The sequence below is a fragment of the Pelodiscus sinensis genome, chromosome 19 (genome assembly GCF_049634645.1).
Source record: "Pelodiscus sinensis isolate JC-2024 chromosome 19, ASM4963464v1, whole genome shotgun sequence".
NCBI classification, from domain to species: domain Eukaryota; kingdom Metazoa; phylum Chordata; order Testudines; family Trionychidae; genus Pelodiscus; species Pelodiscus sinensis.
Window position 1 is genome coordinate 13,063,062 of NC_134729.1, and position 135,079 is coordinate 13,198,140.

Below are 135,079 nucleotides of genomic sequence, written 5' to 3' on the forward strand. Positions count from 1 at the left end.
TGGGGGGGGGGGGGCTCCAGAATCCTCTTCTCTGTTGATCATTTAGCCGGCTATGCTATTACATTCCTACTTCCCTTGTCCTGCTGGGGCCAAGGGGTGCCCTTGCACCCAGCTCCAACCCCTGCAGGGTGCTCACTGCTGCCCTGCTGTCCCCCAGGTGGAGAACGTACAGGATTTGGTCCGGGAGAAGCTGCAGTTGGTGCAGCAGGGGGAGGCCGAGAGCTTGGAGGAGAAGGACAGGAATGAACTGAAGAAGAGGAAGCTCCTAATGGAAGTGTGAGTTGAGCCCCCGTAGCCTGGATCCCTTTGCTGCAGCAGCGGGGCCAGGAGTCAGGGATTCCCCCAAGCAGTGATGTGAGGTGCTGGGGCTCCCCGGTGCTCAGGGAGCAGGCCTGGGCCCATCCATTGTCTATTGCCGCAGACTACCAAGGGGGTGCATGGCCCCTTCTCTCCACTAGAGGGCAGCAGCAGGTGGGCCTGTTTCTCGCCACAGGCTGTGTCCGTGCTGGTCCCTGGTGCAGACTTTGTCCAGGCCACCTTTGGTGTTGGGGAAGCTTGCTGCCTGACAGCCCCTCAGGCTGTGCTATTTGGCCAGTGCCTTGCCTTCACCGGCATGACTGCCGTGCGCCCAGTGGGGACGTCACACCCTGTGTGCTGGCAGGGGGAGTGTAGCAGCCGCGTCTCTGATGAGCGAGTGCAGCCCGCTCTGACCAGCACGGACTGATCCCAGCTGGCACGTGTCCTCTAGACGAGCCGCACTGCCACCATAAAGCCCGCACGGGTCCCACGGGCTCGCTGTGGTTCATTAGGCAAACGGGCTGTCTGGCTCTTCTGTGCTCTCATCTCAGTCCCAAGCCATGACGGGCTTCCTGCTGGAGTCCCCCGTCAGTTTCCCTTCTTGTGGACAGGGTCATCAAGACCTACTGGATCCAGAAAGGCAGCGCCTTCAGCACCACGGTCACCAAGCAGGAGACGGACCTCACCCCAGAGATGATCGCCAGGTGAGGCGCGCCCTGCTGCCTTGCTCTCTGCCCAGTGCTAACAATGCGGGGAGCCGCCACGGCACAGCTGTGAACGTGGTTCTTTGGGGTCTCTTTACAAACAGCTGCAGCCTGCCTGCCCCAGCAGGGCTGTGTGGCCCCTCTGATGGTGAGGGGAGGGACGCAGCAGGTTGCATGCTAGTTCAAAAGCTGTGAAGGGGATGCAAGAACATCAGGAGTGTAATTTTGTTGCAGAACCTCGCCGTGGGGCGAGGGAGTTAACTGCTGTCACTTGAATGGTGATATGGCCCTGGGTGCTAGCTGGCAACTCGGCTTGGCCTGGCTTTCCCTGGGGCCAGACTTGAGGGTGTCTGTCCCAGGGCACAGGGTCACAGCGCCACTCCAAAACTTTCCTGTGCGTTTGTGTTGGGTGGGACGGGGTGTTGAACAAGGTTTTTAATGGCAGTTGAACTGACCTCCCCAAAACTTGGCCTTTAACGAGCCATGGCCACAACGTTAGAACTAACAACTCCCGACTTCCTTGCAGCCGGCGTCTGGACAGTGGAGTCGCTCTGGGGGGGCCGGGCTGGAGCTGAGGGGACGCTGCTGTTGCTTGAGCAGCTTGGAGTGCCAGCACCGCTGGGCCAGTGGGGCGGGTGTCCCGATGGATGGGTGGCCATGGGGTACGGGGTCGGTGGTGCCTCAGCAGTGCTCGTTTCCCCCTGGGCGAGGGGGGTTAGGCCAAGGAAGCAAAGTGGAACTGCTCTGAACTTGCTGACGTGGGGGTGGGAAAATGGGTGGCACCCAATTCTGTGGCAGCTGGGGCGCTTGGCTTCCCTCCTCCCCCTGGCAGCTCCCGTTGCTTCCTCCTCCCCCTGCTGGTACCTGTGCAAAGCCCACAGGGCTTAGTCTGGTGGGTCTTTCAGACAAGCCGTGCCCACCGTGCAGGGGGGTTGATGGGCCTGTGACCCAGATCCTCTTGTCCCCGCTGACAGGCAGCTGCCCTCTTCCCCAGAGCTGGCTGCATTTCAGTGGCACCGGGGAAGATGCTGTCTGAGGCCCGTTACCCACTCGGTCAGCTCCCCAGGGCTTGCTTCCTGTGACCTCTCCCCTCTTGTCCGCAGCGGCTCGTGGCGTGACCTGAAGTTCAAGGCGTATAACTTTGAGGCGCTGGGCATCATGCCCGAGGGCGGGCACCTCCACCCGCTACTCAAGGTCCGCACCCAGTTCAGACAGATCTTCCTCGAGATGGGGTGCGTAGCCACGTGTGCCCAGCAGGGCATCTGCCTGGGACCAGCAGTGCAGAATACAGAGCATGGCCTGCGATGGTGGGGACCAGCCAGGGTTTGCCCAGCTGCTGCCAGCCCCCTTCTCTTGGAGGGGCAGAGAGAGGGGGTTCTGCCAGCCAAGGGTCTGCGGTGGGACCGGTCCCTTCAGCGGGGCTGGGAGTCAGGACTCCTCGGGGTTCTCTCCCTGGATCCGGGAGGGGGGGGGTGAGGCTAGGAGTCTCTGGTCTCCTTTTGTGAAGTCTCTTCTCGCTGTCCCGAGGTCTTGTGCCCTGCCCTGCGGGGTGGCAGTGCCAGGCCTGCTCTGTGCGTGCCTCTCCCCGCAGCCAGCTGACTGGTCCTGTGTCTTGCCCAGCTTCACAGAAATGCCCACCAATAACTTCATCGAGAGCTCCTTCTGGAACTTCGACGCCCTCTTCCAGCCGCAGCAGCACCCGGCCCGCGACCAGCATGACACCTTCTTCCTGCAGGGTCAGTGCCTCGTCCGCCCCCGCTGCCAGCTGGCCTAGCGCCTGCCCGGGGAAACCTGGACTGACTCCTGGGAGAGCACGCAAGGTCGCTGCCAGCCCTTACATCCACTTGGGGGGGGGGGGGGCGCTGCCGGGCTGAGGTGCAGTGAGGGGGTAGGGCAGTCACCCATCCCCATGGCTGGATGTGGGGGTGCAGCATCTTCCACCCATGTTGACCCCACTTGCCACCTGTGCGGCCCCTCTGGCTCCCTGCTGACCACCCAGGGAAGTCACTGCAGCCCCTTTGCTCCCCCCAGATCCTGCCGAAGCCACGGACTTCCCCATGGACTACCTGAAGAGAGTGAAGAAGATCCACTCGCAGGGAGGCTACGGCTCCCAGGGGTGAGCGCCCCCAGCTGTCCGGTGCGCTGGGAGCCCAGAGGAACAGGCTGATCTTGGGGTGGGGGCAGGGGGCCTCTCCCCTCTAGAGGCTGCTGGTTCTGATCTAGCCCAGGCTGGGGGGGCAGGGAATGGGAATCGGGGCCTCTCTGCGCTAGGCTGCTTTCCTCCCCCTCCCCCCACTACTGCTGTGGCACCCGCCTCTGTTCTGGGGCAGCGGTTAACCCTTTGGTGCCTGGAAGCAGCAGCGTCCCGATGGGATCTTGCCTGTGTTGGGGTGGGGGAGATGTTCCGCCCTCTCCTTTCCCCGCTGCCTCTTAGCCCCCTGGCAGCCTGGTGCTGGGGGGAGCTGCGCTCCTGGGCCACCCCATGCCTGGTGTGGACTGGATCTCTTCTCTCCCCCCCGCCCCCCCAGGTACAAATATGATTGGAAGCTGGAAGAGGCTCGGAAGAACATCCTGCGGACGCACACCACGGCCGTCAGCGCTCGCATGCTCTACCGGCTGGCCCAGCAGGTGGCTGACCCCCCTCCCTCTGACGTTGCGGGGGTGGGGGAGATGTTGGGGGCCCTGGAGCAGCAGGGGGTGGAGCTCTGCTGCCCCTAGTGTCTGGGATCCCAGTCGTGGGCTGGGATTGACACCTGTCCTCCCGAACCCCCAGGAGAAGTTCACCCCAGCCAAGTATTTCTCCATCGACCGGGTCTTCCGGAACGAGACTCTGGATGCCACCCACCTGGCCGAGTTCCACCAGATTGAGGGCGTGGTGGCCGACTACGGCCTGACGCTGGGGGACCTCATGGGCACCCTCCGGGAATTCTTCACCAAGCTGGGTACGTGCCGGGAGCGCTGCCTGCCTGCGGGTGTGGCACAGCTGGGTTGGAGGTCCCTGGGGGGAGCTGGCACAGGGGTTGGAGGCGCTCTGTGGGACCTGTTGCCACCAGCAGGCTCCAGAGGAAGGGCCTATCAGGAAAGGGCAGGGGGTCTGGCAAGTTATGGGGTGCAGGAGAGAGGACATGGGGCCTGGTATCGTCGGGCTAGGAGGCCAGGCAGGGTGTGGGGTGCAGCAAGGGGCCTGGCAGAGAGGGGCTAGGGGGCCAGGCAGGGTGAGGGGGTGCAGCAGGGGGCCTGGAAGGGAGGGGCCTGACAGAGGTGCTAGGGGGCCAGGTAGGGTGTGGGGTGCAGCAAGGGGCCTGGCAGAGAGGGACTAGGGGGCCAGGCAGGGTGAGGGGGTGCAGCAGGGGGCCTGGAAGGGAGGGGCCTGACGGAGGTGCTAGGGGGCCAGGTAGGGTGTGGGGTGCAGCACGGGGTGGTGGCTGGCAGGCAGCACAGTCTCACAGGCCCATCTGTTGGCAGGGATCACCCAGCTGCGTTTCAAACCGGCCTACAACCCCTACACGGAGCCCAGCATGGAGGTGTTCAGCTACCACCAAGGTGAGGGGGCGCCAGCCTCTTGCAGCCGGACCAACCCCTTCGGATGCTGCTCTGTGGCTGAGGGGGGGAGAGCAGAGCTTCAGGGCTTGGGTGGGGGCTGAAGGTTGGGGGGGGGCCCCCCAGCCAGGATTGGACATGGTGCCGGCTGCAGTCTCTCCCCTAACCCCTGGGAATCAGGGTGTCCCCTGAGCCTGGGCAGCAAGTGACCTCAAGCCAGGGCCTGGGGGCTCCCCGCCTATCTCCCTAGCAGGCTGGTTCTTCAGGGCTCCTGGCCTCCAGACACACCCTGCACATCCGTGCCAGGCACCTGCTGCAGCCGGCCCAGGGACAAGGGGGTCAGGGCTTGGGGTGGGGGTTGGTTCCACAGCCTCAGCCCCAGGAGAAGGGCCTGGGATCCCCGAACAGTCGGTTCTCGGAGGTGCTGGGTGTTCTCACTGCCCCGGCTCCCACGCCCTGCTCAGAGTGCAGCTGGAGCTAACTGAGCAGACCTGGAGCGTCTCCTCCCGGCTCAGTCGCCCTGCTTGAGGCCTACCGGGGGCTAACCGAGCTATTGTCTCCTTTCCTCTTTCAGGGCTCCAGAAGTGGGTGGAGGTGGGGAACTCGGGAGTGTTCCGCCCAGAGATGCTGCTGCCCATGGGCCTGCCGGAGGGGGTGTCGGTCATCGCTTGGGGCCTCTCTCTGGAGCGGTGAGGAAACACGGGGGAGGGGTGGGCACAGGCACGTTCCCAGGCACTTTGAGGGGGTTGGTCAGGGCCCCTGGCAACTCCTGCTGAAGTGGGGGGCTGTAGGGCTCGCCATGGTAGGAAGGGGATGGAGGGTAGCTCCCACTGCCTCTTCCTGTGTCCACCTGGCGCACCCAGCACAGCCCGTGAGGTCTGTCGGGGCTGGGTTGGCAGGGGCTGCGGGCCAGGGGTGAGGGGCACCGGCAGGGCTGGGCCGGGCCGGCAGGGTGTCTCCTCCAAGCTGAAGAGTCCCAGTGGGAATCCTGCCCACTAGCCGCTCATTTTATCTGCTGCATTGTGCAGCTCCATCCTTTGTGGAGGAGAACCCAGGAGCTCTACCTACCCCACCTCTAACCAGTGAGCCACACTCCCTTCCTGGAGTTGGGACGGGAACCTAGGAGTCCTGGCTCCCTCTGCTCTAATCACTGGACCCTACTCTCCTCTGAGCTGGCCAAAGAACCACGAGTTGAGACAAACCTTCCCTCTAATGGGTTCGTTCTACAGCTTACGGGCGATGAACCCAGGAGTCCTGAGACTCCCTGTCTAACCACTAGCCCACACTCCCTTCCCTAGCTCATTCCCTCCCCCTGCCTCCCAGCTCCAGCACAGGGTGGGAATAAGTCCTGGCTCCTCCTCCCCTGCTCTGATGAGCTGGCCAAGCCTCTGTATCCTGATTCCAGAGGCTTTGCTGTAACCACTGGACCTGCTAGCCCTGCCCTCCCTGACTGTGCCGGGAGTGAGGGGTGCTGGCAAGGCAGGGGAGGGAGACAGGGCTGGGCTGGCAGGGGCTGTGGGCTGGGAATGAGGGGCACTGGCAGGGCTGGGGATCTGGCTGACCTGTCCCCTAAGCGCCCAACAGGGAGTCCCTTTAGGGAGATGGGAGGGGCTCCTGCTGACTTACCCATAACGCCTGCCTTCTGCCCCAGCCCCACCATGATCAAATACGGCATCAACAACATCCGGGAGCTGGTCGGGCACAAGGTGAACCTGCAGATGGTCTACGATGGCCCCCTCTGCCGCCTCGACGCGTAGGGCCCCGCCGGCCCCCTCTCCGCGCTGCCGCCTTGACGCATAGGGCCTTCTGGGCCAGCCCCAGATTCATTTGTGCCCTCTTTGGGGGCTGGGGCTGCCCCCTTCTGGGGCAGAGGGCTGGCAGGGTGCCCTGGCCCCCCTGTCCAGCCTGTTCTACTCTCCCCTGGGGAACATGGACCTTTTAGCCCCCACCGGGGCCAGTAAAGAGCTTGGGGCTGGGGCCAGTTCTACCCCAATAAAGGACTGGTGCCTGGGCTGGTGCCTGTGCTCTGTTTGGGAGGGGGGTGAGGGCACCTCCCCATGGAGCATGCACCCTGTGTTTGGCGGGGGTGGGTAGGACTTTTGGGGCCTGCTGAGGGTGGCAGCCAGGCCTGTGTCTTGCCCAGCTGGGTACAGGCAGTTCAGCGGCCTAAGTGTCAGGCCTGCTGGGTTCTCTCCCAGTCATGGGGCGTCCTTGGGCACGTCTCAGCCCCATTTGTACAGGGGGGCAGCTGCAGCATGTGGGGAGGCGGGGAGTTCCTGGCCCTCAGTCCCTGAACAGGGGCTGTGTCTAGACTGGCAAGCTTTTCCACAAAAGCAGCTGCTTTTGCGGAAACTCTTGCCAGCTGTCTACACTGGCTGCTTGACTTTGTGGAAGAACAATGACGATCTTGCATCAGCTCGTAAGATGGTCTGATGTAAGGATGTCAGTGTTCTTCCGCAGATACTATGATGCTCCCGTTCAGGGGAAAAAGCCATCTTGTGTAAATGTATTTGCGCAAGAGGGCCAGTGTAGACAGCTCAGGACTGTTTTGCGCACAAACACCCCGATGGCGAAAATGGCGAGCGGGGCTTTCTTGCGCAAAACCGCGTCTAGATTGGCAAGGACGCTTTTCCGCAAAAGTGTCTGTGCCAATCTAGACCCTCTTTTCCGCAAATGCTTTTAACAGAAACATGTTTCCGTTCAAAGCATTTGCGGAAAGTCATGCCAGTCTAGATGCAGCCGGGGCCCGCTCTGAGCCCCTGTTCTCTCAGTGCAGAGCTGGGGTGCAGCTCTGGGCGCTGCTGGTTGGGAGCGGGGCGGTAGCAGTGATTGGGGGGCTGCCCAGGGCTGGGTGAGCGGGGGCTGCCTGCTCGGAGGGAGGGGTGCAGGCCTGGGGCTGTGAACCAATGAGCAGAGCCACGGCCGTCTTCAGTCAGTTTTATTTTACAAACCGATCCCTGTCCTGGGTGCTGCCCGAGCCCTGGGGCGTTCCCCTCCCTCACGGGTGCCATGGACCGAGCCGAGTGCCCCCGTCTCCCTGCGTGGGGCATCTGGGCCTGTGGGGACCCCAGCCTGAGAGGCCGATAGGCAGCACATGCCCTGCCCTTCCCCTGGCTCGTCCTGCCGTTCAGCGTTACAGCTGCTGGGTGGGGAGGAGTGGCTGGCAGGGGGCGTGTGACCCAGTGCAGCCCCCCCCAGGACTCCCAGCTGGTTAGTGGCAGGAAGGAGTGAGGTGGGGGGGCAAAGAGCAGCCCCAGTTGATGCCCGTCCGTGGGCACTGCCCGTCCTCCGTGGGGCTCTGCAGCACGTTGGGCTGGAAGCTAGCACAGTCCACTGGTTTCCTCGCTGGTATCCCCTGGGGATGCCGGCCGACGGTCCTGCCCAGGGCTGGGTGGGGCCCGGCCCTACGTGGGCTGGGGCGCCCCCTGCAGTACGATGTGCACCTCGCTGTGGCTGTGGGGCTCGCCCGAGGGGTGTTGTGCAGAGTGAAATCCTGAGGGAGGCAGGGTCGGGGCGTCCAAGTCATTCTCCTTGTCAGGCACATCGGGCTGTGGCCCCAGCAGCCAGTCTGGGGGGAGATGGGACAGCAGTTGGATGTGGGGGTCCCTGTGTCATGACCCTCTCCCCAGCACTGGGATCTGTAACTTCCTTTGGGGGGAAACTGAGGCACAGAAATTACTTACCCAGGGTCAGGCAAGACTGGAACAGAGGAGAGGAGTCCTGACCCTCCCCTGCACCAGTCTGGGAAGGGAGTGGAATCTAGTGGTTAAAGAGGGGCCTAGGGACAGAGTTCTCTGTGTCCCCTCATATAGCTGCTACCTTTTTCCCCTCGAGGGGCAGCTTGGATGGCTCTGCCTGCTGGGGGTTCCCTGGGTCACAGCCTTGAGCTGCTGGGGGAAGCTGAGGCCCATTGGGGGAGGGGGGAGCCTGCTTCCTGTGTCATGGAGAAGGACTCCTCCCCCCCAGACAGGATGAGGCTTCCTCCAGGGGCACCGGGTCTTGTTCTCGGTTCACCCACGCCTTGGCCTACAGCTGCTTAGTCAGCCCACCTGGCCGGGCGGCCCTGGACTAGCTGCCAGCAAGTGGTGCCGTAGGCGAACCCTGCACTCGGCACCCCCACCTCCAAACCCCTCAGTGAAATTGCACCACCATTTGGCTCCCCATTTAACTTGGTGCCCTAGGCGACCGCCTAGTTCACCTATATGGACGGGCCACCCCTGGGGGGGGGGGGGGGCACTTGGAACCCAAAAGCCTACAACCCCCCCAGGTTTTAAGTTTTAGCAGCAGCTGGTTGCTCTTGGGCGAGGTGACTTCAGCTGGCAGGGCTGTCCCCACTGTTCCTGCACGAGCGCCTGCCTGCCAGGGGGTTGGTTGCGCCGACAGCTCTCGCCAGCGGCACAAGAGCAACTGCATCATGGGTGCAGCCTGGCCCTTTAGCGCTTGGAGGAGGGCAGGAAAAACCCCACACTTGGAATCATTTCCCAGCTTTTCAAATAGCCCCACCCTGGGCTGCCGTAGGACTTGGGGCAAGTCTCCAACCTGTTCCGTGCCTCGGTTTCCCTGCGTGAAAAGGGGTAATGCTGCGCCCCTCTCAGCGCTTGGGGGCTGCCTGAGGCAAGGTGCTAGAGCAAAGGGGGGTTATAACATCCAGGAGTCACCTGGCTGCTATGCAGCCACCTCTGGGGTGGAACACGGAGGTTGTTTGGCACCCCACAGCACCAGCGTAGCATAAGTTGGGAAGCTGCCCTAGGCCCTGTGCTAGCAGCAGGGGGGTTACCACTCGTACCCCTCGCGCAGCAGGGCCCAGCAGTCCTGCCCCAACTCACCTACAAAGTCGTGAGCCAGGTCCTTGATGAGGTGCCCCACGATGGCGTAGGCCACACCCACCACCACCAGGGCCGCCATGAGGAGGTAGAGCACGGCCTTGGGCAGGGGGATGAGGTCGCGGACGGGCGGCTTGTACTCGCTGTACAGGGGCTGCTCGTTGGCTGACGACTGCTGGGTCAGGAGCCCCAGCAGCTCCGTGCGGTTGAGACTGGTCAGGTTCACAAGCTGCAGAGCGGACACAGCTTCCATGCCCTGGTGTGGGGGGCAGGGCCGAAGGGGATCTGCCTGGCGTGGGCGCTTCAGGGTGGGCGGAGACGGCCTGCAGCATGGGGACAAAGGTCCAGTTAGACCTATTACAGATGGGGAAACTGAGGCAAGGGATGGGGTGTGACTCGTAGTGAGCATTATACTGGCATTAGAGAAGGGCAACTAACATGCTGAGGGGTTTGGAACAGGTCCCATAGGAGGGGAGATTAAAGAGACTGGGACTTCTCAGCTTGGAAAAGAGGAGACTAAGGGGGGGATAGGCTAGAGCAGTGGTCCCCAACCTTTTCAGGTTGTCGGGCGCCAGGGGGCATGGCCATTCACACGCCAGGGGTCAGGGACACTTGCCCACCCGGGGGTGGCCCCCCCCAGCCACATGCCCGGGGGCGGCCCCCCCCCATAGCCATGCGCCCGGGGGCGGGGCCCCCCATAACCGCGCGCCCGGGGCCGGCGCCTCCTCGTAAGCGCCGTGTGCCCGGGGCCGGCACGCCCCCCCCCCCCCCGTAAGCACTGCGTGCCCGGGGCCGGCGCCCTCCCCCGTACACGCCGTGCGCCCGGGGCTGAGACCAAGGGCGGGGCCGGCGCCGGGGCCAGGGCACACGCGGCGCCCCCCGGGGGCGGGACCAGCCATGTGCCCGGGGCTGGCACCTGCCGCACGCCCACGGGCAGGGCCAGCCCAGATTGCTCCGCGGACGCATGTGAAGAGCCCGGCGGGCGCCATGGCGCCCGCGGGCACCGGGTTGGGGACCACAGGGCTGGAGGTCTATAAAATCATGAGCGGGGTGGAGAAAGTGAATAAGGAAAAGTTCTTTACTTGTTCCCATAATAGAAGAACTAGGGGCCACCAAATGAAACTAATGGGCAGCAGGTTTAAAACAAAAGGAAGTTCTTCACACAGCGCAGAGTCAACCTGTGGAACTCCTTGCCACAGGAGGTTGTGAAGACTAGGACTGTAATGGTTTAAAAGAGAACTAGATAAATTCATGGAGGTTAAGTCCATTAATGGCCATTAGCAGGGCTTGACAAACGGTGGCGAAAGCCGTTCGCCAGCCCCGCACTGCGCATGTGCACGCTGCCGGTAAACGGGCCCGCGGCTGAAATCTACTCACCACAGGCGAGTAGATTCTATAGTTTGTCGAGCCCTGACTATTAGCAAATATGAGTAAGGAATGGTGTCCCTGGCCTCTGTGTGTCGGAGGGTGGAGATGGATGGCAGGAGAGAGATGGCTTGCTCATTACCTGTTCGATTCACTCCCTCTGGGACACCTGGTATTGGGCACTGTCGGCAGACAGGACACTGGGCTGGATGGACCTTTGGTCTGCCCCAGACTGGCTGTTCTTATGTTTCAGTGATGGCTGGGAGTCATAAGAACTGTTGCACTGAGTCAGACAAACAGCTCACCTAGCCCAGTGTCCTGTGTTCTGTCTGGCCAATGCCAGGTGCCCCAGCAGGAGTGAACAGAACATGGAATCATCAAGTGATCCACCCCCTGTCACCTGTTCCCAGCTTCTGGCGAATACAGGCCAGGGACTCCCTCCCTGCCCATCTTCCTGGCTAACAGCCATTGATGAACCTGTCCTCCATGAATTTGTCCAGTCCTTTTTTGAACTCTGGTAAAAACTGGTCTTCACAGCATCCTGTGGCAAGGAGTTCCCCAGGTTGACTGTATATGGTGTGAAGAAATGCTTCCTTTTGTGGGGTCTATCTACCCCACCTCTAACCAGTGAGCCACGAAATGTTTTCCGTTAAAAGCATTTTCGGAAAAGAGCGTCTAGATTGGCAGGACGCTTTTCCGCAAAAGCACTTTTTGCGGAAAAGCATCCATGCCAATCTAGACGCGTTTTTCCACAAAAAAGCCCCGATCACCATTTTCGCGATTGGGGCTTTTTTGCGGAAAACAAATCTCTGCTGTCTACACTGGCCCTTTTGCACAAAAGTTTTTTGGAAAAATACTTTTGCCCGAATGGGAGCAGCATAGTATTTCTGCAAAAGCACTGACAATCTTACATGAGATCGTCAGTGCTTTTGCGGAAATTCAAGTAGCCAGGGAATAAGACTCAGGAGTCCTGGCTCCTCCCATGCTCTGAGAAGCTGGTCAAGCCCCCGTATCCCAATTCCAGAGGCCTTGCTGTAACCACTGGACCTGCTAGTCCTGCCCTTCCTGCCTGTGCTGGGGGCAGAGGAGTGAGGAGGGGGCTGGAGCTTGGTCAGTCTTTGCTCTAGTCAGGAGCAGGTGGAGTCAAAGCACCAAACTCCCAACCCCAGCAATGGACAATCACGCTGCCGTACCAGTCGGCCCCCCGCCCCGCACAGGTGTGGTAATGATGTCTCAGGCTTCCCTATGGCCCTGCCCCCACCTCACTGCTCTGCTGCCAAGCTGGGGTAATTTCATTGCTCCAGGTCTCACCCAGCTTGGGCTGGTGGGAGCCTCCACCCCCCACCCAGTGGGTCCCAGAACACCCTTCCTGTGTTTCTCCAGGGGACACTTCTGCTAAAAGCAGCTGAACCGCCCACGCCTCCACACCATCCTGGGGGAGCTGAGGGTGCAGCTTGGCCCCCTGGTGAGAGACTGGCCCTGCCCCACAAAAAGCCTTTTCCCCATGTGGCTCCTATCTTGGAAGGACCCCTCCCCGCCTTGCTCTGCCAGGCTCTGCCCTCTCTGGGGGGCACCTACCCAACGTCCAGGCTCAAAAGTCCCCCTACCTTGTGGGCCTGGCTTCTAAAGCCTGAGCTCACGAGTGTCCCACAGTGGGCGGCTGCTTATCTGCTGAAGGGGCATTTTGGGGTCACAGCACCCAGCGTCTCTGCAGAGCAGGGAGCTCGCAGCCCCCTTTGAGCAGCGTTCTTGCCCCGTGACTCCTGGAGCTCGGGCCTCCCAGGAAATACCCCACCCCTGTTACCAGCTATTGCCAGTGTTGCAGCCTCACAGCAGCAGGCATGTGCCCAGGGCTGACTCGGGGCGGTGGGACCCCCCCCAAAGCTGTGGTAAGGGTCTGGGGGGCACAGGGCCCTGGCTGCCAGCACCCGCCCGCTCCGAGGAGGTTCAAAGCTGAGCCCTACATGCACACACAGCCATGTGTCTGCAAAGCAGGGAGAACAAGCCTGCCTTTGGCCAAGCTGGCTTCAGGGCAGGGACCGACTCACCTGGCACCATGAGGGCCCTCCCAACCTGCCCCCCTGCCTTTTGGCTGGGGCCTCGTCTTGCTGCCGTAATACCAATACTAGAAGTGTCCTTATTCTGCTTTTCTGGTCAAATCCCGGCCTTTCCTTCTGCCTCCTGGCTGGGGCAAGCCCGCGAGCCCAGAGAACAAATTGTGGCATCAGAGCAGGTCCGAGATGAAAAGGCCAAACAGGAGCAGTGACCCTCTCAGCCTGTCCTGCCTCCAGCCAGCCACTTTCCAGCTAGAAAGTCACCCAGGCTAAACTTGGTGGCCCCCCAGTGCTCCAGCCCCAGCCTGACCCCAGAGTCTGTTCAAAAGTCCGTTTCCTGGCCCCTTCCTACGGTGAGCCCAATGGGCCAGGGGACTCCCCTCTGGACCAGCTAATTCCTTTTGCATAACAACCTGTGTCTGGAGCCAAGGGCTTTGCTGAATGCTGAGACTGGCTTTAAGCCTTCCACGCAGAAGAACCTATTAAGGAGTCGTGGATTTAGGGGCTTAAAGTAACTCCCCTGTGGCAGAGGCCAGGGAGCTCATGCCAGGGGCAGCAGAAGGGAGGGGGCAACATAGCCACCAGGCGAGCTCTCAACTCAAGCCCCTGTGAACTGTGCACCCATTGCAACCCCACTTCCAGGGCCAGGATGGAGGAGTCCTGTCTCCCAGCCTCCCATGAGCTCGCTGAAGCTCAGAGCTCAGCCAGCACCCAGTAAGGCAGGCTCCCACTGCTCTAGACTCACCCCCCCCCCCCTCTGAGCCAGGGACAAAACCCAGGAGTCCTGGCTCCCAGTGTGCTAACCATTAGACCCCACTTCCCTCCAAGGGACAAAACCCAGGAGTCCTGACTCCCAGTGTGCTAACCATTAGACCCCACTTCCCTCCCAGGGACAAAACCCAGGAGTCCTGGATCCCAGTGTGCTAACCATTAGACCCCACTTCCCTCCAGGGACAAAACCCAGGAGTCCTGACTCCCAGTGTGCTAACCATTAGACCCCACTTCCCTCCAGGGACAAAACCCAGGAGTCCTGGATCCCAGTGTGCTAACCATTAGACCCCACTTCCCTCCAGGGACAAAACCCAGGAGTCCTGGCTCCCAGTGTGCTAACCATTAGACCCCACTTCCCTTTCTCACCTGGGCTGCGCGGATTCCGTCTGCCCGGTTGCTTGCTGGTGCATCTGTCCCACGTGGTGGCTTCCCCCAGGCGGTGGAGGGACAGGCCCAGCCGGGAGCGGTGTCCGAGAGGCGGGGAGCTGGGAGCGCCTGGCGCGATCAGTCACAGTCGGACCCTGCGGGACGCTCCGAGCCCGACAGCTGGAGAGGCCCCGCCCCCTCAGTTATGTCATCCCCAGAGCTATGGGTGATTGGCTCCCTGGGACTGTTGAGTAGGGGCATCGCGAAGGGGAGAGCCGGGCAGCCCGGCCGGACGCCTGGGTTCTTTCCCCAGCTCTGGGAGGGGAGTGTGGAGTAGTGGTTGGAACAGGCGGGGTGGAAATCAGGACTCTCGGGGGTTGTATTCTGGGGCTTGGGAAGGGAGTGAGGCCAAGTGGTGAGAGCTGGGAGTCAGGACGCTTGGGTTATATTCTGGGGCTTGGGAGGGGAGCAGAGACTAGTGGTTAGAACAGGCGGGCTGGGAGTCGGAGTTGGGACTCGCCCCCGGTCATTCAGGGGCCTCATCCGGCAGCAGTTTACCAGCGAACTGCGCTGTCTGAGCACCACACAGAATTTGGCGTGGGGAACTATTTCCTCGGCAGTTTCCAACCCACATTGCCTTCTCCCTCGGTACCGGTTCCAAACTGCTCTGCAGCTGCCAGCGCCTTCCGCCCTCGGTGCAGCTGTGTTAGCTGAGGTGATGAAAATGGGGGGCAGGGTGTTTTGCCCAAGGTGTGATGTAAAATACAGCCTAGTGGAATGGGATCTGTCCCTCCGGGGAAAAGCGATCAGCGTGCTTCGTGCTCTGAAACTGCTGCTCAAACTCACAAGTACAGTACACTGGCCGCCGCTGAAATGCAACCACTTCTGGGGTGGAACGTGGCAGCCGTTCATAGAAGGGATCACTCATGCAGCCACTTCTGAGGTGTAGCATGGCAGCAGTTTAACCGCACAGCAAGGCTGCAGAGCAGTACAGGATCTAGCCAATCTTTGAGTCAGTTAGCGGTGAGAGTCAGGGCCTGGGGGTTTTCTTTGCAACCCTAAGACCCTTCATTGTTTATTTTAATGGCAGACTTGACATCTGCAAAGCCAGTTAGCACAGCTCTTGAGCTGCTGGTTGGGTGCAAACCCCACCCCCATTCCAGTGAAGGAGACAGGGGATAAGTAGATCTAGAAAGAGGCAGCCAGGTTTATTGGCTAGACATGGGTTCCCAAACTGGGGGGCGCAAGGTGACCCAGCCCCCCCATCAAGTTTTGCTGCCCTGCTCAGTTCCTTTTTTTTTTTTTTTTTTTTTGCTTAAGTGTTTTTTGGGTGGGGGGCATGAAGGTTTTTCAAAAATCAGAAAGGGGGGGTGTGATGCTGAAAAGTTTGGGAAGCACTGGGCTAGGACATTGCACAAGGACTCAAAGGGACTCTTGGGTTCTATTCCCAGCCCTGCTGTCTGCTCTTAAGTCTGTGCCTCAGTTTCCCCTCCCAGTCGGTGTCTCCTGCGACCATGTGCATCCAGCACCTTGCGGGCCTGGACTCTGAGCAGGGCCTGGGTCACAACAGTAACACAGTCACTCTGAGATGACAGGTGTGTGGGGCGATTTCCAGACTTGCCTTTCAATGAGCTGGATCTGGGCGTCGTTGCCAGGGCAGAACCCAGTGTGGGCAGGTTTCTAGCTCCCATCTCTCCGGCTTCTCCCTCCGCACGTTCAGGAAGATGACGAGCCGGGAGTGCGAAGAGCAGCGGGGTGTTAGCGAGGCAGTGTCAGCGCCTGCTGGAGTGCTGGTGTGAAGCTCTGAGCACGGTGGCCTGGTGTGTGGTGCTCTCCTGGCAGGAGATGCAGGAGCAGCAGTGGGATGAAGTTCTCCCAGAAGACCGTGGGAGGGTGTTCACTGCTGATGCACTCAGGTGCATCACAGCTAACAAGGTGCAGCAAATTCCACCCAACAGTGATTCCTGTGTCTGTCCTAAAGAAGGCAGGTGGGGAGGAAACAGGGAAAATGGAGGGGAAAGACAGACACTAAAGAGCCAAAGGGAGCATAGGGTTGGCTCTGTCCAGCAGCCTCGACTGAAAATAAATGTCAGACCCCTTTGTGTTCCTTAGAGTTGTGTCCTGGCTACTCTTCATGTGTGTCTACACTAGGGGGCTCTGCCAGCACAGCCCCTGATACAGACGCAGCCTAGACCAACACAAGTTTTTCTGTTGGCGCAGGAAAAGTACCTCCCCAGTGTTAGCTGTGTCCACACAGCTGTCTATGCTGGTGGCACCGATGGCAAAGCGATGTCAGGAGGGTGTCCCACTTCCACAACAATGCTGATCTCCCTCTTAAGTGCAGGCCAGGCCTTTGCCAGCAGGACACTGCAGCATGAGGGCAGAATTCCCTGTGGATAAAGGACTGGGGCATATAGGAGAGGGAACAATCTCATGGTGACCAGAAGGTAATGGACTAGTTGATCGGTTGGATCTGATCTGAGTCCAGCCGCCTGAATCGCAAGGGAACCAGCCTTCCTGTCAAAGCGACCTGGCTCCGCACTGCCAAGGGCAACTTGCTGCTCATTGGATTTAGGTGACGAGGTGAGAAGCTGAGACATCAGATGCTGGCACCTCCACTGCTATAAATATCACCCTGCTGCTCCCTCATCCAGCGGCCAGGCTCCAAAGAGAAGCCTCCCATCTGGGGCCGCACACATGGAGCATTAGCCGGGCCCTGATCCACTTGACCTGCTGAACTCGATGTGTCCAAGACAGGAGCTGGAAGGAGGCGCCTCTAAACCTGAATCGTTCTCCTTCGGGTCCGGGCAGACAGCCTGTGGAATGCCTAGGCACGCAGGCTGAGGGGCTGGAGAGCAGAGAGGGTGGAGGGAGATCAAGCTTGATGTGTACACTGTCATCCAGATACACAAGTGCTGTGTAAAGGGGTATGAGCCCCCTTTCACTCAAATGCTAGCCATGGGTGAAAGGGACTGGGAGTTTACTTTAAACAAGGCCCTTTCCTACCTCAGCTTACAACCTGGCCTTGGGAGAGGAGGGGGCAGAAGAAGTCTATTCAGCTCCAAGATTACTTGCTACCCTTGTCTCTGTTGGGCAGTTTGCTGCATTCCTACTGCTTCTCCTCCCATGCCAGCTTCAGCATATTCCTTCTGGCCGCTGCAGGCAGGTAAATTGGATCGTTCTTTCTTGAAGTGGCAGAGTTTCCAGATCTTAAATCCTCTTTGGGAAGGGGGGAAAAGCAACCAACCACCAAACCCTGCTTCAGGAGGTGGAAGATGCTGCTATTCCAGGCACCAATGGATTACAAGTGTAAAAATAACTCCAGCCTGTGATGTCACCCAAATCCAAGCTGGGAGCCATTCACAAGTCCTCACTGAGCAGGGATCACACTGAACTTCTCAATCCCAAACCTGTGAAATTAGATATTTGCCAGAAAACATTTGTTTACAAAATGTTCCTTTCTTGTCCAATGATCCCTGGAGTGAGATGAGCTGTCAGACCAGGTGGGGGGGGGGGGGCGCAGTATCTGTTGTATGATCTAAAAGACAATATGTGCTATTAGTCCTCTTGGTGCTTTATTTTCTTGTTGACTCAACTTTTAAAGCTGCCAGAATACCTGCTTGCTGTAAGGCAGGGCTGGGGAAACCTTTTTTGGCTCAGGAGCTGCTGACCCACAGAAAAATAAATCAGGTCCCACACAAAAGTGAGAAGCAAAAAAAAAAAAAAAAAACCCCAAACAAACACACTCCACGTTCCCTCGCACACCAGAGCCCTCGGGAGGTCCAGGATAATAGATTTTGTGGGCTTCCCTACATTCTGGGGACAAAATTAAGGAGTTAAATTCCAATCCTAGGGAAGGAGGGGGAGCCTTGAGCCTCAGGCAAGCAGGAGACCGACCGTAGGTGTTTTTTTGCAGAGATTTTCTGCAATTATTGACTACATTACAAGCACTACAGTGGCACCAGAGTTTTTTCTGTCCATGTAATTAGTCCACCATTCTGAGAGCTGGGAAGTAGGCCAAGGAAAGAATTCCACATGGTGTCTACACTGGAGGTTTGGTTGATCTGACTATGGCACCTTTTTTTTTCACAGCCCTGAGCAATGTAACTAGACCAATCTCTTTTTATGTGTAGACCAGGCCTGAGTTACCTTATTGTAACAAGACACCAGTCTGCTATTGAATTTCAGTAGGGTCTAAGCACCCATTTGGTAATCTCAGCCCTTTTCAATGGACCGTTTTAAAATGATTATTAGGAGTGAAGTCATCAGGCAAACAGAACTGAAGGCAATGACACATACACAGGAGGCATCCCTTGTTCTTAAATGCTGGATCTTTGATCAGTCTAAAGGATGTGGACACATTGGAGAGGGTCCAGCAGAGGGCAACCAAAATGATTAGGGGGGTGCAGCATATGACTTACAAGGAGAGGCTGAGGGGTTTGTCTTATCTAATATAGAAAGGAGAATGTTTGTAAGTTTGTGCGCTAATAACTTGGGCACTATAAGAGCTACCGCAACCCAACTTTGCATTGGGTAACCTTTCCTCCAGGAGAAGGCTTTAAGGTACTTTTGGCAGTGTGTGGAGAAGGGGCTTCCTGGGGGAAGCGGTGGGGACAGTCACTCACTAAGGCTGGCGACGGAGGCGCGAGGGGAAGGGCGGCACTCCGAGCGGCAGCTGCCCCACTTGCCTCTACCAGGCCATTCCACCGCACAGGCACATCCGGGGTGGGGGAGTCCCCTTCTCCCTCCCTGCCTGGGCCCCTCCCCTTTGGCGGCGGCTGAGGGTTGCCAAGCGGCGGCCTGGAGCTCGTGGCCACTGCTAGGGGGCGGTTGCGGGCACAGCAGGGCGAGCCCAGCGCGGAGGAAGCGGTGGGCCCAGGGTCCGGCGCAGCTTCCTGGTCGCGTGGCGGGGAGCCCGGCACCTGCTCACCAGAGCCCGCAGAAGAGGGGAGCCCCCGGCGCGGCCCCATGGTGTGGCAGGTAGCAGGGTGAAAGTTTCGGGGTGGGCGGTGGGGTCATTACCCCCTGCAGCCCCGCCCACGAGCTGGGCCACCCCGCCCACCCTAGGTCCGTGCTCGCCACCTCCCGCCCCTCACACAGGGCACCCCCGGCAGGACCCCACCGCCTGCCCCGAGCTACGCTGGGTAACTCCAGCTAGTTGAGTCTACAGGAGAAAAGAGGGAGGGAGGATTTGGAAAAGCACCGGAATGGGTTGCCTAGGGAGCTGGTAGAATCTCCATCCTAGAGGTATTTAAATCCCAGCTTGACAAAGCCCTGGCTGGGATGATTTAGTTGGGGTTGGTCAGCTTTGGGCAGGGGACTAGACTCAATGACCTCCTGAGGTCTCTTCCAACCCTGGGATTCCATGATTCTATGAAACGGGGACTTCCTGAGTGGAACTGAGGACAGACTATCCTTAAAAGAGAGAAGGCCGGACATGGCACAAGCCTTTTGTTCAGAGCTCCCTTTGTGTGTAGATAGCAGGAGTGTGTAGATAGCATGGCCATTGAGTGGGCTCAGTTCTGAGTCAGTTGATAATGGTGTGTAAAGGAGGCAATGGCTCCAGAATGCATGCCCATACGGGGCCCTGGCAGCAGAACATAAACTAGAGCAGCCTCAAAGGCACCATAATTGACCAGGCCCTCCACAGCATCAGAATATGGAGGCAGCCAAATTGTCTTAAAGGACCCATCTTCACAAGGAAATGGGAAATCCTATCCCAAGTTCTAACTTTGACTCTGCTGCACATCACTTCAATTTCTTGCATCTCTGTTTTCACAGCTATCAAATAGGATGGCACTTTTAGATCCAAGGATTAAAATATAAATGTAGGGTTCCCTCCGAGCGGGATGAATAGAATTTGAACTAGCTTTTGAATGCAAGCGTTGAATAACATGAATCACCATAAATAGGAGATGTTACATAGAACAAATCCATGGATTTTTATTAAGCAGTTCCAGAAGGTGGGGAGGGTTGGGGATGCAACTTTACTTCCTTACCCCAAATAGGCATTAGAAACAAAGCCAAGATGCTTTAACTATCTCCTGATGGTTTCCAGCTACTTCCCATATACAGGATTGAAGTAGGGGGAAAAACAGGACTCTAAACAGCAGCAAATACATCTCTGTGGAAATTGTATCCCCTGATTGGCACAATCATGCACTGAGTACCTCAGTCTTACAGTGTTTTTTTGAAATCATTGCGTTTTCAGTGTCGCTGCCAATTGCCAGTTTAATTTCTTTCTGTTTGGAACCCGTTGCGTTCAGATGGGGAGGAATAACGCCAGGGATGTGTATACTCAGCAAGATAAGGGGATGTGTTCTGAGCCACTAAAACCAACATCTTTTGTGGGTGGAACCTCTCCTGAAAGGCTAACAGTGAGGGTAGATGATGTTCACACTTCACCAAACAGCTCTCTCAATGCACTTGAAACCTGCTTGGCCTAATTTGTGGCTATCTAGGATCTCTTTAGTTCTGCCTATTCTATGGCCACCTAGGATTGAATGGAGAAAATGGGGGAAAATAACCAAAGCTCTTCACACCCTGGTAATCCATATTTATAGAGATATTAGTCCTGGGCTACCCTCCCTCACAGCTTTGCTAACGTCCTTCACTCTCAGCCCATCACCACCTACTATCCCTGATCCCTACATCCTGCTTCAAAGACCTTTTAAGACTTCACTTCAAAGAGAATCCTCTGAACTGTCATTCATGCTTAAATTCGACACTTTACACTCAAATTTGAATAAGGACGATAATTATCTTACCCATTACAAAGATAGCTTCCCCAATTATCACGTCTAATATCATTAGCTCACAGACATTTACCTCCCCCTTCCCCCCCCCCCCTCCATCCCTCTTCTGTTCTGAAATTTGATTTGTCCTTTTCATATGTGTTCATTTTTTTAAATTGTATCCTTTGGTATATATGGTTGTGACAATTTTCTTCCACTATTTGATCTGAGGAAGTGGGTCTGGCCCATGAAAGCTCATCACCTATTAAACCATCTTGTTAGTCTTTAAAGTGCTACACAGTCCTGTTTTTTGTTATCCCTGACCAGGATTCCCTGCCGCAAACAGCTCTGCTGATACCCCACAGTCCCGACACAAAGCCTCCTTCTATCCCAGCACCCCAGCTCTAATGATGTCCCTCAAATCTCACCCATAACAGGGGTGTAGACAATGTGTGTGGGGGGGGTTTTGGGGGGGAGAGTGCTAACTACAGTGCCACAGTCAGTGTTTCCTTTATTTACTAATGCGATTGCTAAATCTGGGGGGGATGAGTGCCCCTCCAACATGGCAGTTCAGTACATTCAGACCCCCAGCTAGTCCAGCTGTGTCTTGAGCCACTAATTTTGCCAAACTGTGTTAGGGTTGGATATGTCCCCTTGCCTGGACCCCAGAAACTCTGCCCCCTGGGCTTCCCTCACTGCAACCTGGACCACACTGCCCTGCCCCCCCCCTCTAGCCTGGTCTCCCTGCCCTCCCCCAGCCTGGACCCCCTGCCCTCCCTTGAGCTGGACCCCCTCCCCAACCTGGACCCCCCCAGTTCTGCCCCCTCCCTCAGCCTGGAATCCCCAGTCCTGCCCCCCAAGTTCTGGTCCCCCCAGTTCTGCCCCCTCAGCCTGGACCCCCTGCCCTCCCCTGAGCTGCACCCCCTCCCCAACTTGGACCCCCCAGTTCTGCCCTCTCCCCCAGTTCTGGTCCCCCCCCCCCCAGTTCTGCCCCTCTCCCTCAGCCTGGAATCCCCAGTCCTGCCCCCCCTCCCCAGTTCTGGTCCCCCCCCAATCCTGCCCCCTCAGCCTGGACCCTCCCCCCCCACTTCTGACCCCTCCCCCAGCCTGGAACCCACCCCATCCCTGATCCCCGCTCCCCAGTCTTCAGGCCCTCCCGACCACTCATTGGAGGAGCCGAGGGAGAAGAGGGCGATGATTGGTCGCCAGGGCTGCCATTCTCCGGGCTAGGCTCCGCCCTCCGCTCGCCTCAGCGCGGCCGTTGAGGGGCGGGGAAGTGGCGGGAAAGGTTGCGGTGAGGGGGGGAGGAGCGCTGGGGGGAGGATCCCCCCGAGGCTTTATCTAGTCTAGGGGCCCCAGTGCGGGCCCCCCCCCACAGAACCGCCCCCCCCGCTCTGCCCCACCCTCCCCCAGTTCTTACAGCCCCCTAGGAGCCCCAATACAGAACTGCCCCCCCAGCCTGCACCCCCCCGCCCTGCCCCCCCAGTTCTGTATGGGGGGCCCTGGTAAGCACTGATACTGGGATCTCCTCCATCCATGGGACTGCCCCACGGTCCCCCCACGGCCCCATGGGGTCTCCCCTAGGGGCGCCTCACACCCATCCACAGGGGACCCCCCGCCTTGCTCCACCCACAGGAGGGGACAAAACAAGCAACCCCATCCTACGCCCTTCAATCCAACTGCAGGACTAGTGCACATGGTGGGGTCACAGATCTGTTCCTGTAGCTGGCCGGACAGCACCCATCTAGCTATCCCGCTCCTCTAATTGGATTGAATTGACCGATTTCAATGTATTTCGTGCTTACCATTGCAATTCAGACTCAGGGGGAATACACTCTTTTAGGGTGTATTCGACCATGAGAAAATCTGTGATCTGTCGCGTTTCAAAAAAGCAGCTATTATAGTCACAGCACTTCCAAACCAAAAACATCCAAGCCAAAACCCTAAAAAAGTAATGCGCTTGGCTTTAAATGAATGGAAAAATCAAGCTGGGTTTCTGATTATTTGCCATTTTGAAGGGGTCATGATTTCAAGCATATTTCCTCAACCACAAGGCCTAGGAATGACTTTTTTCATTTGTTGGTTTTAATGAAACCTCACATGCTTATGTGATCCCAGGAGCTGGGACTTTCAAAAAAACACAGCAAATGTTGTGCAATCCCAAAATCGATATTTTTCCTAGTAAGGGTGCAGTGCAGAATTGTAAAGACTGATCAACAGCTAGCTTCCTGCAACTTTCCAGTTAGTAAATTATATGAATTTAACAATCATTGAATGTATTTATCTCTCCTTTTTAAAAATTAATTTCTTACAGAGTTTTGAAGATCTTGGTTAAGGTCACACAAAATCACACTTTTAAATCCAGGTAAACCTGTAGTTCTAGGTGCTTTATTATTAATCATAATTATTTCTATTGTAACAATTGGTAAACCCTCTTGACTGGAGATAGGGTTAAGTGCTGTACATACATCAATAACAAAAACACTTTCCTTATCTCAGTTTATATTTCAGGTGAATACAAATGACTTACACTTACAAAGATAAAAATATTTCTAGACAGATGTAGTTTCAAATTCCTGTAGAGTTACCGTGGCTTTATATTTATTTATATATCCTCAGTGTTGTAACAGTTTTTCTTGCAATATATATAAGCGTTTAGCAAATTTTGTCCTATAAAATGTCTCATACAATACAGACTATTTCAATCTACCTTGGGCAAAATTAAATCATAGATACAAATATTGTATTTTATCCAGATTTCTATGGGAATTGAAAGTAACTCGAATGTATTTATATCAGTAGAGAACTAGTGCAGAAGAGATAACACATTCAACATTCGAGCTAGTCAGGAAATGGCTAGCTCTAATATTGAATCTGTTATCTCTTCCTCACTAGTTCTATGACAAATTTTGAGAGTTTGACTTTTTTCCTGTCCTAGATAAGGAGGAAGAGCCAAAATCACAAACCGAAACTCTGAAAAACTCATTTGGAACAAATGGAAACATTTCCTTTTGATTAATTCAATGTGTTGTGTTTCAGTTTTGACCTTTTAAAAAACATTTATAAAATATAAAATATACATTCTTAAACAAAAATCAGTTTTGAACTGAACATTCCAAATGTTCAATGACAAAAATGTCAAATAAGGATGTTTCAATATTGTCCAAAACTCGTTCAAAACAAAACAAATTAATTAAAAATACATATTTCCCTGGGAAGTTTCAGTTAGGAGGAATCATTTTTTTCCAGCCCTCCCAAAAATATCCTCAAAAGTTCTCATCAGGCTCTACTGAACATGTTTAAAACTCTCAGTTTGACTCAATAGCCCATGTAAGTCAGTGATTTTAATCCTGTTATTAATTATATGTGTTATTTTAGTGACTAGAGGCTGCAACAAGATCAGGGCCCCATTGTGCTAATGGTTGTACAAATAGTTTGTAAGATACGGTTCTGCACTGGAGAACTTATGCTCTAAATCAGGGCTACTCAACATGCGGCACATGGCCCATTTGTTTGCAGCCCATGGGTGGGAGCTAAAACAAAGAAGTAGTCAATATAATGGTCTTCTGTTGAAGTGTGTTTTAGTAGTTAAATTCCTGGGCTGTCATTGCTCATCAAAAGTGCTGATATATGAGTGGAAATTGGGTAAATATTGCATTTTTATTAATATCAGCAGAACTGACTTAAATGGGGCCTGTGTGTTGTGTAGTCTTGCCTTAATCTTTGTATTCATGCCTGTCAGTGTGAAAGAAAATATTTGCATATATTTGCATGTATATTTGCATGTAACCACACTTAAGTTGTGGCCCTTGGCATGTGCTGTGAGTATCATTGTGGCTCCCGGGGCTTCCAAAGTTGAGTCTCCCTGCTCTAAATAGAAAAGGCAGAAGGGCAGCGACTGGCCCAGGTCACATAGCAAGTTACCAGAGCCAAAAGCTAGAATAACCCCCAGTACAGTGCCTGATCCATGCACCTCCTGAAACATCTCTCATTTTTAAAGGTTATAATGTCTAATCAGGAATGTGAAAGTCCAGAGCCAGAAGAGGAGCAGGCTAAACCAGACAGCCCATTCTTTGCTGATATTCAAAGACGTGAATTACAGAGTGAGATCCTGTCCAGGTGAGGCATTTTGCCCAGACCTTTGGCTAACATTGGCTGAAAGACAGCAAAAGGGGAGAAAATGCAGTGCTTTGTGCCATGAGAACATCAACAGAAACTTCCCAAAGGAGAAAGGTGTTTTTAAGAAATATATAGTTGGCAATGCATTGCTTGTTTATAATGTTAATTGTAGCAATTTCACAGCCTGTAATCAGACTCCATTTTCTAATTAATATAATTGGGTATGCACAGTAATTTTAATTGCATTCCTAAGTTAGAGGCGATGTTTCTAATGGATAAAGCATGGGAATGGCACCCAGAGACCTTGGTTCAATTTCTGACTTTGCCACTGGTTTGTTGGGTGAACTTGGGCAAGGAAGTGCCTGTGCCTTGGTTTCCCCATCTGTAAAATGAAGGTAATGATACTGGCCTCTTGTGTAAAGTGCTTTGAGGTTCACTGATGCAAAGTGCTGCCTATGTAATGGCTCCCAATGATCTCTATGTTGGGAAGGGGCAGAATTACTCATTATAAGTCCTGTAAGCTGGTTTCCAGGACATCTACTGCTTGTAAAGAGATGGTGCTGGTCAGTGTACCTAAGCCTACTCTAAACACACGTTTTTGTACCATGTAACTATTTCAGCTAGGCCAGATCTACACTAGGACCATAGTCCGAAATAACCTTCCTCCCCCAAGGTCAAATATGTAAGCAATGTGTCCACACTACCAAGCCTGTTACTCCAGAATAAGGGACCATGGAATTTGAACTCTGTAGTCCTGTTTTTCATGAGGAATAATGCTATTCCCAAACTTGTGAGTCTGAAATAATGTTAGTATGGATGCTCTAGTGCCACTAGTTTGAACTAATAGGCCCCCCCGGAGGCTTCCTGCAGCTCCCCAGAGTGCTTCTTGAGGCTCTAAGTCCAAGGTAGCGCGTCTACATTAAGGAAGCTTGCCTCGGCCTACATTCGATGGTTCCCCGCAGTAAGGACACGGAAGTTTGAATTTGTTAAATTAGGTTCCCAGAATACAAACTTAGTACATTCAAAATAATCTCCTAGTGTAGACATGGCCTTAGAGTATGTTTAGATACTAGTATAATTACCTGGGTTACCCCTAGTGTGTGGATGCAATGACTTATGCTACCCTGAAATAAAAGACACTCAGACCAGATCAAGAGTTGTTTGTAACTATATTAATTTCATTTGTCCAAGGCAAGATCTAAATTTAGTGAACAGTACCCACAATAGAAGATTGTACTGGTTTGAAACTGAAGTAGAAGCTACATGTAGACAAGCTCTTGGACAGAAGCAGTGATGCTATGCAGTTCATCTTTCAACTCCTCTCTTTGGCTATGTCTACACTGGCGGGTTCTTGCGCAAGAACATCTTGCACAAGAGTTCCTGTGCAAGAACACATCCACACGGCCATGTGCTTTTGCGCAAGAGCATCCATGGCAGTGTGGACACTCTCTTGCGCAAGAAAGCTCTGATTGCCATTTTAGCCAGAGGGCTTTCTTGCGCAAGAAACCCCTACCGTGCATCCACACTGCCCTCTTGCGCAAGAGAGCTTAGGCTTGTTAGAAAAGAGCATAGCTCTTGCACAAGAAGCCCTCTCTTACTACGCTTTACTGTAAATCTTCTTGCGCAAGAGCGGGCGGGCAGTGTGGACGCTCTGCAGAAAATCAGCCATTCTTGCGCAAGAACCTGCCAGTGTAAAACATAGCCTTTGGGACTTAAATGGTCCTCAGTACTTGAGCACTTCACATATTTAGCCCTAGTCTACACTAGGGAGTTATTTCAAAATAATAAGTGGAGCATCCACACTACCAAGCCTATTATGAATTAGCTGGTTATTTCGAAATCTGTACACCTGCTTTCCTCAAGGAATAACACTTATTTATTCCCCAGAGTAATTCGAAGTAATTACTCCCCAGTGCTTCCTGGGACACTAAGTCATGGTAGCATCCACAATAATGGAGCCTGCCTTGGACTAATTTTGAGGCTCCCCTGTAGGGGGAACATGCAATTTCAATTTTGTTATTTCACAACAATTCCCTAGTGTAGATATGCCCTTAGTATATTTATTTAGCATCCAGGGCCCCTCACTCCCAGGGGGCCACGCTGCCTTTCTTGCAGTCCTGTGTACATAGTGTACACACCAAACCACCTGGCATGTGGGTTGTTTACTTGTATTTCTGTACAGGAGGACAGTGCTAATCAACAGCAGGTGTCTCTGGCTTTTAATTCCATCACTGAACTGCTTCACCTTGGCAGATGGCTTGGTTTATTTAGACCCCTTTCCTCCACTCCTCCTCAGGATCAAATGCCAACACACGGCAACATACGGCAAGGTTAAGAAACATTGACGTAAAGTGCTGGCCAATAGCATCAGGAGTTGAGCAGGGATCCTGAGCACTACCGGCTGTAATGTTCTAATGCAATAACGTACCCAGAAGGCCGATCCTAAGCACCCTGCTTTCCATAGGCAAGGCTACTGATTTAGATCCTGAGGCTGCTCATTATGTGTGTCATTCCCCCCCCCCATCAAATGGAATTAGATGTCAGTTTTGCTAGCACTGCAGAAGAAGTTTCACAAACAAGTCAGCCAACAGGGATTCTGTATTTCCCTTATAAAATATAATTAGCCAACACTGAAGCTGTCAAGTTTGTGATGAATGGATTCTGATTAATAAGCCGCTTTAATTATTGGATAAACAAATGTAAAGGACTAAAATTCCCACATGAGAGAAATTAACAAAATAGCTGGCAATGGTTTTATTTGGCATCTGATTTTGCTGGATAATTTTGGCTCTAGTCTTGGTAATTTTTCTTCATTTATTGAATTGTGATGTTACTTTTGTACTGCTGCAACCTTTTTTCCTGGCCTAAAGGCACCATTGACCAGGGGAGGATCTGACTTTCTAGGTCTGGTTTTAAGAGTGACAGCTAGGGATGTGAATGGGCAACCAGTTACATGGTAAGCATAACCCATACCGGCTGATACTTACTGGTAACTGGTTAACCAGCAGCCCTGCAGAGCCAGCAGCTGGCAGCCCCAAAGGGCCAAAAGCCAGCACCAGGACTGCTGGCCCCACCAGTGGGTGGGGGCAGGGGGGGGCTGCTCTAGCCCAGCCTTTCATGGGCTCTCACTTAATCGATTACTAGTTAACTGTAACATTTAACCAGTAAACTGATTCAACAGGTTTTTACATCCCTAGTGACAGCAAGGGAAAGGATGAGAAGTTTGCCTTTTACATAGAGCAGATAAACTTTCCTCTTTGCTTCAGATATGCCAGTTATTCTTGCCTGGAAACAAAGTGGACGCTTTCACAATGAGTTCTCAAACTCACCAAAGTTTGGGTCTTTGCTTGTAAGTCAGGCTAAAACGGAATATGATACAAACCATGCTCATTGATTTAAATTTAAATGCAGGAAGGAATCTCCCAGCACATCTTTGCTCTGCCCCACTGCAGATGTGCCTGTAGCAGCATTGGATGGCAAGTCAGCCAATTATTTCACAGCCCTGGATTCCAACATTGAAAATCTGCAGAAAAGAACACAGCAGCTGATTGAGAAGATCAATGAGAACCGGAAGAAAGACCACACTGTCATGAGCAATTTCAGGGAGAGCCTCCTGCTGAAGGTGAAATGGATAGCGAGATGGTGGTGTACGAGGGCTCAGGGGAGGAAGAAGAGTGAGTTAGCTTGGTAAAATGGGAGGCACTTTAGCACTGAGCAAAGGAAAACAGAGGAAAATGCTGTACCTGTAGGGACGGATTGCCCCCTTCCGTGATATAAACCCCATGTCATTCCAGGCAGAGTTTGCCCTGGCATGGAACAGGCTGCGGGACCCACCCTGAATCCCAGGGAATTGACCTGAGGCCCGGTTCATCTGCATGAATGGCCTGTGTCTCTGAGCACATCCCCCTCACCTCACACTCATCCTGGAATCTCACTAGCTGCCTCTCTGGTGCCTCCTGCTGGTCACTCTGGGAATTAGCTCCATTCAGCACCATCTACCAACTGGTGTCTCATCTGCAGTTCCCTGTTTGTGGGTGAATGGCTCTGCCACGTTGTGTTAGGCCCCATGTCTCTCCCAGACTGCAGCACCCTTCCCTTCAGGTACTGCCCTGCGGCCATGTCCCTCCACACTCTGGGGTCCTCCCCATCAGGGAACCCCCAACCTCCCATGCCCACCTTGCCTCAGTGACCCTACTGCCGGTCATCATCTAGCCCTTTACCTCAGGGGCAAACTGCAGTCTGACATGGCCACTCACCAGGGGCAAGGGGGTGTGGACCTGCTGCCTTTGCCTGCCCTTGCTGCCTCTCTGCAGCCCTCACACTGCTCTGTCCATGGTACCCTGGCTAGCCAGCAGCTAGGTCTTTTTCCCTTCAGTGCTGTAGTGAAAATGCACTCAGGCTGGCCAGCCATCTCTTTTATATAGCTTTCCTGGGCTCTGATTGGCTGCTGCAAGGCCTCTCATGATTGGCCCTCTATCTACAGCCCTTTCCCAGGGCTATGACCACCCTGCTACACCCTCCCAAGCAAAAGCTGCACTAGGGACCTTTCTGATCAGAGGAATATTTCATAGCATGGCAGTAGGGAGCAGCTAGACTGTAGTTGGACTAGAGGGGCCTTGATCAGTCTTTTCAACCCCATGTTCTCTGATCTTCTGCTATGTTAGAGCAAATCAGTAGAGAGTCAGCGTTTTGAATGTAAAACCACTTTACCTGCCAACAGAAGGGAAATCCCATGATCACTCCTCAGAAATACTCATTCAAATCCCTGTGAAATGCAGCATTTCATCGTTTCATCCCCAGCCGATCAAGCAGCCTCGCTAATCTCTCCATCCAGCCGCGTACACATCATTAAAGATTGTGCACTCACAGAATGTTTATTTAATGTATTTTAATCATGTTATTCTAATTGCATTAGTCACAGAGCACGAGTCTTAATGTTCTCCAGGTCTCTGAGGCAATTAAATCAGATACTTTGGAGCACTTGACGTAAATGTAAAGAAAAATAATGCAACAGCAGGCAGCTTTCCATTACAAAATCAACTGCAGATTCTAACATGTAGTATCTATAAAGAACAGCTGCCTCTCATCTAGCTCTTTTCATCCATAGATCTCAAAGCACCTTGCAAAAGGTCAGAATAATTGTAAACTGGGGAAACTGAGGCCCGTCACCATAACTTGTCCAAGCTCACCCAGTAGGCCAATGGAAGAGCTGGGTATAGGACCCAGGACTCCCAAGTGCTATATTAGAGTGAGATATTTATTAAGGGAGGCAGTGTGGCTTATAGGACAGCACTAGGTCTTAGGAGACCAAGGTTCTATTCCTGGCTCTGTAACTGGACTGCTGGGTAACCTTGGGCAAGTCATTTCATCTCCTTCTGCCTCAGTTTCCCCTCCAGATAATGGAGATAATAGTACTGACCTCCTTCATGAGATACTTTTAGATCTACTGATAAGAGCTAGGGACTATTATGAAAATGGAAGAACAAACTCAAGCTTCATTTCATGCCAGTGCCTTCAAAACATGGAACTAAGTTCAGAGGAAAGTCATGTGAAATCTTTGCCACCTCCTGACTGCTGAATTCCAACACGCTATTAGGCTTCCACTTCCATCTCCGGCAGATGCACAAACCAACATTTCTCCCCCTTCAAACTGGCACTTGCAAAACCGTCCATGTGGCCTCTTCTAGCAGCTCGGCATATCGGACTGTCACATTCCATGCACTGTGGAAGTTACTCCTGCCCTACCATTGCTGAGGCTGTCATTAAGGCCTTGCCTCAGATTTTCAAAGATATTTAAGAGTCCAAAAAATGTAGCTTGGGGCTTTTGAAAATCATGGTAAGCACCTACCACCTGGGAGAGTTGGGAAGAGGACCCCAGTGTCCTGAACTGCAGTTCAGTGTCTCGCTCTCTAGGGCACATAGCCACTAGGAGGGGAGAATTCTCTTGTATACCATGTTGCTATTTCCATGAAGATCCCACTCCTGCCATCAGAGCCACGTGGGCAGAGCTTCATAGAGTTTCACTGAAGTGCTGCATCGATCCAGTTGCAGGGTTGGCATCTAGATAGAAGTTGCCAGACTGGCTCAGCCTGGCAGTCCCTCAAGTCAGTATCCTGGGTCCTACACAACCAGCTCCCGCTGCTTTCAGAAGCTGGTGCAAGAAGCTGCATTAAACATATAGGTTGTGTCTACACTGGGCCACTTATTCCGGAAAATCAGCCGCTTTTCCGGAATAAGCTGCGAGCTGTCTACACTGGCCCTTGAATTTCCAGAAAAGCAACGACGTTGAACTGTACAAAATCAGCCGCTATTCTGGAAAAACTATCCTGCTCCTGCTCGGGCATAAGTCCTTATTCCGGAATACTGTTCCGGAAAAGGGCCAGTGTAGACAGCCCAGTAGTCTTTTTCCGGAAAAAAGCTCCGATCGCAGAAATGACGATCGGGGCTCTTTTCCGGAAAAGCGTGTCTACATTGGCCATGGACGCATTTCCGGAAAAGCAGCCTGCCAGTGTAGATGCTCCTTTTCTGGAAAAACTGAAAACGGAATAGTATTCCGTTTTAAGCATTTCCGGAAATTCATGCCAGTGTAGACACAGCCTTACAGTTATAGAGATCTGTTTTAGTCTCCTCCGTGTAAAACTCATGAAAAAGCCACACTTAGGACAAGACTCAGCCTCATCCCAATATGGCAGAGCACCCATTAAAATCAGTGGTAGCTGCATCCCATTACTCCAGGAGTAGGGGAGAATGTAACTCATAATATTCAAGCCATCAGTCTCTACTGCATTATAATTCCTAAGGCCTGTCTTTCCTTGCACTCTAAAAGGTTTCAAGTTTGGCGGAGAAACTGGAGGAAATGATGTTTCTCATTTACGATCGCCATAACAAGCAAATGCAGGATAAGCTCCAAGAGCTCTCGGAGATAATGGAGAGGATCAGCCAGATCCAAGCCGAACTCAGGCAAGTCTGCCACACTGTGGAGGCAGCTTATAAAGACTTGTGCATGCAACCAGAGGTGTGAGAACATGGGAAAGAACAAACCAAGAAGGGCCAGATGGAATCAAAAGCCTAAACGAACTTCTGAAAGCTGCCTGTAGCTACTAGCCTGATACAAAAGGAAAAACAAGACTACAGGTCAGATAAGGGCCCTTCCTTTATTCCTGTTGCTGTTTGATTGTTAAAGTTAATTTAAAAACCTTCTGAACTTTCAAACTCCGATCGCATCTTAGAGGGTTGGAAAGCCAGACAGATTAAAAAACATGCCCAGTAAGAGTCAGTCTAGTGGGAATAAGTCTTTTCTACTTGGTAGGGGCTGGTGAGATGTAATTAAAGTCCATTGAAGATACAAAAGGAATATACGGTGGCCAGCGACTGTTGTCAAACCTCTGCACCCAGCTCTCTTTTTAAATGTCTTTATTTCAGTGTGTCAGGGAAGACTCGCTCATTATGCTGTTTTATTGTAGAAGGCATTTTACAAAGATCACATGAATGTTCCAGTCCACGTTGGTTTATTGATAGCTGTAAACACATCACCCTCAGTGACTTGCCTGTTGATTATTTCTCACCACTACCTGTCCTGATATGAAAACCACAGTGCAATTTAAAGTGGGCGGGGGGGGGGGAGGAGAATAAGATCTGTTGCTCAGTTTCTTTACAGGAGAACAGAGGCTAAGCTGCTGTTCCTGTCATAGTTCTCAAAAGGAGAGACCAGAGCCCATTTACACATGCAGGGCTGAAAAAAAATAACCTGTTTTGCCACCCATCAGACCTCCAGGGCAGCAGGGGGAGAGATGGCAGTACAGCACTTTCTGTCCTGAGAAGCCACTTCATCCATCACAGCAAGCTTATCAGAAAACTGGCATGTTATTCTTACAGACAAGTCCCCTTTCCCAGTGCTGGACACAGCTGTTTTAGAACTGTTGGGGCAGCCCTGGTTGTCTTAGCCCATCTACATGCACTGGGCCTTTTTGCCACACTCACGAGACCTGAAATGGTACGATGGACAAGAAGGCTTATTTCAGATGGATCAGTCCAGAGTGAGTAGAGGGGCTGGTGAAAGTTCTTGAGCAAGAATGGCTCAGTTGTCTCATCCTCTTGATACTGGCACATTTCAGACTCTGGCTAATTTCCATTTCCTATCACAAGCCGTCCAAGCCAGACTGTCAAGAGTTGGGTTTTGAGCAGCACTTTGGGGAAAAAAAAATCTGGAGCTACATATTGTCACAGGCCAAGGCAGTTGCCTGTATGAACCTTTCTTTTCTTGTAACCTATTTGTCAAGGACCAAAGATTCAACCCCCTTGCCTCAGCTAGCATTGAGTTTGACTCCAGCTGTTCAGCAAGCTGAACACAGCTAGCAGACAGACCGCAGTGCAGTTCTGGTATCGCCGCAAACTGGTTCTAGTGCAATGATGGACTGTGCACTGAAAACTCAAAGCACCAGCCCATCAGTGGGGCTATGCCAGCCATTCTGGCAGGTTCTTGTACCACCGTACCCCACCCCTGCCACCTCATAAAAAAGCCAGAGCTGAGAGGGCCAGAAATGTCAAGAGAATTCAGCATCCACCATCTGGCCTAGATCATGACAAGAACTCGGGGCATCGGGCGTTGAGCTGTCTCAAAAATCTGGCTCCCACGCTGGAGGCTGAACACTTGAAAAATCTGGCCCTGGTTTCTTTGGAAAAATTTGCCCCAAAGAGAGTCAAGTTGGGCATCCAAAATCATTTAGAGAAAGACTCCATCCAAAGCTCCCAAAGCACCATCTTATCTACATAAGGTGAGAGACTATTTAAAATCCTTCTGTCTTGGTGAATGTGGGAGCATTTATGGCAAGTTACTAAACATCTTGGTCTGCACTCAGCCCCCCTGCAACTGCTCAGACTTCACCACTCACCTCCAAGACCTACAGAGAGGTCACACCCATCTTCCCAAGTCAAGAAAGTGACCGTTGAGTGAAGGGCTGCATGAAATTTGAACGCAGCCTATTGCGGGTCATTTTTTTCTGTTTTGCAACTGCCTGAGGAACTGTCCACCAAGTGTTAACAGTCTGTGCCCCACTTTACACTGTTCAGCAGTCTAATTCTATCCAGCAAAGAGCTGCAGGCTGTACAAACTAGCCACCCCAAACAGAAAAAGATACAGTATATTCTAAAATTTATTCATGTAATTATCCGAAGGGATATGAGATTAACTGGGGGCTCCTGTGAAAGAGGAATTTTGGTAATAGAAATGCAGAGTGGGTCTTCTGTAGGTTTTACAGCAGGGAAAACTATGGCACATAGTTGCCTGCCGTGGGCCAGTGGCAGAGCAAGGAATTTAACCCCATTCTGACCCCCAGCCTGCACAGTGGAGAGCATTGCTTCACCTCGGTGACAATGTTTCTCTCAGCAGCTACACAGGGCAGATGTCCATTTGGCATGGCCCGGGACCTGACTGTGTGTGAAGATTCAGGTTTTTCAGATACAACCCAGCTTTGTAAAGAGAAGGGATTTCTCCCAGCATGCTCTATTGCATCAAGTCAGATAATTCTGAGAAACAAGTTAGCCAAACTTGGACATCCAGTGAAAGGAGAGAGGAACCACGGCTGAGAGAGACTGGATTCCCCTTGTGTTGAGACAGACAGCCTTTCCCACACAACTCCAGAATTTACACTCAAGGAGAAAGCAAGCAAGACAGCTCCATGCACCAAGCAGCCAATCCAGCATCACAAATCCACTGACTTTTGTTACGTGACAGTCCACTGCACAGAAGTTTCACTCATGTCACTGTCTTCTAACCCCCTACAATACAAATGCACAACTGGTGAAGACAGATGGTCTATTACTGGGCCTGTCTCTTCGATCCATTACTGCAAGCAGAGCAGAAGACGACCTTCTCCCACATTCTTGAATTTGAAAACCAGCTAGCTGATTCGGGAGCGAGTTGTAGTGAACGTTAAGTAAGAATCCAGGAGTCAACCTGAAGAGCTACACTCAGATCCTGTGTCACAGCAGCAGCCCCTGGATTGTGACTTCAACTTGAGGAATAAAATTATACAACACAGTCATTCTTCCAATGTAGTAAAATTAAGGCTGTTGTGGAGGTGATTGGTGCCTCCTCCCTGCTGGATTTATTTGCCAACAGTGAAAGACTGAAGTCCAGTGATTGCTCTGCCCAGGATGAGCGCATGGATGTCATGCGTGCCTGCAGGGCAAAGAGAAACAGGAATAAAGATCTCACTGCGTGACCTTCAGGATAATGGGAAATCATGATACACAGGCTGTGGTTCAGTGCCAGGAAACGGCAGCTCTAGAGCTGCCACAGTCAGATTTTGGCTCCTTTGTTGGTTTACCTCATAACTGCCAGGAGTGAATGTGGATCCCTGTGTCAGGGAACAGACCCCACACCTTTCCCCCCCCCCCCCCCCAGCAGTGCTTTTGTAGCACGAAACCCAGGCGACTAGAAATGGTAAACTGAAAACTAGTGAAAGAGGAACTAATACAAGGCCTTGGCTATGTGAGAAAATACACCATTTCAGCCATGCCAGTCAAGTTAAAGTGGTACAACCACCATTCCCCGTGTGACACAGCTGTAGTGGTGTAACTCATCAGTGTAGTTCCTAACCTATGGGAAATGGAATAGTCCATACCCATAAAAAGCAGCCTTATTCCCCTTGTGTCAAGGCCTCACTCGGGTTGTACTTGTGCAACTACATCTGTAAATGAAAGTCTCCTCTGGCCCCGACAAACACCAGTGCCTGCAGATAGATCAGGTGTAAGTCAGAGGGATGAACATGAGCCAAGATTATCCCTCAGACAGCAGCTGGGGGTTGCTTCCCTCGGAAGGTGACGAGAGGCTATATCAGCGACGAGCAAAGCAAATCACCAAAATGCAGCCAGCTCTGGAAAACATTGCAGCATACTGCAATGGCAAATGAGACAGCAGGGCAGGAAGTGAAGGCCCCATGCAGCGCAGGGACACTGGATTGGAGGGGAGAAGCTCTTCACTGAGGCCTGCCATGCTCCCTGAAGCACAGCACCCCCCTAGCATCCCACTCTCTAACCATACTCCAAAGGAGGTGGGAAGTCCCAAGACTCTCCCTGGCATTTGATACAAGGGAGTGTGTGGGGGAAGGGGGCAGATTTACCTTCATAGGTGTTCACGGCCTCCAGGTTCATGACGTGCCGGATGACATGGTATTCGTCGGCGATGCCATTGCCTCCCAGCATGTCCCGGGCCTGGCGGGCAATATCCAGCGCTTTGCCGCAGGAGTTCCGCTTCAGCATGGAGATCGCCTCGGGGGCGGCCCTGCAGCGACAGCAGTGATCACTGGGACTGAGGCGGAAGGACGAGGCCCTGGTGGACCCAGGGTTTGTGCCACGTTGGCACCAAGCAGAGACCCAGCACCCTTGTTTCGCACTGGGCAAACCTAGCAGCTGAGTCAAGGGGAATGGCTGATTTCTAATCTACTCATGTAGGCTGGATCCAAACTAGTGCTCCTACAAGTGGCCCATCCCCATCTGCATGAGCCAGCCTAACTTGGCGCTGAAATTGGAGCCAGTGCACCCTAGAAGGAAAACACACTGCGCCCCCAGTCCCCTCACCTGAGCTGGATCAAAGCCAGTGCACTCCGGAAGGGTAAGGCCCCGGATCCCATACCCCAGACTTGGGCTAGACCAACCCCTAGCTTTTCAGTCTGATTAGTTTTGAAAGGCAGGTACATACTTGTCTTCATCCTTTAATCTCCCCAGCTGCAGGCAGGCCTGTAAGCCAATGGTGATCTCAGTGAGCATATCAGCCAGCTTCTTCTGGACCAGCTGGTTCCGAGCCAGTGGCACCCCAAACTGTATCCTAGGGGAGGACAACTTAGTCAGGAAACCAAGGAGCAACAGTCACTTAAACCTCCTGGGGCAGATCCACCTCTGGTGACTGCCTTCACTTGGGATGGGGCATTGTAATAGATGTAGTAAAGTAGCATCCAAAAGCCCCACCCCAAATCCCAGAGCTATCCTTACCCAAACACAGAAAATGCAGTTGTGCAAGGCACCCCAAAATCTGGGGTATCACTGAGTCTTAATGTCCACCTCCCCTCCCCCCTCTTATTCCTGGTCTAACCCCACTGTGCTGGGCGCTGCCTAGACAGAGTGAGAGAGGCTCACACAGTGGGAGGGGAAACCAGCGAAGCAGAGTTCCATTGGACACTCTACAACAGAAAGTTCTTCACAGAGCTAAACAGCTTCACGTGCCCCATGTAATCGGGTAGTGATTGGACAGGACAGAGCTAACAAGCCCCATGGGAGCCCTTCACTGCTGGACTCGGCTGTGTTCTCTCACAGCTAACTGCTGGCTTTCACCCCCGTGGGCTAGGGAAGGGGGCCAGGAGGCTGGGAGGGGACTGGAGTCTAGTTGGTTAGTTAGAGCAAGTGGGGTGGGATGTTGGGGCACCAGGAGTCAGGACTCCTGGGTCCCCTTCCCGGCTGGCTCTGCTACGGAGCCACTGCACAACCTTGGTTGAGTCACTTCATGTCTCTCCCTCAGTTTCCCCTCCTGCCAAGGACCCTCCCCTGGGTGCCATCAGGTCTGAGTTGATCAGTGCCTTTAAAAAGGAGGCAGACAGGGATCCTACATAGGGCTTCCACCCACTCCAGGCGCAGAGTTCTCCCCCTCCCCCACCTGGTCATTACCTGTCCAAGACATACTGCCTGGCTGTCTCCAAGCAGAATTCAGCAGCTCCGAGCGCCCCCCAGGCTATGCCATACCTGGCGTTGTTTAGACAGCCAAACGGACCCTGGCAGGACACAAGACAGTGCCTTGATCATTAACCTCCAGGCAATATTGCCAAACGAGCACATGCCCTCCGCTTCCACCAGCCCCCTGTATAAACAGGTCCATGGGTTGCTGGCTTCTGCGCCATTGCCTCTCTCTGCCCAGAGGGATTTGGGTCCCCATTTCTAGGGGCAAGCCAACTGGCATCAATCATCACTGGGAAGGACTGAGCTGTTCAACCGTGGATCCCTGGATGGTGGAGGCGGTTTTATACAGCACTCTCTTACCCCCTGCTGAGGCCCAGCCCAGCAACAGCTGCTTTCATCAACCGCACAGCAACCACGCTCGAGGCAGGAAGTGAAGAATGAAGGTCTCATTTTGGGAAGCTGAAGGGGGGGCAGGTCTGGCCAGGACACCTGGATTAGCCCGGCTTGTTTTAAAAGCCATTCCCCTGCAGTACAGTGCCCCTAGCACTCCACTGGAGTCAGCAGTGGCTCAATGGGGAAAGTGCCCTCTGCAAGCCCCTGCTCCCGACAGCAGCTGGAGTCTCTCCTCCAGCTCCAGCCGGTGACCCCAGCCATCCCTGCTTAGCCTGCGAGATCAAGGAGGACCCAAGAATCGGCTGCAGGGGGAAGAGGAGGCTGGACTTACCATGAGCCCAGAGACATGTGGCAGCAGGTTCTCCTCAGGCACCTCCACGTCCTCCATCAGGATCATGCCGGTGGTGGAGGCCCGCAGGGAGAACTTGCCTTCGATCTTGGGTGTCGACAGGCCCTTCATTCCCCTCTCCAGGAGGAAGCCCCGGATCCTCCCGTCCTCACACACGGCCCACACCACACAGACATCCGCCAGAGGGGAGTTGGTGATCCTGAGAGGAGACGTGGGACCCAGCTCATCTCAGAGCCCCCCCCCCCCCCCAAGGAGGCAGGATGGTACCAGCCAAACAGAGTGAACAAGGCACCGAGGGGCACGAAGCATCAACCAGCAACGCGGTAGCAGAGCCAGGGATAAAACCCAGGCGTCCTGGCTCCCAGCCCTCCTCCCTGGAGAGGCCCAGGATTGGCTGAGCCATGGGCCGAGGTTATCAGGGTGCAGCAGTTGGGAGGCTCGCCAGGTTCTGGGGCCCACAGTGGATCTGGTCTCGGGGCAGGTGGTGGAGATGAACCAAGGGCTTGGAGTGCGGGTGGCTGCCGAGGGCCACGAGCAGGGCTAGTTGCTAGAACCAGGTTCTGTCTCACCAGGTCTTGGAGCCGTTGAGCACGTAGGTCTTGCTGGCTGGGTGGTAGCGAGCCCTGGTCTCCATGCCCCCAGGGTCACTGCCATGGTTGGGCTCCGTCAGTCCAAAGCAGCCCAGCAGCTCCCCTGTGGCTGAGGACAATGAAGGGTAGTGGGCTTGGGCAGGAGCCACTGACCTGACCTTCACACCCCAGGTCCCAGCCCCCATTCCCACCAGTTCCCATCCCCACCCTGTCCCAGGACACCTTCCCCCCACAGCCTGACTGTCCCTCCCTCACCTCCCATCCCTGCATCCTCATCCCCAGGGCTCGACAAATTATGGAAAACCCTACTCGCCAGACAAAAAAGGGACTCGCCACCCTCCCCCCTCCAAAAAAAAGTTTTTTAATGGCATAAATTCCTAATAAGAAAGAACAGTAATTACTAATACGTTCTTAATAAATATCACCCAAGTTATTAATAAATATCTTATAAACTTCTGCCTTTTCCCTCTGCTGCCAGGTCTCCTCCCCTTGCTCCATCAGCTTCCCCGGTGCCTGCTGCCCCCAAGCCCTCACCCTCCTCTGCTGTCCTGACTCCTGCCCTTCTCGCTGCCCTCAGCCTTCCTGAGACTTGCCTCCCTCCGCCAGCCCTTCTCTCCTCGCTGTGCCCACTCCTCCAGTAGCCCCACTCTGATCAAGTGAGCTACCCCTCCTCATCCCCTCTCCTAACGCCTCCCTCTACACACCTGCCCTGTCTCTCTCCTCTGGTGCTGGTCCCTCCCCTGCAGGTGTCTGCCCTTCTGATTCACCCCCAGAATCTCCTGGCACCTGCACCCTCCTGGTGCCTCCCCCTTCCCTCACTGCCCCTGCCCCCTTTTTCCCTGATACCCACCCCCTCAGCACCCTCTTCCCCCATTCCCCTCATGCCCCTGTGCCCTCACATGCCTTGCTCCATGCCCACCCCTTCTTTCAAGTCTTCTCCCAGCACCTCCCCCTCCTCCCTCTAGCCCCCAGTGCCCTTACCTTCTCCTCTCCCAGCATCACCCTGTCCCCCCCCTCCCACTGACACCTCCCCTCCTGCCCTTTTCCTCATTGTCTGCACTTGGCCCCTTGGGATTTGTCTCTCCTGCACTCCTGTCCCTTGGTGCCTTCTCCTTTCTTCTTCTTCTGACCTCCTCCCTTCTCCTCCCCTCAGCACAAGCCCCTTCCCCATATTTTCCCCCTCCCCTCCCCACAGCCCAGCCCAGCCGCTTCCCCTCCCCCAGGGCCATGCAAAACATTCCCCCCCCCCCTTTTTTTTGTTGTCCTTTACACATTTGCATTTTGCAATGGTTTTTTTTTTGGTTTGTTTTAATTTTTGTCCCAGCATTTTAGCCCTATAAATAGCAAATAGCATTTTCATTCATTTTTTTCCATAAAGGCAAAGGCGCTTCAAGTGAACTCCCCTTTTCATGCACTGCTGGGTCAGAGCAGCCTTTTCCTTGCCCTGTCCAGCCCCCCACTATGGACAAGCACCCTTCACTCCCAACCCACAGGAGAAACAGGGTGCAGGGACAGCACAGAGCCAGAGGGGTGCAGGGAACAGTGGGGGGGAGGGGCGGGGGGGCGCAGGGAACAGGAGGCACAGAGGCAGAGGGACACAGGGATCAGGGGAGCAGTGTGTGTGGTGGAGGCATGGGGAATAGGATGCAGGGAATGGGAGGGGCAGAGGGATCAGGGTCTAGGGGCAGTGCAGGGAATGGGCGACACAGAGCTGGGGGGAGGGAGAGCAGGGATCAGGGGGTGTCGGGTGCAAGGGCAGCGCAGAGCCAGAGGGCGAGCAGGGGATCCAGGCTGCAGGGGCGGTGTGGTGAATGGGTGGCGGGAGCAGCGAGCCAGGCAGTTGGCAGGGAGCGGTCTCTTGCTGGCGAGGGGTTGGGGCCATGGCAGAACTGGAGCCAGTGGGGCAGGGCCTGGCTCCGCCACGCGCCGCAGCCAGCTGCTGGAGACATGCAGCCAGAGCCGAGCTACTGTGGCCCTTTAAAATCGGCGGGGCCACGTCACGGAGCATTGTCGCAGTTCCCCCTCCCTGGCAGCGCTCTGCTCCTCCGCCGGCTGGCGGATTGGATGGGGTCATGCCGCTCGTAGTGTGGGCTTCGGCCAGCCCGTTTCAACGGCCCACCAGGCCAGTCCACCACGGGTGAGCAGGCGAGTGTATTTGTCGAGCCCTGCTCATCCCAATGGACCCTGTGCTGCAAGGGCCCAGCCCTGGGCTACCCGTCCCGCTCCCAGCAGCCCTTCCCCCTCCTGCCAACCCCGTTCCGTCCAGGTGACCCAGCAGAGCTGGCCAGACAGCAGGGGGCCGGCTACCAGCGCTGGGGCCAGCAGCCTCCCACGTGGATGCACACTCTGCTCTAGCCAGCGAGAGCCCCAGCTCTGCCACTCACTCACCCAGACGGGGCAGGTACTTCTGCTTCTGCTGCTCCGTGCCGTAGGCGTTGATGGGGTGCATCACCAGGGACGACTGGACGCTCAGGACTGAACGGTAGCTGCTGTCCACGCGCTCGATCTCCCGAGCCAGCAGCCCGTAGGCCACATACGTGGTGCCGGCACAGCCATAACCTGAGGCGGGTGCAGAACGTGGATGGAACACGATCATCAGCACCAGTGGTCCAGACTCTGCCCCAGAACCCCTCCCCACCCCAGGAGAGCTGGGAAGCGGCTTTCCTCAGCACACCCCACCCTGAGCACCAAGGGCTGGCGGGGGCTCCTGCGTCCACCCTGCAGGGCTGAGAGGCGCCAGTGAAGGGCACCGTGTGCGCGGGGGGGGTAGTTCATGGGCACCTGCTGCCTTCCCAAACAGAGCCACGGGCTGCATCGCCTGGGCACAAGGCCACAGGGCTAGAGAACGAGCCCCTAGGAACGCGAGGGGGGGGGGGGATTCAGCACGGCTGTGTGGCCCTTTCCTGGACCCCCAGGGCTGGTGCAATTCCTCCCCACAGGGCAGGAGATGTTGTGCCTCCCACAGCCACAAGGCATGGGGCAGAGGTGGATGAGGCCAAGCCAGGAGGGGGCATGACTGGAGGGGCAAGTCAAAGAAGTGGGGCAGAGACTAGCCCAGAGGGGGCGTGGCTGGAGAAAGTCAGAGGGAAGGGGTGTGTGGCCACTACATAGCCCCAAGTGCACATGGTGCCCTCTGGCAGGCTGCTGCTGTCCCTCACACCCGGTGAGATCCCTCCCCCCGACATGCCAGCCCTTCCCTCCACGGTCCTCAAAATCAGATCCACACCTTGCCCTGGCCAGTGACCTTCTCAGTGGGAGACCGGGCAGCAGCACTGCCGGAGGGGAATCCCTCCCAGGGCCAGCTCACCTTTGATGGTGGATCCCAGGACTCCCAGCTCCCCCAGCTCCGACACGATGTCCCGGTGAAAGACTGGAAGGAGACAAGAGTGTCTGTGAGTCAAAGGGCAGAGCGGCCTCTCCCCTTCCCCAGCGAGTGCCAGCCACTCAGCCCAACTGGCTCTCCCCGTAGCAGCGCACGATCCCTGCAGTGCATTAAACCTGCAATCCCCTCCCCCAAATGCATTGGATTCAGGCCTCTGAGGGGCACCACAGACCTACGGGCAGCTTCCAGTCCCAATGGGTAAACCTGGAGTCGCACCCTGATTGCGATGGGCTCCGGGCCAGATTCTGACCTGGGTTCCCCAGAGTCACCCACTGACTTTAAAAGAAGAACAGTCAGAAGAACAGCAGAATCTGGGTCTGGAAGTCACCCCCAGGCACCTCCGGTTTGCATGCAGCCATGGCACAGCGCCACCTGGTAGGGGCATCTCTGGGACGGGTGGGTCTGCGCACAGAGCAGACGCAATCAGATGGCGCAGGATGCTGTGCCATCACCCTGCTAGCACTGCAGCCAGCCTCTCAACCCCAGCCAGCTTCCTGGGGTGGAGGCACAGACTTTTGGAACAGCCAGGTTCTATTCCCGGCGGTGGCTTTCAGGCACCTTCATTCCGATTGGCCATGACAATTCGTGGCATCAGCTTCTCCTGGCAGTAGGTGCGGAAGGAATCCCGGATCATGATCTCCTCCTGGGTCAGCTGCTTCTCCAGCTGCAGGGGATCACGCCAGTCAAACTGGGCTCTGGGGGCTGGAGGAAGACAGCCAGAGCTGGATACACACCTAACAGGTCAACCCCTCCCCTGCCCCACCCACTGGGAGAAGAGGGGAAGTGCCTGGCCAGATACCTCATCTGCTCAAGCCAGAGGCAGGTCACAAACAGGAACATTACTCCCAAAAGTCAAGAGTGATGGGTATCACACTGGGGAGGGGAGCCCAGGGTTGGAGCAGCAGGTCAGGTCTGGGGGGCATTGTCAGAGCTGGGGGGGGATAGCAGGGTGAGGAGTAAGAGGCCGTTGTGCATGGAATCATTCATTAAAGTGGATTCCTGCCCAGCCCTCACTGGGATTTAAGTGTTAATGTGCACCTAGTTCAATCCAAAACCCCTGATCTGCAGGCCCTGGGAACCCCTCGTTTTAAACCTCCCCCAGCGCTCCCTTCTGGCTAGTGCACTTCCTGCTGCTGGATTTGTAAAGACGCTCCGATCCTGTTGTCTTCAGTTTCTGCAGCTGTCCCAGGGGAAACAAGCCCTTTCTCATCGGGGCGGTTACCTTTCAGGGTCTTCTCTTGGGGTTTCGTTTCCTTTTCTGGAAAAGCAGACAAGAAGCCAGGCAGGTGGGTTATTTTATCCCTGCTCTGCTGAGGACGCGAGAGTGCAAACCAAGAATCACTGGCCCTGTGCCACGCTGGAGGAATCCCCTTGGAGGTTCTTGGCCCTGCAGAGTTACTGCTAGGGATGCCGAGGTGGGGCTGTGACAGACTCTGATCCTCCATGGAAGGGGGTCCATGGTGGACGGGGCACGTACTCCCCCCAGGGCTCCAGTCCCTCCCCCTTGTTTTTTTAAAATAACATTCATTCCAGGGGGCCTTGCTCAGGGGCGTTGGGAGAGGCTGCACCTGCTTCTACTCACCCTTCTGTGCTGCGGCAGTGCCCTGGGGCCGGATGGCACCTACCCCCGCCATGCGGCAGCGGCTGCATCTTAGCAGCCGGGTCGTGGTGAGTCTCAGAGCCATCTGGGTCTGCTACTAGCTGGGAAGGGAAAGGAGAGAGGCTGCTTAGGGCAACTGATAAATCAGTCACACCGGGGAGCTAGACCAGATCCTTTAAGCCCATCTCCGGAGGGGTCACTTGGATGTTGTCATGTGATTCCGTCTACACGATCAGGACGGCTATTTAATTACATCCCACAGCCGTGCCAAGGGGTAGGAATTGCCCAAACCCCCTGGTTCTCTGAGCCAAGCCCCACCACTAGTGCACAGTGAACCCTAGTGGTTAGAGCAGAGGGCTGGGAGCCAGGACTCCTGAGTTCTACCCACAGCTCTGGAAGGGGAATGGGGGTTAGGGGTGGGGGGCACGGTGGTGTAAACTGTTGTGCAGTCAAGCCTGGCACTGAGGCTGCGCTGCCAGCTCCCCAGACCCCTCTCCCACTCCAGCTGCCGGCAAAGGGAGGAGACCCAGGTAGCACCCAGCACCGGGGGGGGGACCAGACCTACCCCAAGGTTGAACAATGCGCCCCAGGGGGCCCCCGCCAGTTGCATTCAGACAGGGGGGGATTGTCCCTGACTCCCTCCCCCGCACAACTCAACTCACCTGGAGCAGGGGGCGGTTCTGTAACTGTCCAAGGAGCAACAAAGTAGCCCTGCGGCGTGACGTCAGCAGGAGGGGGCGGGGCGGGGCGACATCTTGAGTGTGGCGGAAGAGGAGAGCGAGATTAACCCCTTGGTGTCCCTCTGGCTCCCCCTCGAGGGAGAGGGGAGGCGAGCCACACACAGCTACCGCGGGGCGAGCCAATATTGCGCGCAGCAGACGGCGTCGTGCGCGCTTGCCCGTGCTGCATAGCAGAGGGGACTCATAGGGGACTCCAGTGCAGGCTGCAGGCAACCCGGGGGGGGGGGAATCATCCGCGTGTCCAGCAAATTGCAATTCTGCGGGCCTGCCACGGGAGCTGCGTGCAACTCCACGGCGCGTGCAGCGCAGCCTTTGCAAACACGCAGGGGAGAAATGCCTGGCTGCAACCGTGCCCATGCAACCCCTGGGCCAGGCAGAATCTGCAAACGCGGGAGGGGGGGAGGACTCGCGCATGCCTGCCACATCCGCCCCGCCCGCTTGCAACAGCCGCTTGCCCCGAGGGGTGCGCGCTGCATGTGTGTGCAACATCTGCGGGCTGCCAACAGCCGCTTGCAACCGCTGGAGCGCAGGGCCTGCTGCCTGCGGAGCAGAGATTTGGGGTCACAAACCAGGGGGAAGCGCTGAGCGGGGCTGAGGGAGGGAGCCAAGGGGTGGGGGCGTGACTGACAAGCCTCCATCCCTGATTGGCCGCCGAGAGGGGGCGTGCGAAGGATGTTGCACAAGGGGAAACGCGGGGGAGGCCGACCACGTGGGGCAAAACCAGCCCCTCTCTCAGCGTGCGCTACCCCCCCGCAGGGCGGGGTTTGGCCAGCAGGGGGCAGCACTGACCATGGGTTGCTGCCCCCCCACGGCCTGGCCGCCAGCCCCTTTGAGATGCTTGTGCTGGGTAGGAGCAAAGCAGGACAAAAGGGTGGGGAGTGGGTTAGGGTGCCCCTCACTCCCGACCTGCAGCCCCAGCCCTGGGCTCCCCCCATCCCACAGAGCTCCGACAATGCAGCTTGAGGAAGGGGCCCGGGAGGCTCCTGGGGTGGGAGAGGAGAGTTGTGGAATCCTGGGATCTGTTCTCGCCTCTGCCACTGACTCGCTGGTGACCTTGGGCACGTCATGTTGCCACTCCGTGCCTCAGTTTCCCTGAGAGTGCCGGGAAGACGTTTGGCCATGGAAGCCCCAAGGGGGGGGGGGGAGTGACCCTGGGTCTCCGCCTCTGACTGTGGGGGGAAGAGGCGTTTCTCAGAAAAACCCTTGAGGTTAGAATGTGGAAAGTGCAACCGAACCCACTTCCTCAAATTGCTGGGGGCAGGTGTGGGGAGAGACAGAGGATGCGAGGAGCCCAATGAGGTGAAAAGGTCCCTGTGTCGTGATGTCACCAGCAGGGCAGGTCATGCCCTACCCCACCCCAGCCCTCTCCTTATTGATTTACTACTAGCAGGCTTACCTGGCGTGCTCAGGTCCTTGACTCCGTTCCGTTTGGCTTTTTGGACAATACAGTGAAAATGTCCAGGCTTCATTTCAATCCTTGCTGGGGGGTGAGGCTGGGGAGGAAGGGTTTGGTAGGGAGGCTGCCCCCGGGGAGTGAGGACAACCCCGGCCGTCTCTCACCGCAGCAGCTGGGGGCCAGGTGAGAAGTGCCTCTCCGTGGCTGCTGCAGCTCCTGCAGGCACAGCCCGGTGGGGTAGGTCCAGGGTGCAGGATGCAGCAAACTGCGCACTTTCCCCATGGCTCCCTAATCAAGGGGAACAGCTGGTAATGTTCCTGGACGAATGGGGGTGGGGGGCTGCAGCCGCCCCTTCCCTCCCTAAAGGGCTCCTGGGGGGTGGGAGGCTTGTGGCTGGGGCAGCCCTGTGGGAGGGGGGGGGTGCCCCCTGCTAGCCCCTTTCAGCTGCCATCTCTTTTTGGTATGGTTTGATGAGAAGCAATCCCCTTCCAGGCACATCCCATTGTCCTGGCACAACCAAACCCGGGCCCTGCTTTGAGTTATAAGAGGAAGCCACATCCCAAATTTGGTGGTCCCAGCCCTTGCCATTTAGGAGGCATTCAGACAGACTCACAGGCGGACAGACAAACTCTCTCAAATATATAGTAGGTCTGTGTAATGGACCCCATCGTGCTGGGCACTGCCCAGTCCCTGACCGAGATCAGCGCCTCCTTGTGCCAGGAGCTGCCCAGACGGAGTGAGTGACAGTCCTTGCCCCAAAGAGCTCAAAGTCTAAACAGACAGAAGGTGGGAGGGGAAACTGAGGCACTGTGGGGGAGGGGACTTGCTCAGGCTCATGCAGCACACTGGGGACAGAGCAGGGAATAGAACAGGTGTGTGAGGCTAGGGCGGAGCCCTCGTGCCAGTGCAACCCCCTTTTTAAAAGATCCTTTAACTCTTTTTTGCACCCAATTTCCAAGAATCCAGTTCTCCTGCTGGGTCAGAGGCCCTTGTGCAGGGTCGCCCCTTCCGGCTGCGGGGAGGCGGGGGCCCACCTGAGTTCTGATGCAGAGAGGTATGGGCAGGCGAGAGCTGCCGCCTCAGTTCTTGAATGCAGAGGGGCAAGGCTACTTTAATGCCAGGGGCTCTTGACCTGTGTCTAGGGCCCAGTTCTCAATGTCACCGCGAGAGGAAACTCTGCCTGAGTCAGCAGAGAGCCTAAGCCCATTGCCCCCAGCATGGGGAGCTGCCCCATAGCAATTCAGAGTGACATTAACTCTCAGCCCCATTAACTCTGGGGGCCTTGTGTGTGGGCAGGAGGGGGAGAGACAAAGAGTTGTCTCACAAGCAGAGACAGCTTGACTGCTTAGGGAAATATGGGGGATCCCACTGCTGACACCAATGCCTCTCAGGGATGGGGATGGTGAGGTGAGGTGAGGTCAGAGAGAAGCTGGGTTCCTCTGGGGCACAGGGAGATATGCTGGCGGCTGTGTAAGGGGAGTTCTCCCTACCATGCCCCACCTTCACTCTGAGAGCATCCAGAAGTTCACAGGGAGGGCTGGCCCCAAGGGCCACATGGTCTGTGCTTGGCCGGGGTCATGCCCTGGGTGGGGATAGGACTGTCACGAGGCTTATTGTGGCAGCAGGGACCTACGCCACAGGAGCCATAACTGGCCGGATTTGGGGAACAAATCGCTTCCCCTTTTCTACCCACTTGGCCTCTGGCAGGCCTGTATGTACAGGGGGCACATACCAGTGGCCCCTCGCTCCCGACCCGCAGCCCCTGCCAGTGCCCCTCACTCTTGCCCCAGCAGCCTCCATCAGCCCAGAGCAGGGTTCTATTCCTGGCCCTGCTCTGACTTGCTGGGAGATCTCAGGTTTGGTTTTTGCCTCTGCATCATGGGGATAAGGGCCCCGACCTTTCCCCAGCTTGTGGTGGGGCCTGGGAGGCTGGGCCCTGGTAGCGTATCCCGTGTGCAGAGTTCCAGCTGCCAAGCCTCTGATCTCCCTCCTCCCCCCCACTCCTCCATCCGTGCTAATCAGGGCTTGCACATGGCCTGGTGCGACAGGAGCTGCTGATCAGGGCCCCGCAGCCCCTAACCGCCAGCAGCCCCGAGAGCTGTGCAGAGCTGGGAACTGTTAGGGGTCAGAGCAGCCGGGGGGGAGGGGAACCTGCTCCCTACCTCAGTCCAGCTGTCGGCCTGAGGCTGTGAACCCCCACTCCCTTGGGAGGCTGCAGGCTCTGTGGCCTGGACCCCGTGGGGCAGGGGGAGAGACACCAGGGCTTCTGGGAAGAGAGTGAGGCTGGGGGTGGGCAGAGGGGAGGGGGGATTCCCATTGTATGTTGTTCCCCCAGCACCTGGCAGTCCCTGGGCAGGTCCAAAGCCGGCACCAGACTCCCAGAGGGCAACGTGCTCCTGGCTTGGGGGCTCAGGATTTGGCTGCAAGGGGGCAATGAAGCAGGCCCCCACCCAGCCCTGTCCCCACCCCAGCTTTGGTGTGCCCCTCAATCCCGATCTGCAGCCCCCTTCACTCCCTCACCCAGCAGGTCCTGCCTTCCCCGGCTCAGATGGAACGTTTCCCGGGGCTTTATCTGGAGCTGGGTATCAGAGCAGGACAGGCGGCTTCTGGGGCTGCCTGATAAAGCCCAGGTGGATGGTGATCTATGACCCTGCGCTTCCCCGAAAGCAGCTGGATGGGCTTCTGGAAAGGAGAGTTTGTCTCAGCAAGGCCAGTGGGGCTACGGGACGTGGCACCACCAGGGAGCGGGAGGGATTAAACAGCCGCTTGAGTCGGTGAGGAGCGGAACCTGGCAGCTCTAACCACTAGTCCTCACTTTTAGTGCTGGGGATAGAACCCAGGGTCCTGGCTCCCAGCCCCCTTCTCCTACCACAAGATTGTCTCCCCCTTCCATCGTTGGGGTCAGGAGGGTGGGGTTCCCTAACTCTTGTTTTGTTTCTCAGGAAATTCTCAGCATTTCTGGTTCCTCGTTTGCTTTGATGAAATTCAAAAGGGGCTGAGGCCGGAAGAGAGAAAATAGATGTGGTATAAAAATCAAGGGCAGGCCGGGTGGGGGTAGAGAGAGGAAAGGGACTCTTGGGTTGCAACTTGGCTCTGGGAGGGGAGTGAGGTCTAGTGATTGGAGCAAAGGGGACTGGGAGCCAGGATACCCGGGTTCTCTCCCCAGCTCTGTCCTAATTCACTGTAGGGTCTGTTCTGGGCCTTGTTTTACCTGCTATAACACACCCATTAGCCCCCGTTGCTTCCCCGCCCCTTGGGCTGTGCCTCACCTCACACCTGTAAGCTGGGACTCTGGTAGCTGGGCCTGTGTCTGCACTGCCCATTTCACAGGAGGTAAAACTGAGGCACAAAGGAAGGGGTAGGATTAGTATGGTTCCCTGCCCCTCCCCCTGCTCTACCCACTAGCTGCCCCCATCCCAGTGGGAGTCATTCTCCTCCAATAGTCATAGCAGCCCTGGCTACTGATGGGCCCTACAAGAGGCACCTGGGGCTGATTCTAATTGATACCTAGAGCTGGGGGGGATGGGGGATGGCGGCTCTACCCCTTTATAAATCAGGGATGGTGCCTGGGAGGTGTGAGTGGGGGAAGGGCAGCTGCTGGGTGCTTTGAGATCCCCGGATGGGGGGGGGGGGGGTTGATCATTTCTCAGCTCTGAGCCACCTGGCTGGGACCATCCCCACCTTGAGTGAAATTAACCAAGCCCCCAGCTGGCACCGCCCCCACCTGATGGGCCACACCCCTCATTCTGATTGGCCCAAAGGCTCCCCCTTATCACCTTGGCCAGCCAATGAGAAGGAGGAGGGAAAGAGGGAAATGTAGTGTGGAAGCCAGGAGCCAGATGCTGGGGGCTGGAGCGGAGGGACGCACGTGAGGGGCTGGAGCGGAGGCTGAGCCCCCCCCAGCCCTAGGGCTGTAATTCTTCCACCCACCCCCATTGGGGTCTGACTGGCCATGGCCTTTGCTGACCCCGTCCTGCCCTCCATCAGCAGCCTGGCTGGCTTCTGCCACTTCCAGGAGAAGCAGTCTGAGATTCTCAAGGTAAGAGGGGCTGGGGGAGGGGGCTGTAAGCTGCCCCCACTCCTGAGCTCTGCTGGTCTTCTCCCCTGTGTGGGGCTTGCCCCCCTTGGGTGGGAGGGGTGTGGGCCTGGGTGGGAGGCTGCTCCTTTCCTACCTCCCTGGGTGGGCAGGTGCGGCTGGGCTGCCCGCTAGAAGTGGCTGCACAGAACACAGGTTGTGTTCTTGGGGGCAGGGATGTTTGGAGCCTCTGTTGGTCAAGGCAGGGAAGGGCTTTGGGGGGAGACCTGTTCCTACCCCCCCACTCTGTAGGAAGTGGAGTCCTGCTCTGAGCTCATCAGGGCCCTGGGGGGAAGCAGGGGGCACCTGGCTGCTGGAAGGGGGGGTGGGGACCCCATTTCTGAAGTCCTGCCAAACCCCTGTGTGTGGGGCTCCTGGGGGGCAGGCTGCCTGGGTTCTGTTGCTCCCTCTCAGGAGGGGGAATCCCAGAGTTCACCTTAAAGGAGCTTCCAGCTACTGGTGCCCCTCGATCCCTGCAGGGTACCCCCAGCCTGGGACTCCCTCCCCACCTCTGCTCTGTCTAGTCCCTGGGTCTTAGCTGAGCCTCTGACCTGGGTGTCTCTTGAGCCCAGTGGGGCAGGGCTCAGAGCAGCCCAACTTGCTTCACTTGTGAGCTGCCCCTGGAGGGGGGCCCTGCACGGGAGCCCCAGCCTGGTGCGCGTTCTCCTCCGGGCTCTGCTGAGCGGCTGGATCAGCCCCGTCCCTGTGCGCTGCCAGGCGCTGGTGCGGGGGCTCGATAACTGGTTCCCTTATCTCTGGGCCCCAGCGGGGGGGCACCGTTGGACCCAGTCCCATGGCGGAGGGATGGGGTCTGGGATCAGGGGCGGCTTGTGGTCAGCCGGGGTTTCACTGAATAAACTGAAATAGGGCTGGGACGGGGACAAGACGTGCTTGGCGGAAGTGCGCTGGGCATGGACCCAGGTGTCCTGGGGCCCGGGCTCTAACCACTCGACCCCACTGCCCTCCCGGAGCTGGCGGTGAGCCCAGATGTCCTGGCTCTAACCACTAGTCCCTTCTCCGCATGTTTCCGTTGGCCTGATGGCGCCTGTGGATCTTCTCCCCAGTGGTGGAAGGGGGAAGATGCTCCAGACCCCCCAGCGTCCCGCCCCTTGGACCTGCCCCAGCCCTACGGCTCCCTGCAGCTCAAGCAAGAGGATGAGGAATCCTGCTGGGACCTGGACTTCCTGCTCCGAAACTTCCCCAGCGCGGAGCCGGGGGGCCCCAGCCCAGGTGGGGGGTTCGAGCCTGGCTCAGGACCGTGTCAGCCAGAGGCCTACAAGGGGCCCAGCCTGGGCGAGTACGTGGCAGGGGATGGGCTCCCTGGCCCCACCAGCCTGGTCGCCGAGCTCCTGGCAGAGGACCAACCCCTGGGCTGCCTCTCGGGGCCTCCTGGCTATGCTCGGGGACAGGAGAAGGGGGGAGCAGGCAGCTTTGGGGAGCACCTCCCCACCTTCCCCTCCAGGCCGGACTGTGGGACGCAGCCACATGGCGGGTACGGGCAGCCTGGGCCTGTAGCCCTGCGGCACTGCTACCAGCTGACATGCGGGGGCTACACCCCACCAGCCCCTGCTCTGCTGGCCCGGGGCACCCCCTACTGCCAGCTGCCCCCCTATGGCCTGGGGGGTGGCTACCAGGCTGTCTGCCACAGCCAGTATCAGGCCCGATTCCAGCTCTACCGCAGTGACCCGGCTCATCTGCCCTCCCCGGCGCCCGCGGGCTACCTCAGCCTCCTGGCACCGCCCGCCCCACCACCCGGGCAGCTCGCGGCCAAGCCCAAGCGGAGCCGCAAGGCCTGGGCTCACAAGCGCCCTTCCAGCCACACCTGCAGCCACCCCAGCTGCGGCAAGACCTACACCAAGAGCTCCCACCTCAAGGCCCATCTTCGCACCCACACAGGTGAGGGAGTAGGGTGGCTTGGCCTGGGGGTACTGTGGGGTAGTAGGGGGAGTAGTGGGGGTTGGGGAGGGCTCTGTGCTGTGCAGGGTCAAATGCAGGGGTTTGGGGGGTGCAGGAGTGGCAGAGGGCTGTGAGGAGTGGGGGTTGTGGGAGGCAGGGGAGCTCGGAGGAGGATGTGGCAGGACCCGGCTGGGGGTATCATGATGCAGGAATTGCTGGCTAAGACCAGAAAGGTCCTGACTGTTCTGGGTTGTGCAGAAGCCTCTGACTCTGTCCATCCTGGGGCTCTCCCCAGGATAAGGAAGCCATCCCTTCCTGCCCTAAACCTGTCCTAGGGTTGCTGCACGGCTGCTGAACAGCCCCTGTGCTCCTCCCCAGAGGCGGCTGCATTTCCCTGCTGGGTCCTGGTGCGGGGTGGCTGCCTGAGATGGTGGGGTGGGCGAGGCTGATGCTCCCTCCGGTCCCGGCAGGCGAGAAGCCGTACCACTGCACCTGGGAGGGCTGCGGCTGGAAGTTTGCCCGCTCTGACGAGCTGACGCGCCATTTCCGCAAGCACACTGGGCAGCGCCCGTTCCAGTGCCGCCTGTGCCAACGCGCCTTCTCCCGCTCTGACCACCTGGCCCTGCACATGAAGAGGCACCTGTAGCGGCCGGGGCCCTCCGCTGCCCGGGCCGTGGACTGGAGCTGCCCCTGTGCTGTGACCTGCGGCTGCAGTGGGGGCTTGGGGCCTGCTGGGGCACTGGCTGGCAGCAGAATGGGGGGAGGTGGCGTTTGGGCTGCCAATGGACCTGGGGCAGGTATCTGAGTGCCCTCACTAAGGACACTAGGGTGCTCTGCGGGCTGGGGGGATGGGAGGGTAGTGGATGCATGGACCTGGGTGGGGTGGGAGAAGGGGAGGGGGGGGGAGACTGGTTGATCCTAGATCTTCCGCTTTGGCCTTGGCCGGCCCTCATTGTGCACTGCCAGATGTTCCCCTGCTGTGAGCCCCTCCCTCCCCCCGGGCCACCTGGAGACCCTTCCTGAGGGAATCCTAATGCTTGATAACCTGGCCTCTCACCAGCAATGCCTAGAACCTGCCCTATGCCCCCTGCTCTCCTGGGCCACCTGCAACCACTGCCCTGGTCTCTTCTCTCCCCCGGCTCTTCTGGGGCACCTAGAACCTGCCCCTCTCGAGGTCCCTCCCTGCAACCCAGCCTGATGAGATGTGGTGGACCCCAACCTGCTAGCAGCTGCCCTTACTCCTGGGGGGGGCTGGGGTTCCATCCTGCAATGGGGCTGAGCAGACAGCCCTGCAGCCCTGACACCAGTGCCCCCTAGTGGCAGTTGAGGCAGATTCTTTTCTTTCCCCTTCAGGGGGAGGTGCTGCCTCCTTATTAAAGGGTGGGGGGAGGAGAGACTGGGGTTTTCCAACCCGCAGGGGCCACACGTCCAGCAGCTGCCCCTCTAGGCTGCACTGGCTCTGCACTGGACCAGGGCATGGGGGACTGGTTGGGTGGGGGATCGAACTTGGGCTTGGCTCTGACTGACCCCTGGGTGACTAATGATTTAAGTGGTTTTCCAGCTCGATTGAATGCGTTTGTGGGTCTCAGCCCCATTCCCATCCTCCTCCCCCTGTTGCTGTTAAACTGTTATAAACCCCGGGTGGTAGCTGAGCACTTGTTGTGGGGCTGGGCCAGGCCGGATGGAGATGGGTGAGAAGAAGATGAAGTGGCTGCTGACTATTCCCCTTTCACCCAGGTAGCAGCTGAGCCCCACAGCAGAAGAGACAAACTGCAGGAGTAAATTTCTCCTGAGAGTAACTCTGTGGCTTTGGGAGCCTTGTTCTTCTCTCTGGACTTCAGTCCTGGGCTCTGGTCACAGGCACTGGAATTACCTTTCTCATCAGCCTGTTTCTCCTGTGAGTCCTATGCCCTATACTGCTATCACTGAAGGAAGATTCCCTTCACTGTGTCCTTCATGCGGAATGCACACCCCCTTTGTGTTTGCACCTCTCACCCAGGAGAGGCTCTTGGTTCTCCCCTGGCTCTTTGCAAGTGGGACCTGGCCCCCTGAAAAGTCACAGCTGCTGGGGTAACTCAGCTGAAGTATCACACAAGTCCTCATGCAGCCTGGGGCTTCTGGCCAGCTGGGGGCTGCACAGTGAAGGACGGCTCCTGTGCTGGAGAGCTGCCCTCAGTTTCCCCTCCCATCCTGTGTCTTGGAATGTGAGGGGGACTTGTCCCAGCTCAGAGCAGCTGTGGGGCAGAGGGGGGAGGAGGAAGCAGGAGCCCTGACTCCCATTCAGCCAAGCTAGTGCTCAAAGCCCAGGGCCTCAGCGTTAATTTTGTTTAATGATTGTGTCAGGCTGTGTCCTGCCAGCATGAGAGGTCCTGGGCTGTTACAGTCTCCTGGGTGCTACCGTAATGCACCTAATAATCACGTACGTACCCTGGAGTCCTGATCTGCAGGCTCTTGGGGGCTAGACCAACTAATATGCAAGGTAGGTCCCTTCCCAAAGTGGTTTTTACCCTGAACTCTCAAACTGCCATTTTACCTGAAACATCAGAACCCACCCACCCCCAGCTATTCTCCTGCCCCCAGTAGGAGAGATTCTCTGACTACTTGCCAGCAGAGCTGTGAGTTTGAGCCCCAGCGAGCACCGGCTCTCCCTGCTACATTATCCGTGTTTCTTATTTCAATAAAAATCCCCAGGATCTTTCTCTTCTCTCTGACCCCTCCATGAGCTCAGGGGACAGGCAGTACCCGGGAATGGTGACCACTTGAAATCCAAGCCAAGAGTTCATGCACTTATGTGGTTACCCTGTGGAACTACTTGTTACTGGATGGTGCTGAAACCAGACCTTCTGGAAGAGGGCTTTGTAGGTGAGCCAGCCAGCAACCAGCCCCAGGGAGTATAGGTGCTGATGATAGTTTGGGAAGGGTGCTAGAGCTGGAGCTGTGGTCGAGCTGGGGCCACAGTGGAATTCATGGGGGGGGGGGAGATCACCTTCCCGTGCGGCAGAGCCAGGATACTGGGTTAGATGGGCCTTGTGTCTGATCCTGTCTGGCAAGCCCAGTGCCTTGTTTAACTGTGAATGGGGGTTTTCCTAAGCGCTGGGTCTAGCTCTGGGGTGTTCCCCGGCCTTGGTCACCCAGGGGCTCAGCCTGGGGGCCCCCAGGGGCCCTGATCCTGGGATCAAATCCAGTCCCTTTTTACCAGCAAAAACAAGCCCGCTGGGGAGTGGGTAGGGTCACGGCTCCCCCTAGTGATGCGAAGGTGCAGCTGCAGCGCGCGGGGGGGGGGGGGGGATCAGTGAAATTGACAAGAATGGGAGCCAGCAGCCCCTGTCAGGAACGTGGCCTCACCCCAATGACACCGACATGGGCCCTTGGCCACCCGGGAGACGTAAAGATCCTGGAGCAGCAGGGCGCTGACGGTTGTGGGCGCGGACGCTGACAGACAGAGGCCAACGTCAGTGGCCCTGCGTGGACCTAACTCTGCCGAATAGACCAGGGCTCCCATTGCTCCATGGAAGTGGGTTAGCACAGAGCAGGGAAGGGCTGGCTTGGCCCAGGCCGGAAGTGCAGCCATGGCGGGAAGCTGAGGGTAGGGAAAGTGAGGCTGGCAAGGAGGGGGACGGTTACAGTGCAGGGAATTAACCCCTGGGTCGCAGAGGGTGCTGTGGATTCTCTGTCACGGATGCTGGGAACTTGGCTGGTTCCCTGGGGAGCTGCAAGTACAGACAGCGATGAATTCCGGGGCAGCCAATGGCCTGAGTCATGCGGGCGGGCTGCGGAAATCAGCACGAGGGGCTTGGTGGCAGTCGGGGTGGGTGGGGCCCTGAGAGCTCAGCTCAGCCTTAACTATAGTGCCCTGGGCCTGCCCTGCTTAGGAGAGGGGCTACAGACTCGCAAAGAGATTGAGACCCCCCTCAGGCCAGGCGCTGCCCAGACCCCAACCATGGTGCCATCCTTATGCCGAAGAGCTGAATAGACATAGGGCGTGAGGGGAAACTGAGGCACGGTTTGCCCATGGTCAGAGGCAGAGCTTGGGAACAGGGCCCAGATCTCAGGGCCATGCTCATCCCAGGAGGGGGAGAGCACCCCCTGCTGTGCTGTCTGTGAACAGTCACCCCAAAGCCAAGGGGATGCCCTGTCCCCCCCTACCTCTCCCAATGAGGGCTGGTGAACTGGCTGCCACCCAATAGCCCTGGGTTCGGGGACCCGCCCCCCATGCTCCCTGTTCTGTCCAACCTCCCCCCCCCCATGTTGTAGCTGATGGGTTCTAAGTGGTTGCTAAGCAATCTATGGAATGTGGCGTTGGCAACGGTAACTGGGGGGTGGAGACTGGCGGGGGGGGGATATGTCCCATCGGCCACCCCCCGCCAACAGAAGGATGGATGCCATGTGAGTGCAGCCTGCTATGGGTCAGAGCCCCAGTACTGCTGCCCCCTGTATGGGGATTCTCAGTGTCCTGTCCTAGTGCTGCATGCGGGCGGGGGGGGGAGGAAGGCCACTTGATCCAGACTGTATTGTCTCTGCCAGGCATTGGCAGCACCCACCCCACTCTTCCCCCCGTTCCGCCCAACCTCTCTGGGCCTTTTCTGTGTAGTGAGGGGGCTCCCCCTGAAAGCCGCCCCCCAGCTCCCTGTGTAATGACTAGGGGAGGGGGACACATGGGGTCAAGTGGCCGGAGGCGATGGATCCCTGTCGGCAGTGGGGGGCCCCTGGGGGTCTGGCTGGCGGGGGCCTGATGCCTGCTGTGCTGCAGGAGCACGGCGGAGGAGAACGCCCGGCTCCGGGAGCTCATTGCGGAGGAGCTGGCGCGGGCCGAGCGCTGGCAGGGGCACTACGAGGCGTTGCTGGAGCGCCAGACCTGGCTCCGCGCCCAGCTGCGGCCCCAGAGGTGAGATGCCGGGGAGGGGGAACAAGCCAGGCAGGGGAGGTGCTGGGATGGCGCCTGCGCAGTGGTCCCTGGAGGAACTGGGGGATTCCCTGGCTCGTGCCCCTTGTCCCTGCAGCCTGAGCGCACTGGAGCAGGCAGCCCGGGCCCTGCGGGAGCAGCTGGAGGAGGCTCTGGGTGCCATGCGGGAGCAGCAAGAACAGAGCCGCCAGCGCCAGCACCGCATCCACCGGCGGGTGAGAGCGCTATGGCAACCGGTGTCTGGCACCATGGGGACCGACACAATGGCAACTGGTGCCCAGCAGCATGGGGACCAATGCCACGGCAACCAGTGTCTGGCACCATGGGAACCAACGTCATGGCTACCGGTGCCTGGCGCCATGGGGACCAACGCCATGGCAACCAGTGCCCAGCACCACGGGGACTGACACATTGGCAACCAGTGCCCAGCACCATGGGAACCAACGTCACAGCTACCAGTACCTGGCACCTGGGGACCGACGCCCTGGCAACAGGCGCCCGACACCATGGGGGCTGACACGATGGTAACAGGTGCCCGGAAGCGTGGGGACCAACACCATGGCAACCAGCGCTTGGCACTATGGGGACCAACACCATAGCAACCAGGGGCTGGGTGGCCCCATGTCCTGTCTCCAAGCTCCAGAGCCGGCCAGTCGCACCCAGGGGTGGATCTGAGCAGGCGTCCCCTAGAGGGGAACGGTCCCGTAGCTCAGTTCTCGTTCCCAGAGCCCCTGGTGCGGCGAGCGGCAGGGGGATGTGGCTGCAGACTCGGGCGCACGGGGGGTGGGGGTTGCATGGAGGCAATGGCCGGGCTTAGCAGGAGGCTTAGCACAGAGCTAGGGATCCCCCTGGACCCGACCAGCAACCACAATTTCCCCTCATTGCCCTGCAGGAAAAAGAAAACCAGCGACTGGCTGGGCCCATCCAAGAGCTGGAGGGAAAGGTGAGCTGGGGGGGGGGCTGCTCATCAGGGCTCCTGGGTTCTATCCCCAGCTCTCTCACTGTCTGCATGTGGGCCTCAGTTTCCCCATCTTTGAGGTGCTCTGGGATCTACATCCAGACAGGATCATGCTCCACAACTATGGGCCCTGCAGGTCCCGTCCCCCCCGTCCTTCCTGCCACCATTTACCCCCCCCCCCCCCATGTTCTCAGTGGCTGCTGCTCCTTCCCCAGGTCTCAGAGCAGAGGGAGTCGGAGAAGACCCACAAGCAGGCCCTGCAGCAGCTGCTGGTGCAGGGGGATGAGCTGCAGGTGAGCAGCTCATCCCCAACTTGTCTCCTTCCCAGCTCCCATTGGGGGAAACCGAGTCATGAAGGGTTGTTCAGCCTGGGTGGGATGGTGGCTTCTGAACCATGTTTACCCTCCCCACGTGGCTCAACGGGGGAATCCAGACCCCACAGTCGCTGTTGGAAACACTAGAGGGTCTCTTGGGGGGGGGGGGGGTCACAGACACCCCTTCCACCCAACCATGGGCACGCGTTGTGAGCCAGAGGAGGGAGTGGGGACCCCAGGCACAGGGCTAGTGGGGGTGAGGGCTATAGGCTAAGGGAGACCCAGTGATTTTCCTTCCCCATAGAGGCAGCTGTGGGACATGGAGACCAAACACCAGGCCAGGGCCAACAGGATCAAGGAGGTAACTCCAGGCCCCAGCTCTGGGGCTCAGCGCAGGCCCCTCGCTCCCGACCCACGGCCCCTGGCTCCCCCTGTCCAGTCAGTGCCTCTCGCTCCGGATACACAGCCCCCTGCCAGCCCCGCCCCGCCCCGCCCCAGGTTCTCTGCCCCAGTCTGGTCGGTGCTCCTAACCCTCTACCCACAGCCCACAGCTAGCTCCCCGGACTCTCTCCTCCAGCCTGGCCAGTGCTTCTCACCCCCTGCCCACAGCCCCCAGCTAGCTCCCCGGACTCTCTCCTCCAGCCTGGCCAGTGCTTCTCACCCCCTGCCCACAGCCCCCAGCTAGCCCCCCAGGCTCTCTTCCCCCCCCCCCCCCCAGCCTGGTCAGTGCTCCTCACCCCCTACCCACAGCCCCCAGCTAGCCCCCCAGGCTCTCTTCCCTCCCCCCCCAGCCTGGCCAGTGCTCCTCACCCCCTGCCCACAGCCCCCAGCTAGCCCCCCAGGCTCTCTTCCCTCCCCCCCCAGCCTGGTCAGTGCTCCTCACCCCCTGCCCACAGCCCCCAGCTAGCTCCCCGGACTCTCTCCTCCAGCCTGGCCAGTGCTTCTCACCCCCTGCCCACAGCCCCCAGCTAGCCCCCCAGGCTCTCTTCCCTCCCCCCCCAGCCTGGCCAGTGCTCCTCACCCCCTACCCACAGCCCCCAGCTAGCCCCCCAGGCTCTCTTCCCTCCCCCCCCAGCCTGGCCAGTGCTCCTCACCCCCTACCCACAGCCCCCAGCTAGCCCCCCAGGCTCTCTTCCCTCCCCCCCCAGCCTGGCCAGTGCTCCTCACCCCCTACCCACAGCCCCCAGCTAGCCCCCCAGGCTCTCTTCCCTCCCCCCCCAGCCTGGCCAGTGCTCCTCACCCCCTACCCACAGCCCCCAGCTAGCCCCCCAGGCTCTCTTCCCTCCCCCCCCAGCCTGGCCAGTGCTCCTCACCCCCTACCCACAGCCCCCAGCTAGCCCCCCAGGCTCTCTTCCCTCCCCCCCCAGCCTGGCCAGTGCTCCTCACCCCCTACCCACAGCCCCCAGCTAGCTCCCCAGGCTCTCTTCCCTCCCCCCAGCCTAGCCAGTGCCCCTCACTCTAAACCCACAGACCCTGCCAGCCCAGCGCTTCTGGTCATTTCACGTCCTCCCAGGCCTCTGACCAAGGGTGATTCTCCAGAAGCGACGAGACCAGAGAATTCCCTCCTACCTTGGCCCCCCCTGCGCCCCCCGAGCCTGCGAGCCCCAGACCCAGCCTGGGTTGCCCCGTTGTGGCCACAGCCGGGCTGAGGGATCCGTCGGGCTCAGCGGGCCGGCTCGGTGGGACCCCCTGCGTTTTGTACCCCAGAGGTGGCTGCCCCCACCCACAGCCTGGGCTGCATCCCCACCCCTGGAGGGTGGCAGAGGCCACCCTAGGAGCTGGCATTAACGAGCGGTGTCCTCATGGGCCCAGGCCAAAGCCTCCTTCCTGTGTGGGGCGGGTGTAGACGCAGCAACACGTGGAGGAGCTGAGCCGGACCATCCAGGAGCTGTCCCGAAGGACCCAGGTACGACCCGGCCACGCCCAGGACTGAGTCTGGCTGCTGGGTTTCCAGGGCCTCATTCAGGTCAGAACCGTCCGCCTGAGGCTGCGGCCTTGACCCTTCCTCAGCTCCTCAGTTCCCCGACCTCCGGGGAGGTACCTGACCCAGAACTCAGGAAAGCAGCTGCTTCCGCACTTGCAAAGCCCCAATTCCTTCTTCTGCCAGGCCACGTGGTGCAATCAGTGCGGGCCCTGTTCCCTGGCGAGAGACCATGTGCACGACGGGCCCTGATCTCGGCCGGGGTCTGGGCAGCGCCCGGCACAAAGGGGCCCTGATCTCGGCCGGGGTCTGGGCAGCGCCCGGCACAAAGGGGCCCTGATCTCAGCCGGGGTCTGGGCAGCGCCCGGCACAAGGGGGCCCTGATCTCGGCCGGGGTCTGGGCAGCGCCCGGCACAAGGGGGCCCTGATCTCAGCCAGGGTCTGGGCAGCGCCCGGCACAAGGGGGCCCTGATCTCAGCCGGGGTCTGGGCAGCGCCCGGCACAAGGGGGCCCTGATCTCGGCCGGGGTCTGGGCAGCGCCCGGCACAAGGGGGCCCTGATCTCAGCCAGGGTCTGGGCAGCGCCCGGCACAAGGGGGCCCTGATCTCAGCCGGGGTCTGGGCAGCGCCCGGCACAAGGGGGCCCTGATCTCAGCCAGGGTCTGGGCAGCGCCCGGCACAAGGGGGCCCTGATCTCAGCCAGGGTCTGGGCAGCGCCCGGCACAAGGGGGCCCTGATCTCGGCCTGGGTCTGGGCAGCGCCCGGCACAAGGGGGCCCTGATCTCGGCCTGGGTCTGGGCAGCGCCCGGCACAAGGGGGCCCTGATCTCAGCCAGGGTCTGGGCAGCGCCCGGCACAAGGGGGCCCTGATCTCAGCCAGGGTCTGGGCAGCGCCCGGCACAAGGGGGCCCTGATCTCAGCCGGGGTCTGGGCAGCGCCCGGCACAAGGGGGCCCTGATCTCAGCCAGGGTCTGGGCAGCGCCTGGCACAAGGGGGCCCTGATCTCAGCCGGGGTCTGGGCAGCGCCCGGCACAAGGGGACCCTGATCTCGGCTGGGGTGTGGGGCATGCTCTGTCCACCGGGTGGAATGAGTTTGCTGGGGCTCAGCCTAGGGGGGCGTGTCACACCTACACACCAGCCCCCTGGGCTGAGGACTGACTGGGCCACAGAGACCAAACTCCTCCCCCCGAAGAGTGTGGGTCTGAGTCCTGGGGGCTGTTGCAGCCAATCGACTTGAATTGATCAAGGGGGGATCTGGTCCCTCCCAGGTCCTGCATGGGAATATCAGCTGCTGGGCTGAGCAGGTGACGGAGGCTCAGCAGGAGGCAGAGCTGTGAGTGTCTGGGGGGCAGCCCCTCCTCTACCTCCCTGGGATCCAGGGCCCCAATGCCTGGATCCCCCCCTCCCCGCACACCTGCCCCTAGGGAGCAGCTCCCTCAGCTGGCAGTGGTGGTAAGGCTGTTGTTTCAGGGCGGAGCAGGTGTTCTTGGGCGGGCTCCCTGTGGTGGGGGGGGGCAGATGGGTATCTAGGAGCATTGCTTGGGGGGCAGCCCCATGAGGGGCCTGTGGGACATTGCCAGCAAGCTGCAACAGTGGAGCTGGCTCGACTTGGGGGGACACTGGGCTCAAGATAGTGATCACAGGGCACTAGGGGAGGGGCTGGGGTGCCTGGGGGGGCAAAGAGGGATGTGATGCCTGGGGAAGGTGGAGGGGGGGGCAAGAGTTTCCTCCACTGTGAGGAAACTGCATCACCCCTGCCTCCAGTTATGGGGGTGTCTTGACTTGGGGGCACTAATACTGTGTCCCCCTCAGGTTCCAGAGCGAGGTGCTACATGGCCCCCCAAGGACCCAGCCCGGCAGCCTGCTGTGGGAGGAGAGAGTGTGGGATCAGACGGTACGGGGGGCTGCGGGCACAGCTGTGCTGGGAGGGGGGCTATGCTAGAGGTGGGGCTCAGGGCACAGGGGGGCTATTGGAGGGAGGGGCCTGTCTACAGGGCGAGGGGAGACATGACGTGGAGAGCTGGGGCCAGGCAGGGGGGGTGAATGTTTCTGGTGGGGTACTTGGATGGGGGAGCTGGTCTCTGAAGTTTGGAGGGATGTGGGGAGCCCACGGTCCCCTGGCCCTGCCCCCGCGCCTAGGAGCCACTAAGGGCAAGGAACCCCAGTGAGGGAATGGATGGGGGTCCCCTCCCAAAAGCACTGACAGCCCCCTCCCCCCGGGCTGTGACTCACTGGGCTTCTTCTTCCCCCCAGGAGAAGCTGCTGCGTCAGGAGGCGGGGGTGTCAGGGCCAAGGGGCCGACTCCCCCCCAGGTGAGGAAGCCCAGCAACCAGAGAGGGGGCAGGTATCCTGGGGGGTGAATGGGACCTAGGGGGAGTCTGTGGGGAGCATGGGGAGGCCAAGGGAGGGGCGGGGGGAGCACAGGGCAAGGGGTGTGTTCGGGGGGGAGAGACTGCGGGAATGTCTGAGGCCCCCCAGTCCCCCCATCTAATTGTGCCCCCGTCTCCCCAGGCTGCAGGCGGCTGGGCGGCTGCTCTGGGCCCTCGCCAAGGCTCTGTTCCTGGCCCTGCTGGGCACCCTGGTGCTGGGCCCCCTCTGCACCCTGCTGTCACGCCAGCCCTGCCCCTCCCCCGCAGGGCCCTGGCTCTACGTGCGCCCCAAGGAGACGCTGCCCCCCTGAGCCTCATGGGGCTCAGCCCCCCCCCACTAATAAATAAATCAACCACAGGAGCGTGTCTGGTCATTTCCCCCCGAGCCCCCCGGATCAGACCCACCGCCCACCCCAGGATAGGGATGTAAAGGGCTAGTCAATAGAGGCAGCAAGGGCAGGAGGAGAGGGGGTACTTAAAAGCAGCAGCGCTGCACCGAGCCCAGGGTCAGTGGGACCCCCCCACTGGCCCTGGGCTCCAACTTTGAAATGCACAAATGCAGGGGCCGTTGTACAAGTCAAAGGGGGAACATGGAAGTGCCGATCGACTAGCCAAGTGGTCGGAAATTCCATCGACTACTCGACTAGCAAATTAATCTCAACATCCCTACCCCAGGAGGGGGGGGAAACGGGGCCGCTTCCTTGACTCCCAGGGAGCCAGTTCCACTCTTGGCCAAGCAGCAACTCTCAGTCCCCCAGGGGAGCTGGCGTCAGGCTCCCCATCCAGCAGTGAGGAGTTCCCCAGGGAGCCAGAGTGAATGAGCGTCACCCCCAGTGCTGCTGAAGGGTCTCTCCAGGGCAGGCCGAAGCTGGGAAATGACATTTCCCTGGAAGAAAGAATTGGACTCGCAGAGGTGGATTAATTAATACATGATCATTAATAATCATTAATTGGGGAAATTCTACCCACCCTCGGTCTCCTGGCCCCTGCCAGTGATGAATAACTGGACCTCACAGGCAGGCTGCCTCCACGAGGCAGTTAGCCACAGTGTGTATATGAGGAAACTGAGGCACAAAGCACATACCAATTACAGCGGAGTGGGGATTAGAACCCAAGAGACTCTCAGCAGCACCCCTCCCCCGCAACAGAACCCCTCCCCCCCCACACACACACAACGGAGAGCGGTTCCCAGGAATTCTGGTTCCCAAATGCTCCCATCCTACTCTAACCACTAGACCCAGCTTCCCTCCCAGCGCCCGGGATAGAACCCAGGATTCCTGCCCCCCCCCCCCAGCTCTAACCACTGGACCCAGCTTCCCTCCCAGCGCCCGGGATAGAACCCAGGATTCCTGCCCCCGCCCCCCAGCTCTAACCACTGGACCCAGCTTCCCTCCCAGCGCCCGGGATAGAACCCAGGATTCCTGCCCCCGCCCCCCAGCTCTAACCACTGGACCCAGCTTCCCTCCCAGGGCCCGGGATAGAACCCAGGATTCCTGCCTCCCCCCAGCTCTAACCACTAGACCCTGCTTCCCTCCCAGCGCCCGGGATAGAACCCAGGAGTCCTGCCCCCCCCCAGCTCTAACCACTAGACCCTGCTTCCCTCCCAGGGCCCGGGATAGAACCCAGGATTCCTGCCCCCCCCAGCTCTAACCACTGGACCCAGCTTCCCTCCCAGCGCCCGGGATAGAACCCAGGAGTCCTGCCCCCCCCAGCTCTAACCACTAGACCCTGCTTCCCTCCCAGGGCCCGGGATAGAACCCAGGAGTCCTGCCCCCCCCAGCTCTAACCACTAGACCCTGCTTCCCTCCCAGCGCCCGGGATAGAACCCAGGAGTCCTGCCCCCAGCCCCTCCCCCAGATATTAATAACCGCTGCCCACGGGATTAATTACATCCTTAATGAACAATTAAATCGTTACCTGGCAGGAAATCCTGCCCCGGGCCACCTCCGCTGGGACCCACAGCCCCGCCCCGCCGAGCTCTCTGGCACCCAGCCTGCCCCACGGCCCGTCCGGGGGGGCTGGGAACCGGGGGGCGGGCCTGCGGGTGGCGGAGGAGGGGCCCCGTAGGTCACGTGCCGCACAGCTGGGGAAGGAGACGTGGGGCTGCTGCAGCGGGGCGAAGGGAGGATCCGGGCGCCCCTCGGACGCGGCGCTCCCCTTGCTCAGGTAACCCCCGGCCCCGCGCCCACCCCAGAGGTGGCTGCATCTCAGCACCAGGGGAGAGCTGGGGGTCTCGGGATGAACAGCCTCCAGGGGGGTCCGGCCATGGCAACGTATCTGTGGGGTTCAGCCCCCCCCCTTCCAGCCCCACTGCCGCAAGGGTGCTGTGTTCACTGGGGGAGGGGGAGTGCAAAGGGAAGGGGCCAGTTTGACAGCCCCCACAGCCTAACCCAGAGAGGGGGTGCCCAGGCGGCAGCAGGGAGAGACACCCCCAAAGCTCTCCTCCTGGGGGGGGGGGAAGAGAGCCCCAGTGCTGTGGCCAGTTCAGCCCCACAGAATTGTGAGGAAGAAGAGCTGAGGGGTGGGGGGCAAGCCTGTGGCTGGGGGTCAGGCTGCCCGGGTTCTGTGCCCCGTGCTGGGAGAACTGTGGGCTCCAGCGGTTGAAGTGGGATGGGGGTGGGAAACAGGACGCCTGGGTTCTAGGTGTGCACTGGAGTGGGGCATAGAGACTAGTGGTTGGAGCAGGCATCTGCCCCTGCTAGAGAAGCTGCGGCTGCTGGTCTTGTGACCCCGGCCTGCCTGCACTGGCCCAGCAGAGAGGCTGCGCAGGGAGCCAGAGCTGAAGTGCGGCTGTCTCTGGGGTGGAGCGCAGGGGCTGCTGCTGCAGGGGTCTCCGGCCAGCTTGGGGGTGCAGCACAGAAGGGACACCCCAGCCCCACCCCTCGCACTAGCTGAATGCTAGGCCAAGCCAGTCTCTGCGTTGCTTTGTCCACCCCCCCCCCCCCGCAAGCCATTAGCACCGAAAGAGGAATCGGTCTGAGGAACTCAGCTGGGGGGTGTGGGGCAGGAACAGGGCCCACCCCACTTCCCCTCTGGCCCTAGCTCGCCCAGCCACCAAAGGACACGAGGAGAACCCAGGAGTCCTGACTCCCAGCCCTGCCCCCATCTCTCCCCCGCCGGACCCCACTAACCTCCCCGCCCCAGGGGTTCCCCTGTCTAATCACTAGTCCCTCCCACCCCTCCAAGAGAGCCCCAGGGGCCTGGCCGCCTCTCCCCCGCTGGTCGCACACATCGTTTCTGTAGGACCTGCTGTGTGCGTGACTCCCACCCACCTCATCGGGCACCTGTGCGTTGCAGGGACGGTTCCAGCAGCGCCTGCCTGGTGGCCCCCCAGGATGCTACCCCTCTTCCTCCTGGCCGTGGCCCTGCCCCACGTGGCTGGGGGGGGCATCTCCTGTTACGATGATGCTGGGCAGCCTGTGGACTGGTGAGTCTTCCCCCCCCCCCCTGTGATTGTTGGCCCTGTAAAGGGACAGTGTCCCCCTGGGGGGCCCGGAGAGGGGCAGAAATGAGGTGGGGGCTTCTCTGGGTCTCATGGCGCTGATCCCCCTCCCCCCGCCACGGCACCTGCACCAGGATTCCCCACCTTCTGGCATTGGCGTGGGGGGCCACTGGGGCGCCCTGTGTAAGTCCCCCCCCCCAGCAGGGTCCTGGCCCAAAGGTTTTCAGGGTCCGGTTGCCCCCCCAGGTTCCTGGCCTACAAGCTGCCCCGGTCCCGGGCCCAGGCCTGGAGCGGCCCCCTGGGCCTGCGCTACATGTACCAGGACGCCCGCTCCGGAGGCTGGGTGCCCGGCCGCGCCCTCATGAACAGCACCCAGAGCGCTGTGGGCAGGACCCTGCTGCAGCTCTACCAGGGGGTGAGCAGGAGGGTGAGTCTGGGGGGGAGGGAGCTGGGGGAGGAGCAAGGGGAAGTGGAGGGAGAGGAGGCCGGGGAGGAGGCAGAAACTCGGGAGGGGGAAGTAGTTGAGCAGCTGGGGAGAAAAGAGAGAAGTGGAGGGGGGGGGGCCAGCAGGGGGGTATTGGGGGTATAGAGGTGGGGCAGGGAGAGGCAAGGGTCTGTGGGACGGGGGAGGGGCCCTAGGGAAGGGGCACTGGGGCAGGCGGTAGCGGGGGGGGGGGAGATGCTGGGGGAGGGGCAGCAGGGGAGGGGCATTGCGGAAGAGGCCCTGAGTAGGGGAGCAGGGTGGAGGGGCAGTGGGGGAGGGGCACGAGGACCGGGCAGTGGGGGAGGGGGCAGCGTGGGAGGGGCGCTGGGGCGGGGCAGTGGGGGAGGGGCACAAGGACCAGGCACTGGGGCAGGGGGCAGTGTGGGAGGGGTGCTGGGGCGGGGCAGTGAGGTGAGGAGGGGGGCAGTGGGGGAGGGGCACAAGGACTGGGCACTGGGGCAGGGGGCAGCGGGGGAGGGGCGCTGGGGCAGGGCAGTGGGGGAGGGGCACAAAGACCAGGCACTGGGGCATGGGGCAGTGTGGGAGGGGTGCTGGGGGGGTGGTGAGGTGAGGAGGGGGCAGTGGGGGAGGGGCACAAGGACTGGGAACTGGGGCAGCGGGGGAGGGGCGCTGGGGCAGGGCAGTGGGGGAGGGGCACAAGGACCAGGCACTGGGGCAGGGGGCAGCGGGGGAGGGGCGCTGGGGCGGGGTCTCCCAGTCCTCCGCCCCCATTTCTGTTGCAGACGGAGGACACGGCCTACATCCTGTACAACGACCAGCCGCCGAAGAACATCCCCCCCTCCCCCTCCTCCTCCTCCTCCAGGGGGCACACCAAGGGTAACTGCTCCCCGCCAGGGGGCACCGGGACAGGGGCAGCTCAGCCCTGCCAGGGAGGCAGCGAGTCTGCCCCAGCGTGGGCAAGGCGCTAGAGACGGCCCCAGAGAGAGACCCTGGCTCAGGGAGGGGAAGGGGAGGCTAGTGGTTAGAGCGGGGAGCCAGGACTCCTGGGGTCTCTGCCCGATCACTTGGGCCCTGACTCTCCTTCCTTGTGTCCTAGGCGTGGTTCTGCTGGACAGACACCAGGGCTTCTGGCTGCGGCACAGCACCCCCCACTTCCCGCCCCTGGCGGCCTATGCCTGGCCCCACAGCGCCTTGCACAACGGCCAGTCCTTCCTCTGTGTCACCTTCCCCTACGCCCAGTTCAAGCAGATCGGTAGGTGCTTGGTGTGCCGGGCGCCTGTGTCGTCCTCTCGCAGCTCTGGGAGGGGAGCAGCGGGCCAGGACTCCTGGCTTCTATCCCCAGCTTTGGGAGGGGAGTGGGGGCTAGTGGTTAGAGCAGGGAGCCAGGACTCCTGGCTTCTATCCCCAGCTTTGGGAGGGGAGTGGGGGCTAGTGGTTAGAGCAGGGAGCCAGGACTCCTGGCTTCTATCCCCAGCTTTGGGAGGAGAGTGGGGGCTAGTGGTTAGAGCAGGGAGCCAGGACTCCTGGCTTCTATCCCCAGCTTTGGGAGGGGAGTGGGGGCTAGTGGTTAGAGCAGGGAGCCAGGACTCCTGGCTTCTATCCCCAGCTTTGGGAGGGGAGTGGGGGCTAGTGGTTAGAGCAGGGAGCCAGGACTCCTGGCTTCTATCCCCAGCTTTGGGACGGGAGTGGGGGGCTAGTGGTTAGAGCAGGGGGCAGGGAACCAGGACTCCTGGGTTGTCTTCTCACCCAGGGAAGGGGGGACCGAGGGTCTCATCCCACTGCCCCTATTTCCCCCCCCCCTTGCTCTAGGCATGCAGCTGAGACTGGCTGACCCCCTGGTGTACGAGAGCCGGGTGCAGGGGGCCTTCGCCCAGGACCTGCCCGACCTGTGCCTGGCGTCCAAGATGCAGCATGTCCGAGAGCCCCCCTGGAACCGCAGCGTGGCCCTGACCTCGCTGGGGGGGCGCCCCTTCCTCAGTCTGGCCAAGTTCCGCCTCTTCCAGGATGGTGAGAACAGGGGAGGGGGGCTGTCTGCCTGGAGAATGGGGGTGGGACCACAGTGGGGGGGGCATGTTTGGGGGGGTTCTGTGAGGGCTGGGGTGGATTAAATCCCAATTCACTGCACCCCGCCAAGACTTTATAACTATTCCCAAGTGGCGCTACCTCCCCCCCCCCCCCCCATAGCTTGGCCTTACTGGTCTCAGATCTTTGCTCTGGCTGGCTCCCCCTGCCCCCACCCCATGTCTCCCTCCCCAGCCTCTCTTCCCCCCCCATGGATCTCTTCCCCCTCCCAATTTCCCCCTCCAGCCTTCAAAGCTCCCACTGCGGTGCCCCCCAGCTCTCTAACCCCCTGCTCTCTGCCCCCCAGATCTGTACTCCGGCTGGCTAGCCCAGGTACTCTCCAGTGACCTCTACGTCCAGTTCTGGCCCAACTCCCGGGGCGTCCTGCCCTCCAACTGCTCGGGGCTCTACCGGGTCTATAACGTCCAGGACCTGGGCTTCCCGGCCCCGCAGCTCAACTTCTCGGCCACCGTCGACCACTCCAAGTGGTGCGTGAGCACAGAGAGTGCGCCCGGCTGGGCCTGTGTGGGCGACATGAACCGCAACGTGGCGGAGGAGCAGCGGGGAGGGGGGGCCCTGTGCCAGCAGGACCCGGCCGTCTGGAAATCCTATTACACCCTGGTGCAGAGCTATAGCAAGTGCTGAGAGGGGAGCGGGGTCTAGTGGGTAGAGCTGTGGGGGTGGGGAGAGGCTGGGAGGCAGGACTCCTGGGTTGGCTGCCCTCCGTGACTCTCTGGAGCAGTGGTCCTCAACACGGTGCCCGCCGGGCCATTTCTGTGTGCCCGCCAAGTAATCGGGGCTGGCCCCGCCCCTGGGCGCGTAGCGTATGGGCGGCCCTGGCCCCGGGTGCACGGCGCAAGGGCTGTGCTGGCTCCGGGCGCGCGGCCTATGGGCTGCGCCAGCCCCACGGCACGCAGCACAGGAGCAGCACCAGCCCCAGGCACTCGGCAGCCCCAAAAGGTTGGGAACCACTGCTCTGGAGAGTCTTCATTTGCCCATTCAGTGCCTCAGTTTCTCCATTTGCGAAGCAGGGACAGTTGCACTCAGCTACCTCTGGGGGGCTGCAGGGGGGTCTCCGATGGTGTCTGCGAAGCTCTGGGGGGTCTCCACACCCCCTCTCCGTGCAGCCCCTGCACTAGTTATTTTAATAACACACTTGTGACTTCTAAGTCAGTCTCACTATTTTCTTGGCCTAAGGTGTGATGTCCGCACTCTGGGGGCGGCCTGCCGGGGTCTGTGTGTGGGGGGAGGCACTTCTGTCAATAAGCAAGGGGTGCTAGAGGAGAGAGGTCAGCACCCACGACCCTGGGTTCGATTTGCTGCCCTGCCCCTGCCTCAGTTTCCCCACCTGTACCCGAGAGAGAACAGCCCTGCCCCACGGCGGGAGTTGTGGGTGAGGATAAATGCTGAACAGGCTATGAGCTACCCAGATGCTACAGTGACTGAGCTGTGATCAGTGAGCCCTGCCCCTGCTGGGAAAGGAGTTTAGGGGGGCCTGTTGTGCCCCCAAAGAGAGGTGCTCAGGGGCAGGGGACAGGACGGTTTCTAGAGTCTCCTCCAGCCTGCTGCATGGGAAGTCTCAGCAGGAGTGAGGCTGGGGGCTACTGATACTGACTGGACCGCACCCTTGCTCACCTCTTGCGAGGCTGTGTGCCTCAGTTTCCCTCCCCTGGCTCCGTGCCTTGCTCTCCGCCGCTGTCTAGCTCTCCATGGAAATGTTGTTCCCCCGTGGGAAGGAGGGTGGGTTGGAAAACTCACCCTGGCGCCCCCTGGGGAAAGAGGGGGTGTAGGTGGAGAGCGGGGGGCTGAAAGGGAGCAGGCCCAGGTTATTCCATCTATGCCCAGGAGAGGGCTCGGTCCATCTCCCGCAGCCTCCTGCTCCCTGGCTGCCCTACACCTCAGTCCAAAGACCTAGCCACAAACCTCCAGGGCAGAGACAGCTGGAGGCTGAGGGGAGGGTGAAGAACACAGGGGGCTGGGGGCTACGTGCTGAGGTGGCAGAGTCTGGCTCCCAGCCAGGTCATGTGGCAGCCCTGGGTGGGGCTGGGGAGCAGTGAGTTTGCAGGGTCTCAGCCAAAGTTCCTAGAGGGCCGGTGCCCGGACCAGCACCACCCGTCCCTGGCCCGCTGGCAGGAGGGAACAGGACTGTGATACTGGAGGGCTGGGCTGGTAAGGTGGGAGTGAGGGGCACTGGCAGGGCAGGGGCCTGGCAGGACTGGACTGGCAGGGGTTGTGGGGCAGGAGTGAGGGGCACCGGCAGGGCTGGGGGGCTGCGGGGCCAGAGTGAGGGACACCGGCACAGCTCGTGCCTGAAGATTGAATGGTTCTGCCAGGTGGTTCCCCCAGGGCTGCAGGCCCCCACCCCCATCGAAATCTGCCCCATTGCGGCACAAACCATGGGGCACAAATCTACTGGCCTGGTGCCACTTCTTGAGATGGTAGCAAAGGCTGGGACACTAGGGCAGAGCTGAGGGGTGGGGAGAAAGGATGCTCCACCCCCCACTTATTGCTAGACCAGGCCCCTTCCCTCCCCTCCCCCCCCCCCCCGAGCCCTGCCTCCCAACCCCTCCCCCTTCCCGCAAAAACAGGTAGGGGGGGGCTATAAATAGGCAGCCTGGGAACATGCTGTCCCCGCTGGGAGCCGCGTTACACAACTCGCCCGCCCTGAGCCAGCCGGCGTCAGCGGGGGGGGGGGGGGCGGCTTCCTTCCCCTGCATCAGTCCCCTCCCCCGCTCCAACCACTACCCCCAGCTGCCCGCGGCTTTAACCACAGCACGTCCTTCCTGGGCACGGCCCATACCCACTTGGCCAGCCCCCAGCCATGGTGAGTGGGGGCTGGGCTGGCTCATTATGCCCCTGGAAGGAAAGATGGGGGAGGGTGAGCTGCAAGGAGCCCGCTGCTGCAAAGAGGGAGAACTGCTGCTCCGTGGGTCATAGACCCATGTACTGCTGGTGAGAGGGGGATTCTCCAGCAGGTGAGCAGCCTGGGGTCTATGATCTTGGACCAGGGGGTCTGAATTCTCCCCTCACTGCTGATCCCAAGTATGGGGATGGGGGGCACAGAGCAGTAGATCACCCCTGTCATGTAACAGCAGGGAGCCGGGAGCCAGGATCCCCAGGGCCTGTCCCAGGTGGGGGAGGGAAGTGTCTAGTGGTTAGAGCAGGGCTGGGGAGCTGGGATCTAACGTCCCTGTAAGCAGGGTGCTTGTGCAGCTGCTCAGGAGCAATTCCAATGCCACCCAGCTGATTAGCAAAGTGCCCACGGCTAGGTTTGTGTTTCTCCTGGTGGTGCACATCCCGCACGTGCCTCAGTGCACATAGAACATTTATTCCGCACATGGATGGAAACAATCTGCCCACGGAAAACGATTAGAGGGAAGGCTGGCTAGGAGCCAGGACTCCTGGGTTCTCACTCCAGCTCGAGGAGAGGAGGGGTTAGAGAGGGGGGACTGGGCGCAGGCTGGGGAGGGGCTCTGACCCTATACATCACCCCTCCACACACGGCAGGGGTCCACAGACCAGCGCTGCATCCGGCTGGGCCTTCCCACAATGATGTAACTGGATCCAGGCCGCCAACCCCAGCAGCTGGGCCTGGACCAGACTGTTACATAACAGCCTCCAGCTTGCGTAACTGTGTAGCGGGGGAGGGAGAGAGAGTCCATGTGTGTAGATCAGGCCCTTGGGCTCCCCTCTCTCAGCCCAACCCCTCCTGTCACCTAGAGGGAGAGCTCCCCCCCCCCATGGGACTGGTGCCTGCCCCCTATCGGAGCTGGTGCCCCCTAGAGGGGAAAGCCCCCACCATTCCCTTCCCCACTCAGCCAGCCAGCTACTGCCCTTCAGTTTGTCCTGATGTAGGCTGATGGGACATTACAGTGTACCCCGCCTGTGGCTGGAGTCAGACACACCCATCCCAGACACCTGCACAGGGGCAAAGGGCCAGGTGCCAAGATACAGTGTAAGACAATCACTCTCCTTCCATGCACACACACACACATGCACTCAGACCCTGCCGCAGGTAGGGCAAAGGGCTTGTGCTGCCCAAACACACCCTACACACAAATGATTGACACCAGCGCTCGTACATCTATTGCCGTGCACAGATGCACGTTCACACACAATGCACGCACACCCCTACACACACACACACACACACACAGTCCAGACACGCACGTTCACACACAATGCATGCACACACAGTGCACACCCCTACACACAGTCCAGACACGCACGCACACAAATGCTCACACACACTGTAAAGGAGGGACACCAACACCCCTCTCTCCCGCGCCCTTTACCCCCAGTCAGGTGTGTGTGTGGGGGGGTTGTTTACTGTAGCTGATTCCTAGAAGGACAAAGTGAAACGTAACCAGCAATGAACACAGGGGCCATGGTCATGGGAAGGGCCATGCCAGGGGGTGGCTTCCAGGGGGTGGCTTGGGGGAGGAGGTGACTTGGCTGGGGGTTGAAGACAGCAGGTTCTGGCCTCTCCCCCTAGCAGGTGGGTTTGAAATCACTGAGGTGTACAAAGCAAAGGGGCAGCCTGGGCTTCTGCCTCAGAAGAGGCATGGGGTCTAGGACTCCTGAGTTCTAGTCCCAGCTCTGGAAAAGCCCCAATCCTGTGCCTCAGTTTCCCCTCCCAACCTTTGCCTAGGCCTCCAGTCTTGGTTGGGGGCCTGTAGGCATTAGTGTAATTCACCTAATGAGCAGGACACCATCGGTATTCTTAGAGTGGCTATACAACAGACATGATGCAGCTCCTGGGGATGGGGGATTTGAACCTACAGCCCCCAGAGCAAAGGGAGCTGTGCCCTACCTTTAGCAGGAACAGGACTTTTATCCCCTTGGTGGGAACAGCATGTTGCACCGGCGGGGAGGGAGGCAGGCCCCTCAGTTATGTCCCTTCCTTGGTTGGGGGGGATTCTTGAAGGCCCAGCAAGCTCCTGCTCCAGTCCCCCGGCTCCGTTCACCTGCCAGATCGCACCTGGCTATTCCAGGCCCTTTGACATCAGTGGGTTGCCATGACAGTGCCAGGTTGCCACAGGCTCTGGCCCAGAGGATGGTTGCTATGGAGACAAAAGGGGGATGCTGAAGGTAGGGGCTGGATGGGGAGCAAAGGATAGAACTCAGGAGTCCTAAACCCCACCTGCCCCCCTCCCCTCCCCTCCCAGAGCTGGTGACCAGCCAGGAGTCCTGACTCTCAGCTCTGGCAGGGGAGTGGGGTCTAGTGGTGAGAGCGGGGGGAGGGGGAAACTGAGGGCCAGGACTTCTGGGTTCTATTCCCTACTTCTGCAGGGAAGTGGGGTCTAGTGGTGAGAGCGGGGGGGGGGGAGGGGCTGGGACTCCTGGGTTCTATTCCCTACTCTGGCAGGGGAGTAGAGTCTAGCGGTTAGAGCAGGGAGGGAAGGTTGGGGGCCAGGACTCCTGGGTTCTATTCCCTACTCTGGCAGGGGAGTAGAGTCTAGCGGTTAGAGCAGTGGAGGTTGGGGGCCAGGACTCCTGGGTCTATGCCCGCTGGGGGGGGCACTGGCTGAGACCCAGGGACGCTGGAGCTGTCTCTCGGGGGCTCTGCCCCCCTTCCCAGCCCAGCTCCCGCGGAGCATCCCAGCCGGTTGCCGGGGGCGGTGCCTGTTGCCATGGCGCGCGGTTGCCGGGGAGGGAGGCGGTGACGTGTCGGGGTTACCCGAGGTGAGCCCGGGACCCGGGCTGAACTTGGCACAAATAGGGGCCGGAGCGGGCGCGCGCGGCAGACGCGGAGGCAGCGGCGAAGGGCGCCGGGCCCTATTGCAGCGTAGCGACCGCGGGGCGGTGAGGCGCAGCGCCCGGGGCCGGGGGGGGCCAGGCTCCAGCCGGACCGACACCTGTACGAGGTGGGGGAAGGGCGGCGCGTGTGTGTGGGTATCAGTGTGGCAGGGTGTGAGTGTGTGTGTGTGTGCACGGCTCTGTGATTGTGTGAGCAGGGTGTGTGTGCACAGCTCCGTGTGTGTGTGTGTGTGTGCACGGCTCTGTGATTGTGTGAGCAGGGTGTGTGTGCACAGCTCCGTGTGTGTGTGTGTGTGCACGGCTCTGTGATTGTGTGAGCAGGGTGTGTGTGCACAGCTCGGTGTGTGCGTGTGAACAGGGCGTGTGTATGTGTGTGCCTGGCTCGGAGTGATAATGTGGCGGTAGGTGTTACTCTGCTTGTGTAACTTTGTGGGTGTTTGATCATTTGTTTGCATGTCTGGCTATATAAGCAAGTCTAGATTCATGTGGTGAGGTGAGGTGTGTTTGTGGATCTGTGTGTAGAGGGATGAGGTATTTGTGAGGACATGGCAAACGTGAGTGTGTGGGCATCACTACATATTTGTGCTAGCATGTGTGTATCTGCGGTCTGCTTGTGCGTAGCTTTGTCATTTGAATCTCCCTGTACTTTGCATTCAGGTTTGTTTACTTAGTCTTAGACAGGTTGCATATTTCCTGGGCTTGTAGTAGATGGGTTTGTTTTGTAGGTGTGATGTATTGTGTGTGCGCTGCAGTGTGTGTAGGTGTGGATGGGGTGTTGTCTGTGTGTTTTGTAGTTGAGAATGCACTTGCCTAGCCCTGTGACTGTGGATGTGGAGATGTACACGTGTGTTAACAGTTTACATTTATGGGTGTGTGGACCTGTTCATGCCAGTGTGTTGGTGTGTGTGTGTGTGTGTGTGTGTCCATACATGGGAGTGCAGATATGGTGGTATGGTTGTATACCTGTGTGTGTTTGTTTTGTGCGCATATGTGGTAGTGTGTATTTTGTGCTTGTGTATACAGCTGCGTGCATTTTACATTACTATTTCTTTGCAGTCCTGTTTGTATGCTGAGAAGGACTTGTGTGTGAAAGACTGCGTGTGTAATTTATTGCAAGTTCATGTGACTGTGTGTGTTTGTGCAGGAGTGCATGCCTGCATAGATGTGTGTGTCTGTGTGCAAATGTGTGCAGGGTTGTGTACAATTATTCCCATTCATGTGCAGCTGCCTGTAACAAGTGTGAGTGTGTGTGTTTGTGTACTTGATGTAGGTAAGTGATGATATGTTTGGACAGACGCGTATCTTTGTGTATGTGATTGTCTGGCTGTGTGTGCGTGTGTGTGTGGTTGTGTAGCTGACTGGCTGGCTGTGTGTGTGTGATTCTGGGTGTGATTGCTTCACTTTATCTTTCCTATACAAAACAATCTCCACCCCCCAATCCACCCCACCCCCCAGTCCCTGGAACATTAACCCCTTCCTTTCTGGGGTGGTGAGCACACCCCCACCAGGCTGCTCCCTACCAGGCATTAACCAATACAGATCCCTCCCCCCTCCTATGCAGGAGCCAGAAATAGCAGCTGGCTCAGAACAAGCTTGTTTGTCCTGCGTCCATGGAGGGCGGGGGCGTGGGGGGGGCAGGGCAGCACGTCCAGTCCCAGGCCTGGAATGTTCCCAGTGACGGGGGGGGGGGGGGGGGGGGAGCTGAAATGCCTGGATCAGGGTGCGACTCGGGGCTCCAACTACCAGCCCGGGGGGGTTAAAGTCCAGCCAGCGGGCAGGGGGGTTGGGGAGCCCCATCACGGCTGCCTGCCCAGGGGGATCCACGGGGAAAGTGAGGGTTTTACTCAGCTGTGACCCCTCCGGCTTGGGGAGACGCTTGGCAGATCTGTCCCTACCTGCCCTCATGTCAGGATGGGAGGGCGTGGGGGTCTGTACATGCGACTGTGTGCGTGGTGCGTCTGGGAGTCTTTTGCCAGGGTCGTGGGTGTCTGTGCGAATGTGTTGTGTCAGAGAGAGAGGTGAGACGGTGTTGATGTGTGTGTGTTGGTGTTGTGTGCGTGATTGTGTCTGACAGGCGTGTGAGTGATTGGTGGAGTAGGCTGATTGGTGTGTGTTTGTGTGAATGTGTTAGTCTGATCTGGGTTTGTGGATGTAATTGTGTTAGTCTGATTGATGTATTGTTGTGTATGTGTGTGTGTGTGTGTGTGTGTGTGTGTGTGATTACCCAGGTGTGGAATCCAAAGTGCTCACAACCTGAGAGATGGGGGTGGAGGAAAGTGGTTCTGTCCCATAAGAGGCATTATGCAAATTACATACAGATCTAATTTGAATATATACAATAATTTACACGTGACACAAACGTCACCTTCAGACCAAGTGCACTCGTGTGTACACACACACGCTCACACCCTTGTGCACTCCCCACAAGCACTGTCACACATTCAGACAAGCGCACCCTCCCAAGCACAGATACTGTTACAGGCACACACCCTCGCACACACAAATGCACGCTCACAAACCCTTGCACGCACCCCCTCGCACGCCCTCGGGGATGTCTGCCATGTTCAGCCCCATTAGCCGCCATGTACTAACCCCCCTTTTTCCCCCACAGTAGGGCACGGCCTGCCCCGGGCACCATGAGTTCAGCCCCGGAGGAGCGACCTCGCCCGCCCTCGCCAGGCCCCGCTCACCTCTGTGTGGCCGTGTCCTGCTTCGCCGAGGAGGCCGCATCCCTGCTGACGGGCAGCGGGCTGCTGGCGCATTCGTTGCAAGCCGGAGGGACCCGGGCAGGGGGCCGGCCCCAGGACCCAGCTGCCCCAGCCCCGGGGGGCGCCGGTGGCTCAGCCCGGCGCAAACGGGAGTTCACCCCGGCGGACAAGAAGGACGACGGCTACTGGGACAAGCGCAAGAAGAACAACGAGGCGGCCAAGCGCTCGCGGGAGAAGCGGCGAGTCAACGACCTGGCGCTGGAGAGCCGGGTGCTGGCACTGCTGGAGGAGAACGCCCGGCTCAAGGCCGAGCTCCTGGCCCTCAAGTTCCGCTTCGGCCTCATCCGAGAGCCGGCCGAGCCCCCCAGGCCGGCTGCTGCGTCCGCCCCCTACCCGTACCCGCTGGGCACTGAGCCGCCGCGCTATGGCCGCCCCTTCCAGCCGGAGCCGGGCGGGGGGTACTCCGAGGACTCAGGGTTTTCCACCCCCGGCAGCTCCAGCATGGGCAGCCCTATCTTCTTTGAGGAGCGGGACGGGTTTGAGGGGCACTGCCTGGTGCCCGAGGCCCCCGGGGAGGCGGGCGAGGGAGGCCGGGGGGGCCGTTACGACCCGGCGGGGGACGCCGTCAAGAGCCTGCCCCACAAGCTGCGTTTCAAGATGTCCGGAGGCCCCGATGAGCCGGGGGGCGAGGCCCAGACCCCCTATGCCCCGTCGCCACCCACTGGGGACTGGCGGGGGGGCGCAGCCGGAGGGGAGGACCAAAGGAACGGGGCGGCGGCGCCAGGGGTGGGGGCTGCGCCATTGGGAGGGTGCTACGGAGCTGGCGGGTCGCCCCCCGTCTCGCTGCAGGAACTGGGGTACGAGACGGAGAACGGAGCCCTCCGGAGCCAGCTGGCGTCACTGTCGGCCGAGGTGGCCCAGCTGAAGAAGTTCTTCTCCGAACAGATCCTGGTCAAGATGAACTGAGGGGGGGAGGAGGGAGAGCATCTGTGGGTTGTTGTCCCCCCCCCCACACCCCCAGGACCCTTCCCCTCACATGCATTTGCCTCTCCAGTGTATATTTGTACAGATTTCTGCCCCGGGGCCAAGTGGGGGGTTCCCACTGTGTATCCCTTGCCAGAGACTTTTAACAAAATAAACCTGTTTCTTGGGGGATGGGCCCCTGTTTGTTTGGGTGGCTCCCCCAAGATCAGCCCTGAGGGCCCGTCTGCCCCGGTCTCTTTCTTTCCCTGCCTCTGCCGTGCCATGCCCCCAGCAGGCAGGGCTCTAGCTTGCTGGGGGACCCTGTTCTGCACCCCCCAGTGCAGGGGGCAGGAGCCCAACAGGTGCTCAGCGGGGTAAAGCCTCCAGCTGTGCACAGCCCCCTCGCCCAGGGCGCTCTCCTGCAGCGCCCCCCCCCCAGTTGCGGTGGCTGGAGTCGAACCCGCCCCCCGTCATCCCACAAAGTGGGCGCTGCTGGGCGCGGAGGGGCAGGGCTCATACCCAGCTCTGAGGTGCAGCCACTGCTGGGGTGGAACCCAGGGGCTGCTTCTACTAGGATCCCTCCCCTGGGGCTGAGATGTGTCTGGGCTGAGACACGGGACGGGGGTGGTGGCTAGGGCAGCCCAGGGGAGGTCGAGCTCCCCAAATAATTGGGGGGCCCATCCATGCCCTGTGGCTCCCTCCTGCTTCCTGCTCTTCCCCTCCCTGGACTGGGCCAGCGCTCGAGTTCCCTATGCTGGGGCTCTGGGACAAGGGGTGCTCAGGTAACCTGGAGCCTGATGGCTGCGGGGGGGGGGGGGGAGGGCCTGGGGCAGAAGGGGTGGGGCGAGGGCTAGTCTCCCCGAAGGGCTGGTTCCTGGGCTACCCACAGGCCAGGCCCAGGGCCTACCGAGGACCCAGGAATCTCCCCGTCTAGGGCCCTGCCCTGATCTCTGTGAGACACGATGCTCGCAGAGCTGCTGTGGGGGGCAGGACATGGGGCTTGGCTCCCGCCTGCCCTGCCCCCCCCGGCGTTTGTAACTGGGCCTCTGCCACAAGGCAGGCTCAGCACCATCCCGCTGGGCTGTCTCTGCGCAATGGTGCCCATCGTCCATGGCCTCCTGTCCCGCCCTGCCTCAGGGGGCAGGACCCCCCCCGCAGAGGGCAGGTTGGCGCCCTGGCCAGCCTGTGCGCTGCCCTAGTCGCTCTGCCCGCCCGAGCTGCTCCAGGGGCCCGTGGGCGCAGGCACGTGGCTGGCGCGGTTCCCTGAGAATCCCAGCTTGGGAGCCCCGTTTCCAGCTCCTCTCGCTGCGGTTCCAGACTCTCCCCCTAGTGTGGGCAGGGCCCCGCTGCCACCAGTGACCGCGGGAGGGTGCAGCTGGGCAGGGGGTGCCCCGTGAGTGTGGGGCCGGGTCTCTGGGTGGATCCTGGCTCCCAGCAGCCTTCTTCTGGCTGGTGCCTGCCGGCTCTGTGGACTCCTTGGAGCACAGCGAGTCCTGTCTGGAATTCTCTGCTCGGGGTCCCCCTCTGGAGCCCTGTGGCCCCCCCCAACACACACACACGTTCAGTTGTGGCCTGGACTTTGTGGTCCCCTCGGTTGTGGGGCTGGGTAGACTCAAGGCTTGGGCCGACCTCCGCCAGCCCACACCGGTCCCTGTAACGGGCACCTGGCGACGTGCTGGCGTCAGTCACGCTTCCAGCTGCCGGGGCGACGGGGAGAGAGGGAGACCCTGGGAGGGAGCCGTGCTGGGTGGCCCCAGAACAGGCCCCTGCAGCTCACAGTGGGGGAAAGGGACCACTCCTGCTGGAAGGTGAGAGTGCTCTGATGGGGGGAGATGAACAAAACCCAACTGGCCCTCTCGCACCCCAAGCCGTCCGGCTGTCCAGAATGTCAGCTCCTTGGCTGGGGGATGAGGGCTGAGCTGACACCCCCTGACTACTCCCCTGTGCAAAGTGTAACAGCCAGGATGTGCTGGCCCTCCCAAAACTCCATTTCCCAGAATGCACAGAGGCCAGAAAACTACATTTCCCAGAATGCACTGAGGCCAGAAAACTACACTTCCCAGGGTGCTGTGGGACTTACATCTCCCAGAATGCCCTGGGACCTTAAAACTACACTTCCCAGGATGCTTTTGGGAAAGGCGCTGACTTTTCCAGGACAGCCTTGGCCCTGTTGTGCAGCAGCCACCTCAGGTGTGAGTTGTGGCTGTTGTTTGAGGCCAGAAGTGGCAGGGGCCCTCTGGAAAGTTGCATTGAGAGTTGAGGAGGCTGGATTTAGTCTTTCAGGCTGGCACTTGGCCAGGAGGCTCAGTTGGCTTGTTACTGCAACAGGAACTGGACAGATCCCTGACTTCTGTTGCTAGCTCTGGGAGGGGAGTGAGATCTAGTGGTTAGAGCAGGGGGCTGGGAGCCAGGACTCCTGGGTTCTATTGCTGACTCGCTCACAGCTTCGCTGTGTGAGCTCTGGGACAGCGAGATCCTTACGTTGTCCCTGTATAAAAGGGCAGGGTCGTGAGAGGCCAGGCAGAGTTGTAATGCCCCAGACACACAACTGGGCTGAAATCCTGCCTCTTGCCCTCTTGACCCCGTGGCTGTCTGGTCTGGCCAGCCCTTTGGTCCAGACTACCCCACCTCAAGCCTGTCAGAGCTGAATCTGCCCCTGAGGAGCAGCACTTCCGGTAGGTCCTATGTAAACACCAGTAGGGGGAGTTGCCTAGGTGCTTGCTGTGGGAAGGCCCTCTCTTCTGGGAGGGAGAGGCAGCCATTTGGGGTGTTTGTGTTGTCATGGGGGGGGTTGTGTGTGTGTTGGGGGCAGGCACAGAGAGCCCCATCCTGGAAGGCTGCTGAGCCATCCCAGTGCCCCCTAAATACGCCCGTGACCTGCATTGTCATGCGGGCCCTCCTTAGCAGAATAGCTGTCGCACAGCCTGGCCTGCAGGCCCTGTTCCCGCTCAATTTTTCCATCCATGTACAGAATAAATTTTGTTTTGTGCACTGAGGCATGCACAGGTGTGCACCACCCATATAAATACACGCTACTGATTGTGGGCACGCTGCTAATCAGTGGGGCGGCATCTGCATCTCTCCTGGGCATCTGTCCAAGTGCTCGACTTACAGGGAACACTGCCACTGGTGGCATTGCGAACTGACACAGATTCCCGCCTCCCAGGAAGGTTTTGCATTGGTTGTTTTGGCAAGGTCCAACGTGGCTTTGTGTGGGTGGTTCCTGGTCTGTGGGGGGCTGGCTTCTGATGGGAAATTTGGCAAGGGGGGAAGGTTGTTTGAAGGCCAGAAGAAGGGGTTCAGGAAAGCTTTTATTCGAGTCATGGTCCCTAGCAAGTCTGGGTGTAGCTGCTGAGTGACACCCGGTTTGGGTACCAGCGTGGGGTCGGCGGCCACTAAGGCAAGGGGTCAGAGGGGCTATATTTCCATAGTAAAGCAGGTTCTCACGGGGTTTTTGGCTGGCTGGTCCCATGAGACAATTTACTGTCACCTCGTTTGGAGAAGGCCATTGGACAGGCGTTGAAGGGCCTGTCCTGGACTTTCTCCTCGCCGCATGCCCTGTGGTCTGGGGGGGCCTGGCAGGAGGTAGCGGATTTCTAGGTGTGTCCAGGGTGGTTACTGGCTCTAGGAAGGTCAGGCGTGGTGAGCCGTGGGTTTCTTGTCTGTAGTGGATGGTGATGTCCAGGCAGAGTGCGCGGCTCTGGGTGACCTGGAGTGAGTTGCCTCCCGTTCCCGTGCCTCAGTTTCCCCATCAGTAGAATGAGGATGCTTCTGACCTGCTGCCATGCTGAGTGTCTGGGAGAGTGATGGACGGTGGTGGGGGTGGTTGAGTTGTGGTGGAAATCTGTGAGGGTGTTCATCTTGTCTGTCCAGAGGATGAAAATATCTTCACTGTATAGCCTGGATTTCGGATGCGTTTCTCCAGTATGTGTTGTGGAATCTGAACTTGTGTCTGACTGATCCCCCTCCCCCTTCATTTTCTACCCCATTGGCTCTGGGAGAAGATGCGGAGGGGCTGGAGACTGACGTCGGAGACCGGAGCAGAGAGACGACCGGCTGGGTGAGGCCAAAAAGGGCTGGGATAGCCCACGTCACAGCTTCAGGGGAGCTGGCCTCTGTGTTCCCCTCTGCCGTCCACCAAGGGCACCCACTTTCGGCTCCTGGACATCATCCCCGCCTGCCTCCCTCCTGACCAGCGGTTTGAGTGCCCATGTGTAAATCTTGCTCCAGCTCCACCTGGCCCTCTGCATGTCCTGCCTGGCCCAGCCGCCCCATACCACACCTGGGAAGCTGCACTTCCTGTAGGACCTACGGAAATGACAGGGCTTGCTTTGCTTTCTCTCCAATAGCTTTGCTGCCATCTTTCTAAGCAGGCTTATATCATGCCAATGGATAAAACCGACGTTTGTTTTTCAGACTTTTTCTTTCTGTGCCTGTCAGTGCTCACGGTGCCGTAACCGTTTTTACTTTTATTTGTATTGATGTAAGTGCTCACAGTTGGGGGAAATTGTGGGGGGGGGTCGGATGACGGGGTGGGGGAGTCAGACAATAATGATTTCATAACAGGAGAGACCAAAGGGGCAAAAGTTAAAACTTTCTAAGTGCCGAGCCACAAACTGTCTAACCCCCTGACAAGCTGCTAGCCTCAAATCCAGCGCCCGGGTATCTCTGAGCAGTTTGGCTTCCTTTGCCTCTATCTCCACGTCCATGATTAGCAGCGATTTATTGGGCGGCTGGACCATGGCTGCCGAGAGGCCACGAGTTAGCGCAAGACAGAGCCCAGCCTGGCTCAGGCCACCTTGGCCGTGGCCTGCGCTGTCTTGTCCTTGTCTGTGGCTCCTGTCGCCTCTTGGTCCCCCGTCCTGCTCTGGCAGGTTCCTGGTGAGCTCCCCCTCCCCCCGCCGCACGGCCGGGAGTCCCCCATCCCTGCCCCCTCCTTTCTAAACAGGCCTCTGGGGGAGGAGATGCATCGAGGTCAGTTTAAGGCCCAGACTGGAGTGGGGGGGGGGCTGGTTCCATGGGCACAGAGCCCCCCCTCCTGGCCTTGGATGCTAACGGGTCCCTTTTCTGTTCCGGCACCACCCCATCACACACACACACACACACACACACACACACACACACACACACACACCCCGCTGGTCCCACAGCAACAGTTGCTCCCCATTTGTGCCTGGGGGGGTGGGAGTGATGAGCAAAAGGAGGAAGAAGAACGATCAGGAGGAGGGGGTCTGGATCCAGACAGATGCCCCCTCTCTTGTTTGGGGGGAGCCAGACACCCCTCCCCTCCCCTCCCCTCCCTGCCAGGGGAGTCCCCAATCCCCAACCCAGCCCCCCTCTTGTGTGCGGGGAGCCAGACACCCCGGTCCCTCCCATACCTGCTGGGGGGAGCCCCTAAATTCCACCCCAGCTCCTCTCTTCTGTGGGGGGAGCCAGACACCCCCGCCCCTCCCATCCCTGCCAGGAGAGGGGGAGCGGACAGACACACACACACACCCGAGCAGCCAGCCCGGCCGCCGAGGGGGGGAATGGGGCGGGGCGCGCCCATCCCCGCTGCCCGGCCTCTGGGCTGGGCTCCGGTGGCGGCGGGTGGTTTCTCCTTCGGGGCGGATTAAAGATCCCCGCTCCCCCTCCCGCCCCCCCCGCTGGCTGCCGGCCCAGCCCCCCCGTTGTGTGTTGCGAAGCGGAACGTGAGCGAGGCGCTAAGCGGCTGTTATGCAACCGGGTGACCCAGTAACACACATTCCGCGCAGCGCCCGGCCCGGCCGGCCCGAGAGGTACCGAGCTGCCGCGGGAGGGGGGCTGGGTGTGGGGGGTTGTGTGGCTGCGCGTGTGGTGCGTGTCCGCGTGTGCGTGTTTCGTGTGTGCGTCTGCTCGGTGCGGGGGGTGTGTTGCGTGTTGTGTATGGACGGGCTTGTGTGTTCGAGGCTGTTGTGTGTGTGTATCTAAGCGTGTTGTGATTGTGTCAACTGTTTTGTATGTTGGGCGGGTACAGTGTATGTACAGTGTGCAGTGGGTATGTCCTGTGTGTGTTGCCTGCTGTGTGTACTGTGTTGTGTGTCTAAGCGTGTTGTGTTTGTGTGTGTTCTGTGTTTGGAGGGGTGTAGCGTGTCTTCTGTGTACGGTGTGTATATACTGTGTCTTGTGAGGGGTTCATATGTGTGTTTAGTGTGTTGTGTGTCTAAGTATCTTGGGTTTCTATGGTGTGTTTTGTATGTTTAGGGCATGTGCCTTGTGTTATGTATGTGTCTTGTGGGTGCAGTGTGATGTGTTGTTTGGTGTGTATTGCGTGTGTAATGTGTTGTAAGTCTAAGCATGTTGTGTTTGTATGATATGTTGTGTAAGTTTGGGGTGAGGTATGATGTATGTATTCTGCTTTGTGGGTTGCATGTTGTCTGTATCTTGTGTATCAACTCTGTTGTGTACATAAGCATGTTGTCTATGTAGTGTGTGTGTGTATGTATAATGTGTGTATATGGTTTAAGGGGTGTTTGGTGTGTATTTGTATGATGTGTTGTGTATATTTTGGGGTACATTGTGTATGTGTTGTATGGTATGTGTGTTTATATAGTGTATACATATGCTCTGTGTATATGTTGTTTGCCTTGTGTGGTTATGTAACTGTTATGGCTGTGTGTATTCCTTTTGTTTGTCACATGCATGTATGTAAAGCAGTGTGTGTGCATTGTATATATTGATTTTGTGTTACATGTGTGCTTGTAGGTCTGATTCACTGGGGTTCTGTCGTGTGTATACCTATTGTGTATTGTGTCTGGCTATATTGTATGCACACATTGGGCTATGTTGTGGTGTGTGTTTGTTCCATGGGGCATACTTTCCATAACACTCCTTGAAACTCTTCAGCATCAGGGAATTGGTGCTGCTGAATCAAAGCCATGACACACACACACACACATGCGCACGCACGCACACACACACACACACACACCCGTTACATTGCCAGTCACTCCCCTCAATCCTGACCTACTTTTGCAGGGCGTGTGTGTTGTGTGTAGCAGGCAGAGCCAAGCCAAAAGGAGCCGAGGTGGGCGGGGTACGTGTGCGTGTGAGGGGGAGGCAGAAGGTTTGCGAGCCATCAGCGGAGGGTGGGTTGGGCCCTGGAGCAGATTCGGGGTGCAGGGTGGGTTTGGAGCGGGGCTGTGTCTGCACCAGCAAAGTTGGGATCCCGACATTTCAAAGCATGGGAGTGCTGTCTGCAAAGTGTGGCGTGACATTTGTAAATACCGTGTGCTACGCGCACACATACACACACACACACTTTCTACATATGCACAACTCACCTTTCCCTACACACAAGGAATGTGCACACCCACTCGCCATCTCGACACACAGATGTTCCCAAGCCCACACCCCCCATCTACATGCACACACCCCAACTACACATACACATCTTCCAACACACACAAACACACCATCTACACACACACATCTCCCAACACACACACACACCCCATCTACATATACACATCTCCCAGCACACACGCACACACCATCAATACACACATATCTCCCAATGCACACACACACCCCATCTACACACACATCTCCCAACACACACACACCCCATCTACACACACATCTCCCAGCACACACGCACACACCATCTATACACATACATCTCCCAACATGCACACACACACACCATCTACACGCATGCATCTCCCAACACCCTCCTCCATCCACACCCCTCTTACTCTCACATTTGCATGCTGGCTTTCACTGCCAGCTCAGATCCCAGCTAGGTGGGGCAGAGGGGTCAGTGAGGGGCAGGGCTGCGGGGCCTCTGTTGTGTTGGGGGCATAGGGACAAGGTTGGATGCACCGGTCCGGCTCCTTCCTCCTCTTCCCTCACAGAGTCAAACCAAGGGGAGCGACTCCCCCGCCACCACTCGGCTCTCCCCACCTGTCTGGGCTGTGAGCCCTCCCGGGCAGCCTCTGGTCGAGGGGCCCCTGTCCTGGCTAGTGTATGACAGCTGGGACCAGGCTGTTTATGGAAGGGAGGTCATGGTCCTACACCCTCCATGGGGGGCCCTGATTAATAGCCATAGGTCCCCCAAGCTGGGCAGGGATCCCAGCATTATCTCGGGTGTCATCTCCATGCGCCGAATGCTGCTGTGGGGAGACGCGGTTGGGAAGAGCTGGTTGGGGAAAATTCACCAGTGGAACTCCCTGCCACAGGATCAGCTCGGCTCAAAGGCCGGGACTGTGAGTCTGATCTTCCTGTGGTGCAAAATGTGCCCATCATCATGGCATCTGGGCAGATACATTCGATAGTCTCTTCCTGAGGCCTGTGGGCAGTCCAGGCCACCCCCTCTCTAACTGCTAGACCTCACTCCCTTACCCGAGCTGAGAACAGAACCCGGGAGTCCTGGCTCCCATAGTTATCACTGAAGGCCTCCCCTTTGTGTTGTCTCTGGTGAGCATGGGGCAGCCCGTGGGATGACCGCTCTGCCACCACCCGCATGGGCAAGGGTAGCTCGGGACGGGGCAGCGGGGTCCCGGCCAGGACGTGTGACTCCTGCTCTGCTCTGTCCCGCGGGGCTGATAACAGCCCAGGGCGGGCACGGAGACCTTGGAGCGGAGGCTGTGGCTGGGATCAAAGCGTTTTATGGCTGGGAAGGTGACCTCGCTCGGGGAGGGCAGGGGTGAGCGTGGAGGCCTGGGGGCCAGGACTCCTGGGTTCTCTCCCCACCCCTGGGAGGAGGGGGGCCTGATGGGGTAAGGTGGGAGGGCACCCTGGGTGAGCTAGCTGGGCCCCTGGGCCTCGTCGCAGGCAGATGCAGGCTGTGCCGGCCTGTTGCTTGGCTGGGTACAGGTCCTGGCGAGGGTGGGGGGGTGAGAAGCCAGGGCTGGCCCAGAGGCCTTGCCGACAAGGGGGATGGTGCCACGGGCGATGGCTCCTCTCCAGCCCCGCCAGGGACAGAACATTCCTGCTTGGCAGGCGAGCGCGGCGTTATATAAGGTTACATCACGCGGCGCTGGGAGCCGGGGAGGGGGCAGGCAGCAGAGAATCCCGGGGCCGGCCACGGTCTTGGCTCCTCGAGGGACTCCCCCGGGGCCCAGAGCTGGGGAGGTCTTAGGTTCTGGGGGGAGGGGGCATGGACTGTGGGGAAGGGTCCTGGCCCCTGGCCAAGCTGGGATGCCCAGGGTTTCACTGAGTCTAGAGGGCCTGGTGCAGCCGGGAATCTGGGTTGTCTTCCCAGCTCGGGGTGGGGAGCGGAGTCTAGTAGTTAGAGCGGGGGCAGGGCATTCTAGGAGCCATGGCGCCTCGGTTCTTTCCCCAGGTCTGGGGTGGGAATGGTGTCTAGTGGGTGGTGGGGAGAGGGGACTAGGAGCCTGGGTTCTGTTCCCAGCCTGGGGAGGGAAGTGGAGTCGAGTGGTTACAGCAGAGGTGGCTTTGGGAATCAGGGCTCCTGTGTCCATGTATTTGCATGATACCTGCTGAGAACCCATGATTCGGGACTGGAGGGGGCTCGTTCCCGCCGCCAGCCCCGATTCCCGGATCTGCTTGGCCCCTGCCAGCCCGCGCAGTGGCCAGGCTCCGGTCGCAGGCGTTGCGGTGTGGCGCCCGCTGTCGTGCCTGGGCTGCGAGCTCTGGAGAGGTTGGGTTTGATCCTGGGAGGGCAGGTGCTGTGACCACACGCCCCTCCCCTCGTCTGAGGTCTGCTTCTCCTGTGGCTCGCCCCCGCTGACCCCGGGAGTCCTCCCAGAGTCAGACCCAGGCTGCCTTTCCTTCTCATCCCTGGGCCGGGGCCTTGGCAAGCGGGATCCGCCCTATTCCTGCTCCGCTGGGGTGATGTAACCCTCCCCGGAAAGGCCCGCTTAGCCCAGGCGGATGCTGAGTCGCTTCCTTGGCTCTGGTTTATTGGGTTAGTAGGGCAAAGCTGCTCCCGAGCCAGAGCAGAACACAGGGGGGTGGTAGGGGGTGGACCGAGAGGTATCTGGGGGCATGGGTGGGCCTGGGGAGGGGATGCCAGGGATAGGGAGATGGGCCTGTCCCCAGCTCGCCCTTCCCTGAGCTATGTGTTTTGCTAAAGCACCAGCTCCTGGAGTCACGTGACATAAGAGACCCTCAACTTTTGTTGACATTCTGGGAAAGGTATTACTGCTGTTTATTAGGTGTAATACGGGAGTGCCTAGGCGTCCAGGCCACGGACCAGGACTCCATGTGCTGGGCACTGCACATTATGTATTAGGTGTATTACGGTAGCTCCCAGGACCCTGTTGTGCTAGGACTAGCTGGCCTGCTAGATGGGTGTGTGTGGGGACGGACAGACAGACTGCCTAGAGTAGCCCAGACGGACGTCCGGGGAGCCGACCTTTCCCAGAGGGTGCTGGCCGCTGCCTCCAGCTAACCCCGTGACCTGGGGCAATGACACCCCGCTGGGAAGTAGGTCAGTGGCACCCCGGTTGCCAGCGCATCCAGGCGACACCCCGACTCGCTCTCCCCGGAGACCATGCCCGGCCCAGCCCGGCCCACCGCGGCTCCGCATGCCAAGAGGACACGGGGCCGGGGCGGGTCCTCCCTGGGAGGGGAGGCGGCTTATTTTGCTGAAAATTCTCTGAGGGCCTTGACCTAGAAAGCGAAGAAAACAGAGGAGGTGACGGGATGGTGGGAGTGACGCAGTAGAGAATGCTGGGCTGCAGGGAGGGGCAGAGCGCAGCAGGGGGCGCTGTGCTGGGGGAGGGGCAGAGCGCAGTGGGGGCGCTGTGCTGGGGGATCAGGTCAGGGCTCAGCAGGGGGCGCTGTGCTGGGGGAAGGGGGCAGGGCTCAGCAGGGGGCGCTGTGCTGGGGGGAGGGGGCAGGGCTCAGCAGGGGACGCTGTGCTGGGGGAGGGGCAGGGCTCAGCAGGGGGCTCTGTGCTGGGGAGGGGGCGGGGCGCTGTGCTGGGGGGAGGGGGCAGGGCTCAGCAGGGGGCTCTGTGCTGGGGGAGGGGGCGGGGCTCAGCAGGGGGCGCTGTGCTGGGGAGGGGGCAGGGCTCAGCAGGGTCTCTGTGCTGGGGAGGGGGCGGGGCGCTGTGCTGGGGGGAGGGGGCAGGGCTCAGCAGGGGGCTCTGTGCTGGGGGAGGGGGCAGGGCTCAGCAGGGGGTGCTGTGCTGGGGGATCAGCAGGGGGCGCTGTGCTGGGGAGGGGCAGGGCTCAGCAGGGGGCGCTGTGCTGGGGGATCAGCAGGGGGCGCTGTGCTGGGGAGGGGGCGGGGCTCAGCAGGGGGCGCTGTGCTGGGGGAGGGGCAGGGTTTAGCAGGGGGCGCTGGACTGCAGAGAGCAGGGTGGGGGCTGGGGGGGGCAGGGCATCTTTTCTCACAGTCAGTGCTGACTCACTAGCCCTGCCCCCACTCTCAGAGCTGGGCATAGAACCCAGGAGTCCTGACACCAGCCCCCGCCAGATGGGCCCAGGGTCTGATCTGGGGCAGGAGACCAGGTTAGAGGGACCACTGGCCTGGTTTGCTCCTGTAACCCCTGGGAGGCCTATGCTGTGTGCCCAGCCACCCTGGGTCTGGTGCACGCTGTGACCAGACAGCCCTGGGGTGCAGCTGAGCCAGGGGGCAGGATGTGGGGCAGGCCACTCTCATTATGGCCGCAGCCCGAGTGAAAGCGGAAATCTGAGAGCCGGGGCAGCGGCTGTGGGGGGCTCGTGGCTGGGGAACCGGACATCTGGGTTCTCCCCGCAACTCTGTTACTGACCTGCTGGTGTCCCTGCCTCTCTGTGTGACTCAGTTTCCTTCCCTACCTTGTGTCTGTGTAGATTGTAAACTCGGCGTGGCAGGGGCGCTCTCTGGCACTGTGCCACATCTGGAGCAACTGGGGCCTGGTCCATTCCTGGGGTCCCTAGTTGCTACCGTAATACACCTAATAAATAACAGGTAAAGGAAGCAGGATTATCCCCCAGTTTACAGATAGGGAAACTGAGGCACAGAGCGATGTAAGGGACGCAGGCTAGATGGTGGAGCTCGGCTGCTCCATGAAGGGCAGATGCTTTTGCAAACTGGACCTCACATAAGCTCTTAAAAATCTGGCCCTGGTCTAAAAGGCCTGAGACACCTATCTTGCATTGGTCCCAACGGTGCCTAAACCCCTTTGGTGACCTCAGGGCATGCCCCAGATCTCTCAGGACGCCTGCCCTCTTCTATCGGCCACCCTCAGCTTCCAGCCTCCCCACCCGCCGCTTTCTTCTCCCCTCCTGACCCAGATCTCAGCTCCTGCTCAGATAATCTCCCCAGGCAGCGTGGATCTAAGTCCCCCGGGGCTCTTGGCTGCTTCCAACCTTCCCCCTTCCTTCCCGCCCCGGCGCCCCGTCCTGCCTCGGCATTCCCACTAGCAGCACCTCTTTCTAGGCTAGTGGGTTACTGGCGCCGAGGCGGCAGTGTTGTGCCATACGCCGGCAGCCGGCCTGTTTTGACTGCCGGGGCTGATAAATATTCAATGTTTACTGACCTATATTCCTGGTACTCACATCTGCCGGGCCAGCTTACGGGGGTGGGGGCGCAGGGGCCGAGCGTGCTGCTCCACACACACACACACACACGCCCCGGCTGGAAAAATTCCTCCCCGGGACTGGGTCAATTGCACAACAGGCTCTTATGATCCACTGGGCATCCTGCCTTATGCAACCCACCTCGCCGCGTCAGCCCCACTGGCCTCCTTCCGGGAACATGCCCGACCGCGGGAGCAAAGCAAGGGGGAAGCCGGCTCGCTCTCCAACTGCCCAGGCCGTCTACCCATAGGTGCCGCACAGACAGGCACCCACAGGGTCCAAGCAGGGGCGCAGGCAAGGTGGGGTGTTGTGTGTGTCCCCCCATGGTGTGTAGTGTGGGTCCAGTGAGTAATGTGTTCTGTATGTGCATGGTGTGTAGTTGTGGGTGTGCACTGTGTGTAGTGTGTGGTGGTGTGTGCAGTGAGGGGGGCTGCATGGTGCGTAGTGGGTGTGCAGTATCTGCTGGGTGGTGTGTAGTGTGAGGCTGGGTGGTGTGTATTGTGCGGGGGGGGCGTTGAACAGTGAGTGTGTTGGGCTGTGTGTGATGGGGGCATATGCACGTTTGTATTGTTGCATAATGTGTGTGTGCCTTGTGGGCTGTGTATTTTGCTGTGTCTGTGTGGGGTGGAGGGTGAAACTGGTGTGCGTGTTGTGTGCAGTGTGTAGGCTAAGGCTATAGTATGTGTGTGTTGTGCTGGTGTAGTTGTGCAGTGTATGGTACAGTGTGGGTGATGGGCAGTGTTGTATCTGTGTAGGGTACAATGTATAATTGTGTAGTGTGCCGTGTGTGATGTATGTGTATGTGCGGTATAGAGTTTGACATGTGCAGTGTTCAGTGTGTGTTGTGCAGTGCATGCAATGTCTTTGTGGGGTATGGTGTGTAATCGGTAGCTACTGTGCGTATGTGACGTCTGTGTGCAGTGTGTGATGTGTGTGCGTGTGGTGTGTGTGGCCTGCAGTGTATGATGAGGCGTGTGTTGTATAGTTGTTAGCCATGTGTGCTAGGTAGAATGCAATAAGTACATGCCTGGTGTGTGTGAATTGTGTAGTTGTGGGCAGTGTATGGCATGCATTGTGTGTTTTTACGCAGTGTGTGACATGTTTGCATGCACAATGTGCATGATATGTGCATGCATGGTGCACAGTGTGTAGCGGTATGTAGTGTGTTGTGTCTGCAGTGTGTGATGTGCATGGTGTTTGGACGTAAAGTGTGTAGTATTTTTACACGTGATGTGCTGTGCGTAGCTGGCTACAGTGTCTGCTGGTGCAGTTTGCCTAGTGTGTGCGTGTGCAGTGTATATTTGTGTATGTGTGCAATATGCAGTGTATGTGTACCAAGTGTGTAGTGTGTACTGTATGTGCATGTGTGTAGTTGTGTGTGTGCACTGTTTATACTGTGTGTGTGCAGAGTGTATAGTGCGTCTATGACATATAGTTCTGTGTAGCATTGTGTAACTGTGTGTGTGTGTGCCCGGTGTACAGTGTACGCACGCAGTGTGCAGTGTGTGCGTGTGCGGTGTGTAGCTGTGGGCAGCCCTGACACACGGCGGGCCGCGGCACACGTGTCGCTGTAGCGGGAGGAATGTGGCTTGTGCTGCCCGCTGGGCCCGGAGGCCTCTCCCGCCCTGCCCAGACCTGCTTGCCTGTGGCTTATGTAAGCAGGGGTGTGACCGCCCGTGTCCTTCCTCCTAGGTGTTCCCTCCTCCTCCCGGACCTGCCACGGCCCCGGCCCCCCGCCCGCCTCACATCCACAGCACCCGCAGCCCAGCCGCGTCGCTGCAGCCAGCCTCCCGGAGCCGGGCCCGGGAACCAGAGTGCCTGGCGGGAGGCCAGTGCCTTCCCAGCGTGCCCGGCGGGCGAGGAACAGAGCCAGCCGAGCCCGAACCGCCCTCCGGCGTCCTACCGCCGCATCTCCGGGCGCCAGGAAGATGGTCGGCAAGTGCCCAAGCTACCTGCTGGTGCCTGAGGGTGCCCATTGCGGCTGGTCGGTTGCGGCTGGAGGAGCGCTCACGGCAGGAGTTTGCCTGGCCAGCCGGCTGGTTAACTGCTTGGACTGAGGCGTCGACGAGGCTCATCCGTGGGCTGGGCAGAGCTCTGGGACGCGTTCTCCATCTCCCAGGGAGCCATCTCTAGCATCCGGGCCCCTACCCTGCCGGCCCGGGCTCTCTGAGGGTGCCGAAGGGCTGGGTGTCAGGACTCCTGGGTTCCATTTCTGGCCCTGCGATGGAGGGGCTCGGCTCGCCCGCCCTGTGCGTGGCAGGCAGCCCCCCGCCGGAGGATGCGGGGCAGCGGGCCCGGGCGCTGAAGGGCAAGGCCAGCGCTAGCTGCCGGCGCAAGCGGGAGTTCATCTCGGACGAGAAGAAGGACGCCAGCTACTGGGAGAAGCGCCGGAAGAACAACGAGGCGGCCAAGCGCTCGCGGGAGAAGCGGCGCTTCCACGACATGGCGCTGGAGAGCCGGGTGCTGGCGCTCAACGAGGAGAACCTGCGCCTCCGGACGGAGCTGCTCCAGCTCAAGCTGCGCTTCGGCCTCATCAGCACCGCCGCCTTCGTGGAGAGGAGCCAGCAGCTCAGCGCCGCCAGCAGGGAGCGCGGCGGGGGCAGCAGCGGCTACTCCAGCGCCGCCTCCCGGGCCCAGCATTCGGAGGACTCGTCCGAGACGGAGCAGTCCGGCCGGGACGCCGCGGGGGCCAAGTACTCGCCACGGGGCTCCCTCTCCGACATGTCCGACGGCTCCTCGCGGGACAGCCCGCTGCCGCGGACGCCGGGGGAGGCGCAGGCCGTGAGCAGGGCCCGGGGGGACAGCGTGGCCCTGCGCCCCCCCACCCCCAAGGCCCCGGCCTCCCGGGGCGTCATCCTCTTCAGCGCCAACGGCTTCACTGCGGTAGAGCCCCCCAGAGCCTGGGAGGTGCCGGAACAGGGGGACGGGGCGGAGGAGGAAGAGTTGAAGGCCCTGGGGAGTTATGCCCAACAGATGCCCAGAGGTCACCATGGCGACTGTGAGGCCTACAGCCAGCAGGGGGCGCTGCAGGGCCCCCCTGAGCCGTATGGCTGCCCACGGGCCGAGGACTATAGCGCCCCTGCTGGCTTCCTTGGGGAGGGGGCGGTGCGGGGGGCCAGGGCGGAGCCCCTGGAGATGGTGGTGGAGCCGAGCTCCCCCCTCACGGGTTACTCCAGCGAGGAGAGTGAGGAGGAGCCCGGCTGGGGCTGCCCGTCCGCCCCCTACCCGCCCACCCCGGACGTCAAGCTGGCCGCCCTGCCCCACAAGTTGCGCCTCAAGTGCCGGGCCCACAGCAGCGGTGGCCAGGAGCTGGGCCCTGAGCCTGGCACCCCCGGCTGCCTCCAGGAGGTGCCAGCCGACTGGGAGAGCGAGAGGCACGAGGAGATGGCGGCCCTGGTGCGGCGGGCGCTGCTCCTCAACGGGCCCCCCCCGGCCAGCAGCGCCCTTGACGGACCCCTCTACTGCAGCCCCCCACTGGCCCCAAGCGGGCCGGAGCCCGAGGACTTCGCCAGGGGATGGGACGAGGGCGCCAGGCCCATATGAGCCGCACGGAGCTCGGCCCCGTGAACAGCCACTGCCAGGGCAGGTAACACGGACAATACAAATGGACCGGCCTCCGGCACAGGGGGTCGGAGCAGCAGGATCCCGTCCTGCCGGGCCTGGGGGTCCGAGAGCAGCAGGATCCCGTCCTACCGGGCCTGGAGGTCCGAGAGCAGCAGGATCCCGCCCTGCCGGGCCTGGGGGTCGGAGCAGCAGGATCTGCTTGGCCGGGCTCACTGATCTGGAAGTTGTGGGACGTTTCCCGCCAGCCGACGTCTGAGGGCCAGCCGCGCAGCTGTGCGGGGAGAGGACTGAGAGGGGTCTCCCCGTCCTCCTACCCCCTTCAGCTTTGGGCCCCCCACGGTGCAGCCAGGGCCTGAGACCAACAGCCTCCTTCATGCTGGGCCTGTTCTCACCAGCTGTGCTCCCTTGGACACCTGAGACTCAGGAAGGGGGGGGGGGGGTTCTGAGTTGGGAAACATTTGATGAAAATAAAACTGTATCTTCACAACATCCAAATAAACGTCCAGAAAGAATTTAGATTTACCAGAGAGTGTGTGTGAGTGTGCGTGTGCGCGCGCGTGTGTGTATGTGGCGGGGATATGCGAGGATAGATGGACCAAGATGCATGGGAGTGTGGGGATGGATGGACCGACGGATGGATGCTGGGGTGTGTGCAGACGGATGGACGGACAGATGGATGCCGGGGTGTGTGCAGACAGACGGATTGATGCATGGATGCTGGGATGTGTGCGGACGGACGGATTGACGGATGCCGGGGTGCGTGCAGATGGATAGACAGATGGATGCCGGAGTGTGTGCAGACGGATGGATGGATGCCAGGGTGTGTGCAGACGGACGGATTGACGGATGGATGGATGGATGGATGCCGGGGTGTGTGCAGACGGATGGACAGGCAGATGGATGCCGGAGTGTGGACAGACAGACGGATGGATGCCGGGGTGTGTGCAGATGGACGGACGGACAGACGGATGCCGGAGTGCGTGCAGATGGATGGATGCTGGGGTGTGTGCGGACGGACGGACGGACGGATGGATGCTGGGATGTGTGCAGACAAACGGATGGATGGATGGATGCCGGGGTGTGTGCAGACGGACAGATGGATTCCGGAGTGTGTGCGGTTGGACAGACGGACGGATGGATCCCGGGGTGTGTGCAGACAGATGGGCGGACGGATGGATGCCCGGCTGTGTGTGGACGGATGGATGGATGCTGGGGTGTGTGCAGGCGGACGGACGGATGCTGGGGTGTGTGCAGACGGACGGACAGATGGATGGATGCCGGGGTGTGTGCAGACGGACAGACGGATGCCAGGATGTGTGCGGACGGACAGACAGACACATGGATGCCGGGGTGTGTGTGGACGGACGGAGGGATGGACGCCGGGGTGTGTGCGGATGGACGGACGGAGGGATGGACGCCGGGGTGTGTGCGGACGGACGGACGGAGGGATGGACGCCGGGGTGTGTGCGGACGGACGGAGGGATGGACGCCGGGGTGTGTGCGGATGGACGGATTGATGGGTGGACGCCGGGGTGAGTGCGGACAGACGGATTGACGGGTGGATGCTGGGGTGTGTGTGGACGGACGGACGGAGGGATGGACGCCGGGGTGTGTGCGGACGGACGGAGGGATGGACGCCGGGGTGTGTGCGGACGGACAGAGGGATGGATGCCGGGGTGTGTGCGGACGGACAGAGGGATGGACGCCGGGGTGTGTGCGGACGGACGGACGGAGGGATGGACGCCGGGGTGTGTGCGGACGGACGGACGGAGGGATGGACGCCGGGGTGTGTGCGGACGGACGGAGGGATGGACGCCGGGGTGTGTGCGGACGGACGGAGGGATGTATGCCGGGGTGTGTGCGGACGGACGGAGGGATGTATGCCGGGGTGTGTGCGGACGGACGGAGGGATGTATGCCGGGGTGTGTGCGGACGGATGGAGGGATGGACGCCGGGGTGTGTGCGGACGGACGGACGGAGGGAGGGATGGACGCCGGGGTGTGTGCGGACGGACGGAGGGATGGACGCCGGGGTGTGTGCGGACGGACGGAGGGATGGACGCCGGGGTGTGTGCGGACGGACGGAGGGATGGACGCCGGGGTGTGTGCGGACGGACGGACGGAGGGATGGACGCCGGGGTGTGTGCGGACGGACGGAGGGATGGACGCCGGGGTGTGTGCGGACGGACGGAGGGATGGACGCCGGGGTGTGTGCGGACGGACGGAGGGATGGACGCCGGGGTGTGTGCGGACGGACGGAGGGATGGACGCCGGGGTGTGTGCGGACGGACGGACGGAGGGATGGACGCCGGGGTGTGTGCGGACGGACGGAGGGATGGACGCCGGGGTGTGTGCGGACGGACGGACGGAGGGATGGACGCCGGGGTGTGTGCGGACGGACGGACGGAGGGATGGACGCCGGGGTGTGTGCGGACGGACGGAGGGATGGACGCCGGGGTGTGTGCGGACGGACGGACGGAGGGATGGACGCCGGGGTGTGTGCGGACGGACAGATGCCGGGGTAGATGGATGAGCGGTACAGGCCGCACACGGCTGGCTGCTGGGGGCGCTGGGCTGGGGCCAGGAGGAAGCGCCGCTGGCAGGTGCCGTCTACACGAGGTGGCTTTCAGAGGCCGCCCCTCCCCAGTTTTTGGAGGGTGCCGGGGTCCATAGTTTTTGCTCCTCGTCCCGTTCTGAGGGCTCAGATGCAGCCCTTGTGTTAAGAGCCAGGGGGCTCTGCCCCCAGGCCCTTTCCCAATCCAAACACTTGGGCACCAGCACAGGGCTGTGCCCTGGGGCTCAGACACCCACCCCAGTGGCAAGTGTGGAACCAGGCGATATGGCAGGGGGCAGGGCAGTGCTGCCCAGTGGTCTGAGACTGACTCCTGCATTCGATCCCTGGCTCAGGAAGTAGAAACCAGGAGTCCCGGCTCCCAGCCCTCCCTTCTGCTCTAGCCACTAGCCCCAGCTGCCCCTCCCAGAGACAGGAGTCCCCCCCGCCCCGGCAGCCTCAGCCAGTGCTGGCAAGGGGCACTGTGATGGGGAGGGGGGCAGGTAGGAGCAACCGGAGTGAGTGACTGGGCCTGGCTGGCATCTCCGCATTTGTAGGTCAGGCAGCTAAAGTAGGGCAGCGCCAGCACCCCGAGGGCACCTACGTCAGCAGCCATAATTGACGGCGTGGGGGAGGGAGTGTCTGGCGCAAGCCGTGGGGTGGGGTAGGGGTAGAGGACATGAGGGGAGGGGGCCTATGTGGGTCAAGGGGACCAAGGGGCATCCCAGTTCTCACAGGGAAGGAAGGGTGGAGGGCCTGGGAAGAGACGGAGGGAGGGGCCCCTCCAACAACACAACAGACACACAGACACACAAGATACAGATAACACAACACACAGACCAGTCTCCTTCACAAAACAGCAGAGTACACCATGAACACACGCACAAGACAACACACACACGCAAAATAACACCAACCACCATGCACATGCATGCAAAATAATACTGACAAAAACCCAACACAAAAACACACAAAATAACACACTCTGCGCAAAATACACCCACCCACAGGTACAATAACACACCCTGCAAACAACACACATAGGCATGAAAAAATACAAAATAATTTGAACACGCACAGAACAGCCATAAACAATGCACATAAAACACAGTCATGTGAAACCATACACACACGCATGCATGCTGTGCACACGGCATAACACACAGTCAGCCCCCCCCTCCGCATGACATATAGACAAAGCACCATACACAAAAATGTGCACACACACACAAGAACATAGCACAACACAGCCATGGGTGTGGTGGGGGCAGAGAGCTTCCTGGGACCCCCCCCTTCCATGGGACATTGCCCCCTTCTCCTGCTCACTCGGATAGGTCTGGGCGGGGGCCCTGATCCCCATGGGCTGGGGCTGGGGCTGGGGCGGAGGTGAGGGCCAGGGCGTAGTCGGGCGACGAGACGGCCATTGTTGTCATGGCTGGGCAGAGGCTGGGGTTCATCCCCACCCACGAGTCCTGCTCCCAGCTTCCCCCACACCTTGCTCTAACCATTAGGCTCCACTCCCTGCCTAGAGCTGGGAATAGAACCCAGGAGTCCTGCTCCCGGCTCCCCCACACGCTGCTCTAACCACTAGGCCCCCCGAGAACGCAGGCTGTGGGGGCCCCTCCCAAGAGCCTCCCCCCCAAGTCAGGGCAGGATAATCCCTGATTAACAAGGGCAGGAAGAAAGCACCAGCGAAAGTAGGTCACGCACTGCCCCCCCCCCCCCCCCCCCCCGCCGGGCTCCCATTGGCACCACCAGTGCCCGGCCTGTTGCCATGGCAGTGCCTTCCTCTCCCAGCCACTCGGCAGGAGGCTTAGGCCGGGGGGGGAGTCTCATTGGCGGGGGGGGGGGGGGGAGCGGAGAGACGGGGGGGGCGGTGATGCCTGTGACAGCCAGGCGGGGGGAGGGGGGAGCTGAGGCGGCTGGGGGGTGGGGAGGGAGCATGGTGCTCTGTGGGGTGGGCTGGGGAACCCCAAGCAATGCTTCAGGGCTAGGACAGCCGGGGGGGGGGGAGCCGCTGCAGGGGGCGATGTGGCACCGGGCCCCATGGGATGTTATAGGACTGGGGGGGGATCATGGTTCTAGGGTGCAGAGCGGAGTCCCCTATGACACTGGGGGGGCCCATAAGAGGCTGGGGGGGGTGGCACACGAGGTTCCCAGCTGCTCCTGGCCTCCCCCAGCCATTGGGAAGGTCCCAGGGGGCTGCTCTATCCTGGGAGGGGGGTCACAAGAGGAAACAGGGCTCGGTGCCCTCCATGAGCCAGGCTGGAACCAGGTGTCCCGGCTCCCAGCCCCATCTGACTGGATCTTTTGCCCCTCAGCTCCTGGGCTCAGAGGGAGGGTCACAGTCCGGGGAGGGGGTGTCTCAGCATTAGGGCGGGAGCAGGGATGCCACCGCTGGGCTGGGGCCAAAGAGGGAAATGCCCCCCCACCCCCCAAAGCTGTTGTGTGGGCTGGGAGGGGCTGGGGCACCGACGGGGAGCCAGGATGCCTGGTTTGGGGGCAGATGGGGGGCACCCCCATAAATCAGGGGAGACAATGGGGCTGGCTGCCTGCCCCCACTGTTGCACGGCAGGTGCTGAAGGGAGACGCGACCTCAGGGACCCATGCCCAATTCTGGCCCCTCTGCCCCACAGCTGGGTCATCCTGGGGCAGACAGAGCCCCCAGCTATGGTGGGCAGCAGGTACAGGGCTCCTGACAGAAGGCCCTTCACAGGAGTGTGGGGGTCACTGGGGATCTGCTTTGGGTCGTCTCAGATGGGGGGATTTCGGGGTGTAGTTAGGGTCACAGTGGAATTGTGGGGGGGCTGCCAGGTGGATCTGGAACGTCACAACTCAGGTGTCAAATGGGTCCCCCTGCGCCGCTTCAGTCCAACCCCCCCCCAGCTCCTGCTCAGCCCTGACCCAAAGGGCTGACGGGTCCGTGTCGCAGCGGAACCAGAACTGCCCTGTTCCGTGGGCCGGGGCAGAACCTGGGGTCACGCCACCATGATGCCGGGGGCCCGTTTCCCCCGGATCTGGCCCTGTGAGCATGGCCGTCTTGGCTGCCCGAACCAGCACCGCCGGGTGGGGTTCGGAGAGGGCCTGGTCCGGGGGGGGGGGTGCAGTGTAGCATCGGGAGGGGCTCAGAACTGCCCCCCCCACAATGTAATTAATGCTGTTGGGGGGGGCATCCCTCAATTTCACCCCTGCCGGCTGGGTCCCCCATGGCACCGCCCACCAGCCGAGTGCAGGGGCAGCCCTGAGCGGGGGGGGGGGGGCAAATGCTCAGGGGAGGGGGTGGAAGCCCCAGGAAAGGGGGAGGCCCATGTGGGGGGGCTCAATTGGGGTGCAGCTGTGGGTGATGGGGCCGCTAGGCCTCTTTCAAGTAGTTCCCCCACTCTGCATTGGGTGGGGGGAGGGGAGGGAGGCTGAGCCCCAGCTAATCACTGCAGCAAATGGAGGTGGGGGGGCACTTTTGGGATGACACGCCCCCCCCCCCCAGATGCTGCAGTAAAGGGGGTGTGGGTGCTCTCCCTGCTGATGCAGTGGGCTGTGAGGGGAGGCGAGAAAATCAACCTCCCCAAAAGCTGCAGCTGAATATGTAGCCAACCCCCCTTCCCCCCCCCAACACACCAAGCTGGGACTGTGCACTGTGCTGTACAGACTTTATTATTACATGAGCACATGGCTGCTTTCGCCTGTGTGAGGACAGGCAGAGCCTGCCTCTCCCCCCCACCCCCCCACCCCATGGCTCCAGGGGCAGGGACACATCACCCCCCAGCTGAGCCCCCCCACTGGTGGGGCCCTCTCATATACATGGGGGCTCTGGAGTGGGAATGCCCCCTCCCATAGCCAGAGTGAGTAGGGTTATAGCACCTTCTGGGGGGGGGGCATAAGGGATAAGTCCCCGCCCCCGTTCCCTCCTTGGGTATCATCCCCCCAAGCTTCATTCTCCTCTGCCTGCCCCACAGACTGGAGAGGGGCATGGGGACCCCAACCCATGAGACCCCCCCCAAGTGGGGGGGGCTGGCTCCCAGATGGAAAGGCGCCCCTCTGCTGGTTCCTCTGCAGAGGGGGGGGTGCACCTATCCACGGCATGCAGGGTCCATTAAGGCTGGACTGATGGCATGGGTGAGACAGAGATGCCCCCCCCCATGAGCTGTGTGAGGATCCTACAGCTGGGGCGTGCCTGGGCAGCTTTGCCATGGGGGTGAGGAGGCCTGAGCTGCTTGTGGGGCAGGGCATGGCCAGGCCCCACGGCTTGATCTGCGCTCGTGGCCGCACTGGGCATTTGCATAGCGAGAATGGTGCCCATGGGGAGATGCCCCCCCAGGGCACACAGTGGAGGGGGTTGGGTGGCATCAGCACTGGGGGAAGGGAGGGGGCGCAGGCATGGCCCTGCTGGGATGACGACATCCCCACGGCCCCCTTCATGACATCACACGAGCAGCCCTGGATCCATGACATCGCGCCGGCCTGCTCATGACATCACCAGCCACCTCGTGATGCTGCCGCTGCTGCGCAGTGACATCAGCAACCCTGCCCCCGGAATCTGCGGACCCATTAACCCTTCCCTGGCCAGGCTGGGGCCATGGCATGGAACTGGGGAGGGGGGAAGTCACAGTATTAAGCCCTCAGGGTGGGGCTGCGTATATATATTATATATAGATATGTATAGGTACTTTACACAGGACATGCCATTCACGGGCCGGGGGTCGCCAGGGCCCCCCTATGAACATGGAGCTTAGAGACTGCGGGATTGCTCGGTGCCCCCTCGCCCCCCCAGATGGAAGCAGCTGTGATGGGGGCGGGGCTTTGTGTAAGCTCCTTGCTCCCTCTCACTAAAAACCAGACAAGATTCCTTTTGGGGATCCTGTGACTCCCAAAATTCAGGGGTCCCCCCTGGCTCCCTGGTGGCCTCTATGCTGTGTATGCCCCCCCCTCTCAGTGCCCCACCCCGTTCTTCTCCACGGCCGCAGGGGGTGGGACTTGTGGGGCAGGGCCCCCTCCCGTCAGCAGCATCGCTTCCTGGGTCTTCCCCTCCACCAGGCCCTTCCTGGGGGGGGCCAGCCCATTCTTGGCACCCTCAGGGCCGGGGGCTTTGGGGGAGGGGGGCTTGGCTCGGGCTCCCAGCGAGGTGTGTTCCTCCACCACCTCCAGGATCAACTTCTCCTTGGGGGAGCCGGCCTGGTTCTGGGGGCGCTTGGGGGGCTGCTGGCTCTGTCCACCCTCAGCGCTCTCCTGGGGCTCCACCACCAGTGGCACTGGGCCATGTGGGGCCCCCTCCACCTCACCCCTCCTTCCCTGCTCGTGCTCCTGCACCGGGCTCAGGGCTTTGGCCGGGGGCCGGGCGGGGGTGGCGAAGGCTTCTTCCGTCTGAACCCCCTGGTGTCTCCTGCTGCCCCCCACTGGGTCGCGGGGGCTGCCGGCCCCCTCGGCACAAGCCGGGCCTTCCTTGGCGCTCATCTGGCCCCCGCCGGCCGTGCCCACCGCCTCCCCGGCTCCAAAGCTGAGGGCCGACTCCTGCCGGCCCAGCCGCCGGGCGGCCACCTGCCTGCCGGCCCCCTCGCCGGCCCCGGGGCTCTCGCCGTCCGACTCGGCCAGGCTCTGCAGGCCGGCCTCGGGGTGGAAGTCCTTGCGGTAGTCGGCGTGCGCCACCTCCAGGCTGTGCTTGCGCACGGCTCCTTTCTTCTCCGAGCCCAGGGGCGAGCCCAGCTTCTCGGCCGACTGCACCCGCTTGAGCAGGGGCGAGCGGGGCGGCTCGGCGCTCTTGGGTCGGGGCCGGCCCACGGGGGGCGAGGAGTGCAGCTTGGCGGGGAAGCTCTGCGTCGTGTGGGAGCTGCCCACCGTGTGGCCGGGCAGCGGGGGGGGCGAGGACTGGGTGGGCGAGGGGGTGTGGGCCAGGGGCGAGAGGGGGATGTTGCCGGCCGACTTGCAGCGGGCCGAGCGGTACTGGCGGTGCAGCTTGGGCGACAGGCCGTGCAGGGTGCTGGGCCGCATGTGGTGGGAGGAGGTGGCCGGGGAGTTGGGGGTGCTGGAGGCGGGGGAGCTGCTCTGGGACGAGGCGCCTGCGGAGAGAGGAAACCAGGAGGGGGATGGCTCAGACCCTGGGTCTCAGCGCCCAGAGGGGGGCAATCCAGGGGGCAGCCCCGTCACACAGAGCTTGGTCCCTCTCCATCCCAGAGGGTCCCTATGACACAGTCCCGTGTGCTGGGGGGGGGGGAGAGTCCTGGCACACAGAGGCCCACCTCTCCAGCTGGTCCTCTGTACCTCTGACCCCCCCAGGGCAAGTGCCCCCCGGACATACTTACTGTGTCAGCCTGCCCTAGATCAGAAGTGGGGCAAGCTCTACCTGCCCTCCCCTGCCCCATGGATGGACAGACAAGTGAGATGGGGCTGCCCCCCGATGGGTGGACGGATGGATGGACAGACAAGTGAGATGCGGCTGCCCAAATGATGGATGGACAGACAGACGGGTGCCCTCCCCCCAGTTCTCTTGGAGCACTAAGCTTACCCCATCTCTCTGATCTCTGGGGCTTTGAGCCTTTACCCCCCCACTACCCTCCTGGCATGGGGGTCCCAGGCCTGGGTGGAGGAGCTGCCCTTTGACAGACCCAGAGGCTTGGAGGGACATGGACGGGGCTGGGGCGCCACCTGGTGGAAGGAGCAGGCCCTGTGATGGGAGGACAGCCTAGACTGTAGGGGTCCCCCACCCCAAGCCCTGCCCACACCTGCCCCCCCAGCAGTGGGGTATAACCTGACTCACAGAGGTAGGAAGGTGGCTCTGAAGCCCCCCAACTCACCCACACGGTGCCCTTCTGCATGGGGGCCAGGAGTGGGGAAGAAACAGCGACACCCCCCCATGTCCCTGTGCCCCCCCCCGAGCTCCCAGTGAGGTGCCCTGGCCCTCAGGAATTCCCCCCCCGCCATGCCCCCAGGAGCTGTGCCCCATGCTCGTACCGAGGTAGGCGGAGTCGGGGGTGGTGCGCAGGCTCTGGGTGGGCGAGCGGGCGCTCAGGCTGTGGGTGGGCGAGCCGGGCAGGCTGTCGCTGGAGGAGAGCGAGCGGCTGAGCGAAGAGAGGCTGCGGCTGGTGTGCAGCAGGTTGGCCTGCTTGGTGATCTTCCGGAAGAGCGAGCTGCGCTTCTTGCTGCTGGGGGAGGGTCAGCGCTTGGGGGGGGCGAATCACCTGCCCCAGACCCCCTGCCTCATCCCCCCCCTGCACGCCCCCCGCCATGCACCCAGCACCCCCCACTTCCTGTCTGGCACCCCTTCCTCTCACCTCCCTCACAGCCCCCCCTCCTGCCCCAGCCCCAGCCCCACCTCTCCTGCCCCTCCTTGCTGGTGCTCCGCTTGTTCCTCCGCGCCATCTTGGACTTGTAGCTGCTCCTGCGGGCCGGCCCCACGCGGATGGACGTGTTCTCGAAGGGCGTCGTGGTCACCATCACCTTGTTCCCGCTCTGCCACGAGGGACGGGGCGGGTGAGGGGGGAGGAAACACCCCCCCATGCCCATGAGCCAACCCCCCCCCGCTGGCCAGGGCACCTGGGCACACAGCTGGGCTCCATGCGCCACCGTGGGGCAGGCGCTTGTATGAGGCCCCACGCCCCAGACACCATTCCCAGCATGCACTGCTCCTTATGCCCAGCATCCCCCCTCCCCAGACACCATTCCCAGCATGCACTGCTCCTCACTCCCAGCATCCCCCCTCCGCAGACACCATTCCCAGCATGCACTGCTCCTCACTCCCAGCATCCCCCCTCCCCAGACACCATTCCCAGCATGCACTGCTCCTCACTCCCAGCATCCCCCCTCCCCAGACACCATTCCCAGCATGCACTGCTCCTCACTTCCAGCATCCCCCCTCCACAGACACCATTCCCAGCCATTCCCAGCATGCACTGCTCCTCACTCCCAGCATCCCCCCTCCCCAGGCACCATTCCCAGCATGCACTGCTCCTCACTCCCAGCATCCCCCCTCCCCAGGCACCATTCCCAGCATGCACTGCTCCTCACTCCCAGCATCCCCCCTCCGCAGACACCATTCCCAGCATGCACTGCTCCTCACTCCCAGCATCCCCCCTCCCCAGACACCATTCCCAGCATGCACTGCTCCTCACTCCCAGCCCCCAGCCCTCCCCAGACACCGTTCCCAGCATGCACTGCTCCCTACCCCCAGCATGCCCAGCCCCCAGCCTCACCCCCCACTCCCCAGCCACTGACCTTCAGGATGAGCTCCACCACCTCAGTGTGCACCAGCCCGTGCACGGGCTCCCCGTTGACGTGGGTGATGAGGTCCCCGGCGCAGAGCCCCGCCTCGTGGGCTGGGCCCCCCTCCTCCACGTGCTGCCGGGCAGAGGGCAGGGTCAGGCTGGCCATGCTGCTTACCCACAATGCAACGCCCCAGCCAAGGGCCCAGGGCCCCTCCCAGCATGCAACACTCCGCCCAGGGTACAGAGCCTTTACCCACAATGCACCTCCCCTGCCCATCGCTGGTGCAAGGGCCGTATCCAGAATGCACCGGCCCCAGCCTTTCCCAGCATGCACTGCTCTGGCAGAAAGGTGTGAAATCCCTTACCCAGCATGCACTGCTCTGGCAGAAAGGTGTGAAATCCCTTACCCAGCATGCACTGCCCCCCATGGGGCACAGGACCCCACCCCCCACCCACACTGCCCCCCATGGGCACAGGCCCTCGCCCAGCCGGGCCGTACCCAGACGATGTGATGCACGCTGTAGACGTCGCTGTCGCCCATGTAGACGCGGATGGCGCGCAGCGTGAAGCCGTACTTCTTGCCGGAGCGCTGGATGGTGATGGGCGAGCGCAGGGCGGTGACGGCAGGCGAGTAGTCGCGGCTCGGGGAGGAGTCCCGCGAGGACGGGTTCGAGGACAGGGAGCGAGGCGACATCGGGCTGGCCAGGGGGGAGCCACCGTGCGGCTCCACTGCAGAGAGACGGTGCGTGAGCCCAGCACCATCCTCCCCGAGCACGCTCATCCCTGCTCTAACCACTAGATCCCACTTCCCTCCAAGAGCAGGGATAGAACCCAGGAGTCCTGCTCCCCCAGTGCACAGTACTGCTGGGAAGCGCTGCATGCTGCTCGCAGGGCGGGGGCAGAGAGGAGAAGGCTTCGGGTGCTCCCCTGCCCCCAGGTCCTAATTGGCCCTTTTGCCCACCCCTGGCTTAGAGGTATCAGTGTGGGGGTACTTGCAGGAATTATGATGGACAGGGTGGGGGCGGGGGTACCTGCGAGGATCATGACGGACAGGCCGGGGGCGGGGGTACCTGCGGGGATCATGACGGACAGGCCGGGGGCGGGGGTACCTGCGGGGATCATGATGGACAGGCCAGGGGTACCTGCGGGGATCATGACGGACAGGCCGGGGGTACCTGCGGGGATCATGACGGACAGGCCGGGGGCGGGGGTACCTGCGGGGATCATGACGGACAGGCCAGGGGTACCTGCGGGGATCATGACAGACAGGCCAGGGGTACCTGCGGGGATCATGACGGACAGGCCCGGGGGTGGGGGTACCTGCGGGGATCATGACGGACAGGCCGGGGGTACCTGCGGGGATCATGACAGACAGGCCAGGGGTACCTGCGGGGATCATGATAGACAGGCCAGGGGTACCTGCGGGGATCATGACAGACAGGCCGGGGGTGGGGGTACCTGCGGGGATCATGATAGACAGGCCAGGGGTACCTGCGGGGATCATGACGGACAGGCCAGGGGCGGGGGTACCTGCGGGGATCATGACAGACAGGCCAGGGGTGGGGGTACCTGCGGGGATCATGACAGACAGGCCAGGGGTACCTGCGGGGATCATGACGGACAGGCCGGGGGTGGGGGTACCTGCGGGGATCATGACAGACAGGCCAGGGGTACCTGCGGGGATCATGACGGACAGGCCGGGGGCGGGGGTACCTGCGGGGATCATGACGGACAGGCCAGGGGTGGGGGTACCTGCGGGGATCATGACAGACAGGCCAGGGGTACCTGCGGGGATCATGACGGACAGGCCGGGGGTGGGGGTACCTGCGGGGATCATGACGGACAGGCCGGGGGTGGGGGTACCTGCGGGGATCATGACAGACAGGCCAGGGGTACCTGCGGGGATCATGACGGACAGGCCGGGGGTGGGGGTACCTGCGGGGATCATGACGGACAGGCCGGGGGTGGGGGTACCTGCGGGGATCATGACGGACAGGGCGGTGGCGGAGGCAGATTTGATGACCTTGCCCCCGGCCCGGGCGCTGCGCCTCTCGCTCGCTGACTCCCCAGACAGCTGCTGGTGCCGGGCGCGCCGGAGCACCAGGTCGTTGGTGGCCTTGGGGGCCTGGGGGTCTGCATCCTTCGGGGCCTGGGTGTCAGCCCCTTTCTCCCTCTCACCTGTGGGAGAGAGCAGGGGTCTCAGCCGCAGGGCACAGCCCCTCCCTGGGGCCCAGGGGCAGGGCAGCCCATGGCTCTGCACCCAGAATGCACCTCTCTGCCCCCCCCCAGTTGTGTAGGGCTGGTACCCACAATGTGCTGCCTCTCCAGAGCTTTCCAGCCTGTTCCCCAGAATGCACCTTCCCCCACTCTGCCCGGCGAGGGGCCTTTACCCAGGGGGAGGAGAAATTGCCCAGGGGGGACGACACGCCGCACCCCACCCATCGCCTGGCTCCCGTCCCGGCTTGCCCCGAGTGCCAGGTCCTACCCACCGGCCTCCGTGTCTCCAGGGGCAGCAGGGTCCCTGGCTCCACCCGTGCCCCCCTCCTTGCCCTCAGCTCGGGGCACAGCTCTGGGGCCCCCATTCTCCCTGGCGGGGCCCCTGGCCTGGGGCTCGTCGTCGTCCTCCAGTGGCGTGGCGAAGCGGCTGGTGTCCATGAGCGCCGAGAAGCGGCGCCGGGCGCCCAGCGGGGGGCTCGACTCGCTTTCCGGGTAGGAGCACTCCGAGGCCGAGAGGCGCTTCCTGCAGCACAGACACGGGGCGGGTGGGTCAGGCCTCACAGCCCTCCGGAGAGACCCCCAGAGCCCTGGCTCCCAGCCCCTGCTCTAACCCATACACCACACTGCCCTCCTGGTGCCAGGAGAGACCTCTGGAGCCCTGGCTCCCAGCCCCTGCTCTAACCCTTACACCACACTGCCCTCCCAGTGCCAGGACTGGCCCAGCAGGAAACCCAGCCCAGAGGCTGTCTAGCCTCCTCCTGCCTCCTTTCCTCTTCCAGGAAGTTCCCCCACTCACAGCTCTGGGGCGCCCCTCCCTCAGCTCTGGGTGCCCCCCCCCACTCGCAGCTCTGGGGCACCCTCCTCCCCCCTCAGCTCTGGAGTGCCCCCCCTCTCAGCTCTGGGGCACCCCCCCACTCACAGCTCTGGGGAGCCGGTGCGCCAGCTCTTGTCCCGCAGGGTGAAGCTGCCCAGGCTGTCGCGTTTGCTCAGCTTCTCGTCTTTGTGTTTGCTGCTCTGGTCCCGCTTGGTGACGCCCGGGCCCTTGGGCTCGTGCTGGGAGAGGTGCTCCATGCTGCTGTACACCTGGGGGGCAGGGGCAGGGCAGTCACACACCCGACTCCAGCCCCACACGCTGCTCTCCCAGCCAAAGGGTTGCACCCACAGACACAGCACACGCATGCACTGAACCCCACCATGTATGGGGAGCCATGGCCCCGTGCCCCCAGCCCTCGGCGTTACGGGCCCCCACCTTGCTGAACCGGGGGGAGCAGGAGGAGAACTGCCGGATTTCCACAGGCTCATCCTCCGTCGTGTCATCCTCGTCATAGGAGTTGATGTGATGGTACCGGTCCGAGCGGGCTGGAAGGGGAAGGGAGATAGTAATAAACAGCCCCCCCGGGCTCCACCCCAGAGCTGGCTGCATCTCAGAGCTGGGCACAGGAGCTGTGATCCTGCCGTTCATTCCCAGCGCTCCAGCGGCCCCATGGTGCAATGAATTTGCTGGCTGTCAGCAGGCCGGGCACCCATGGCACAGATCAGCCCCCACTGGCATTAATGGCCCCCCTCGCCACCCCACAGGGATTGAACAGGCCAGAGAGACCGAGGTCCCTTCTGCCCCCACCACAGAGCTGGCTTGGAAGAGAACCCCAGCCCCAAACGTCCCTTCAGATAAATGGGATGCAAAGTCCCCTGGTGGCAGCCTGAAACCCCCCTGCCTTGCCAGAACCAGGAGTCCCTGCGGCTCCCAGCCCTAACCACTAGACCCCAGTCCCCTCCCAGAGTTGTGATAGAACCTATGTGTCCTAGCTCCCAGCCTCCCCCCCCCCAGCTCTAGCCACTAGACCCCACTCCCCTCCCAGAGCTTAGGATAGAACCTATGTGTCCTAGCTCCCAGCCTCCCCCCCAGCCCTAACCACTGGACCCCACTCCCCTCTGAGTTGTGATAGAACCCATGTGTCCTAGCTCCCAGCCTCCCCCCCCAGCTCTAACCACTAGACCCCACTCCCCTCCCAGAGCTTGGGATAGAACCCAGGAGTCCTGCCTCCCAGCCCCCCTCTAACCACTAGACGCTCCTCCCCTGCACCAGGGTAAGCCCTGCGCGCCCTAGTCTCTGCTGCCCGTTGCCTGGCCACAGAGGGCTGCCAGGGCAGTGCCCATGGCAGGAGGGAGTGGGGGGGTCCCAGGGGTGGCACTTGCTGTCAAAGTAGCTGGTGTCCTCCTCCGATTCCAGGTGGGGGATGAACTCGGCCTTCTGACGCAGCAGCCCCGCCCAGTCGAGCCCCTTGAAGAAGTTGTGCTGCTTCACCTCGAAGGCGCCCCCTGCAGAGACCGAGCCCGTCAGGGGCAGCGCCGGCTGGCAGGCACCAGCGCGGCTCCCACGGCCGAGGGCTGCCGGCGAGGGGTGGGCACCCGGACGCGGGAGTCGGGGGAGAGGCTCTGGAGTCAGGAGGCTCTGGGGAGGCTAACGCCGTGTCCTCCCAGGCTGGGAAGGAGCCCATCCGAATGGCCCCCACTCGCACCGGGGCGACACGGCTCTCAAGCTGGGTGATGTGACGGCGCCTGTCTGGCAAGAAACTCCCCCGCAGAACAGGCTGGATCCCCCTGCTCCGGCACCCTGGGACCTCCCTGGTCCAGAACCCTTGGACCTGACTGGTCCCGGAGGAGGGATTTTGCAGGACCAGGGGAGGTCATTTTGGGGCCCCCTGTTGCTGACCCCACCTCCTGGCCTGCCCCCCCGCTTCCTGGCTCCCCTGGCAGCTCAGCGGAGTCATCTGCTAGCTCCTGCCCCCCAACCCCTGCAGCCCAGCTGAGCCCTGCTCTTGGCTTCCCCCCAAGCCCAACTGGGCTGTGCATTGCACCCCCCCGGCGTCAGGCTCCCCCCACCCCGGCAGCGCGCTGGGACTCTCTGATCCGGGGTGCAGCCTGCCGCTGGGGCTGGCGCCAGGGCACAGCCTGGAGTCCCCCGATGGGCCCGATCCCGCCTGGCCAGCAAGACACCGGCCTGCCAGGCAGCTGCGCGGGGGCCCTGCTGAGCAGCCGAGATGGCGGGGGAGGCTTTGGCCGGGGGACCCCAGCCCGAGCCCTAGGACCGGGTTGGGGGCCCGAGAGCGTGAAGGGCAGAACTGGGCGTGGGTCAGGCTGGGGGCTCCGATGGAAGGGGCATGAGGCGGGGGCTGCGCTGGATGGGCGTGGGGGGGTGGGCGGGTCGTACCAGCGCCCAGGCGGACGAGTGGGTCGGTCTGCAGCAGGCAGGACACCAGGCTCTGGGCATCGGCCGGCAGGGCCTCCTCACCGTCCGGCCACAGGATCTCGTCTGAGAGCGGGGAGACGGGCGGGGTCAGCTGGGCCCCAACTCGCCCCCCCACTCGGCTCCAACCCCAGCTTTCCCCCCACTCGGCCCCACCCCCACTCGGCCCCACCCTCCCCCCACTCGGCTCCACCCCCAGCTTTCCCCCCACTCGGCCCCACCCCCACCCCACTCAGCTCCACCCTCACCCTTCCCCCCACTAATCCCCACCTCTTCCCCCCAAATTTACACTGACCCCTCCGTGAACCTGCCCTCAGGTTGGGCTCCGAGGGTGCCTGCCCCGCCCCCACCTACCGCTGATGACCTGTCCGAAGAGCTCCTCCGGGGTGTCTCCGAAGAAGGGCACGCAGCCCACCAGGAACTCGTACAGGATGATGCCCATGGCCCACCAGTCCACTGGCTTCCCGTAGCCCTGGCGCAGGATCACCTCGGGCGCGATGTACTCGGGCGTCCCGCACACCTGCCGGGGCGCCTGTTAGCCTGGCACGGCCCGAGCCCTGGCCAGTGCCCCCAGCCCCCGCTGAGCTCCCATCAGCCCCGGCTAGTGCCCAGCCCCCGCTGACCTCCCATCAGCCCCGGCTAGTGCCCAGCCCCCCCGAACCTCCCATCAGCCCCGGCTAGTGCCCAGCCCCCCCGAACCTCCCATCAGCCCCGGCTAGTGCCCAGCCCCCCCGAACCTCCCATCAGCCCCGGCTAGTGCCCAGCCCCCCCGAACCTCCCATCAGCCCCGGCTAGTGCCCAGCCCCCCCGAACCTCCCATCAGCCCCGGCTAGTGCCCAGCCCCCCGAACCTCCCATCAGCCCCGGCTAGTGCCCAGCCCCCCCGAACCTCCCATCAGCCCCGGCTAGTGCCCAGCCCCCCCGAACCTCCCATCAGCCCCGGCTAGTGCCCAGCCCCCCCGGACCTCCCATCAGCCCCGGCTAGTGCCCAGCCCCCCCAACCTCCCATCGGCCCCGGCTAGTGCCCAGCCCCCCCGGACCTCCCATCAGCCCCGGCTAGTGCCCAGCCCCCCCCGAACCTCCCATCAGCCCCGGCTAGTGCCCAGCCCCCCCCGAACCTCCCATCAGCCCCGGCTAGTGCCCAGCCCCCCCCGAACCTCCCATCAGCCCCGGCTAGTGCCCAGCCCCCCCGAACCTCCCGTCAGCCCCGGCTAGTGCCCAGCCCCCCCGAACCTCCCGTCAGCCCCGGCTAGTGCCCAGCCCCCCCGAACCTCCCATCAGCCCCGGCTAGTGCCCAGCCCCCCCGAACCTCCCATCAGCCCCGGCTAGTGCCCAGCCCCCCCGAACCTCCCATCAGCCCCGGCTAGTGCCCAGCCCCCCCGAACCTCCCGTCAGCCCCGGCTAGTGCCCAGCCCCCCCGAACCTCCCATCAGCCCCGGCTAGTGCCCAGCCCCCCCCGAACCTCCCATCAGCCCCGGCTAGTGCCCAGCCCCCCCCGAACCTCCCATCAGCCCCGGCTAGTGCCCAGCCCCCCCGAACCTCCCATCAGCCCCGGCTAGTGCCCAGCCCCCCCGAACCTCCCATCAGCCCCGGCTAGTGCCCCGCCCCCCCGAACCTCCCATCAGCCCCGGCTAGTGCCCAGCCCCCCCGAACCTCCCGTCAGCCCCGGCTAGTGCCCAGCCCCCCCGAACCTCCCGTCAGCCCCGGCTAGTGCCCAGCCCCCCCGAACCTCCCATCAGCCCCGGCTAGTGCCCAGCCCCCCCGAACCTCCCATCAGCCCCGGCTAGTGCCCAGCCCCCCCGAACCTCCCATCAGCCCCGGCTAGTGCCCAGCCCCCCCGAACCTCCCGTCAGCCCCGGCTAGTGCCCAGCCCCCCCGAACCTCCCATCAGCCCCGGCTAGTGCCCAGCCCCCCCGAACCTCCCGTCAGCCCCGGCTAGTGCCCAGCCCCCCGAACCTCCCGTCAGCCCCGGCTAGTGCCCAGCCCCCCCGAACCTCCCATCAGCCCCGGCTAGTGCCCAGCCCCCCCAGACCTCCCATCAGCCCCGGCTAGTGCCCAGCCCCCCCCGAACCTCCCATCAGCCCCGGCTAGTGCCCAGCCCCCCCGAACCTCCCATCAGCCCCGGCTAGTGCCCAGCCCCCCCCGAACCTCCCATCAGCCCCGGCTAGTGCCCCGCCCCCCCGAACCTCCCGTCAGCCCCGGCTAGTGCCCAGCCCCCCCCGAACCTCCCGTCAGCCCCGGCTAGTGCCCAGCCCCCCCGAACCTCCCGTCAGCCCCGGCTAGTGCCCCGCCCCCCCGAACCTCCCGTCAGCCCCGGCTAGTGCCCAGCCCCCCCCGAACCTCCCGTCAGCCCCGGCTAGTGCCCAGCCCCCCCCGAACCTCCCGTCAGCCCCGGCTAGTGCCCAGCCCCCCCGAACCTCCCGTCAGCCCCGGCTAGTGCCCAGCCCCCCCCGAACCTCCCATCAGCCCCGGCTAGTGCCCAGCCCCCCCCGAACCTCCCGTCAGCCCCGGCTAGTGCCCAGCCCCCCCCGAACCTCCCGTCAGCCCCGGCTAGTGCCCAGCCCCCCCGAACCTCCCGTCAGCCCCGGCTAGTGCCCAGCCCCCCCGAACCTCCCATCAGCCCCGTCTAGTGCCCAGCCCCCCCCGAACCTCCCATCAGCCCCGGCTAGTGCCCAGCCCCCCCGAACCTCCCATCAGCCCCGGCTAGTGCCCAGCCCCCCCGAACCTCCCATTAGCCCCGGCTAGTGCCCAGCCCCCCCGAACCTCCCATCAGCCCCGGCTAGTGCCCAGCCCCCCCGAACCTCCCGTCAGCCCCGGCTAGTGCCCAGCCCCCCCGAACCTCCCATCAGCCCCGGCTAGTGCCCCGCCCCCCCGAACCTCCCATCAGCCCCGGCTAGTGCCCAGCCCCCCCGAACCTCCCATCAGCCCCGGCTAGTGCCCAGCCCCCCCGAACCTCCCATCAGCCCCGGCTAGTGCCCAGCCCCCCCGAACCTCCCATCAGCCCCGGCTAGTGCCCAGCCCCCCCGAACCTCCCATCAGCCCCGGCTAGTGCCCAGCCCCCCCGAACCTCCCATCAGCCCCGGCTAGTGCCCAGCCCCCCCGAACCTCCCATCAGCCCCGGCTAGTGCCCAGCCCCCCCGAACCTCCCATCAGCCCCGGCTAGTGCCCAGCCCCCCCGAACCTCCCATCAGCCCCGGCTAGTGCCCCGCCCCCCCGAACCTCCCATCAGCCCCGGCTAGTGCCCAGCCCCCCCGAACCTCCCATCAGCCCCGGCTAGTGCCCAGCCCCCCCGGACCTCCCATCAGCCCCGGCTAGTGCCCAGCCCCCCGAACCTCCCATCAGCCCCGGCTAGTGCCCAGCCCCCCCGAACCTCCCATCAGCCCCGGCTAGTGCCCAGCCCCCCCGGACCTCCCATCAGCCCCGGCTAGTGCCCAGCCCCCCGAACCTCCCATCAGCCCCGGCTAGTGCCCAGCCCCCCCGGACCTCCCATCAGCCCCGGCTAGTGCCCAGCCCCCCCGAACCTCCCATCAGCCCCGGCTAGTGCCCAGCCCCCGCTGAGCTCCCATCAGCCCCGGCTAGTGCCCAGCCCCCCCGAACCTCCCATCAGCCCCGGCTAGTGCCCAGCCCCCCCGAACCTCCCATCAGCCCCGGCTAGTGCTTATCCCCTGCCTGAGCCCCCCTTCAAGGGCCCTGGGAGCCCTGTCAATTGCAGCCCATCCCCCGTGGCCCTCATTCCCCACCCTGTGGCCCCACCTGCTTGTCCAGGAACTCGCGAGCGTCCTTCTCGATGTGGCCCTCGTACAGGTTGGTCGTGAGGCTCATCAGCCCCATCTTGGAGAGGCCGAAGTCCGTCAGCTTGATGTGCCCCATGGAGGTGATGAGCAGGCTGGGGGGACAGCGACAGGGAGCCCCTGAGAGGATGCTGAGGCCCCCACCTCCTCCTGGCCCCAGATCGCTCTATCGCATGGCCCAGCCCCATACTTAAGGGGGGCCCTGATGGGGCTGAGGGAGGAGAATGAATGAGCAATGGAAGGAGCTGCCTCTTTTGGGGAACAGAATTTGGGAGTCCAGCCCCCCTCCCATTCTAACCACTAAGCATCACTCCCCTCCTGGAGCTGGGAATAAAACCCAGGCTCCCAGCTCCCCTGTGACGTAGCAGGGACGCCGTGCGCTCTGGGGTCCGCTCTGGTAGGGCAGTCACTGGTTGCTGTGGGTGACCCCTACTGGCCGGTGTCTGTAAGCACAGCCCAGCGGGGGTCGCCCCAAGCAGGCGCCCGTAGGCAATGGCCAGGGGACGGGGTGGGGCTACCTGGGGGGACGAGGGTCTGTGGCGTGGAGAAGGGGCAGTCTGGGCTGGGCAAACATGAAGAGAACAGACTGAGCCGAGTACTGGGGGTTCAGGGGCCTGTGTCCCCCTGCCCCAAGGGGTCTGAGGCTGCCTGCCCCTCACTCCTGTGTCCACATTGCGCCTGTGCTGTGCTGTGCTGTGTCGTGTCTCTGAGAAGCAATAAACCCTCCATATTCTACTGGCTGGCGGAGTCACATCTTGCTGCAGAGGAGGTGCAGGGTTGGGGAGCTCCCCAATGCGCCGTCACATCCCCCCAGCCCCGGCTCTATCCACTAGGCCCCACTCCCCTCCCAGAGCTGAGAATAGAACCCGGGACTCCCGGCCCCTCCCACTCTAACCACTAGGACCCCTTCCCCTCCCAGAGCTGGGCAGAGGAGCCCAGCGTCCTGCTCCCCACCCCGCTGGCTCCGTACTTGTCGGGTTTGAGGTCGCGGTGGACAATCCCGTAGTTGTGCAGATACTCCAGCGCCAGCACGGTCTCGGCGAAGTACATCCGTGCCAACTCCACGGGCAGGGCCCCGATGTTCTTCAGCAGCGTGGCGCAGTCCCCACCTGCCGGGGGAGCCAGGGAGACCCCCCCATTCTCAAACCCACAGGGAGATGCACTGCACCCCCGACCCTCGCTTGGAGTCTGAGCGTTCAGCCCCAACACCCTCAGCCGAGTAACGCCCCGGGGAGCTGCGGGTGTTCTGCCTTTTGCCCAGCAGAGGGTGCTGTGGTGCTAGGACAGAGGGAAGAGAAAAAGCCGCCCTCTTCCCAGGCAGCTGGGGGTCAGACAGGGGCTCAGCAGGGCTGGTGGGGAGGACAGGCTGAATGGGAGTGGAGATGCAGGGCCAGCTGGGGGAGTCTGAGTGCGGGTGGAGGGACCCATGTGCCTGACTGCCGGGGAGAAGTTCCCCGACAATCTCTCCCTGCCCCCACCCCACCCCCCAAAAATCCCTGTTCCATACTTTTCCCAACAACCAGCATTGTGCGGCCATGCAGGAGAAATTCCAGTGCCGCACAGCTAATTAGCAGAGCAGCCCCCCCCCCCCCACTAGGTTTGTGTTTCTCCTGCTGGTGGTGCACATTCACACATGCCTTGGTGCACATAAAAATTATTCTGCACATGGTGGTAAAAGATCAGAGAGAAGGACCCTGCAAGTTCACACTCAGGCTCCTTCCCAGCAGTTACTTCTCTCTCTGTCTGCTCCTCCACTACCCGGACTCCCCCCAGCCTTTGCCCAGCTTCTGGAGGCGGAAGGACATCTGGTTCAAACATAGAACCGGATTCTGTACCAATAGGCCTAACTAAGGAAGCTATTTGCCGAAAAACGTTTCTTGAACGGCCTCTTGTCACAGACACACTCGCTCGCTAGTAGGTATTTGAAATTAACGGCCAAAATAATTGAAAGTGTGGGATTCGTTTGTTATTTTGACAAATGAAATAGGCTGGATTTTAAATAGCGTGTACAGAATTGTTCGCTTCTCGGCGCAGGATTCCCCCAGGAGTAGCTAAAACAGCCTCTGCCACAACAGACATCACCCCTGCATGCCACGTCTTGCCAGCACATCGCCTCATCGCAATACAGCTCCAGCCTGTCGAAATGCAACGCTGCCCTTCCCTAGACCACCTGCTGTGTCACGCCCCAGGGTCACCCCATCCCATCCCTCCGTGCACGACCCGACCTCCCCACATGACAATTCAGCATCAGCACGACAACTCAGCTGCCGTGGCCGGCCATCACCCCGCTGTGCCGCAGCTCTTCCTGCCCTGCCCCCCCACCCTACCACGCCCCTCCACCCACCTCCTGCCTTGTGGCTATGCAGAAGGGGCATGTCACAACACAGTGCTGCTGAGTTATAACACAACACACTGGTGGGAAGTCCTGCCACATCACAACACAACACCATCATGTTGTTACAGGACACGCTGCTCCCACCATGGTGCTGGATGGGCAGCGGAGCCAGTTTCAGGGCCATCGTCAATGTCCCTGCCCAATGAGGGCCCAGCCCTGGGGGTGCCTGTCCCACACCTGGCCCCAGGTTGCCCATCTCCTGGCTCCAGGGGCACCCATCCTGCCCCCGGGCACGCCCATCCCCCACCCCTGGGCACGCCCATCCCTTGCCCCCAGGTATGCCCATCCCCTGGCTCCAGGCACACCCATCCCACCCTGCCCCTTGGCACGCCCATCCCACCCTGCCCCTTGGCACGCCCAGCCCCCACCCCAAGCACGCCCAGCCTTGGCTATGCCCACCGTACCTTCCACATACTCCATGACCATGCAGAGGTGGCGCTTGGTCTCGAAGGAGCAGAACATGCTGACGACGAAGGGGTTCTCGGCGAAGGTGAGGATGTCGCGCTCCACGAAGGCCTGCTGGATCTGGTTCCGCAGGATCAGGTTCTGCTTGTTGATCCTCTTCATGGCGAAGCGCTGCCGGGTCTCCTTGTGCCGCACCAAGTACACGGCCCTGGAACAGCGCAGCGCTCGGCTCCAGTCTGCACCCCCGGCTCTCACCGCTCCCTTCCGGGGGGGCCAGAACCCAGGCTGACTCCCAGCCCCCTCTAACCACTCAGCGTCACTGCTGCCTCCGAGTTGGGATAGAACCAGGAGTCCAGTGCTCTCTCCCCGCCCCCAGGGGCAGGTTGGGGGTGCTCTCTTCCAGGGGGCTGTGAGGGGAGGAGCCAGATCTCTCAGGTCTTCCCTCACCTCCAAAGGGGGCAGGCCCCGGCCGCTGGAGGGGCCCCAGGCTAGAGTTCACCTCCCTCCCCCAACACTCTCTCACCCATAGGCCCCATTGCTAATGAGTTTGATGGTTTCAAAGTCCCCTTCTCCTGGCGGTTTCTTGTGTTTCAGGGCGGCTCCTCGGCCCTGGAATAAATTACATACATCACTGAGGGTGGGGGTGGGAAAAGGGGAGCCCGCAACCCCAGATTCCCGCCACGTCAGCCCTTGGAGCCCACCAGCTCCCTGCTCTAACCACTGGACCTCTCTCCCTTGCAAAGTACTAGGTGCCTGGCATTCCCATGATGGGCTACCGTCAGCCAGGCCAGCCTCGGCTCAGGACGGGTATGTGTGTGTGTGCGGAGGTTGTGTTTGTACATGTTGCTGTGAGGCTGGGGGTCCCTGGTGGAGTGGGTCTATGGGGAGAGTTGTTTCTGGGGTTGTGTATCTGGGGTGCTTGTGTTATTCCCCAGGTTGTCTCTCTCTGTGGGGGGTGACGGGAGGAGACTGTTATGATCCAGGTATTGTGTCTCTCTGAAGGAGGTGGCTCTGCAGGGTGTGTGTCTGGAGTGGGTTGTGTTGTTCCTGGGGTTGAGTGTGTGTGTCTCTGCATGGGAGGATGTTATTTATCAGTCTGCGTCTTTCCGGGGTGTGTGTCTGCAGGCTGTGTTTGTGTGTTGTTTCCTTCTGGGGCCGAGCTATATGTGTCTGAGGGGACTGATTCTGGAGCTGTGTGTCTCAGCAAGTGTTGTTCGGGAGGGTGGGGTGTCGTTCCTCTGGAGCTATGTGATGGCAGGGAGTGTGTGTGTTTCCAGGACAGGCCGTGAGGGGGATTTCTGGGGTTGTCTCTCTCTAGCTGTGTGTGACTGTGGTGCAGGCTGGCCTGTGTGTGTGTCTGGGTTGCACCGTGTCGTTGTGAGGGTTGGTTCAGAGGGGGTGTGACAGGGAGGGGGGGGGTCTCTTGGATGAGTTGTATGTGCTGTTTCCGGGGTTGTCTGTCTGTGTGTGTCTCTCTGGGATGAGTTGGGCATGTTGGTCTGGGGCTGTGTCTCTCTAGGTGTGTGTGACTGTTGCATGCCAGTCTGAGTGTGTTTCTCTATAAGCAAGTCTGGGTGTTGTGTGACTGTGTGGGAGTGTGGCTGTATTGCCGCTGTAGTGTGTCGGTACCTTGGGGGGGGGGAGCATTTGGGCATCAACAGAATGCCCCAGGTGGGGCCAGACGTACCTACCCAAGCTCTTTGCCATGCTACCCCCCCCCCCCCGCCCCCCAGTGCCACCTGGGCGGTTCGGGCACACAGCAGGGCTGCTCCAGTCCCCTCTAGTAGGGGGCAGTAGCACAGCAAGTCTCCCACATGACTGTGGCCCCATCCGTTCAGATGCGGAGCTGTGGGGCACCAGGCCCCGCCCTGCTACACTGCCCTCCCCACATGGCTCCTGATGGTGTGTGCTGTCTGCGGCCCGGGCGGGAAGTTACCTCCATGAACTCGTCTGTCTCGGGCGTGTTGGATCCCCCGCTGTCGTGTTCCTCCAGATGCACCATGTCTGGGGAGGAAACATGGGCTGAGGAGAGGGGCCACGGGAGCCCAAGGGAACAAGACTGGCACCCACGGAAGTGCAGGAAGAACGACTTGTGTGGCCACATGCATGCACAGCCGTGGGCCTCCGTCCACACCCAGTCACAGAGAGAGGCTGGCACGTGCATGCGTGTGCATGCTAACATATATACAGTCACAGGCGTACGGGCACACCCCCAAACACATGCACGCAGTCACACAGGCATGCGACACACAGCTGCAAACACACAGCATGCATACACATGCGGACATGCATATGCATGTGGACATAAAGGTGCCAAGGCACGGAGGCATGCAGACTGACAGTCACACCCATGTGAATTCAAATACACGTGCATTCACAGAAATGCAAGCCCAGATGCATGCCTGCTAACGGCATATACACGCCCACATGCCATCACACCCACATACATGCAATCACATGTGCAGTCACACACCTCCAGGCAATCTTAGACACATGATGGCTAACACATGTTGCATATACCACACATGTGCTAATACAGTCATACACATGCAGTAACATCACAAATGCACGCTAATACATGCAGTCAACACACACACATGTGCATGCTAACACACGTGTAGTTACACACCAATGTGCAACACACACCTCTGCATGCTAACGCAGTCATATGCACATGTGCAGTAATCCCCACATTTGCACGTTAACACACAGTCATCCCCACATGCAGTAACACCACATGCACACTGGCACACATGCAATCACACACCCACATGCAATCTTACACACATGTATGCTAACACACACAGACACACACATGCAATAACACCCACATGTGCATGTTAATGCATATGCCCCTGTGCAATAACACACACACACGGAGGTGCAAGCTACCATGTGTGCAGTCACACACTCGCCTGCGATCACAGACGCACACGTGCTAAGGCGCACATGCCCCCCGCATACATCACCCCTACGTGGGCCATGCAAACACACCAGCAGTCAGAGCCCCCCAAGCCGGCTAGCACAGGCCTGGCAGCTGTGGGCACTGGTCCCCTGCCAAGGTTACCTGTGAAGGGGTCGCGGGTGAGCCCCAGCTGGCAGATGATGTACCGGGGAATATCCGTCTTCACCAGGTGTCCCTCTTTGGCGTGATCCTCGGCTGCCTCCAGCAGGTGGTAAAACTCCTCCGGGTTAAATTCCTGTGAGATGCCGGCAGCCCTGTCAGTAGCAGGCAGGTGGGGGGACCCCATGCCCACAGGGGACACACCCCAAGGCATCCCTTGTGTCTGAGACAGGAGACGGACATGGGGGAGGGGCAAATATGCCTGCAAGGGGGGGAGGCGCTTAGTAGGGCATCTTGGGTTGGTGAGCAGGGGGGGTCAAGGCACAGCAGAGACTGCCCAGTAGGGGGCATCGTGGGCAGGATGCCAGTGTTGGCATCAATCTGAGCTGTGTGTGCGCATCAGGCATTTCTGTGTGTGTATCAGCAAGTGGAGGGAGGGTCAGGCCATTATTAAGGGCCTAAGAGCAAACTATTCCACTGCCTAGGAAAGATAGGAAGTCTGGCAAGAAGCCGCCTTGGCTTAACCAGGAGATCTTACATGATCTAAAAATCTTATAAAAAGTCGTATAAAATGTGGACACTAGTTCCAGTTACAAAGGATGAACATAAGCAAGTCGCACAAGTAGGCAGGGGCAAGATTAGAAAGGCAAAGGCACAAAACGAGCTCAATCTAGCAAGAGACATAAAGAGCAACAAGATGACATTCTACAAATATATTAGAAGCAAGAGGAAGACCAAGGACAGGGGAAGCCCATTGCTCAATGAAGAAGGAAAAACAATAAGGCTACGTCTAGACTGGCATGATTTTCCAGAAATGCTTTTAACGGAAAAGTTTTTCCATTAAAAGCATTTTTGGAAAAGCGCGTCTAGATTGGCATGGACGCTTTTCCGCAAAAGCACTTTTTGCAGAAAAGCGTCCGTGCCAATCTAGACACGCTTTTCTGCAAAAAAGCCCCAATCGCCATTTTCGCGATGGGGGCTTTTTTGCGGAAAACAAATCTGAGCTGTCTACACTGGCCCTTTTGCGCAAAAGCTTTGCGCAAAAGGACTTTTGCCTGAACGGAAGCAGCATAGTATTTCCTCAAGAAGCAGTGATTTCTTACAGTAGGAAGTCAGTGCTTTTGCGGAAATTCAAGCGGCCAGTATAGACAGCTGGCAAGTTTTTCCGGAAAAGCGGCTGATTTTCTGGAAAAACTGGCAAGTCTAGACACAGCCTAACAGAAAATGTAGAAATGGCAAAGGTGCTTAACGACTTCTTTGTTTCGGTTTTCACCAAGAAGACTGATGGTGACAGGATGCCTAACATAGTGAATGCTAGTGTAAAGGGAGTACGTTTAGAAGTTAAAATAGGAAAAGAACAAGTTAAAAATTACTTAGAAGTTAGATGCCTGCAAGTCACCAGGGCCTGATGAAATGCATCCTAGAATACTCAAGGAGCTGATAGAGGAGGTATCTGAGCCTTTAGCTGTCATCTTTGAAAGTCACGGAAGTCAGGAGAGATTTCAGAAGACTGGAAAAGGGCAAATCTAGTGCCCATCTATAAAAAGGGGAATAAGAACAACCCAGAAAACTACAGACCAGTCAGTTTAACTTCTGTGCCAGGAAAGATAATGGAACAAGAAATTAAGGAATTCTTCTGCACACAACTGGAAGAAAATAAGGTGATAGATAACAGCCAGAATGGATTTATAAAGAACAAATCATGTCAAACGAATCTGATAGCTTTCTTTGATAGGCTAACAAGTCTTGTGAATAAAGGAGAAGCTGTGGACGTGGTACACCTAGACTTTAGTAAGGCATTTGACATGGTTTTGCATGATCTTCTTATCAATAAACTAAAGAAATACAACCTAGATGGGGCTACTGGAAAGTGGGTGCAAAACTGGCTGGATAACCATTCACAGAGAGTAGTTATTAATGGTTCACAGTCATGCTGGAAGGGCATAACAAGTGGGGTTCTGCAGGGGTCTGTTTTGGGGCCAGTTCTGTTCAATATCTTCATCAACAATTTTGAGATCGGCATAGAGAGCACAATTATTACATTTGCAGATGATCCCAAGCTGGGAGCAGCTGCAACTGCCTTGGAGGACTGAGTCAAAATTCTAAATGATCGGGACAAACTGGAGAAATGGTCTGAGGTAAACAGGACGAAGTTTAATAAGGACAAATGCAAAGTGCTCCACTTAGGGAGGAACAATCCGTTACACATACAGAATGGGAAGCGACTGTCTAGGAAGGAGTCCTGCAGAAAGGGATTCAGGGGTCATAGTAGATCACAAGTTAAATTTGAGTCAGCAGTGTGATGCTGCTTCAAAAAAAAGCAAACGTGATTCTGGGCTGCATGAACAGGGGTGTTGTGAGCAAGACACAAGAAGTCAGTCTTCTGCTTTGCTCTGTGCTGGTTAGGCCTCAGTTGGAGTATTGTGTCCAGTTCTGGGCACCACATTTCAAGTAAGATGTGGAGAAATTGGAGAAGGTCCAGAGAAGAGCAACAAAAATGAAGAAAGATCTAGAAAACATGAGCTATGAGGTAAGGCTGAAGGAATTGGGCTTGTTTCGTTTGGAAAAGAGAAGACCAAGAGGAGACATGATTAAGGTTTTTAAGTATCTAACAGGGTGTTACAAGGAGCAGGGAAAAAAATTGTTCTCCTTGGCCTCTGCCAATGGGCTTAAATTGCAGCAAGGGAGGTTTAGGTTGGACATTAGGAAAAACTTCCTGTCAGGGTGGTTAAGCACTGGAATAAGTTGCCTAGAGAGGTTGTGGAATCTCCATCACTGGAGATATTTAAGAGCAGGTTGGATACCTGTCAGGGATGGTCTAGACCAGTGGTTCCCAAACTTTTTGGCATCACGCCCCCCTTTTTGATTTTTGAAAAACCCTCCCGCCCCCCTCCAAATAGCAGCAAAACTTGTTGAGCCAAAAAAAAAAAAAAAAGGAAAAAAGGAACTGAACAGGGCAGCAAAACTTGAGGGGAGGGAGGATGGGTCGCCTTGCACCCCCTCTGAAATTTCTTCACGCCCCCCAGTTTAGGAACCCATGGTCTAGACAGTGCTTGGTCCTGGATGAGGGCAGGGGACTTGACTGGACTTGATGACCTCTCAAGGTCCCTTCCAGTTCTAGTGTTCTATTGTTTGTGTCTGTGTGTTTCGGGGGTGTGGGTGTGTCTATGTCAGGTGCAGGCATTTGTGCACATTTGCGTTGGGGGTGTCTGTTTCAGGTATTTGTGTCTGTCTGGGGAGGTGTATTTGTGTTTCAGAGATTTGGATGTGTGTTGGGGAGCAGGGGTCAGGTGTATTTGTGTTTCAGCTGTGTATGTGTGTTGGGGTGTGTAGTGAGATAAGGTGAGTGAGGAAATATCCTTTATTAGACCAACTTCTCTTGGTAAGAGAGACAAGCTTTGGAGCGACACAGAGTGTCGTGTGTGTTGGGGAGGTGCAGTTGAGTTGCAGGTGTCTTTGTGCGGGGAGATGTTGGGGGGGTATTTTGGGAACTTGAATGTAAGAGAATTCTCTCTCTCATACACACAGACACGGACGCATGGTGCTGTCCTTCGTCTCTGTCTCATAAACCCCCGGCTCGATTGGGGGGTAGACGGTTGCAAAGTGGAGGGGCTACCCACATGCCCACCCCTATTCCCTGCATCACAATGAGGGGGGGAGTTTCCAGCTGGAGGATGCCTCTGCCTGCCTGTTGCCATGACGGCCCTCTAGCAACTGGACAGCAATAGCTGTTGCCACAGCAACAGGCCACATCAGCACCCGGGGAGGCCAATGCCATGCCGCCCCTGCTGCCAGCTTGCTTGTCATTGGGCCAAGGGAGCAGCCCACTGATTGGCCAGTATGTTGTCAGGGCGACCAGCTGGGTGACATTGGATTGGCTGGTCGGGGTGGTCCAAGCTGCCAGATTTGGGGATGGCTGTGGGGGGCACATGGAAAGATGGGGTGGGGATGGGAGCTGGGGGGCAAGCACAGAGGAGAGTCAGAAGGATGGGTGGGGGGTCAGGGAGCCAGGACTCCTGGGTTCTGCCCTGGCTCTAGGAGAGGGGCGGGGGCTGCAGGTGAGGGCTAGAGCAGGGACCCAGGTGCCTGGCCCATGGCCCCCTGGCTGGGCCGGGATCCCGCCCCCCTCACCAGGCACTCCAGGAGCCGCGCCGGGCGTGAGATGATGATCAGCAGCTTCTTCACCAGCTGGGTCACGAAGGCGACTTCCAGGCTCTCCGAGCGCTCGTAGGCCTGGGGGGGGAGAGGCAGCCCAGGCCGGCCCTATGACCTTGGCCTGCCCCAGGTGGCTTGCCCCCCGCCCTGACCCCAGGACCCTCCACGGCCCCAGCCAGTCCCCCACTTCCCAGCACCTGCCTGCTCCTATCTCATCCCTGTGACCCCCTGTCCCATCTCACTGCCCCATAGCCCCCCACCCCGCTTCCATCCCACTCCACTGCCCCATAGTCCCCCCCACCCCGCTTCCATCCCACTCCACTGCCCCATAGCCCCCCACCCCGCTTCCATCCCATTCCACTGCCCCATAGCCCCCCACTCTGCTCCTATAGTTCCCCACTGCCCCATAGCCCTCCCACCCCACTTCCATCCCACTCCACTGCCCCATAGCCCCCCCACCCCGCTTCCATCCCACTCCACTGCCCCATAGCCCCCACTCTGCTCCTATAGCTCCCCACTGCCCCATAGCCCCCCACCCCACTTCCATCCCATTCCATGCCCCATAGCCCCCCACTCTGCTCCTATAGCTCCCCACTGCCCCATAGCCCCCCCACTTCCATCCCACTCCACTGCCCCATAGACCCCCCACTCTGCTTCCATCCCATCCCACTGTCCCATAGCTCCCCACCCTGCTTCCATTCCACTCCACTGCCCCATATCCGCCACACTGCTACAATAGCCCATCACTGTCCAAAAACCCCCCACAGCCCATAGCTCCCCACCCTGCTCCCATAGACCCCCACTGCCCCATAGCCCCCCACCCTGCTTCCATCCCACTCCACTGCCCCATAGCTCCCCACCCTGCTCCCATAGACCTCCACTGCCCCATAGCCCCCCAACCTGCTTCCATCCCACTCCACTGCCCCATAGCTCCCCACCCTGCTCCCATAGACCCCCACTGCCCTATAGCCTCCTAACCCTGCTCCCATCCCACCACCCCATAACAGCCCACCCCCCATAACCCCACTCCACTCCCATCTCACCCCCTTGTCCCTGTAACCTTTAATCTGCTCCCATCGTGCCCCCACTGTCCCTGCCACCCCCCCGTACCCCAGCCCTCCCCACACTCACGTCCTGCAGCAGCTTCTCCATGTTCTCCTGCAGCTCGTAGAAGTAGACGCTGGTGATGAGCCCGTCGCGGGCCTTGGCCAGGCAGTCCCGGGCCAGCTCGATGACCTGGTGGTGGATGAAGCTGAGCGCTCCGTCGGCCAGGGGCAGCACGCTCTCCGGCTCGAAGGCCCTGACGAAATCCTGCAGCTTCTCCTCCATCTGCGCCGTAGCCTGGGGACGGGGGGACTCCTGAGCTGGCAGCGGGACCCGGGGGCGCATATCCCAGAGACCCGACTGCTCTGAACAGGAACCCCACTGCCCCCCAGACCCTGCTCTAACCACTAGACTCCATGGCCCTCCCCAAGCCAGGGCAGCACCCAGGAGTCCTGGCGCTTAGCCTCTGCTCTAACCACTAGATCCCACTGTCCCCCCCCAACCCAGGAGTCAGGCAGCAGTTGTACAATGTACCACTAGAGGGCTCCCTTCCCAAAGCAATCCCCACAAACCCCCCACCCATGTATCCCATCTGCACCCTCATTTCCCCTGCCCCCCTTCCCTCTGCCCTCCATACACCCCCCGTCCCCCTATCCCCAGCTGGTCACCACACAGCTCTTTCCCAGCCCCACTCAGCTGTCCCCTCTCCCCATGGGAAGTCCAGGGTCCTGCTTGGCCCTCCCTGCCCGATCCCCCTCACCAGACACCCACAGCTGGGGTGCCGCAGGGGCCCTGTCGGCCTCTCCCTGCTCCTCGGGCCCCCACACCTCTGGACTCTGCCAGCTACGTTCCTAGACCCGTCCCCTGCTCTCTGGGCCTTGTCCCCTCAGCTTCCCCAGGGCCGGTCCCCTCCCCGGGCCGTACCTTGGGGAACCGTTCCTTGTACACATGGTTCATCATCACAATCTCGTTGTCGTAAGAGGAGGGGGAGCGGCCCGGGCTGCAGGGTGGGAGAAAAGAATCACATGGGGTTGACACTTCTCTCCCCGCAGTGCCTCCCGACGGCCAGAAACGCCCCCCCACCCCCGTGCTGAGATGCAGCCACCTCTGGGGTGCAGACTCGGTCGCTGTTACCACAGAAAGGCTTTGTACATAGGAGAGCGCCCCCTACTGACACCCCAGTTCCTGCCGCACCGTGCCCCGGCCCCGGCTGCCTCGGGAGAGCGCCCCCTGCTGAGCCCCACCCTACAGGAGGCAGGTTTCCGCTGCAAGTTTCCAAAACCCCCAGCTGGGAGCAGGCGCCAGGGGACATGGAGACGCCCCCTCTGCCCCGGCAGTACCTGAGGCTCCGGGACCGGGGGCGCACAGCGGGCGAGTGGCGGCCCCCATCCTCGTCGGTGATGCTCTCGGTGCTGCCAAAGTGCTTGGAGAGGAAATGCAGCTCATCCATGGTAGGCTGGTAGGGCAGCTGGTGCAGCCGCTCCTGGGACGAGCAGGACGACTAGGGGGGAGGAGAAAGTGGAGAGTTAGCTAGGAGCCGCAGCCTGGCATTGAGGCACCCACTGCTGGGGGAAACGTGGGGGGGCTGGTTATTCAGTGACCCCTCACATGGCACTGAGATGCAGCCACCTCTAGGGTGGAGCATGTCCTGTAATTAACAGCCTCATAGGCAGGCACAAGCTTAGGTTAGAGGAGAGAATCGGTCCTAGGAGAACTGCTCCACAGCGCCCCCTAGTGCTGCACATGACCCAGCCCCCTCCTGGCTCTCTGCCCCACAGGGCCCTGGAGTCAGCCCTGTGGGTGAGGCCTGGCTCTCCCTGCCCCTCTCGGGGGAGCACACTCACCGACACGGTGGAGCTGGGTGTGTTGGTTCCATAGCCGGATGAGGGGAGCGAAGCCAGAGACCAGCGGCGCCCGTCTGCCCTGCGGGGACCAGAGAGCGGAGCGTGAAGGGACCCGCTCTGGGGGATCCCAGAGAGCGGCTCCACCCAGCTGCCCCCACTGCCAGGCTTGGGGGAGAAGGGGGCTGAGCAGCTGCATGGGGGCTTTGGCATTGGGAGAGATGGAGGCATCAATGAACCATGGGGAGATGGAAGAGTCAGGAAGAGAACCCAGGAGTCTTGGCTCCCAGCCGTACCCCCTCCACTCTAACCACTAGACCTCACTCCTGTCCCAGAGCTGTGGCGAGAACCCAGGAGTTCTGGCTCCCAGCCCTACCCCCTCCACTCTAACCACTAGACCTCACTCCTGTCCCAGAGCTGGGGCGAGAACCCAGGAGTCCTGGCTCCCAGTCCTACCTCCTCCACTCTAACCACTAGACCTCACTCCCGTCCCAGAGCTGGGGCGAGAACCCAGGAGTCCTGGCTCCCAGCGCCAGGGCACATGGGGGGGTATTGTGGGCAGGAACAGAGACCTCATGCTCCACGGGCCAGCCCAGGGATTGCATCAGCATCTTCGGACACCAGGACCCGGCAGCCTCCCTTCCCAGAGCAATCCCCCACGCTCCCTGCAGGACTTCCTTTTGAAATGCACAAGAGTCCTTTCAAAGCTGAGGCACCTTAGGGAGTGCGGGGCCACCAGGTGAGTCCCTGCTGGCCCCGCATAACATCTCCCGAGCAGCCAGACGGGGTGAGCCCCGTGGGGCCCGGCTGCTCCAGCACATGGCGCCTTTCTCCTCAGGCTCTGGGGCGGGGGGGAGCAGTAATTAGAGCAGGGAGCAGATGGGGCAGAGGGAACAGCCTCTACATTCCCAAGTGCTGTGTGGGCCAAGGGATTGGCTGAGAGTCTGGACTCCTGGGTTTCTATGCCAAGCTCTGGAAGGGGAGCAGGGTCTAGTGGTTAGAGCAGTGGGGGGATGGGAGCCAGGACTCCTGGGATCCCTCCCCAACTCTAGAGTCAAGGCGTCAGTCTCTATAGCCAGTTCAGTCCTTGGTCACTGCTGGTGGGGTGTCAGTTAGCTGTGAAGGGAGAGGGTAGCTTGTGCTGAGAACACCTGAGAACTGGGCTGAGGCCCAGTAAATTCATTGCACGCCCCAGCCCCAGAGACTGACGTCAATGGGGCAGTGCAGCTCTTACCTGCGGGAGGAGGCGAAGGAGAAGTGGGCAGGTGTGTTGGGGGAGAAGTTCCGCGGGCTATCCAGGGGGCTGCTGCCTGCAGTGGACAACAGACAGACTGAGAGCATAGGATCCCCCAATGAATTACATCCCACCGCTGCCACCAACACCACATGCTGCCCATGGAACCGGGCCTCCTCCAAGACCCCTCCCACAGAAGGCGAACTACATAGCTCTTCAAAAGTGACGAGAAGTCCTGTGGCACCCTATAGACTAATAGATTTATTGGAGCATAAGCTTTTGTGGTCAAAGACCCACTTCGTCAGATGCATAGCTCTTGGCTGCTGTTCCCACTTCCTCCCGAGAGCAGCCTATGGGGTGGGAGGTGCATGTTAAACAAAGGAGTCTGGAAGTGCTGGCGGCTGGAGAGCATGGTGATGGGGGCATGAGAAACGGATGGATAGAGAATCTGTCGATGGCCAAATAGCTGTATTGGCAGACAGACTGACAGAAGAACAGACAAATGAATAGACTGGACGGATGGGCAAAAGGCTAGATGGACGGGCGGATAGATGGATGGCAGAAGGTTGGCTAGACTGAAAAAGGGATGGGTAGACTCATGAATGGATGGATGGATAGACAGATGGACCCATAAATGGACGGACAGATAGATAGATAGTTAGGTGGATGGATGAGCCCATGAATGGATGGACACACGGATGGACAGAGGAATGACTGGACTGGTGAGTGGATGGACGCATGGACGGACGGATGACTGGACTGGTGAGTGGACGGACAGACGGATGACTGGACAGGGGAGGAAATGGACGCAGGGATGGACAGACAGATGACTGGAGTGGGGAGTGGACAGACGGACGAACAGACACATAACTGGAGTGGGGAGTAGACAGATGGACGGACAGACAGATAACTGGAGTGAGGAGTAGACAGATGGACAGACAGACAGATGACTGGAGTGGGGAGTGGACGGACGGACCGATGACTGGAGTGGGGAGTGGACGGAAGGACGGACAGACAGATGACTGGAGTGGGGAGTGGACGGATGGACCAACAGACAGATGACTGGAGTGGGGAGTGGACGGACGGACAGACAGATGACTGGGGTGGGGAGCGGACAGACGGACAGACAGATGACTGGAGTGGGGAGCGGACAGACGGACAGACAGATGACTGGAGTGGGGAGTGGACGGATGGACCAACAGACAGATGACTGGAGTGGGGAGTGGACGGACGGACGGATGGACAGATGACTGGAGTGGGGAGCGGACAGACGGACAGACAGATGACTGGAGTGGGGAGTGGACAGACGGACGGATGGACAGATGACTGGAGTGGGGAGTGGACGGATGGACCAAGAGACAGATGACTGGAGTGGGGAGTGGACGGACGGACGGATGGACAGATGACTGGAGTGGGGAGCGGACAGACGGACAGACAGATGACTGGAGTGGGGAGTGGACAGACGGACGGATGGACAGATGACTGGAGTGGGGAGCGGACGGAAGGACGGACAGACAGATGACTGGAGTGGGGAGTGGACAGACGGACGGATGGACAGATGACTGGAGTGGGGAGTGGACGGACGGACGGATGGACAGATGACTGGAGTGGGGAGCAGACAGACGGACGGACGCATGCCGTGCTACATGACGCTGGACTCCAGGGATGGAGCTGGACGAAGAGCTGAGAGCTCTCGCACCGGTGGGTGCCGGGGTAGCCCCAGGCACAGCTGGGCCCCGGCAGGGCAAGCAGCCGCCCCAGTGGCCTCAGGCCATAGCTCCCTGCTGGGACACGGGCAGGTGGCGCCCCAGGCCGGGGGGACTCACCGATGTGGCCCGGGAGGGGCGAGTGGGGCCGCGGCAGCGTCGGGGACGTGCTGGTCAGGATCAGGCTCTTCCTGTTGCTGGTTCGACAGCTGCGGAGAAGGAAGGGAAGGCGGGTGGGGGCAGGACTCAGCTGGGGGGAAAGGAGGCTGAGCCCCACCCAGGAGCCAGCAGGGGATCAAGGGGGATTCACAGGGACAGCTCCAGAGCCGGAAACCCAGAGCTCCACTCCCCTGCCAGCACTGGGGTTAGAACCCAGGAGTCCTGGCTCCCAGCCCCCCCCCCCTGTAACTACTAGACTCCCCGAGCCTGGCTCCAGCCCTTCACCCCATGCTAAGCGCTTGCTCCCCTCTAGTTCTATTTCGGCCCCTGCTCCAGGCTCTGGATTTTATCCCTGTGCCATTTCTAACGGGAACTGACAAACCAGACACACCAACTGGGCAGGGGGGGGGGGGGGAGTGGCAGGGACAGATGCCAGGTGACGAGCACTGCCCCCTCCTGAATCCCCCCATGGCACCAAGGGGCACTGGCCAGGGTCCAGCCCCAGGACCAGAGCTGCTGGGCTGCCTGCTGTAGCCACTAGATGCCATTCCCCTCCCAGGGCCGGGCTGCCCAGTGCTTATATCCTTCAGCATCTGGGAGGGCACAATGACAACTTCCATTCCCAGCTCCCGGGGGGAGTGGCAGCTAGTGGTTAGAGTGAGCAGGTGGGAGGGGGCTGGGGATAGGACTCCTGGGTTCTCCTCCCCCACTGCTCTGCTTGGCTTTGACCCCCGGGGACTCCACAGTCATTAACGGGCTCCAGGCTGTCTCCCCCCAGCCTCATGAGCTGACCCAGCATCTGTCTAAACCCTCTCGCCCCGCTATGCCCCTCCCAGCCCGTCACTCAGATTCAAGGGCTGCTCCTGCCCAGCTGCCACGCTCCTCCCCAGAGCTGGTGGGAAACATAACCCAGCCAAGGTCACACAGAGCTGGCAACGGAACCCAGGAGCCTCTGGAGTGAGGGGCACCGGCTGGGCTGGGGGTGGGCAGGGTTGGGCTGGCAGGGGCTGTGGGTCGGGAGTCAGGGGCACCGGCAGGACTGGGCTGGCAGGGGCTGTGGGTCGGGAGTCAGGGGCACCGGCAGGACTGGGCTGGCAGGGGCTGTGGGTCGGGAGTCAGGGGCACCGGCAGGACTGGGCTGGCAGGGGCTGTGGGTCGGGAGTCAGGGGCACCGGCAGGACTGGGCTGGCAGGGGCTGTGGGTCGGGAGTCAGGGGCACCGGCAGGACTGGGCTGGCAGGGGCTGTGGGTCGGGAGTCAGGGGCACCGGCAGGACTGGGCTGGCAGGGGCTGTGGGTCGGGAGTCAGGGGCACCGGCAGGACTGGGCTGGCAGGGGCTGTGGGTCGGGAGTCAGGGGCACCGGCAGGACTGGGCTGGCAGGGGCTGTGGGTCGGGAGTCAGGGGCTGTGGGTCGGTTGGGACGAGCATCCTCAGCTATGTGTCATAAACCCTCTGCTGCACTTTGCAGGGGCAATTCCCGCCGAGCTTGGGGCCAGCTCCAGGCCATGATGCAGCAACTACCAGACCCCAGAGTATCCCGTCTCCATGGCACCGAGACCTCAGCCCCCTGCGCCCTGCCCCCCAACCTGCCCTGCATCTTGGGCCTGAGCAGACAGATGCCCATGCCCTAGGAAGTGTGCCCATGGCTGGTGACTTTGAGCCAGCCTGGGACCTTGGGGGCAGCCTGGACCCAGAGCCCCCAGGACCGGCCTGCACAGCTGTCTTGGAACAACCATCGTTAGGTCAGTTAGCAGCCTGCTCGTGAACAACGCCACGCACGCAGCTGCCCATTCGTGGCTGCTCACATTAGCTCCAGTAGCCCTAAGATTGCCCCCTGGTGCCCCTCACTCCTAGCCCCTGCCAGCCTAGCCCTGGGCTCCCCCCCGGCTCTGCCAGTGCCCCTCACTCCCGACCTGCAGCCCCTGCCAGCCTAGCCCTGGGTTCCCCACCAGCAGACTGCTCTCAGGGTCACAAGTTTCAGCTGTGGTTAGGTTGTGTGTGTCTGTGTGTGTGAGTGTGTGACGGTGTCTGAGTCCGCCTGGTGTTTGAGTGTGTGTGAGCGGGTGGGTGTCTGTTTGTCGGAAGCCGGGATGAGTGGGATCGGTTGTGTCTCAGCATGCGTGAGGCTGTGTCTGCCTCCCATGTGCTTGGCCGGGTGTATCTGGTATGACTGGGCAGGGGTTGTCATCGGGTAACTCTTGCAGGTGATGTGTGGTGCCTGGGTGAGGTCTGGCTGTGAGGGTGTGTGTCACTCCGTGCATGTGTTGTGCCCTAGCAGGTGTGGAGCTGGTGGCTGCCTGTCTCCCTGGAGAAGCCCCGACTGTCTATCTCCTGTCTCCACAGCGATGCGCTGCCTGTCTCCCTGAAGATGCCCTGTCTGTCCATCTGTCTCCATGGCGATGCAGCCCGCTAAGCAGCTCATTAACTCCAACAATGGGAGGGAGCCGGCGTAGCTGATCCCAGCCAGAACAGGACCCACTGGGAAAGCCGTGTGTGTGTCAGTGCATGTGCAAGCGTGTCAGCGTGTGTGCAAGTGTCAGTGTGTGCACAAGCAAGAGTGTGTGCACCAGTGTGTGCACTGATCAGTATACGTGCAAACATGTATCAGCCCTTCCCCCACCCCTCCCATCATACTGCACACCACACACATACACACACACAGTGACACACGCTCCCTCCAGGGACCTGCAGCTGTTTCTTTGTCGCACACAGAAGGACACACACATGCCAACACAAACACACATCTTCAGGCACACACTCACGCATAGCCCAACACAAACATGCACAGGCACGGACACACACGGACACACAGACACTGATGCTGCTCCAGCATGCCCCACCCCAAGCTAACACAGCTGCGCACGCACAGACGTACACACACCAACCGGGACTTGTAACGTGTGTGCAAGTAAACAACATCAAGAGACAGACAGGCAGATGCACAGAAAAATCACAGTCCCAGACACACACAAGCACCCTGAATACATACACACACACACGCCACAAACACCCACCTGCAGACTCACTTGTGTGCACACCCGTGCGAACACACACACACACACACACAGTGTAACTCCCCCGACTGTGCCCAGACCCACCAGATCCTCCTTTGGCTCCATACCTGTCTCCCCTCACTCACCCCAGACTGACCCCAAAGGACCCCTCCACCACCCCCACCTCCAAGCAAAAGGGCATTGTGAGTGTGTGAGAGAGAAACAGATGTGCTTGGGATAGATAGATAGATAGATAGATAGATAGATAGATAGATAGATAGATAGATAGATAGATAATGGCTGGAGGGCTGTCTCTGGGGCTGGGGGGGATGGAGGCATGGGAGACGGGTGTCTCTGGGGATGGGGGGGGTCGGAGGGATGGGGGAGGGGTGTCTCTGGGGTTGGGGGGTAGGAGGGATGGGGAGGGGTGTCTCTTGGGCTGGGGGGGTCGGAGGGATGGGGAGGGGTGTCTCTGGGGTTGGGGGGTAGGAGGGATGGGGAGGGGTGTCTCTTGGGCTGGGGGGGTCGGAGGGATGGGGAGGGGTGTCTCTGGGGTTGGGGGGTAGGAGGGATGGGGAGGGGTGTCTCTGGGGTTGGGGGGTCGGAGGGATGGGGAGGGGTGTCTCTTGGGCTGGGGGGGTTGGAGGGATGGGGAGGGGTGTCTCTTGGGCTGGGGGGGTTGGAGGGATGGGGAGGGGTGTCTCTTGGGCTGGGGGGGGTTGGAGGGATGGGGAGGGGTGTCTCTTGGGCTGGGGGGGTCGGAGGGATGGGGAGGGGTGTCTCTGGGGTTGGGGGGGTCGGAGGGATGGGGAGGGGTGTCTCTGGGGTTGGGGGGTAGGAGGGATGGGGAGGGGTGTCTCTTGGGCTGGGGGGGTTGGAGGGATGGGGGAGGGGTGTCTCTGGGGTTGGGGGGGTCGGAGGGATGGGGAGGGGTGTCTCTTGGGTTGGGGGGTCGGAGGGATGGGGAGGGGTGTCTCTGGGGTTGGGGGGTAGGAGGGATGGGGAGGGGTGTCTCTGGGGTTGGGGGGTAGGAGGGATGGGGAGGGGTGTCTCTTGGGCTGGGGGGGTCGGAGGGATGGGGAGGGGTGTCTCTGGGGTTGGGGGGTAGGAGGGATGGGGAGGGGTGTCTCTTGGGCTGGGGGGGGTTGGAGGGATGGGGGAGGGGTGTCTCTGGGGTTGGGGGGTAGGAGGGATGGGGAGGGGTGTCTCTGGGGTTGGGGGGTAGGAGGGATGGGGGAGGGGTGTCTCTTGGGCTGGGGGGGTAGGAGGGATGGGGGAGGGGTGTCTCTGGGGTTTGCAGGTGCATCGACTGAGGGACCGAGCCCTGATGTTCGCTCCTGTAGCAAGTCAAAGTCTCTAGCGCTTGTCCCCTCCCCCCATTTTGATCCCCCAAATTCCCAGCTTCACCCCCCCTCCCCACCAGGAAGCTGCATTCCTAATTGTGACGCAGCTGCGGCAGCTGATTCCTCCCCCCAACATTCCCTGAGAGCCACTGTCAGGGAGGATCCTGCCCCATCACCAGCACCGCCCCCCCCGCCCTGCTCTGAATCTGTCCCTGCCAGCTCTGAGCATGGCCCCCACTAGCAGCCTCTTCCCCCCCCCCCGACTCCAAAGAAACTGCCACGTCCCCCCATCTGCCCTGGACCCATCACTGGTGGTCACTGGGGGGGGGGGGGGGGCAGACAAAATGAGTCTGGATCCTTCCCCCAGCAAAAATACCTGGAGCCACTGGAGAAGTGGGAGGGGGGGAGCAGGGAGCAGCCGCGATGGAAGGGGGAGGGGAGATGAGGGATGAAAGCTGGAGGGACAGAGGGGGCTAGAGAGGTGGCTGATAGGGATGGAGAGGTGAGAATGGAGGGGGGAGAGGCTGGAAGGAGGATGGGGGAGGGGAAGGATCAGGACAGGAGATGGAGGAAGGAGAGAGGAAATTGACGGGGAGGAAAGGAAGGGATGAAGGGAGGATAATGGGGAGGGAGTGGGGAGGAAGGAGGCTGCTGGGGGTGAGGATGATGGGGGTGCAGATGGGGGAAGGGAGGAGGGGGAAGGAAGGTGATGGGGTGCAGATGGGGGAGGGGAGAGGGGGAGGTGACGGGGGTGCAGATGTGGGGAGGGGAAAGGGGAAGGGGAAGGTGCGGAGGTGCAGATGGGGAGGGGGAGGAGAGAGGGTGATGGGGGTGCAGATGGAGGGGTGGGGGAGAGGGAGGTGATGGGGCGCAGATGGGGGGAGGTGATAGGGTGCAGATGGAGGGGATGTGATGGGGTGCAGATGGTGGGGCGGGGGAGGGGGAGGTGATAGGGTGCAGATGGGGGAGGGAGGAAGGGGA

General features: G+C 60.1%; 8 protein-coding genes across 25 annotated transcripts in view; 6 read left to right on the forward strand and 2 right to left on the reverse strand.

The window, feature by feature from the left end:
• FARSA (phenylalanyl-tRNA synthetase subunit alpha) overlaps window positions 1-6,553 on the forward strand; it is an 8,550-nt gene extending 1,997 nt beyond the window's left edge. Inside the window, exons 4-13 of the mRNA XM_075902373.1 lie at window positions 158-276; window positions 909-1,001; window positions 2,105-2,233; window positions 2,622-2,737; window positions 3,033-3,117; window positions 3,530-3,629; window positions 3,775-3,943; window positions 4,467-4,544; window positions 5,116-5,230; window positions 6,193-6,553. Of these exons, the coding sequence (XP_075758488.1) occupies window positions 158-276; window positions 909-1,001; window positions 2,105-2,233; window positions 2,622-2,737; window positions 3,033-3,117; window positions 3,530-3,629; window positions 3,775-3,943; window positions 4,467-4,544; window positions 5,116-5,230; window positions 6,193-6,298 (1,110 nt within the window). The 3' untranslated portion in view covers window positions 6,299-6,553. The remainder of the gene's footprint in view (window positions 1-157; window positions 277-908; window positions 1,002-2,104; window positions 2,234-2,621; window positions 2,738-3,032; window positions 3,118-3,529; window positions 3,630-3,774; window positions 3,944-4,466; window positions 4,545-5,115; window positions 5,231-6,192) is intronic.
• Window positions 6,554-15,272: 8,719 nt separating this feature from the next.
• SYCE2 (synaptonemal complex central element protein 2) lies at window positions 15,273-32,315 on the forward strand. 6 transcript variants are annotated; one of them, XM_075902393.1, is made up of 5 exons: window positions 15,273-18,900; window positions 22,969-23,019; window positions 24,655-24,773; window positions 28,185-28,395; window positions 31,600-32,315. In XM_075902393.1, the coding sequence occupies exons 3-5, from the start codon at window positions 24,661-24,663 to the stop codon at window positions 31,792-31,794; spliced, it is 519 nt and encodes a 172-aa protein (XP_075758508.1). In that variant the 5' UTR covers window positions 15,273-18,900; window positions 22,969-23,019; window positions 24,655-24,660; the 3' UTR covers window positions 31,795-32,315. The 6 variants fall into 6 exon arrangements, with proteins under 6 accessions (XP_075758508.1, XP_075758507.1, XP_075758506.1 ...); XM_075902392.1 differs by having other exon boundaries at window positions 15,273-18,891; XM_075902391.1 differs by lacking the exon at window positions 15,273-18,900 and adding an exon at window positions 21,854-21,948.
• A 1,592-nt stretch (window positions 32,316-33,907) lies between these two features.
• On the reverse strand, window positions 33,908-44,625 carry GCDH (glutaryl-CoA dehydrogenase). The gene is made up of 12 exons (XM_075902376.1): window positions 44,419-44,625; window positions 43,739-43,857; window positions 43,379-43,414; window positions 42,715-42,858; window positions 42,082-42,144; window positions 41,163-41,333; window positions 38,754-38,883; window positions 38,167-38,383; window positions 37,434-37,537; window positions 36,475-36,600; window positions 35,897-36,057; window positions 33,908-34,953 (listed from the first exon to the last, which is right to left on the reverse strand). The coding sequence occupies exons 2-12, from the start codon at window positions 43,839-43,841 to the stop codon at window positions 34,880-34,882; spliced, it is 1,329 nt and encodes a 442-aa protein (XP_075758491.1). The 5' UTR covers window positions 43,842-43,857; window positions 44,419-44,625; the 3' UTR covers window positions 33,908-34,879.
• Window positions 44,626-49,676: 5,051 nt separating this feature from the next.
• Window positions 49,677-54,330, forward strand: KLF1 (KLF transcription factor 1). Its single transcript, XM_006111864.4, has 3 exons — window positions 49,677-49,931; window positions 51,032-51,863; window positions 52,334-54,330. The coding sequence occupies exons 1-3, from the start codon at window positions 49,845-49,847 to the stop codon at window positions 52,507-52,509; spliced, it is 1,095 nt and encodes a 364-aa protein (XP_006111926.2). The 5' UTR covers window positions 49,677-49,844; the 3' UTR covers window positions 52,510-54,330.
• Window positions 54,331-56,105: 1,775 nt separating this feature from the next.
• On the forward strand, window positions 56,106-69,443 carry DNASE2 (deoxyribonuclease 2, lysosomal). Its single transcript, XM_075902396.1, has 16 exons — window positions 56,106-56,269; window positions 56,614-56,748; window positions 56,864-56,981; window positions 57,659-57,709; window positions 57,940-58,017; window positions 58,343-58,399; window positions 59,885-59,944; window positions 61,770-61,851; window positions 62,211-62,269; window position 62,832; window positions 65,624-65,753; window positions 66,015-66,195; window positions 66,996-67,089; window positions 67,310-67,465; window positions 68,023-68,220; window positions 68,582-69,443. The coding sequence occupies exons 1-16, from the start codon at window positions 56,121-56,123 to the stop codon at window positions 68,917-68,919; spliced, it is 1,887 nt and encodes a 628-aa protein (XP_075758511.1). The 5' UTR covers window positions 56,106-56,120; the 3' UTR covers window positions 68,920-69,443.
• Window positions 69,444-69,941: 498 nt separating this feature from the next.
• LOC142818963 (uncharacterized) lies at window positions 69,942-77,946 on the forward strand. Of its 6 annotated transcripts, none has more exons than XM_075902388.1 (2): window positions 69,942-71,249; window positions 76,646-77,946. In XM_075902388.1, the coding sequence occupies exon 2, from the start codon at window positions 76,671-76,673 to the stop codon at window positions 77,706-77,708; it is 1,038 nt and encodes a 345-aa protein (XP_075758503.1). In that variant the 5' UTR covers window positions 69,942-71,249; window positions 76,646-76,670; the 3' UTR covers window positions 77,709-77,946. The 6 variants fall into 6 exon arrangements, with proteins under 6 accessions (XP_075758503.1, XP_075758499.1, XP_075758500.1 ...); XM_075902384.1 differs by lacking the exon at window positions 69,942-71,249 and adding an exon at window positions 73,675-74,141 and having other exon boundaries at window positions 76,649-77,946; XM_075902385.1 differs by lacking the exon at window positions 69,942-71,249 and adding an exon at window positions 73,675-74,134.
• A 1,895-nt stretch (window positions 77,947-79,841) lies between these two features.
• Window positions 79,842-94,288, forward strand: LOC142818962 (uncharacterized). Of its 4 annotated transcripts, XR_012896656.1 has the most exons (3): window positions 83,233-83,482; window positions 91,892-93,864; window positions 93,904-94,288. XR_012896656.1 is itself a non-coding variant. In XM_075902379.1 (2 exons), exon 2 carries the CDS (start codon window positions 92,423-92,425, stop codon window positions 93,740-93,742), a length of 1,320 nt encoding a protein of 439 aa, XP_075758494.1. In that variant the 5' UTR covers window positions 79,842-80,380; window positions 91,892-92,422; the 3' UTR covers window positions 93,743-94,287. The 4 variants fall into 4 exon arrangements, 3 of the variants coding, with proteins under 3 accessions (XP_075758494.1, XP_075758492.1, XP_075758493.1); XM_075902379.1 differs by lacking the exon at window positions 83,233-83,482 and adding an exon at window positions 79,842-80,380 and having other exon boundaries at window positions 91,892-94,287; XM_075902377.1 differs by having other exon boundaries at window positions 91,892-94,287.
• Window positions 94,289-99,943: 5,655 nt separating this feature from the next.
• The window catches only part of MAST1 (microtubule associated serine/threonine kinase 1), a 45,296-nt gene continuing 10,160 nt past the window's right edge, over window positions 99,944-135,079 (reverse strand). For 2 of the 5 annotated variants that reach the window (XM_075902399.1, XM_075902397.1), the window contains 25 exons: window positions 129,724-129,812; window positions 127,898-127,973; window positions 126,667-126,745; window positions 126,163-126,323; window positions 125,747-125,822; window positions 124,910-125,119; window positions 123,755-123,856; window positions 119,627-119,759; window positions 118,496-118,563; window positions 117,083-117,168; window positions 116,559-116,767; window positions 114,730-114,868; window positions 113,722-113,854; window positions 110,324-110,489; window positions 109,934-110,035; window positions 108,919-109,041; window positions 107,972-108,081; window positions 107,642-107,805; window positions 106,995-107,245; window positions 106,480-106,683; window positions 105,005-105,234; window positions 104,516-104,638; window positions 103,617-103,753; window positions 103,256-103,446; window positions 99,944-102,363 (listed from right to left, as the gene is read on the reverse strand). In XM_075902399.1, coding sequence (XP_075758514.1) covers window positions 101,240-102,363; window positions 103,256-103,446; window positions 103,617-103,753; window positions 104,516-104,638; window positions 105,005-105,234; window positions 106,480-106,683; window positions 106,995-107,245; window positions 107,642-107,805; window positions 107,972-108,081; window positions 108,919-109,041; window positions 109,934-110,035; window positions 110,324-110,489; window positions 113,722-113,854; window positions 114,730-114,868; window positions 116,559-116,767; window positions 117,083-117,168; window positions 118,496-118,563; window positions 119,627-119,759; window positions 123,755-123,856; window positions 124,910-125,119; window positions 125,747-125,822; window positions 126,163-126,323; window positions 126,667-126,745; window positions 127,898-127,973; window positions 129,724-129,812 — 4,486 coding nt within the window. In that variant the 3' untranslated portion in view covers window positions 99,944-101,239. The remainder of the gene's footprint in view (window positions 102,364-103,255; window positions 103,447-103,616; window positions 103,754-104,515; window positions 104,639-105,004; window positions 105,235-106,479; window positions 106,684-106,994; window positions 107,246-107,641; window positions 107,806-107,971; window positions 108,082-108,918; window positions 109,042-109,933; window positions 110,036-110,323; window positions 110,490-113,721; window positions 113,855-114,729; window positions 114,869-116,558; window positions 116,768-117,082; window positions 117,169-118,495; window positions 118,564-119,626; window positions 119,760-123,754; window positions 123,857-124,909; window positions 125,120-125,746; window positions 125,823-126,162; window positions 126,324-126,666; window positions 126,746-127,897; window positions 127,974-129,723; window positions 129,813-135,079) is intronic. The other 3 variants (XM_075902401.1, XM_075902398.1, XM_075902402.1) reach the window with 2 other exon arrangements.

What these genes read in the sequence shown, in the direction of transcription:
- LOC142818963 (XM_075902388.1), top strand. Translation starts at nt 76,671, where the DNA reads ATGAGTTCAGCCCCGGAGGAGCGACCTCGCCCGCCCTCGCCAGGCCCC.
- LOC142818962 (XM_075902379.1), top strand. Translation starts at nt 92,423, where the DNA reads ATGGAGGGGCTCGGCTCGCCCGCCCTGTGCGTGGCAGGCAGCCCCCCG.
- DNASE2 (XM_075902396.1), top strand. Translation starts at nt 56,121, where the DNA reads ATGGGTTCTAAGTGGTTGCTAAGCAATCTATGGAATGTGGCGTTGGCA. An exon ending in GTGAGTGCAGCCTGCTATGG is followed by an intron (nt 56,270 to 56,613) that starts GTCAGAGCCCCA and finishes GCTGTGCTGCAG; the next exon opens with GAGCACGGCGGAGGAGAACG. An exon ending in TCCAAGAGCTGGAGGGAAAG is followed by an intron (nt 57,710 to 57,939) that starts GTGAGCTGGGGG and finishes CTCCTTCCCCAG; the next exon opens with GTCTCAGAGCAGAGGGAGTC.
- SYCE2 (XM_075902393.1), top strand. Translation starts at nt 24,661, where the DNA reads ATGTCTAATCAGGAATGTGAAAGTCCAGAGCCAGAAGAGGAGCAGGCT. An exon ending in CAGAGTGAGATCCTGTCCAG is followed by an intron (nt 24,774 to 28,184) that starts GTGAGGCATTTT and finishes ATTTAAATGCAG; the next exon opens with GAAGGAATCTCCCAGCACAT. An exon ending in GGGAGAGCCTCCTGCTGAAG is followed by an intron (nt 28,396 to 31,599) that starts GTGAAATGGATA and finishes GCACTCTAAAAG; the next exon opens with GTTTCAAGTTTGGCGGAGAA.
- GCDH (XM_075902376.1), bottom strand. Translation starts at nt 43,841, where the DNA reads ATGGCTCTGAGACTCACCACGACCCGGCTGCTAAGATGCAGCCGCTGC. An exon ending in CCTGGGATCCACCATCAAAG is followed by an intron (nt 41,334 to 42,081) that starts GTGAGCTGGCCC and finishes CACCCGCCTCAG; the next exon opens with GTTATGGCTGTGCCGGCACC. An exon ending in AGGCAGTATGTCTTGGACAG is followed by an intron (nt 36,601 to 37,433) that starts GTAATGACCAGG and finishes GTCCTCCCCTAG; the next exon opens with GATACAGTTTGGGGTGCCAC.
- KLF1 (XM_006111864.4), top strand. Translation starts at nt 49,845, where the DNA reads ATGGCCTTTGCTGACCCCGTCCTGCCCTCCATCAGCAGCCTGGCTGGC. An exon ending in AGCAGTCTGAGATTCTCAAG is followed by an intron (nt 49,932 to 51,031) that starts GTAAGAGGGGCT and finishes TCTTCTCCCCAG; the next exon opens with TGGTGGAAGGGGGAAGATGC. An exon ending in CCATCTTCGCACCCACACAG is followed by an intron (nt 51,864 to 52,333) that starts GTGAGGGAGTAG and finishes CGGTCCCGGCAG; the next exon opens with GCGAGAAGCCGTACCACTGC.